The sequence below is a fragment of the Barbus barbus genome (assembly GCF_936440315.1).
Source record: "Barbus barbus genome assembly, chromosome: 16".
NCBI classification, from domain to species: domain Eukaryota; kingdom Metazoa; phylum Chordata; class Actinopteri; order Cypriniformes; family Cyprinidae; genus Barbus; species Barbus barbus.
The window spans coordinates 1,247,832-1,387,500 of record NC_136744.1 but is presented as its reverse complement, the minus strand read 5'-3'; the positions used below and the strand labels follow the sequence as shown (position 1 = coordinate 1,387,500).

At 40.8% G+C, this 139,669-nt stretch overlaps 3 protein-coding genes across 3 annotated transcripts; 1 reads left to right on the top strand and 2 right to left on the bottom strand.

Annotated features, from left to right (window-relative positions):
* Positions 1-21,845: 21,845 nt before the first annotated feature.
* LOC306882323 (cilia- and flagella-associated protein 36-like) lies at positions 21,846-34,227 on the bottom strand. The gene is made up of 10 exons (XM_079436870.1): positions 33,957-34,227; positions 32,036-32,100; positions 31,856-31,954; positions 29,317-29,431; positions 28,457-28,544; positions 26,860-26,983; positions 25,484-25,571; positions 24,155-24,276; positions 23,774-23,911; positions 21,846-22,498 (listed from the first exon to the last, which is right to left on the bottom strand). Exons 1-10 carry the CDS (start codon positions 34,057-34,059, stop codon positions 22,415-22,417), a joined length of 1,026 nt encoding a protein of 341 aa, XP_079292996.1. The 5' UTR covers positions 34,060-34,227; the 3' UTR covers positions 21,846-22,414.
* A 2,824-nt stretch (positions 34,228-37,051) lies between these two features.
* Positions 37,052-94,238, bottom strand: LOC306882148 (inactive phospholipase D5-like; the record flags this gene model as incomplete). Its single annotated transcript, XM_079436630.1, has 10 exons — positions 37,052-37,275; positions 37,405-37,495; positions 47,168-47,336; positions 47,947-48,083; positions 50,088-50,285; positions 50,503-50,630; positions 53,216-53,324; positions 53,453-53,630; positions 81,915-82,051; positions 94,167-94,238. The coding sequence occupies 10 exons, from the start codon at positions 94,236-94,238 to the stop codon at positions 37,052-37,054; spliced, it is 1,443 nt and encodes a 480-aa protein (XP_079292756.1).
* A 29,261-nt stretch (positions 94,239-123,499) lies between these two features.
* Positions 123,500-124,414, top strand: LOC306882147 (uncharacterized protein; the record flags this gene model as incomplete). Its single annotated transcript, XM_079436629.1, has 1 exon — positions 123,500-124,414. One exon carries the CDS (start codon positions 123,500-123,502, stop codon positions 124,412-124,414), a length of 915 nt encoding a protein of 304 aa, XP_079292755.1.
* Between the last annotated feature and the right edge of the window lie 15,255 nt (positions 124,415-139,669).

Genomic DNA, 139,669 nt, shown 5'->3' with positions numbered 1-139,669 from the left:
GCAGGTTCTTTCTGTTTAATTGCCATTCTTCACCATTGGGTGAAGCTGGTTATATTCGTGCTTCTCAGGTACTAGCTTGGGGCACAATGTGCTCATGTTCTTAGGGGCCCTTATCTTAGCGCTCCGAGACTGGGCTCGCAAATGAGTTCTGTCATGACAACTCTCAGAGAGATTGGCTTGGTAATATAAATGGAAACGTTAATGTATTTGGTCTTAGTTTAAATGATACTGAAGAACATTAAACCAAACCTCAACAGTCAACTTCACAGCAGTAAATACAATGGATAAACTGTTAAAACTTGGTCATAAGCGCAAAAAACACACACACACACACACACACAAAAACTATGCTCAACAGTTACATTATGATGGATGGACACCCATACCACACAAACTTACCTCCAAGCACCAAGATGAAAGACACGCAGTCCAGTGCTGGAGATTTAAAGGAACTACAGACCCTTCTTCCTTTCATTGCAAAAACACTTAGTGTTAAACCAAGTCTCTGCATTTCTCACAAAGAAAAACCTTCTGAACAATAAGCAGTCTGGCTTCAGAAGTGGACATTCAACCGAGACAAGAGCGGATTCCAAATCTTCAATACTGATCTTGCTGGATCTGTCCGCTGCGTTTGATACGGTTAACCACCAGATCCTCCTGTCAACCCTATTGGCAAAGGACATCTCAGGAACCGCACTCCAGAGGTTTGAGTCTTATCTCTCAGATAAGTCCTTCAAGGTATCTTGGAGAGGTGAGGTGTCCAAGTCGCAACATCTAACTACTGGGGTGCCTCAGGGCTCAGTTCTTGGACCACTTCTCTTCTCTGTCTACATGGCATCACTAGGTTCTGTCAATCAGAAACATGGCTTTTCATATCACTGCTATGCTGTGACACTCAACTTCTACCTCTCATTCCATCCTGATGATCTCCTAACAGATATTTCTTGCTGGATGAAGGACCATCACCTTCAATTCAACTTTGCCAAGACAGAACTGCCTGTGGTTTCAACAAACCCATCACTTTAATGCAATTTCTCCATCCAGTTAGGCTCATCAACCATAACTCCTTCAAAAACAGCCAGAAACCTTGGAGTTGGGATTGATTTTCATCTGAATTTCTCAGACTACATTGCTAAAACTGCCCGGTCCTGCGGATTTGCTTTATTCAACATCAAGAAGATCAGGTCCTTTCTCTTGTTCTGTCCAGACTGGACTATTGCAATGTTCTCTTGGCAGGTCTTTCAATCACATCTATCAAACCTCTACAATTAATCCAAAATGCGGCTGTAAGATTAAAAGAATAGACTTTCTCTATTCTGTTACTATTATTTTCTACATTTTCTTTTTATTTATTATATAAATAACCTTTAAAAAAAACTTGCTACATGTACTGTGTTAGGCTAACCGAGACTTGTCATAGCACTTGCATATTATTACTCTTTTGTTGATTTTGATTGCTTCTGTTGCCCTCGTTTGTGAGTCGCTTTGGATAAAAGCATCTGCTAAATGACTAAATTTAAATGTAAATGTTATGTAAAGGTCAGCATCCACCTGGAAACTGTCCACAATACTTCACATTCCATCTCCACTTTAAGTCCACACCATTCTGCAGAGAGTAAAGTAAGGAAACTTTCCTCTCACAGAAGAAATGGAAACTCGAATTACACGTAAGTCACACAAAAAAATAAATAAATAAAAAAAACCTTTGCCATTTGACCCACGATCCTTAATATCCTGAATATCCACTCCCTCGCATATAGGTTTTCCATCACAAAACATGTCTTTAAAAATTTAAATCAATATATTGTTTTCTGTGAACGAGTAAGCAAGATGAATTTCACATCATTTTGACATGAATATTCTAGCCTACAAGACTGATTACTCAAAAGTCTTATTCAGAACTATTCAGTATGTGTTTTTTGGCCTTATTTCAGCTACATTTCCCCCCCTAAAATTTACTAACCACGCATAATCTTTTGTTTTTTAAAAAATGCAAACATATACATCAATCTTGCTCACATATTATTGTAGCTCAGTTTGTGCTGAACACACACACAAAAAAATACGTGTTGGCCAATAGTATGTTATAAGTAGCTGAAATAAGCACAAATGTCAAAGCATGTCAAAACATCTCAAGGCTCCAAAATGACTTCAGACCCCAGAGGGTTAACTTGGACGTGAAGACAGAGACTTGTCACACACAAGTGATTCTGGTATGGCATTCATGATTACATTCTCTAACAGTAGATATTTCTGTTCATTTCTTATTCATTCCCAATTGATATGTGGTGATTTCTTTTTCAGATTTCTTTTTTTCTAGCTGGAATACTAGCTTGTCCAGGCTGGAAAGGATATTTGTCAAACCCATCCCTCTGACTGTTCCAAGGCTATCCAGGCCACTGGATACTCACGATGACAACTTTATTAAGAACTGCAGTAGACAAAGCACACTTACCTCCCAAAGGAATGCCAGTTACTTCACCTTCTAGAAAACCATCTTCAAGTCTGCACCCTCTGATTTTGAAGAATGAAGGCACTCCAGTGTTGTTCTCTTTAACCTCTACCCATCAAACAGCATCCACACAGACTAACTCCAGAAAAACAAGCTTTAGTACAAGACCAAATTAAAGAAATGTTGAAGAATGTCCTCAAAGAACGTTCACACTCTGATTGGGCCTCACCTGTTTTCTTGGTCCTAAAGAAAGGTGGCAGCTTTAGATTCTGTGTGAACTACCAGACTATCCTCTGCATAATATCACAGAGATCTTGGAATCCCTCTCCGGTGCAGTTATTTTCTCCACCATCTGCTTCAACAGTGACTACAGGCAGGTGACGATGAAACCAGAGAGCAAGTCCATGATTGCTTTCATGACTCCATCTAGTTTATATCAATTAAAAGTCATGCTATTCAGATTGAAAATTGCTCCAGCGGCATTTCAGAGATTGATGGAGACTGTCCTAGGTGAAGTACGAGGAACTGACATTTCTGGGACATGTGGGAAACACAAAAGGCATCTCTGCTGACCCCAGCAAAGTAAAGGCCATCTGTTCCTTCCTGCCACCCAAGAACCTTAAGGAGGTTTAGCAGTTTCTCAGGTTGATAGGATTTTGCCATCGGTTCATGCCCAGTTTCTTTCCGAAGCCTATAAATGTCTTGAAGAAAAAGGGATGTACTTTTCGGTGGTCACCACAGTGTCAACAAGACATATCTCACCTCACCCCCCATCCTGGGTTATCCTGACCTCCAGCTTGTTGTCTACACTGATGCCGGTGACTCAGAACTGGGTGCAGTGTTGACAAAAAAAACAAGGTATGGAAGAAGTCATAGCTTATGGCAGCTGAACTTTAACCAAAGCTGAAATTAATTATTCATGATTTATACAAAATATTATTGAATTAGGTCTACTCATTTTGATGAATTATAAGTACTTTTCAAAAGAATCACAATTTAATAATAAATTAATTGCAGATGAATTAGTACGAATTTTCAACTAGCTTGCAAGTAATGACAGCTCTTGGAATAAATTTAACATCTTATCACGAGGATGCCATCAGGAACAAAAGATCATCACCTGCTGCATAATGCTGTGATTTCAACCAAGACATAGATGAAAGACGGCAGAATCCATCTGAGATATTATGATAGATGAGCCTTTAAACTGATCAGTTTGAGTGTGTTTTAAATGTAAGGTTGGTGATTTCAGAGAGGCTAGCAATAGAAAGCTAGCTTAGAAAGCAAGATCCCACCTTCCCTGCATAATCACTCTGCAAAGCCACACCTCCTCCAAAACACATGAATGCACTCAGGAAGACCAGAGACTAACCTGTGAGACGGCGTCAATGCTTCAGATTAGCTCATGTCTCATTCACTGGTGAGAAAACATTACAGTACAAAGTGCATAACAGTGCCATCACTTCTTGCAATAGTGTAACGGAATGTGCTGATGACGTATCGTGTGCGTGAACAGGTATGCAAATATATATGTTGACAGACATGTAGGACAGCCTATCGTAATCTTTGGACCGAACTATATGATTGGACGAACATTTTATAGTCCTACACCTTCCACAGATGATATAAATACATTTAAATACTTCTAGACACTTAACTTAATGAGTGCTATTGAGGTGTGAAGAGACTTTCAACCGACATAACAAAAAATGTTTTTGAACCAAATCACCTGCCCTGCCTTTAATTGTATGCTGTCTGGGATAGCTGGGATCCTGGCAGCAGAGGTGGAACTAGATTCATGATATATTAGCTTTAATAGAAGAGGGCTGAAGTTAGCACAGTAGACTATCAAGGCGCTCAGCAATTTAACATTTATATAAAGGGGATGAAAGGCAAAGGCAAAACAAAAATAAGGAAAGTATGACCATACAGAGTCATAAACCTTTAGCCTGGAAAATATTTAATAAAAAAAAGTTGTACAATAGCCTATCTGGCATTGTAACTTATTTATTTATTTATTTTTAAATCTTTGTAATCTTTAACCAAAATGTCATGAGTCATGATCTAATCAACAACTGATGCATAAAATCAAGCCCTGTCTGTGGTGTTACCTTAATAAACACCCTGAAACTCACTAATGGAGCTGGCGTGTAGCTTGTGTATGAGGTCTACTGCATGAGTTCCTGCTCAAGGACCTCTCTTCATCTATTAGCATACTCTACAACCATCCAGCTGCACTGATCCTCTCATTCAGTGTTAATTAAGCAGTGTTACTCTCCGTTTACTCTTAAGGAGTTAACTTAAACAACAAATAGTGAAAAATTCCCTCTAGTGTTGGTGAAAATTATCAGTATTGTCATTTCATGTGATGTGTTTTTGTGCATGTAATTGTGTGTGTTTCTTGAGCATGACAGCATTGTAATAAATATTTTAAATCTGACGTCGTTGATCTTGTTTTCTGTTCTGTTTTTAAAACACCAAATGGGATTTAAAATGAGAGAATTTTTCACTATTATAAATGTAAATGAACTCTACATAAGTGAAATACAAGGCTGCATCTTACAGCGTGCGCAGATCGGTGAAGGAGGCGAAGCAGCGCTACGGGAGGAAACTAGAGTCACAATTCCAACATGGCGGCTCTAGGAGTCTGTGGCAGGGACTTAGAACCATCACGGACTATAAAACACCACCCTCCAGATCAGGGAATGCGGACGCTTCTCTGGCTGACGAGCTGAACACTTTTTATGCTCGCTTCGAGGCTGCAGCTAATCACGCTAACGGCGCTAGCAGTGCTAACTGCATGCACGCTGAGGAAGCCGGTGAGGACAACGTATTCACCATCACGGAGCATGACGTGAGGAGGGCATTCAAGAGAGTGAACATCAGGAAGGCAGCAGGACCAGATGGCATCACAGGTCGGGTTCTGAAGGCCTGCGCTGACCAGCTAGCACCGGTGTTCACTGTGATCTTCAACCTCTCCCTGGAACAGTCCATAGTCCCCTCATGCTTTAAGCAGTCCACCATTGTTCCTGTCCCCAAGAAACCCCAGCCCACCTGCCTCAACGACTATCGCCCTGTAGCCCTCACATCAGTGGTGATGAAGTGCTTTGAGAGACTGGTCAGAGACTTCATCATTGCATCACTACCAGACACACTGGATCCACTACAGTTTGCATACAGACATAACCGCTCCACGGAGGATGCCATCTCACACCTCCTCCACACCACAACAAGTCACCTGGACTGCAGAAAAGGGAATTATGTAAAAATGCTGTTTGTGGACTACAGTTCAGCGTTTAACACCATAATTCCCTCCACACTCACCTCCAAGTTGGAGGTCCTTGGTCTCAGCACATCCTTGTGCCAATGGATCTCCAGCTTCCTGAAGGACAGACAGCAAGCCGTACGGATGGGTAAACACACCTCATCCTCCATCACCCTAAGCACCGGAGCCCCTCAAGGTTGTGTTCTGAGCCCCCTGCTGTACTCACTGTACACTTATGACTGTGTGGCCACTTCCAACTCCACCACCATCATTAAGTTTGCTGATGACACTGTTGTGTTGGGCCTGATCTCAGACAACGACGAGACGGCCTACATACAGGAGATTAAGAACCTGGAGAGTTGGTGCCAGGTGAATAGTCTACACCTGAACATCAGCAAAACTAAGGAGCTGATAGTGGACTTCAGTATGAAGCAGGAGCGGTCATACCAGCCGATCACGATCAGCGGGACTCCAGTGGAGAGAGTGGACAGCTTCAGATACCTGGGTGTTCACATCACGCAGGACTTGACTTGGTCCTGTCATACCAGCACCCTGGTGAAGAAGGCCAGGCAGCGTCTGTACCATCTGAGACGCTTAAAGGACTTTAGACATCCCTCTCGGGTGCTTAAGACTTTTTACACCTGCACCATCGAGAGCGTCCTGACGGGCAGCATCACTTCCTGGTTCGGGAACTGCACTATGCAGGACAGACGAGCCCTCCAGAGGGTGGTGCGTTCAGCGGAACGTACCATTCACACCGAGCTCCCTGACCTGCAGGAGATCTACAGCTAGCGGTGCCTGACCAGGGCCAGGAAGATAGTGAAGGACCTCAGCCATCCCAACAATGGACTCTTTTCTCTGCTGCGTTCAGGGAGGCGCTTCCGCTCCATGAAAGCGAACACAGAGAGAATGAGGAGGAGCTTCTTCCCGCAGGCCATTCGGAGTCTTAACCACTCTCCACTATAATCACATCACCCCACACTTCCACTTTGCACATTTTCATTACAATCTGCACTAATTTCTAGAAGGTTACGTAAGGATAAATACCATTTGTCTTTAGTATTCCTTTTACTCACTTATACACTTTACTGCACAGCACACGGACACTTTATCACTGACATACACTTTACTTTTTATAGAATCTATTTAGAATCATATTCTATTTTTATTCTCATATCTATTTGTTATTTTATTTTATTGCTAGTTTATTTCTATATATATATATATATATATATATATATATATATGTTTACTGTACTTTTTCTATTTGTATTTTTGTAAACTTGAGGTTTTTCTTAATTTTGTTGGACAATTTGTTGGACAGTCGTACAATACATTTCACTACATGTCGTACTACGTATGTATATGTATGTGACAAATAAAATTTGAATTTGAATTTGATATTTTGAATTTGAAATATTAACACTAATTAGAGTAAATCTTCCTGCAGAGTTAAATTGTGGTAACACCCCCCCTAGTGTTAAACTCTGGTAACACTATTCAGTGTTGAGCAGTGTTCATTTTTTACTCAAAATAGAGTTAATTTAACTCAAGAGTCAATTTATCACCAGTTCTGAGTGGGACCAAATACACTCGGGCCGAGTGTTAAATTTAACTCTAATAGAGTTCATTTAACTCTGAAAATTTACTGTGTACAGCCCATCTGTCAGTCCTCTGTCCTGTGTGTCATGTGTTCCTGCCTCTTGTGTCCTTATTTGGTTTGTTTCCTGTCCTCGTTTAATGTAATTAGTAGTTTATTCTGTTCCAGGTGTGTTTTTAATTATCCTGGTATTTAAGTCCTGTATGTGTTGTGAGATGTCGTCTGGTCTACTCGTTACGCCCCGGTGTTTGATGTCTGTGAGTTTGCATGGTCCTGCCCTGTCTTCATTAAAGATGTTATTTGAGTTTAGTCCTCGTGTCTGCGTGTCCTTGATCCTCCCTGCTGTGTGCACCATTTCCTGTGAAGTGTTAACTCTTTTTCACACATAGGTAACAGGGACAATTTTGAAAAGGACATGCATTACAAAGGGAAATGAAGTGTAACAATTGCTCTGGATCTATTCCAGTCCTATTCACTCATATGAAAGTTTCTCAGGCTTTTTATGGTGCATTATAACCCGATCATAGGCAGTGTAAGCATGTGTTAGAGAACTAAGTGTGTTTACTCCACAAGATGGCACCAGGTTCCCGGAGAACTCAAGATCGGCCTGTAATCAGGAGAATTGTGTTGGCCTGTGTCCTGTGCTTTTGTTCAGTACTGAGCCATTCCTATGCAGTTTCTACATTTATATTTAGTCATTTGGCAGACGCTTTTATCCAAAGCGACTTACAATTGGGTTTCTGAGTGATTCTGAGCAGACGCGTATCGGTTTGCTTGGTTGTGTCATTTTTAGTTCTGTTGGATGTCTTAATTTTTTCAACAAAACAGCCATAAGATTTTTTTAGTTACATTTTGTTAATCATCATTTATGAAATGAATTGTATGATCACATTTGATTTTAAGTACTATGGATTTTATTTAATATAAAATATGAGGAACAAATCAGGATTTATAAAGCCATAAATTGATGTAAAAAATGTTCTTATATGTCAACTTTAGAGTATGCGTACAGATATTTTGGTTCTCGTATACCAATACTTCAATTAATTCAACATTGTTTATGAAAATGTAAAGATAAATAGACAATTACATTATGCATTAATGTAAATATATGCACAAATAAGCAACATCTGAACAGCTTCATTTTTATTAATAATTTCCTAAAAATAATATTAAAATGTTTACACACACACACATCGTATAGAAATCAGGCCATGCTGCACATACATTTTCAGAGAAAGCATTGTATTTCCTTGCTTGAAACATACAGAGAGTATGTGGGTGTCTGCAGGTGGATCAGATACCGGCCAAGATAAATGTTTGTCATGAAACTTCAGTGCGTTAAACATTGTAATTTGAATTACCTGATGTTATTGAATCTGTTCAGACACTGTTCAAATCAGACACTGTCAATGCGACAGGTGTTTCTGGAGACAGGTGAAGCACAAGCTTGACATCGGTTTACTTTCACCTTACTACTAGAAGGTGCCAAGGTATCTGAGACCTTTTTGGTTTTCTCTATGTAATTACAAGATACTTTTTTCACAGTGAAGACATAAATATGTGGATACCAAAATATATTTTAATCGCAACCGTTTTCTGCAAGACATTGTGGATTATTTGCAGAATGTGCAAGGGTGCCAATGTCTGTCATGTCTCCATTAGATTCCGCATCCACTCCTGCTCTCTCTCTCTATTACCAGTCATACTCACCTGCCATCAGTCACAGACACTATATATATTGACCAAAACTATAATGTTTAAAGGGCTATATAAATAAGCATGACTGACAAGACATACAGTTACAGTGCTGATTAAATCCCTGCTCATCAAACGTGCACATCAGTCCAGCAGTCTGTAGAGTGCAGTTGTGCAGAGTGACATGAAATAGCAGCACGAGAAGGAATTTCTGCTTATGCTGTTTTCTGCTGGAACAGCAGAACTGAAGCTCCTTCTCCCCTCTTGTGCTTAGCTGTCTGAATATGATCTCCTATGTCCAATTTACCTCTGTGGCCAACAAAATCAACAGTTACAGTCACTGCAAAACACTTGACTTGCATTTTCAAATAATTCCTGCAGGAATGCACATGTAGACACCTGTAGTAGTTGTAGTCTGTATTCCAGTAACATTTAAAACACAAGAAAAGCTGCATATTTTACATATAGGTCTAGCACTGTAAAGATGTCTGGGGAAAAACAAAAAAACAAGATGCAGTTAATTGAAACATTTGAGCTGTTCATGCTTCTCTCAAAATACTTTAATGAACACAGCAAAGAGAGCTGTGGCCGGAGATCAAGATTTTGGCTTTAGAAGACATGGGGCCAGATTTACTAACAGCCTGCACCAGCCTCTTTTGGTGTTAAAAACTACTGTCAGGATTTACATTAAAGTAAATATTTAAAATGCAAAGAGAAAAATTAGTGCTGAAAAGGTGTGGACTTATTTAAATAATTTATTATATAAAAATTAATCATGCAACAAGAGCTCAACAACAGTTTTCAGCAACCAGCTCCACCCATGTCCCGCCCCTTTGTCCATTTTCAATTATTCGGGAGTAATGCTCAGTAATAACATTCTGTTGGGTTTTAAAGCGTAATTTCAAAGCCTCAGTAGCATCCTCCATTGTCTTTTCTTGGTTTGGCAAAGTATAGAAAGATCTCTGACCTTCTGTTCCCAGGTAATTCAATTCCATTAAATTCAAGTTTATTTGTATAGCGCTTTTTACGATACAAATCATTGCAAAGCAGCTCTACAGGAATTTAAGTTTCCACAATATATTTATATATTGCAGAACCTTAATATGTTTAACTTATGGCAAAATGTGGTAATTCTGTATGTTGTCTGAGCGTTGGCATCCTCTGAGGTCCTCTGAGGGGTTGGCATCATCTTTTCTCAGGTGTTCGGTCATCTCAGATCATTTAAGGGTTGGATCCAGACTGAAGCTTCTGTCATTCCTAGTTACCATGGGATGTTAATCAACAGAGAAACAAATAGAGACATAATTAGCCATCTAAGCAAAAATGATTTGTTCAACCCAAGCTAAAGAATAATAATAATGTACATTTGATCAGATATAACTGCAGTACAAGATTATAAGATGCATTATGTGAATGCTTGGCTAAAGAGATGTGTCTTTAATCTAGATTTAAACAGAGAGAGTGTGTCTGAACCCCGAACGTTATCAGGAAGGCTATTCCAGAGTTTGGGAGCCAAATGTGAAAAAGCTTTACCTCCTTTAGTGGACTTTGCTATCCTAGGTACTACCAAAAGTCCAGAGTTTTGTGACCTTAGGGAGCGGGTTGGATTATAGCGTGGTAGAAGACAAGTTAGGTACGCAGGAGCTAAACCATTTAGGGCCTTATAGGCAAGTAATAATATTTTGTAAATGATACGGAACTGAATAGGTAGCCAGTGCAGAGACTGTAAAATTGGAGTAATTTGATCATATTTTCTTGACTTGGTAAGGACTCTAGCTGCTGCATTTTGGACTATCTGTAGCTTGTTTATTGAAGATGCAGGACAGCCAGCTAGCAGTGCATTACAATAGTCCAGTCTAGAGGTCATGAATGCATGAACTAGCTTTTCTGCATCAGAAACAGGGAGCATGTTTCGAAGCTTGGCAATGTTTCTAAGATGGAAGAATGCTGTTTTTGTAACATGGGAAATATGATTTTCAAAGGACAAGTTGCTGTCTAATATAACACCCAGATTTTTGACTTTAGAGGACGTAACAGTACATCCATCTAGTTGCAAATGGTAATCCAAGAGATTCTGTGTCCTGTTTTTTGGTCCAATAAGTAATATCTCTGTCTTATCTGAATTTAATAGGAGGAAATTATTGGTCATCCAATCTTTTACATTTTACACAATCTATTTCCTTAGATAGTTTAGAAGTTTCATCTGGTCTTGTTGAGATATACACTCACCTAAAGGATTATTAGGAACACCTGTTCAATTTCTCATTAATGCAATTATCTAATCAACCAATCACATGGCAGTTGCTTCAATGCATTTAGGGGTGTGGTCCTGGTCAAGACAATCTCCTGAACTCCAAACTGAATGTCAGAATGGGAAAGAAAGGTGATTTAAGCAATTTTGAGCGTGGCATGGTTGTTGGTGCCAGACGGGCTGGTCTGAGTATTTCACAATCTGCTCAGTTACTGGGATTTTCACGCACAACCATTTCTAGGGTTTACAAAGAATGGTGTGAAAAGGGAAAAACATCCAGTATGCGGCAGTCCTGTGGGCGAAAATGCCTTGTTGATGCTAGAGCTCAGAGGAGAATGGGCCGACTGATTCAAGCTGATAGAAGAGCAACTTTGACTGAAATAACCACTCGTTACAACCGAGGTATGCAGCAAAGCATTTGTGAAGCCACAACACGCACAACCTTGAGGCGGATGGGCTACAACAGCAGAAGACCCCACCGGGTACCACTCATCTCCACTACAAATAGGAAAAAGTGTCAGCAGTAGAAGTCGACCTATAATGTTTTTTCTCTGGCCAATGCCGATATTTAGAAATCAGGGCAGCCTATGGCCGATATATGATGCTGATTTTTTGGGCCGATTTTCTCTTTTTTTCCCTTTATATCAAAAGAGAGTTTGCGTAAATGGTTATTGCAGGGCACAATATAGTAATAGTAGTAGTAGTAGTAGCCTAATTCATAGTAATAATACATGGCTCAAAACTTAAGCACCTTCTCAAAACAGTTCTGAAGCATGCTTTGTTTATGTTTGCTGACAGACACTAGTGTTTCCCGCAGACTAGCAAATGCAAGTTGATTCTCTGCCAGCAGGAGGCGCTGTTGGAGCGTGATATATAGCTGTTTCCCCGGTAACGACTGTAATCAAATAAGCGCTACTTTATCAGCCATTACAGGAAAGACCAAATGAAAATTGACATCAAAGCATTTCTGAAGAAAACGGACGGTTCCTTTAAAAGATACATTTGTCACGAGTCCGGGTCCTGCACTTCTCCCTGGCGCCACAGGAGGCCGCCATCTCCCGTTCTCCCGGACTCCTCTCCCATATAACACACACCTGCCGCATCATCACACTCAGTACACCCACAGCTGTTCCCCATTAGCCACTGACTATTTAGTCTCCCCTCTCCGACCACTCTGGTGTGGGTTCATTACTTGTCTTGCCATTTTGTGATCTGTCGTGCTTAAGTGTTTGTTGTGCCGTGTTGGCCTTTGTTTGTTTCATTAAAAGCCTTACCTGCATTTGGACCCTGACCTCGTCTTTCCACGCCATTCCTGGGGGCGTACCGTGACAGAATGAACCCACCACACATGGGTCCAGCAGGGAGGCTCCTCAACTTTCGCCAGGGAGTCCGGAGCACGGAGGAGTACGCCAGGGAGTTTTTCGATTTGGCTCGGCGATCGGAGAGGGAGAAGACCTGTCTTATGGTCTTTTTCAGGGGTGGCCTAGCCGAGCCCTTCAAGTCCCTGACGCCATTCTGGGACCCTGAGGAGTCGCTGGAGGAGTACATCAACCTGGTTCTATGGATGAGCGGCTCAACCTTCAGGGTGGAGTTAGCGGCGGTGCCCGCTCACAAGGCTTCCGAGACAGCTGTGATCACTCACGTTCCTCCTGAGAGCGCGGCGTTCGCTCACGTTCCTCCCGAGACAGCTGTGCTCACTCACGTTCCTCCCGAGACAGCTGTGCTCACTCACGTTCCTCCCGAGACAGCTGTGCTCACTCACGTTCCTCCCGAGACAGCTGTGCTCACTCACGTTCCTCCCGAGACAGCTGTGCTCACTCACGTTCCTCCCGAGACAGCTGTGCTCACTCACGTTCCTCCCGAGACAGCTGTGCTCACTCACGTTCCTCCCGAGACAGCTGTGGTCACTCACGTTCCTCCTGAGAGCGCGGCGTTCGCTCACGAAGCTCCCGAGACAGCTGTGCTCACTCACGAAGCTCCCGAGACAGCTGTGCTCACTCACGTTCCTCCTGAGAGCGCGGCGTTCGCTCACGAAGCTCCTGAGACAGCTGTGATCACTCACGTTCCTCCTGAGAGCGCGGCGTTCGCTCACGAAGCTCCCGAGACAGTGGTGCTCACTCACGAAGCTCCCGAGGTGGCAATGCCCGCTCTCAAGGCTTCCGAAGCGGCGGTACCCGTTCACAGCACTCCCGAGGCGGCGGTGCCCGCCTGGTTTGTCCCTCCGGTCCCACCCTGGCCGTTCGCTGGGGTTCCTGTTCGGCTGGAGTCTCCCTGGTCCAACCCTCCGAATCCGCCCCGGTCTCCTGCTTGGTCTCTGTCTCCAGGCCCTCTGCCTTCACATGGACCTGGCCCGCCATCCCTCCCCCTGTTTCACCATCCCCTGGTTCCACCTCCCTCCAGACTTTTGCGCTTGGTGGAACGTCTGGAAGCCGTTCCTTTAGGGAGGGGTAGTGTCACGAGTCCGGGTCCTGCACTTCTCCCTGGCGCCACAGGAGGCCGCCATCTCCCGTTCTCCCGGACTCCTCTCCCATATAACACACACCTGCCGCATCATCACACTCAGTACACCCACAGCTGTTCCCCATTAGCCACTGACTATTTAGTCTCCCCTCTCCGACCACTCTGGTGTGGGTTCATTACTTGTCTTGCCATTTTGTGATCTGTCGTGCTTAAGTGTTTGTTGTGCCGTGTTGGCCTTTGTTTGTTTCATTAAAAGCCTTACCTGCATTTGGACCCTGACCTCGTCTTTCCACGCCATTCCTGGGGGCGTACCGTGACAACATTCATATAAAAACACCCGCGCAGCATTTTATTTTTGAAACGCGCAGTGCTCAGTTTATTCAACGAAGTATAAGCCTTTTGGAAAATCTATTTGTAGCGGTCAGTTTTGATATTGTGACAAGCCGCCACAAATAAATGTATACACTGGGCACTGCTATAAGACAAATTGCCATAATATAAGTGATAGCAAAACAAAACAAAAAAAATAAAATATTAGCGGTGAAATGTCGCCCGATTATGTCAAACGTCATATGCTCACTGTGTGGATGTCATGATGACAAAAAATGTCATGAAGGAAAAGTTTCAATATCTCGCCTGCAATTTCGGACCTTCTCCAAAAGACATAAAAAAATAAGAATAAATAAACAAATGATTTACAAGTTTAACGTGCGTTTATCAAAGTAGGAAATATAATTAGTGTTCTTGAAATATGAAATAGAAGCGGGTCCGGATTGAATTCCCTCCGGGTCCGGATCCGGACCGGAGTCCGGACTTTGAGAAGCACTGGTCTATAGTGTCGAACGCAGCACTAAGATCAAGTAATACTAGCAATGAGATGCAGCCTTGATCTGAAGCAAGAAGCAAGTCATTTGTAATTTGAACAAGTGCAGTTTCTGTGCTATGGTGAGGCCTGAAACCTGACTGAAATTCTTCATAGAGAGTAATGAAGAAACAAATCTTACCTCCTGATGTATTAATGACAACATGTCAAATATTTGTAACCAACATCAAAAGATGGCTCACCAGGTAGGAATGGTGTAGGAAAGGAAGCAACAGCAAACATTTTTCTTGTAGAATAGTAAAATCTTGACATCAATTTGTAATGTTATACTCTTAGTAAGCATAAGGTCCAGAAAGTTGTCAGTTCTTAGAGTGTGACAGCTGATTCAATCACTTTTCACAGAACAATACAAATACACAATACCAGCACTCTTACAATTGCAGAAATGGGTAACACTTGTGATTTTACAAAGGGTTTATAAAAGTGTTCATAAATTACTAACAACTCATTTTCAAATGCATTATAAATCATTGATAAACAGTTATAAATGCATGAATAAAAAGGGTTAGCATTCGTTAGCTGGTTAGCTTGTCACTCGCAGGTCCATTCGCGCCTATTATTGTTTTCTTTTTTCTCGCTCCGTTTTTCACGAGTTCATCAAACAACAGTAGTAAGCGAATCATTCATCAAACACAGTGAGTAATGGCTTCTTCTCCTGCTATTGTTGTTTGCACTGTTTGCCACATGTACAGTTTCTCTCTGTTGGCGATGAGGGATTCACATGTGATAAATGCAGGGAAATATTTAGGCTGACTGAGAAGATTTCAGAATTAGATACACACATCCAAACTTTAGTTGAGGACAGTAAGAACGTGAGGGCTGTAGATACTGCTTTGGATGCGACTAGCTCAGGGAGTCCTGTACATTGTTCGGTTCTGGTTGAGCCCATGCAGCAGGGCAACTGGGTGACTGTGAGGCGGCCTAGTTGCGGGTCAAAACACCCCTCTTCCGTTCCGATCAGAACATCAAACAGGTTCTCCCCACTCAGTGACGCACTCACTGAGAAACCTGATGAAAGTGCTCTAGTTATTGGCGATTCTATTGTACGGAACGTGAAAATAGAGACACCAGCCACCATAGTCCAATGTTTACCGGGAGCCAGAGCGCCTGACATCTTGGCAAATTTAAAAGTGCTGGCTAATGCTAAACGTAAATTCAGTAAGATTGTTATTCATGTCGGCGCTAATGTTGTTTGACTTCGCCAGTCGGAGATCACTAAATATAATGTTAAAGAGGTGTGTGAACTTGCAAGTACGATGTCAGACACTGTAATATGCTCTGGTCCGCTCCCTGCTTACCGGGGTGATGAGATACATAGCAGACTGTCGTCACTCAATGGCTAGATGTCTAAGTGGTGCCCGCAGAATAACCTAGGCTTCATAGACAATTGGAAGAATTTTTGGGGCAGACCTGACCTGTTGAAAAGAGATGGTCTTCATCCCTCTTAGGGTGGTGCCGCTCTTCTCTCTAGAAATATGGCACATAGTCTTCGTACTTGACTAACTGGGGCCCAGGTCAGGAAGCAGACAGACTGGCTAAACCGACCACCTGCTAGCCGCCTCATGTCACAGAAGTCAGTTAATTCTCAGCACATAGAGACTCTTTCACCTAGATATCACACTATAGAGACTGTGTCTGTTCCCCGAATTAGAAAATACAGAAAACATAGAAACCAAAGTAAGAGTAACAATTTAATTGATGTTCAACAAATAAAAAAACAGATATAATACAGATAAACAAATGATAAAGCTTGGCTTATTGAATATTAGATCCCTTTCTACAAAAGCACTTTTTGTAAATGACATGATCACTTACCATAAACTAGATGTGCTTTGTTTGACAGAAACCCGGCTAAAACCAGATGACTACATTACTTTAAACGAGTCTACCACCCAAGATTACAGTTACAAACATGAACCGAGTTCAAAAGGTAAAGGGGGAGGTGTTGCCCCAATTTATAGCAATATTTTCAGTATTTCTCAGAGGTCGGGTTTCAAGTATAATTCGTTCAAAGTGATGGTGCTTCATATAACGTTATCCAAAGAAACAAGTGTTAGTGATAAATCCCCTGCGATGTTTGTACTGGTTACTGTATACAGGCCACCAGGGCACCATACAGACTTTATTAAAGAATTTGCTGATTTTCTAACTGAGTTAGTGCTGGCTGCAGATAAAGTCCTAATTGCTGGTGATTTTAATATCCATGTTGCTAATGAAAGAGAATCAATGGGATCAGCATGTATAGACATTCTAAACTCCATTGGTGTTAAACAACACGTTTCAGGACCTACTCATTGTCGAAATCATACTCTAGATTTAATACTGTCATATGGAATTGATGTCAGTGGCATTGAAATATTGCAGCAGAGCAATGATATATCAGATCATTATCTAGTTTTGTGTATATTCCATATAGCTAAAGCTGTAAAGCCAACTCCTTGTTACAAGTATGGTAGAACCATCACTTCTACCACAAAAGACTACTTTATAAATAATCCTTCTGACTTCTCAATTCCTCAGCATATCCAATAGCTCAGAACTTGATGATGTAACAGAAACTATTGACTCTCACTTTTCTAGCACTTTAGGTACGGTTGCTCCTTTACACTTAAGGAAGATTAAGGAAAAGAGTCCAACCGTGGTATAATGAGCACACTCGGGCCCTAAAGAGAGTAGCCTGGAAAATGGAGCGCAGCTGGAGAAAAACTAAATTAGAAGTATTTCGTATTGCTAGGCGGGAAAGTACCCTATCCTACAGAAAAACATTAAAAACTGCTAGATCTGCTTACTTTACATCTCTTTTAGAAGAAAACAAACACAACCCCAAGTATTTATTTAATACAGTGGCTAAATTAATAACAAATATAACATCAGCAGGTGCAGACATTACCCAGCAGCACAGTAGTAATGACTTTATGAACTACTTTACTTCCAAGATCGAAACTATTAGAGATACAATTGTAACCATGCAGCTGTCAGCCACAGTATTGCATCAGATAGTGCACTATAGATCCCCTGAGGAACAATTCCACTCATTCTCTTCTATTGGAAATGAAGAATTGTATAAACTTGTTAAATCATCTAAACCAACAACCTGTATTTTAGACCCTGTTCCATTTAAGCTCCTAAAAGAGGTGCTTCCAGAAGTAATAGATCCTCTTCTGAATATTATTAACTCATCATTGTCATTAGGATATGTCCCAAAAACCTTAAAACTGGCTGTTATTAAGCCTCTCATTAAAAAACCACAACCTGGCCCCAAATAATTAATTAATTAATTACAGACCGATCTCGAATCTCCCTTTTCTGTCAAAGATATTGGAAAAGGTAGTATCATCACAACTATGTTCCTTCTTAGAGAAAAATGATATATGTGAGGATTTCCAGTCAGGTTTTAGACCATATCATAGTACTGAGACTGCTCTCATTAGAGTTACAAACGACCTGCTTTTATCATCTGATCGTGGTTGTATCTCTCTATTAGTGCTATTGGATCTTAGCGCCGCGTTTGACACTATCGACCACAACATTCTTTTAAATAGACTAGAAAATTATGTTGGCATTAGAGGAAGTGCACTGGCATGGTTCGAATCGTACTTATCTGACGCCATCAATTTGTGGCAGTAAATGAAGAGGTATCAAACCAATCACAAGTGTAGTATGGAGTACCTCAAGGCTCAGTCCTTGGACCCTTACTTTTCACCCTTTACATGTTACCCTTGGGAGATATCATTAGGAAACATGATGTTAGCTTTCACTGTTATGCTGATGATACCCAGCTCTATATTTCTTTGCGACCTGATGAAACTTACCAATTTGCAAATCTAACAGAATGTATAGTTGATATCAAAAACTGGATGATGAGCAATTTCTTACTGCTAAATTCTGAAAAAACAGAGGTGTTAATTATTGGACCAAAAGCTTTTGCATGTAATAACCTAGATCACTGTCTAATACAGATTGCTACTTGATTGCTATTAAAAAGTAGGCATACTTTTTAATAGCAATCTTTCCTTCGAAAAACATGTTTCTAGCATTTGTAAAACTGCATTTTTCCATCTTAAAAATATATCTAAATTACGAACTATGCTCTCAATGTCAAATGCAGAAACATTAATTCATGCATTCATGACCTCGAGGCTAGATTATTGTAATGCTTTATTGGGTGGTTGCTCTGCACGTTTAATAAACAAACTCCAGCTGGTTCAAAATGCAGCAGCTAGAGTTCTTACTAGAACCAGGAAGTATGACCACATTAGCTCGGTTCTGTCAGCACTGCACTGGCTCCCTATTAAACATCGTATACATTTTAAGATCTTGCTAATGACATATAAAGCCCTGAATGGTTTGGCACCTCAGTACTTGAGCGAGCTCTTATCACATTATAGTCCTTCACGTCTGCTGCGATTTCAAAACTCTGGCCATTTGATAATACCTAGAATATCAAAATCAACTGCGGGCGGGAGATCGTTTTCCTATTTAGCGCCAAACTCTGGAACAATCTACCTAACACTGTTCAGGAAGCAGAAAGACCCATCTCTTTAACCTGGCTTACACATAATACACTATCACTGTAATTAAAATCTGTTAATGGATTGTTAGGCTGCATTAATTAGGTCAACCGGAACCGGGAACACTTCCCAAAACACCTGATGTACTTGTTACATTGTTAGAAGAATGGCATCTACGCTAATATTAGTCTGTTTCTTTCTTATTCCGAGGTCACCGTAGCCACCCAGATCCAGACTGTATCCAGATCAGATGGTGGATCAGGTTTGCTGTGTTTGTATGTGTGCAAGAATGTTGGGTGTGAAAAAATCCAAAAATATCAGTAGATGAGATGAATATATGATTCTGTGTATGTCAGTATTTTGGCCACCAAAGATTTTCACAAAACAGCAAAATACAACTTTTCACAGATGGTAAATCAACACTTTACCCTTTCTAGTGCAGAAAAAGCACCTGTTTTTCATGCCAGCCATGAGACGGGCTATGGCAATTGATGATACAGTAAGCCTTAACCATTAAGTTGAAGGGAGAGGTTATTATGTGAGTATAGGAGAACATAAGTCTAAGTGGACGTCCATGACATGCGGAGTCCCACAAGGCTCAATTCTTGCACCGCTCTTGTTTAGCCTGTATATGCTCCCACTGAGTTAAATAATGGAAAAGAACCAAATTGCCTATCACAGCTATGCTGATGGTACCCAGATTTACCTAGCCTTATCTCCAAATGACTACAGCCCCTCTGACTCCCTCTGCCAATGCATTGATGAAAATAACAGTTGGATGTGCCAGAACTTTCTTCAGTTAAACAAGGAGAAAACTGAAGTCATTGCATTTGGAAACAAAGATGAAGTTCTCAAGGTGAATGCATACCTTGACTCTAGGGGTCAAACAACTAAAAATCAAGTCAGAAATCTTGGGGTGATTCTGGAGTCAGACCTTAGTTTCAGTAGTCATGCCAAAGCAGTAACTAAATCAGCATACTATCATCTCAAAAACATTGCAAGAATAAGATGTTTTGTTTCCAGTCAAGACTTGGAAAAACTTGTTCATGCCTTTATCACCAGCAGGGTGGATTACTGTAATGGTCTCCTCACCGGCCTTCCCAAGAAGACCATCAGACATTTAGGATTGATTTTAAAGTACTTTTACTCGTTTATAAATCACTCAATGGCCCAGGACCTAAATATATTGCTGATATGCTCACTGAATATAAACCAAACAGACCACTCAGATCATTAGGATCGAGTCAGTTAGAAATACCAAGAGTTCACACAAAACAAGGGTAGTCTGCGTTTAGCTATTATGCCGCCCACAGTTGGAACCAGCTTCCAGAAGAGATCAGATGTGCTAAAACATTAGCCACATTTAAATCCAGACTCAAAACTCATCTGTTTAACTGTGCATTTACTGAATGAGCACTGTGCTACGTCCGAACTGATTGCACTGCATTTTATGTATAATCACTTTCTATTCTTAACTGTTTTAATTCATTTTAAATACATTTTTAAATCATTTGAAAAGTTTTTAAATTCCTCTGTTTTTATTTTTGTGATTATATTTTTTGATTATTTTACTTCCTTTTATGTAAAGCACTTTGAATTACCATTGTGTATGAAATGTGCTATATAAATAAACTTGAAAGTGAAGTGACATACGTGCACACACACAGCAGTGAACACACACACACACACACACACACAGCAGTGAACACACACACACACACCGTGAACACACACCCGGAGCAGTGGGCAGCATTTATGCTGCGGCGTCCGGGGAGCAGTTGGGGGTTCGGTGTCTTGCTCAAGGGCACCTCAGTCGTGGTATTGAGGGTGGAGAGAGCGCTGGACATTCACTCCCCCCACCTACAATCCCTGCCGGCCCGAGACTCGAACCCACAGCCTTTGGATTACGAGTCCGACTCTCTAACCATTAGGCCACGACTTGCCTTGAATAAAATAAACAAAATAATATAAAATGTCTATATTAAATACTACCCAGTCTCTACTGTAGCTCCCGTGTCCTAAATTCCCACAAAGCATTAGCACCCTCTAGCACTCTTGTAGAACCAGGCCAGGATACAAACAGCTGATTAAATGCAAATAATTAAATATGTAATGTGTATATCGTTCATGTTTTTAAGCAAGAAACATTTTCAAGATATTTTGAGAAAGTAGCTTTATGATGGTAAAAATATTGATGCCTTTCTAATCACTATAGGCTACTAACGGCAAAACATTTTTTTAAAGCAATACCAGTACCAGTAAAGTTACCAGTAGCTACGCTGGTAGTGCTATGGGTGTTTTTAGTGTCTGTATAGAGACGCAAAAAATTAAATGTAGCATTTATATACCTAAAAAAAAAAAACTGTATATATTTTTAATGCTTTTTAATTAAATTAATGAATTTTGAGTTATGAATGAGTTTGTGTCTGCTTATTCTATTCATCGGTGTTAGAACCATTAAAGAAACCAGATTTTCCAGGACGCAAAATTACACGGACCCAGCTCACACTGTCAGCATCCTTCCCTCGAGCACATTCCGTCGTCACGTGGTTCCTCTCACCTTTTAAGTACATTGGACCTGGCTTCTATTTCCACTGTTAATTACTTCACTCTGCCCATAACGATTAACGTGAACACTTGATATTTGGCAATATTTTGACTTGACTGCACGGACACTGCTGTATAAAACACTCAGTACATGGTACACATGAAGAACACTTTTCTTCCTAATGACTAAAAATGATACTTTATTTGGTAATTTCATAAAACATCTGTTCATACTTCATGAAATTACATGAGCATATTTATATGAGCATATTTGAGTATATGTATAGTATGTGAGTGTCCCCATAATGCATAACAATAATTCAGTAATTAAAGATTTAACAAACACACAGAAAGACGCATGTTCAAACACTGCATTCACTGTGTCAATAAACTGATCATGCAAAGAGATTTGGGAACACGTCTATAAGTTCAACATGTCTGACACAAGTCCAGTGTGAGTGTCCATCGCCGCTAACCTGTGCAGTTCACTGCTGCTACAGACACGGCAGGATGACAATCAATCTCTCAGGGCCACAGCTGTTGGGGTTTATATAAAGTAATGGGAGATCACAGTCTAATTTTTGTTTGGCAGACCTACAGGTACATAAAAAAATATAAATTACACAATATACAAAATTGTATTCATCCATGTTTTTCTTTTCTGTGTTTTGGGCAGTAAAACTCTCATGAAGCTTCACGGCTTTACAGTCTGTTTCCTGCTCTACAATCACAGAGACGACTTGAGCTTCATTTCTTGATGACTTCTTCTTTGAGCTTCTCTGCCAGGTGTTTTCTTTTCTGCAATTTCTTCTTCTCTTCAACAGAGATTTCCTTGGAATATGAAAAAAAAGAAATGATTTAAAATGATTATTTAAAAGAAGGAATATCCAAAACCAGCAGTGGAATGACATCTAGTAGTGTGGATCTGCTCAAGCTTTCCAGCTGTCATTAATTGCAAAGTCATGTTAACATAAAAATTTAAAGGGGTAATATGATGCGATTTCAACTTTTCCTTTCTCTTTGGAGTGTTACAAACTGTTCATGCATAGATAAGATCCCTGAAGTTGCACAGACTAAAGTCTCAAAACGAGATATTCTTTATCAAGGTTAAGACTCTGCCACGGCCCCCTAAAACGGCTCATTCAAACACACCCCACATGTCTACGTCACGATGAGGGGAAATCAACGCGTTTCAGAACGGCGGGGCATAGAGGAGCAACAATAATGTACAGTATGTGGAAAATAATGTGCTTTTTGAACCATGAACCACGTAAACACATTGCATTACACCAAATACACAAAATAATGTTCTTTTTAGCAACATCATATGACCCCTTTAAACGTAATCAGGAATTCTGTATATTTGCATACTCATTCCTGAAATGAATAAGGAACCAACAATTAGAACAAAACTGCAAATTATCAGACAAATTACAACTGTGCCAAAAAGAATAATGAATCACTAAGCTAAATTTCCTGAGATGTTATCAGTTCATGTTAATTGTAAGAGAAAACTGGTTAATTTTGAGAATTGTTGTGCTCTTTTCATCAACTGACACTAGAACCAGAGGATCTGTGAGAGCACAACACTTTGGATTCAGCCTTAAACACTGTTGCATTCATGTGCTTCCATTCAAGTACATTCGACACTCTTCAGGACACAATCACAAACACGAACATTTGACAGCAGCCATTTATCAGCAGGAACTGAACATGTCCGGTACTGCAGAAAAGCAGAAATTCCAATACCAACTTGGTAGCAAACTGGTGCTTTTTAAATCACTGTATCAAAATTGTTTCATGAGATGAGCCAAAATGAGGCAGTGGCGGAAAAAACAGCACATTCTTTTTCCCAGCACCAATTCAGAAGTGCAAATACACCATTTCATGATGTTCAAATGAAAAATCTAGATATTTCCTGCTGTCAGATCTTCCCACGTGTAGAAACCTCCACGAGTTTGACATTCCAGCTGCGTGTTTCTACACGTGTGAGAGAAGAGCAGCACAGACACAATATAAACACACGGCTGTTTTTAAGGGAAGTGTCTCTGGTGTTTATATTCACAGTCTGAAGCTGAAGCAGGAATTCAGTGAGCGTGTGAGCACCTGTGCTGTGGATTTGGGCTCCGGAGCCGCAGGAGGAGCGTCAGCCGGGCTCTTCTGGGTCTGATCTCTCCTCAGGGCCTGCAGTTTATCTCTCTGATGCTTCAGATACTCAGAGCGCTGCTGTAACGCCTCCTCATCCTACACACACACACACCAAAAATGGGGGGGGGGCTGTTAAACTATCCATTTGTGTTTTCAAAATTCAGTCAGTACTGACTTGCACGTGTTCATTAACTGTTTGTCAGTTTACTAATTTTAATATTAATGGTGCAGAGTCAAGTAAAATAATCTACCAAAACATGCCTTTGATATTGAAAAGCGTGGTGTGAGCGTGTGGAGTCAGCGGGCACACAGGCAGTGTTATTGATGTGAGTGTCTTACAGCGAGAGCTCTAGAGTCTCTCTGTGTGTCCTCATCTCTCGGACGCGCTGGGCTTGGTGTGTGGTTGGCAGACACTGAACCCTTGACAGGTGCCCTCACTGCAGGAAGAGCTTTACTTTTACCTGCGCAGAACACACACAACAGATCCTACACAACAGCACACTGACGCTCCTGAAATCAAGACTCTCGTCACATCAGTAGCTTCATTTGACATGGAGGCAGAATTAAATGAAGACTGATGTGATGTCATAGTCTGTGAATACCGGTTTCAAAGGAGTCATGCTGTTGAAACTGAAAGGGGCCATGTTCATGCCGCAGCTGAATGTGGCCCAAATCTGATGTTATGCATATATATATCTTTTGGTAAAATCATTCACATATCAGAAACAGCTCTGAACTGCTGATGATTCTAAACTGACCCTTATGCATATAACAAACCATGGCATGGTCATAATATGAAAAATGCATTCATTACAATTAGGTCATTTATTTATTATGTGGTTTATATTATTTTTTAACATATCAACAAATGAAGGAAAAAGACCATGTTAATGGCAGTAGCAGCTCTTCTGTAAATTACCATAAAGAACATTATTCATTTAGCAGATGCTTTCATCCATTACAACTTACAAATCAGGTTTAAACCATTTTGATAGTCGTCTTTAGACAACTAACTATAAGAAACTTTGCAGCTACATGTCAGCTAACTCTCATTAGAGTATTTGTAGACTGTAAGGTTAGGGTTAGTAGAGTAAGTTGACATACTTTTCAAAGTTACTTATAGTCAATAGAATGTGCATCAAAATAAAGTGTTAGCATATGCTAAGCAGACAGTCACTAATACTCTAATGACTGCTGGTTGACATGGAGTCGCTAAGATACTTTTAGTTAGAATGTCTACAGTGGACAAAATCTAAATAAATTGTCATTTTATTTTAAAATAAACTAAATAAGATACAAAATGTATAAAAAAAAGACTATGTAAGTGAGTGTTAACTGTTCACACTGTCATCAACAGATGTGCTTCCGATGGGAGTTTGTGTGAGGTCAGATGTGATCACACACACTCACACACACACACACACACACACACACAGACACGCGCACACACACACACACACACACACACACACACACACACATACTCTCTCACACACACACACACACACACACTCACACACACTCACACACACTCACACACACTCACACACACAGACACGCGCACACACACACACGCACACACTCACACTCACACTCACACTCACACTCACACTCACACACACACACACACACACACACACACACACACACACACAGACACACACTCACATGACGGTGTGGCAGCAGCTGAACTCCTGACGGCTGCAGACTCAGACTCCTTTAACTTCAGCTCTTTAGTGTCTGTTGTGCCGTTGGTCTGTGGAGAGCAGAAAGACACGAGGCATCAGCAGCAGCACAAATCTGCAGGACTTCAGAACATGGTCCTGCTGAAGGGTCAGCTCACACCCTGCTGTTGTTCACCCTCCTTCTTTTCCAGAACACAAAACGAGAAAGGTAAAAAAATTCCTGTTTCTGTTTGATCAGATAATGACAGTTCTTGGCTTTAAAGCTTTCAGATGCAACACATTAATCTCCGTCCTCTCATCTATCTAGACACAACATGAGGAAGTGCACTGCAATAAAGGATTCAAACTTCACTGAATGATACCAAAACACACACATTATGATCAAATGTTCAGATGATGATGGTTTCACTGAGGATCAGACACTCACCCTCATCTTCTCTGGCAGCAACATTACTGTCATCAAAACATCAATAAAGCATCTGATTTAAACTGAGATGGCCAGAACATGCTAGTAAGGTCAAAAGACTGCACAGCACTGCTGCGGCTCTACATATAGATTAGAGGCGGTTATGATCTGTATCATCACAATTGTTTATTATTTGCATGCATTTCTAAGCCTTGTTAATTCAAACTGGAAAGCAATCAAAATCAATAAAAGAGCAACGATACGCAAGTATCTATAACAAGTCTCAGTTTAGCTCAACACAGTACACACAGCAAGGGTTTTTATTTTAAATGATATAATAGATAAAAATAAAATAGATAGAATACAAAAAGAATAGAGAAGCTAGTGTTAGGTTTTTTTTAAGAAAACAAGCTGTTAGTAAATGAATAGAGTCCAAGTCTAAAAGGGGCAAGTTTTTTTTAAGAATAGAATTAGAATAGAGAGATTTAGAATTAGATTGAATTCATACAGTAAAGATTGTGCTGTGTTTTATTTTACATTTGATTATTCAATTTCTGAATACTACTGATACTACCAACCTCAACTTTTACAGGACTCTTTATCATATTATATAAATACAACAGAACAATTGTTCTTATTTGATTACTGATTCTGGCCATTACTGGCCTGTCTGAAACCTTCTAGTGATCCCGAACCCCTTGATCAGCTGGTTCAGGGGAGTTTGAGCCCTGGATGTCACTGTACTCCAACCCTGAACAGATTTTCACCAGTATCTAAAACTTTAGCAATCTTAAAACTTATTTCTTCTTATTTCACTGGGAAGCACTCTGCGACATCTGTTCTTGAAAGGAGCTATATAAAATCGGGTTTTCTCACTACTTATTTCCAGCAAACTATCTATTTGATAATATATTGTTACTGTGAAATATGCACTGCATGAGTGTCAGACTCACTGCGAGGGGTTGGCTCACAGAATCACACGGAGGAGACTCAGACAGACTGCTGGAGGTGGAGGCCTGCTCCTCCTTCTCCTGCACCCTGTGTGCCATCTCCAGATCATACTCCTCCTTTGACCTCCTGCAGATACACAAACAATACAGCACAGCTGATACTGCAATACCTTATTGAGCACAGTTAACATGCTGCTTATCAGCCACAAGTCGTGTTCTGATCAACAGCGTCCTCAGTGAGCACAGGATATCTGCTGAACTTGAGCAAATGCGCTCACTCTGGACAGTCGAGTGGAACGCATCTACAGTCAAAACCACTGAACTTCTGGTTACACTTTATTCTAAGGTGTCCTTGTCACAGTGTAATTACACATTTGTGACCCAGGACCACAAAACCAGTCATAAGGGTCAATTTTTGGAAATTAAGATTTATGCATCTTCTGAAAGGTGAATAAATAATCTCTCCATTGATGTATGGTTTGTTATGATAGGACAATATTTGTCTGAGATACAACTATCTGAAAATCTGGAATCTGAGGGAGCAAAAAAATCTAAATATTGAGAAAATCTCCTTTAAAGTTGTTCAAATGAAGTCCTTAGCAATGCATATTACTAATCAGAAATGAAGTTTTGAGATATTTACAGTAGGAATGTATTATTGTCTATTGCTACAAATATACCTGTGCTACTTATGACTGCTTTTGTGCTCCAGGGACACATATAAGTACTGAGTAATATAATTAACTACATGCACTTACTATATGGTTAGGATTAGTCTTAGGGTTACTTGCATGTAATTATGCATAATTGTTATTATAATAGTAAGTACATGTAATGCGTAACAAGGACATCTTACAATAAAGTGTTACCAACTTTACAAAATGTCCCAACATCACACAGTTTACTAAAGGAATGAGATATAATTACACAGGTGAGAAAGTGAATATGTAAATAAACGTGTATGTGAAATATTCAGTAAGTAGTACACTAAACTGTGTTCTAAATCCAGGTTTGGATTCAAACATTTGTCCTGAGCAATGTGATCTGTAGCTAACCCTGATCTCTTAATGGCATTCATTAACGCTGGCATCTTAATCAATAGAAACAGAAAGTTCAGGACAGAGCCGCACTGATCTACGGTCATGCACCTGTGAACCGGGCCGGCGGAGCTGGGACAGTAACCCAGCACACTAAGAATATTACGCCGTTCTTTTTCAGTGGGACGTTAAGCTGCTTAACTCTCAGTGGTCTCGCAGTGGCTTTATATACTTGGCTTACTGTGAACGCTATCAATCCCTTTACGAGTTGAAGTAACCTCAGAGTAGGGACACCACTAACTGGGTCTCAGCTATTTATTGTGTGCAAATATTTTCAAAAAGCAGAGCATTTTAAAGGTTTTGTAACACAGCAGTCCTGGAACACATCTGTGCGCTGGATCAAAGTTTAGGACTGATTCACAAAACAAACTCCATGTTCATGAAAGGATGCATATAATATCCACTGCAGGACTGATGTCTGTCAGAGACACAGCTCTCGGGAAAACCTGCTCGTTATATAAGCAGCACGTCTGATGATAGCGCAGGTAATGAGGTGAAATTACCTGAGAACCTCCTGAAGAATCTTCATCTCCTGCTGCTCGAGTTCATTCACGACGTCCACGCCGTCTGTCAGACACTCGGGCAGCCCTCCTGTAACACACAGCACACACACACACACACACACACACACACACACACACACACGTGATCCTGGAGCACAGAAGCAGTCATGAGTAGCACAGGTATATTAGTAGCAATAGCCAACAATACATTGTAAGGGTCAAAATTATCCATTTTTCTTTTATGCCAAAAATCATTAGTATATTAAGTAAAGATCATGTTCCATGAAGATATTTGGTACATTTCCTACCGTAAATATATCAAAACTTCATTTTTGATAAGTAATATGCATTGCTAAGAACTTCAGCTTTTAGATGATTTATAAATCTCCATTTCAACAAAATTGACCCTTCCTATTGAATTGAGCCATGAGATAAGAAAATAAATAAAATACATTTTATTTCACAACTCCGACTTTTTCTCTTGCAATTTCTTCTCAACATTTTGAGACATAAATTCAGAATTCTGACTGAGTGTACATCTTGCAATTCTGTTTTCTTGTTTTGTTTTCACCACAGAATTAAAAATAATGGTAACTGTGACTTTTCTCGCAATTGTGAGTTTACATCTCACAATTCTGACTTTTCTCAGAATTCAAGTTAGAACTGCAATATAAATATCAGAATTTAAAGAAGAATTTATTTATCTTATCTCATGGCAGAACAGGCTTCCGTGTTTACTCCATCATCTACTGATAAATGGGAGCTGGTTTTATGTGAGAGAGACCAGGATGCCACGTCAAATGTAATAAATGTAATGAAGTTGAACTAATCGCACGTGTGAATCTGGACGTGTTGAATACCGTTTCTCTCTTTGATGACATGCAGAGCCTGCAGCTGAAGCTCCATGTTCTTCTGGACCATCAGAGAGCGAAACATCTGAAAATCATCTGTAGCCAGAACTGGCTGGAAAACAGCCTGATCGAACAAGAAAACACAGTCAGCCATCGAGTCACTGACAGAGCAGGAACCTCACACGACCCAAGAGCACACACATGTTGTCTCTGTCCAATGCAGAACCAAAACCACATACACATGAATGGAGGATGATGCTGCACAAGGAGAAAAGCATCAGGATTTCATTGCCAGTATTGTGTGCATTATTATTACAGTCAACTAAACTAAAGTGAGATCCAGTGATCAGTTCTAGCACAGTTTCATCACAACTCAAGAATGAATATGAACTACAAATTGAGCTGAAATATAAGAGAATATAAAAGGAATAACTGCAATCAATATGTGTTCCAAATGAAGCATGATTAATGCTTACAAAAAAACTGAGGAAAGACCAATTGAAACACACCATTAAATAGGAATAATTAGTTTCATTCTCAGTTTAACATTTGGTGCAAAGGATGGAAGATGTAACAGTAAAGAGGAAAGTGGCGAAATAACGCTGTGCAAAGTGTAACGTGAGCAAAGAAGAGACTGAAAATATTGATGTGGACCAATTGCGTCTTAAAGCAAGAGTGTGGATGCTTGCTGAATACTTCAAGCAAATAACTCTGTAATTACTTCAGTAAAAAACTAGCAGCTTTACCCTCCCTGGACGTGTGATCCACAGAGCTCAAATCCTATGTTTGTCGGTGGCTGTAAACACAGTGCCGCTTGTTTATGGTGAATATCTGCATTTGGTGTGACAGGGCCGATCAGGGCCGGTGTTTGCAGCCCAGGTCAATCTCACAGGTGACTGTGCTCTGTCTCACTAACCCAGTTAACTAATCTCCGTCGACTGCCTTAACCTGCATGTGTCTCAGCACTCAAGCTTCTTCTCAGTCCAGAAGCTGCTGGTTCAGGCTGTGACGCTTCCAAGCCAAACATCAGAAATAAAGTATCGTGTTAAGCGGAGAACCAGTTCAGCTCTGAACCAATAGCATGATCCTGCACAACCAGAGACTGCAGTTTCAGGACCGCATTACTAGGACCCTGTTTTTTGTGACAGCACCATCTAGCCAATTCTATTCCAACAGAGGAGACCTGATTCAAACATCAAACAAACTGATGCAAAGACTAGATCCATGCAAACTATTCTTTTTTTTTATCTTTCCATCTTATTTTTAATGCAAAAGCTGGCTTGAACTTGAGTGTTTGAGGGGGTGTCAGCAATCTCCATTTAGCTGTGCAAAGCAGTTCATTGTGCTGCTGGATGCTGTGAACTGCTATTAACCCTAACCCTAACACTTTATAATAACAGCACGCTATGAATCATTAGTAAATAGTCAATTCATCCTTTATAAAGCATTGCCCCAACATTAATATGCATAAGCAGTTTATAAATACAGCTATAAATGTTTTGTTCTTGAGCAGATCTATAATGTTTAATAATTTATTAACGATCAATTTATCATTTCTAAATTATTACGTTATTTAGGAGTCGTCAGTGGTTCATAAGATCATTTAGAAAGTGTAAGTAAATGATTAATAAACTATTTAAAAGTACATTTATCAATCTTATTATTTAGACACATGATAATAATTGCTTTATTAACATATTCCTGCTGTAATTCATGATTAAGGCAGGTAGCTATAAAACATTTAGTAGATGCCAGCCATGTTTTTGTGAGCTCATCTAAAGTGAGGACTATATTATAAAGCATTTATAAAGAAGACTTAAAGACTCATTTATCTTCCAAACAAACACAACACAGAGGGATACAGAACTCACAAATATTTTTAAGATGCAAAAAATTAAACTGTACTCTTGATCAAAAATGTAAATGTAACAAAAATGTAAAGCCTGTACAAATACTAGAAATCGTGAATATAAATAATTGGGAATCATGTAAAAAACAAAAACAAAAAACCCCCAAAGTTATCTGAAGTTTAGAGTCTGCTCATCACCCCACAGAAGAGAGGGGCGGGGTCAGCAGAGCTCATTAGCATTTAAAGCAACATGGACTAGAATGGCTTGATGAAAACTGAGCTGATTTTGACAGGGTAAAGGTGTTATTTACACTACCATTGAGAAATTTGAACCAAAGTATGTTATAGACTTTTCATTAAGCGATCTATAATAGACATCTTGCAGACGTACATGTACTATCTGGGTACAAAAAATAAATAAATAAAATAAAATTGTATTAATTTAACTATAGGATCCTAGAAATGCGGTCCTGAATCTGCAGCCTCCGGTTGTGCAGGAAAACACTTCTCCCCTGAACACAGAGCAAAAAACAAGTGCAATGCAAGAGAAAAGCCCAGCGCAAGCTCCATCAGATCAGCCAGTGAACAGCACAATAAATAATGGAAGAGCGACAGGGCATCTAAACCCCCGCTATAACGCTCAGTAATCAGTGATTTCATGAGACACCAGAGGAAGGTGCGCTACCCTCAGCCTCTTACCTGCAGAGTCTTAGTCTTGCTGAAAGAGGAGCAGGCGTGCAGAAACTGCTGCTCACTGATGCCCACCTCCTGCATGTAGTTCTCCAGCAGCCGCTCCACCTCCACAGCACATGCCAATCAATCACAACAGAGTCAGAACAGTGCATTCATTCACCAGATGCCATTCAGAGCGGCTCTCACCAGCTGCTTGTACTGCTGATGGATCTCCGTGTACGTCAGCTTATTCTCATCATCATCGTCGAACACTGAAACCACACCAAACACACCAACAAATGAACAATATTATGGCAAGCCATCTTAGCTTAAAATATTCCCAGTGTTACTCGTCGTAATTGCATTCTTACTAGTAAAAATTCAATTACAGAGGTCTCTAATTCAATTCTTACTGGTAACAATTCCAATTAGAGAGCTCTACGAATGAATTTTTACTAGCCATGTGTCTCAATTGACTTCCATTCATTTTTAATTACAGAGCTCTACAAGTTAATTTTTTTCTAGTAATAATTCCAATACTCTACAATTGAATTCTTACTAGGGATGTAACAATTACCGGTTTGACCATAAATCATGATAAAAATTCTCCACGGTTAGTATCACCATTTCATATTTTAATTATCATTAAAACCGTATTCGATTACCGTGATTTGAACAACTGAGGATAAATAAATACTGTCCAGCATAAAGCACAGTTTTAATAACAGTCACAGCACACAGAGTTGTTTTGTGTTGAGTGAAAACATGGCGGAAAAGAGGCGAGGTTTTAAGGGAATTATACAATCGAATATATGAATGAATTATTTATATGAATGCACCTCTGAAGGTTCTGACTGTCTTCAGAAATGATTCTATGGCATTTTGTTTTCTTCTTTGCTCCATGTAAAACCTAATAAAGCAAAGCAGGTTACGGCAAACAGCTGTAATTGTATAGCGCCAGCAGAACTTTAAGTGAAGCCAGGATAGACAGAATCACACTGTATAGCACAACTAAAGCGCCCTCGGCTGAGCGATCAGTTCTCATTGTGCCTGAATTGAAAAATATACACACAGTTGTCAAAATGTCCATTGTGTGGAGTAGGCCTATCTCATGTAAATACAGTTGGTTATGGCCTAATGTGAACGTAAACAGGCAAAAACCAGATAGGCTATGTGTCAGTATATTACATTCATTCAGGGGGATTTTAAAAAGGACTAGGATAGCAGCCTAATTAAATACCTGTCTGTGTCATTAATGTTAATCAAACACCAAAAGATGTTAAATGTATATGTTAAATAAATAGGCTATTTGAAAAATGAGTGCATCTCTATTTGTTTTATGGTTTGTAATTTGCCTCTTTTTTTTTTTTTTGAATTAAACAAATACAATTTCTCATATCATTGTCATATTATCCACCCATCCCGTATTCAACCATGAAAAATCTGGTCACACTACCCCCCAAGCAGTTGAGATGGACCTTTTTTAATATAAAGACGGCAAGAGTGCAGTTAGCAAGCACAGTTCTGATTATGCATATAAATATGTATTGTGTTGTGGATGCTGAGCGCATGGGTGCTGTCCTGCTGTCTGTCACACAATAACCTCCGCGTCACGTGAGCGCCGTTTCCTGCATTAGGCTACATTTAATCAATTACATAATCACTAAGATTGAGATGTGGTGTTCGTTTAAAGTTTAACTGAAGTGTAATTACGCATACATCTGAATTGTTTTGTTAATGCCGAGTGCGTGCTGTCCAGTTCTGAAGTCTTTCACCTTTGCATGTAAAAGGTATTTGTCGTTGTCCTGTGGTCACTTGTATTAAGCTGTTTTGTTGAATATACCTATTCTTTGGCCAAATACAATTTAAAACTATACTTCTGTTAAATGTGGTGTGTAGCTGCTTTTATTTAAATGAAATAAAAAAGAATAAAAAATAATAATTTTGTCATGAAGCAATTCTGACGTCATGAATATCGATTATAGCCCAGGTAGAAAAAAAATTCTGTCGCCCTGCCTGCTTTTATGATAAACCGGCTTGCCATATAATATGCATGAGTAACAGCTCGTGAGGTTTATCAGCGAAGAAGCTATAACGCGCACGGGTCCGTCACAGCTGCGTTTAATACCTGAGCATTTGTTCTCCATGAAGTCTGCCAGTGGGATGAGCCAGTCTGGGCTGCTCAGGTAGCCCGCGATGCTCTCCAGCACCCACTCGCTGTCATCGGCCATGATCACTGGAGAGACGCTCTCATCGCCGCACGCGTTACTCCGCGCCTGTGGAGAGAAGTGCGTTAAAAACACACGCGAGCGCACGAGCCGCGGACACCCCGGATGCGTGCAACATATAATCTGCAGCCGTAGCAACCGACGCGTCACCGCGGGCGTCACTTCTCCTTCTTCTTCGCCGGGACTGCTCGGCTGCGCACGCCACCTCCAGCGCCGGAGCGAGCGCGTGGCTGGGGTCCGTTCTTCAGACGTCGCTAACTGCACAGTTATGTCAGAAAACACATTATGTTTGGAATGCTATTAGATGATAAAAATAATGATTTGTTTTTTCATTAATACAATGCTAATTCTGGGCAAATCTTTTCTTCATAAATGCAAATGTATGAAGACGAAACCTTATTTTTCTGTTTTTAAAAGAGACTTTATTTATAATTACTTTCCATCATTGGAATATATAAGAAGTAACAAGGCCCAGAAACTTGTTGGAATAATAAGAGAACTTGATTTATTTGAAGAGGAATGAAGAGACCCCTGCTTACACTTTTTTTTTTATTATTTTTTATTTTATTATTATATCTTTTTCAGATGTATATGTAAGTTTGTTGGTACTTTGCATTTATCTTGTATATGTGTCTTGCTTAATATTGATTTATTTACATTTATCAGTGCCATTGTGTATATTCTGTTCAATATGTTCAATAATAAATGAAATAAAGCTGGGTTAACTGGATTTGATTGTTGCTGATTGGGCACGATCTTGGGTTGGTTGGTTGTTCATAGCTGTCATAAAGCAACAGGTCCTTCAGATTAAAGCTGCTCGGGAGCAGGCTCAGTTATTTCATGTAAACAGGATTAGATCGCATCTTCTTAAGCAGAACTGATGCTTCAAATCTGTCCCAGCCACCGCTGTATATTAGAAGAGTACCCTACTGGTCCAGGGACAATTATTTAAAATAACAATCATTTAAAAATGTATTTGAAAATAATGTTGTGTAGTCTATAATACTATAGACACAGTCAGTTTTACTCATTGAAAGATTTATTAGTGATGAAATAATTACTTAATAATTGTATCGGGGGCCACGGCCCCCGGGCTTGAGGTTATGTTTGGGCCCTGTACAAATGTCCTCAACTAGAACATCATTATGGAGCAACACAAAATACACATAAATTAAAATATACTTTGAGGTTCATACATAGTGCAATTAATATGCAACAGTAGTCAAAGTTTAGATGCAATATTAAATAGTCATTATAATACAATAAGCAAGATGTGTTCTCTCAGTTCAGAGATCAAAACACTGAAATAACATTGACCAAAAAAAGCCAGAGATGTATTAGTATTAAAAAAATATTGTTATTATATCTGCATCCTCTTATGTCAGGTTCTAATACAAAGACATGTTGGCTATTAACAATCAAATGAAATTACTATCAACAAAATACATAAATGGATTTTTCTATTTATGTTTACATATAAATATATGTTTCAAGTTTAAATATAACATTTATATGTAGAAATATTTAATGACTGCAAAAAAATGAAATAAGCTACTTTTTTAAATACACCACCAGTAGGTGACAGCAAGTGACTGTATCTGTAGTTCATCTGTAATGAAATGAGGTGTGAACATTTCACTCATTTATCATTATCTTACATGTGCGCTCTTTTAGGCTAAAGGCTTAATGGAGTTGTTCAAAGTAGCCATTAGATAACAAACTAATCGGTGCTGACGCGATCAATACGTGTCCTTCTTCTATGTGAAATAATCATAAACACCAGTTTATGCTGTTTGATTATGGCCTTGAAGGTTGTAGTTGGAAGCTGTTAGCCCCGGCTGGCCCGTTTAGCCCCAGCGTGTGCAGTGGAAACGTGGCTATATAATATATATTATATATATTGATATATAATCAAGAATTATGAATTAAAAAACTTTAACAGCCTATGTTTTTTGGAAAATATTGTTGGCTCACGCTAACTGGTTAGCTAACTGATTGGTGATTTTTGAATATAGTCCAAATATTTTTTCGGTAAAAGTATGCTGCTCAGGTATCTCCAACCTCTGTTGACCTGTACGTGAAGAAAATGAATTTTTAACATTAATTTGAACATTTCCTGGTTTATTTCTAACACAAATTATGACAGAAAATGTATGTTCATTGAAGGACAGTCATAATGTTAGTTAAAATACAAAGTGCAAATAAATCAACTACTAATTTACCATCATATTGTAGCATGGGTTAAATCAACATGCATCCACATAAATCACCTTGCAGATATATACTGAATCAGCAAAAAATCAAGATATGTGAGTATTTGTAGAAAGATTTTGTAAAAACCTGCCTGTAAAAATAATTTATGAAATTAACTTTCAAATACAGTGCTTGATAATGCATAATAATAATTATGCCTCACCATTTTATAAATATCTGGAAGCACATTCAAAATTTTATGAATACAAAAGTGAAAGTGAAAACATTTTTTCCCCTAATAGTTAAAGGTAAAAAGTTTTTTCTTTTTCTTTTTAGAACAGAAAGTCACTGAAGCAGAGACAAACATCTTAAAACAATTCATACAACATTTCCATGTGGCATTAAGATGCATTTGTGTGTACCAGCTGAGATGATCTCAAATGCATCTCCTGTGAGCACTTATAATCATGGGAGTGCAGTAATGTGCACACATACAGTCAAACCAGACAAACCATGTTACCTTGCTTCCAAGCAATAGGGTAAAGAAGGCGAATGAAACAAATAAAGACAACAGCTCTGAGTCTGATAGCACCACTTGTGATTGCATCATGAAAATGCATCTTAATTCCAGGTGAGATCAGGGCCAAACAATATAGCAAAATAGTTATTACCTTACAAAACATAGTTTTGATAGAAAGCCTTGCTTGCTGTATGAACTCAAAGTGTTTGGTACAATTGAAAGGAAACAGCCAACAAACTGATTGATAAGTTTAAGGTTTGCATGTGATTTTCAAACATGTTTTCAGAGAGAATCGCTTGCCGCAGGCTGCTCTTTGACCGTGTGCATGCTGCATGCTGGGATCCTGTTTGGCTGGAGTGTTTTACTGTAGTGGGACTGCCAGTCTCGTTCAAAGACAGCTTTCATCCGTTCAACTACAGTCGAGTAGTTCTGCTCCACCTGCTGACTGATCACCACACCAACACCGGCGCTGTAGACAAACTCGTTGCCCACCCAGTTTAAATTCCCTGAGAGCCCAGAAACATGGTTTTAGGAGAAGAAATTATTCAAACATGTTTTTTCCCCCCTCAATTCAACTCAAATCTCAATTCACATTGTGCCATCAGCAGCTTCATCAATGCGGAGGATGTTCTCACCTATATACACAGATCTGTCTGTCACCATGTATTTGTTGTGATTCATTCCATAGAGATGTCCATTGCTCTGCTTCTGTGGAATGAAGAACTTCTACAAAAAGAAGAACAGAGTACATAGTTTGTCAGTTTCGGTCCGTACGAATGACAGTAGTCCAGCCTAGAAGACACTAATGAAACAAAAGCTGATAATTCACAATCATCCATGTCTCAGATCACTTGATGAATTTTGTATCTGGACATGAACACAAATGAAAAATAGACTGTAGCAAATCATATTCAAATAAATGGCTATTGACTTCTATATCTTGTCTGAAATCAAGTGGAAAGCAGGGATCTGTCCCCCTGATTCATCATCACAATTTAATTCTATGCACTAAAAATATTTATTCAGATTCATTCAGTGATTTGACTCTTTCTCGAGGCCAGTGGCTGTTCTGCACAGCTGCTCATTTAGCTGATGCTATCTGTGTCTATGACCGTATCACATTGTCATATCACAATAAATGAGGAAGCTGTTATGGTACACAGTTGAATAGAAAAGCAAGCTTCAGTGCTGTGCACTAAATGAGAAGTTTAATAGCATTCAAATAACAGCATTAAAAACACAATAATAATACAATAATTTAGAGGGGAGCTATTATGCCCCTTTTTACAAGATGTAGCATAAATCTCAGGTGTCCCTAGAATGTGCAGTGTTGGGGTAATGCATTACAAGTAACACAAGTTACGTAATCAGATTACTTTTTTCAAGTAACTAGTAAAGTAATGCATTACTTTATACAAGAAAATATCTGAGTTACTTTTTCAAATAAGTTAAGCCAATTACTTAGTTTTCCCATTTATTGACTGACAAGTCTTCTGTCCCCTTGTTGAGAGAAATCGGGAGTAAGTGCAGAGATGTTCTGTAAACATGATATTACTGTAGTTCAAGACTAAATATAAACACGCATTTACCCATCTCACTCGCAAACAAACAACAACAAAAAAAAATAGATTCACATAAAAACAGTGAAATACAAACTCAGAATATGATGCAAAACAACAATACTTGAATATGTTATACAGAAATCCTTCATGAATTTAGACAAATAAGCAATAATTACTTTAGGTAAGTTAAAATTTGTACTTCAATTCTTTTATTTTTTTTGCTGAAGAGTGTTGAACTTTCTTCTCCTGTGTTCTTCTGTACAGATGTGTATTTACTTTCCCTTCAGCGTGAGGCTTATTCATTTCACTTTTTGGTGTGAAAGGGCTTTTACATTTGCTAAAAATATAACTTTTTATATTAAAAACCAACAAGCAAGCCCTACCCGGATTTAAAAAGCAATGCAAAAGTTACTTTTTAGGCAGTAGCGCAATATTGTAATGTATTACTTTTAAAAGTAACTTTCCCCAACACTTCACACTGTGTGTGAAGTTTCAGCTCAAAATACCCCACAGATCTTTATTTATCATGCTCATGTGACATTGCAGTTCTCCAAAATCGTGAAACACACAGAAAGCCGGCTGTGATGCAACGCAAGTCAATACTAAATTCTCTTTTGCATCTTATTGCGCTTAAACTGTCATATACACACATAGTTCACATAAAAACTATCTGTGAACGTAAACAGCTGGGACAGAAATCACATGTGTATATTAGATCTGTGTATTAAAGTGACAGCAGTAATTTACATTACCTACTGCTGTCTATGTCACAGAGTCACAACCATCACAGACCAATTACCACCCATCGTCACCAGATCAGCACGCTCCACCTTCTCGTTCACTTTCCCCAGAGTTTTGATTCATGGCACCTGCACCTCATCATCAGCACTCACTATAAAGAGTCACCTCTCCTGCAATCCCTTGTCTGGTCTCATCCTTACGAACTCAACAGACTCCTTACCTGTTAGGATCCAATGCATTGGTATACTCAGTCATCCAGAATCCGTCATCTTTTACCCGTCATCTGCTTCCGATCCAGTCCTCTGCAAGAGATATATCTCCAGCTAAGTCTGCATCCATTCTGCTCAATAAACTCTGTGTTAATACTACTCACCTGTCTGTCTCCATCTGTTGTGTGACCATAACGCAGGGCTTCACGGAGAATGCCGCGAATTGTCCGTCCGATCCCTTCGCGGATCTGGTTAACACTGTTCGCCTGTCTCTCTTGCCTGACACAAGCGGAGTGTCAGAGGAGAATTCTTCCCCATCTATGCCTGTACTGTGGAGGAGAGGGTCATGTCATCACTGCCTGCCCGGTCCGACCACCTCGCCCAGAGGTGAGTACTATTCAACTTCCACCTCAAATAGCTCCTTTAGTTCGAACAACTGTACAGATTTTAACTCCACACATCTGTGTTTCAGCGCAAGTCCTCATCGACTCGGGTTCAGCTGGGAAATACATCTCCCCCCAAATTCTCCAGAAACTAAAGGTCTGAAAGAAACGCTGCTCCCAGGACCGGAGAATTCACACCATCCAAGGAAAACCGTTGGGCCGTGGTCACATCAGGCACTTCTCTTCCACACTGACGCTCTGCATTGGATGCCTGCACACTGAGGAGATCGCGTTCATGGTGCTGGAAGGATCCACTGCGGATATCATCCTGGGATGCCTGTGGATGTTACAACACCATCCTAATATCAACTGGAACACCGGTGAAGTACAGCAATAGAGTGAGTCTTGTTTCCACGCATGCCTGTCATCTGTCCCTAAATCACCCATTTCTCGTTCTCGACCCTCCTCCAAACAGAAACCTACAGCTCTCTCTATCAATTCGACCACCGTCAGGAGCACTGAAGTGGAGCACAAGGGAGAGATACCTCTGGAATACCGGGCGTTCCAGGATGTATTCAGCAAACGGTTGGCAACCCAACTTCCTCCTCATCGGCCATGGGACTGTGCAATCAACCTGCTACCTGGGGCTACTCTGCCCAAAGGCAGAGTTTACCCACTGTCCATCCCAGGGCAGAAGGCCATGGAGGAGTACATTCAGGAGGCACTTCAACAACACTATATTTGACCATCCACATCCCCTGCCGCTTCTAGCTTCTTCTTCGTTACAAAGAAGGACAGAGGCTGACGGCCGTGCATAGACTACCGTCATCTCAACTCTCAAATGGTGAAGTATCGGTATCCACTTCCTCTGGTCCCGGCAGCTCTGGAGCAGCTACGGGGAGGTCGCATATTCTCCAAGCTGGACCTGCGAAGCGCATACAACCTAATTTGTATACGCCGGGGTGATGATTGGAAGACGGCCTTTGTTACACCATCTGGGCACTATGAATATCGGGTCATGCCGTATGGCCTATCCAACTCTTCCTCTGTCTTCCAAGGTTATACACATATAGGTGTTCTGGGAGTTCCTCCAATGATTGGTCATCATCTACATCGATGATATCCTCATTTACTCCCAGAACCTGGCCGAACATCGCCTCCACGTCAAGCAGGTCCTTGAGAAGCTCCGCCATCACCATCTCTATCTCAAGCTGGAGAAATGTGAGTTCCACACCACCTCCGTGCACTTTCTGGCTTATGTCATTGACCAAAATGGCATCCAAATGGACCAGAGGAAGGTGGAAGTGATCCGGAACTGGCCTCAACCAGCTACCGTCAAGGAACTACAACGTTTCCTAGGATTTGCTAACTTCTACCGAAGGTTTAGAGACACTGGCTGCAGAGAGCTAATCACCATTTTGAGGTCATCACCGATCACTGGAATCTCGAATATCTGCGAGATGCAAGGAGGCTGAATCCACGCCAAGCCCGGTGGGCGTTATTCTTCACTAGATTTGATTTTACGGTCTCGTATCGACCTGGAGACAAGAATTGTAGGGCTGATGCCCTGTCACGCCTTCATCAACCTGAGCCTGATAAGAATTTTCCTGAACCTATCCTCCCTCCAACCATGATTGTCAGCCCGATCCTATGGTCTATTGACGAACTACTTACCCAAGCTAACCGCTCTAAAGCCAGGAGGTCCAGAGGGGCATCTCTATGTACCACCAACCTATCGTCTACCCCTCATGGACTCAGCTCATACGTCTCCGGGCTTTGGACACCCAGGTAGTCTATGTACCCTCTCACTCTTACGTCATCGCTACTGGTGGCCCACCATGGCTCACAATATCTCCCGGTACATCAAGGGATACTCGGTCTGTGCCATTTACTAACACTCCCCGGAGACTTCCAGAAGGAAAACTGGTTCCTCTGCCCATTCCAAACCGTTCGTGTTCCCATCTGGGCATTGACTTCATGACCGACCTCCCTTGCTCTGATAATTATACCTGTGTGTTTTTCATCGTAGATCGTTTTTCAAAAGCATGCAAACTCATTCCTCTCAAGGGATTACCTACTGCATTCGAAGAGGCAGAGGCCCTCTTTCAGAATGTATTCCGTCACTTTCAGCCTTCCGGAAGACATCATATCGGATTGTGGTCCCCAATTCGTCTCTCGAGTATAGCAAGCCTTCTTCAAACTGTTGGGAGTGTCAGTAAGCCTTTCCTCTGGTTAACACCCTCAAACTAACGGTCAGACCCAGCGAAAGATTCAGGAAATTGGGAGGTACCTGAGGTCCTACTGCCACCAGAACCAGGACAGCTGGAGCCAGTTCCTTCCATGGGTGGAGTATGCCCAGAACTCCCTAAGACAATCCACCACAGGGCTCACCCCATTCCAATGTATCCTTGGGTACCAACCGCCGCTATTCCCCTGGTCGGCTCAGCCCTCACCCACTGGTTCCAGCAGAGCGAGAGAATATGGGACTCAACTCATGTGCATCTCCAACAGGCAGTGCGGAGACACAAGAAGCAAGCTGACACCCGGAGAAAATCAACCCCTCGCTATCAACCTGGTCAGAAGGTGTGGCTCTCGACACAGGATATCCGTCTCCGCCTGCCTTGCCGTAAGCTGAGTCCTCGGTACATGGGTCCATTCACTGTGCAGAGGCAGGTTAATGAGGTCACCTACAGGCTAAACTTTCCACCTCACTACCGCATCTCACCATCTTTCCATGTGTCGCTCCTTAAACCTCACTCTGAACCCCACAGAATCTGGTGGTGATGAGGCACCTCCTCCTCCTGAAATTGCAGACGAGGAGACCATCTATCGGGTCCGGGCCATCCTCGATTCGCGGCGACGGGGTCCCAGGCTGGAATACCTCACAGACTGGGAGGACTACTGTCCAGAGGAGCGTTCCTGGGTCGCTCGTCATGACCTCCTCGATCCGGCGCTCCTCACACAATACCACGCTGAACACCCAGATCGCCCAGCTCCAAGGGGTCGAGGTAGACCCTGTCGTTGTCAGCGCTCCATCGTCAGGAGCCGACCATGGAGGAAGGGATACTGTCACGGAGTCACAACCATCACAGACCAATTACCACCCATCATCACCAGATCAGCATGCTCCACCGTCTCGTTCACTTTCCCCGGAGTTTTGATTCACGGCACCTGCACCTCATCATCAGCACTCATTATAAAGAGTCACCTCTCCTGCAATCCCTTGTCTGGTCTCATCCTTATGAACTCAACAGACTCCTTACCTGTTACGATCCAACGCATTGGTATACTCAGTCATCCAGAATCCATCATCTTTTACCCGTCATCTGCTTCCGATCCAGTCCTCTGGAAGAGATATATCTCCAGCTAAGTCTGCATTCTTTCTGCTCAATAAACTCTGTATTAATACTACTCACCTGTCTGCCTCCGTCTATGCTTTTGACATGTAAATAATTAAAGAAAAACAGAAAATTACTCAGTGCTCTTGGCTGAATAGTGGCTCACTCAGGGGAGGAATTAAGCTAATAAGGCAGAGATTGTTACCAGTCATGGGCGGGGCCTGTTCAAATTAAAAAGTGATGTGACGTGCAGCCAGTAGTGAATAGTGAACACACACCCGGAGCAGTGGGCAGCCATATTGTTGCGGCAGCCGGGGAGCAGTTGGGGGTTCGGTTTTTTACCACAAAAGGGTGGTTGTGTACAAACACATAACTGTGTTCAAAAACAATATTAAAATAAATATTGCATAATAGGTCCCCTTCAGATACAATAAAATAATACAGTAAAGCAATGTTTCAAGTAAAATGATTTAAGTGCAAAAAACTAAAAGTGCCCCTATTATGAATATTTCATGCAGTGTGTTATGTAACTGTATGGGACTGTATATGGTCAGCAAAGTTGTAAAGCTAAAAGTGCACAATAAATAAAGTCATTTTCCCCCAAAAGAAAGAATCGAAAAAACATGGTTACTATACTTTTACCATAGGCCTAATAATACCATGGTTAATTTTCCTTAGGACAAAACATGACTCATGATAATGCAAAAACATATTTGGTATCAAGATTTTTCCATAAAGATATATTCAAAATGTAGCTATTATTGTACTAATTTTGACATTTAGGCAAGATAAAACAATAATTTATTGTTCTAATGTAAAACTTAAATTTTTCTAATATAAATGTAGGCCTATATAGAATGCACTCGTACAATCCCAGTGCTCTCTCTCTCTCTCTCGCTCTCTCTCTCCCTCACACACACACACACACACACACACACACACTCAGTTTACTGTGTTCAGTCCATCTGACCTGCATGCCTTTGGAGTGTAGCATGCAGCATACACACAGTGTTGTACATTTTCTCTCTTTGATGGAGAAGAAGCCAATGTGTATCCTAAAGATCAAAACTGTCCAGGTAATACAGAATTATATACACCTTAGAGTCCTCAATATCAATACACCAGTTAGCTTGAAAAGTAATTCAAAGCATATTACAGTTTTTTTTTTTCAACTGCTTACACACAAAATCTTTACTTGTCACACAGTTTCTGAAAGCTGACACTCAAACAGCAGAAGCACACACCAAATCTACAAAACCAGACACTAATTCTCGGACTTTGACTCAGTTTTCAAATTCATAAAACACTTTTTGTAAAACACAACACACAATTCTCTATGTAACTGTAACGGGGCTGACGAGACATGAGACGTGCGGATCCATATGCAAAGCTTTATTACAAAACATGGTCAGTGAACAGGCAGGGTCAGACAGGGGCAAACAGGTATGGCAAGGGCAAGACAAAGCAATCCGTGGAACAAGCGTGGGTCGATGATCGGCGAACAGTATCCAAAGGGGCAAGGCAGAGAGATAATCCAGAGACGAGAGCAATAATCCAAACAGGGAGCGAACAGAGTCCAAACGGCAGAGGCAAAGGGTAAATCCAGGAAACAAGAGCAGGGTCAAACACGGCAGGAAAACAAGGCAAGACTATGACAATGGCTATGTAAATTTGCTATCGCTTGGAGAGTGATAAATGCAAATAATACTCGGCAGCGAGCAAGAGCAAGTCCCAGGCTTATATAGTGTGTGTAATAATGAGAATCAGATGTGTGTGCTCAGTGTGATGAGTGAATGGTGACAGCTGTGATCTGTGCAATGGATGATGGGTATTGCAGTCCAGAGAAGTGTGGTGTGAGAGTCACTGTGCTGAGTGAGTGACATCTGGTGGTGATTGTCCGGAAGAGCATGGACCAGATTTGTGACAGTAACACACAAAAATCTAACAGGAATTAATATTATGGCAAATGTGTTTGCAAATGTTTGCTTTTTTGTGATATTTTAAATGCAGTGCTTCATTTTGCAAGAGATGTGAGGCATTTTGCATTTTGTGTGTGCAGTTCTTAGATTTGAGTGTAAAGTTTTGAAAAAAAGAGGTAAAGTTTTGAAAATGTGTGTAAGCAGCTGAACAAAAACTGTAAGAGGGCAATTGTACAAATGGGTTATATCAAAATATGAGCACATTCAATGTTCACAGCATAATCTAGTTCAGCTATCCTCAACACTGGATGAACAAACAAACCCTCTAAAACAATTCATAAAACAAACAACAGATCAAAAATTTTTTTTTTTTTTTTTTTTGCTGTCCAGACTTTCAAAAACCCATCTGGATATGCAAAAAAATAAAAATATATATAATTTTTACTGACAGTCTAAACCTGAACAAGGTTTTAGCATCACCACTACCTCTTAACTCTGCTTGTTTGGCTTCATGCCATATGTGACCCTGCAGCACAAAAGCAGTCATCAGTAACACAGGTATATTTGTAGCAATAGACAACAATACATTGTATGGGTCTAAATGATGCATTTTTCTTTTATGCCAAAAATCATTAGGATATTAAGATCATGTTCCATGAAGATATTTTTGAAAATTTCCAACCGTAAATATATCAAAACTTAATTTTTGATTAGTAATATGCATTGCTAAGAACTTCATTTGGACAACTTTAAAGATGATTTTCTCAACATTTAGATTTTTTTGCACCCTCAGATTTTCAAATACTTGTATCTCGGCCAAATATTGTCATATCATATCACATGTATATTATACGTCAGCTTTCAAACGATGTATAAATCTCAGTTTTAAAAAATTGACCCTTATGACTGGTTTTGTGGTCCAGGGTCACATATTGGGTCTTCATAAATGTACCGCAGGCAACAAATAGGATTCTGCCCTTGGACTCGAATATGAATGGATTTTTCTGATTCTCTGAACTGAGCTCTCCTGATTGACGGTGTGCTTTCTGTGGACGCTCTTCACCACCACGGATAACTCCTGTTGGCCTGGGGAGGGGGAGTGTGTTAATTCATTCGTGTGTGCACAAGTATGAGTGATCTGGCTGAGTGTGTGGTGTGGGAGGGGAGTCGGGGGTAGTGAACATGGTAAAATGCCTTATTTATGTGTGCCGTGTAGCTTTGTGTGCTGTTTCCAATATGGAGCACTATTGATGTATTGAACCTGAAAAGTCATTGTGTTCAGATGATGAGGGGTTGTTGATGTGGGGTGTTGCGCGCTATTCTTTATCCTTTTTCCTATATTTTCCATTTTCATTTTCATTTTAGTTAAAGTTTTAGTAATTTTGTTGCATTTTTGTCAACTTTAGTGTTTTTTTTATTTGCCTTTATTCCTTTTTAGTTCAGTTTTTGTTATTTTAATACATCAAGTGTACTTACACCTGTATCTGCATTATGAGTTTTATTCTTTCTAATTGAAATAAAGAGAGTGTTTCCCTTTAGTAAAAACGATTGACTGCTCTGAAGTATTTTGACAGACATACTGTAGTGCATAGACTTCATTACAATATCACAAATTATTATAACATATTCATTGACTCCAGCATTGCCTTGGCTAGTCGTGCCCTGCCATGCATTGAACTACAGTATGTTGAGCTACAGTATACTGTTCTATGCACTACCTGATGGATATTGTGTGAAACACATCAAATTTATTGAAATTTTAAGAAGAGCACCTGCAGGAGACCACTTGTCCATTAGATTGGAAATAGTAAATCATCCAGGTATTGCTCACATACTGTTTCATGAAGACAAATGATTCTGATATACTATTCATCACATGCACTGTTTTTCTTAATATTAGGACGTTTGCTGTTTTGGACACATCTAGTACTTTTTTGATTCTTAAATAAATCAGCATTTTCGAATAATTTGATTCAGACAGACACCTACTGGCACAATGATGTAAGCTGCAGATTGAGTCACTGTAAAATCTCATGCACGGATGCACAGACTGACAGTCAGTCTGAAACAAACACAGACAAGCGGAGTGATACAAACAGAGAAAAGTCCCAGTGCTGTTGATCTGTCACAACCTATCAGATTTGAGGATGGCAGTACAATGTTAAACAATGATCACAAGTGAACAATAGTTGAAGAACCTCAGTAACCCTTTTACATTTGCTAATCTTTGATAGATGCACACTCACCACCTCCACTGAGCAGCTGACTGACTCTGTGCACAGTGCTTTGAGAGACCACAGGAAGTTCATCGTCAGCGGCTCAGTCTGCTCCCAACAGCTTACTAACAGGCGTAATTTGATGCTTTTTTTCAGAATCAAGGCTTCTCGGAGCATGTTGTCAATGCGTGACCAGTACCTGTTAAAGTAAATAGAGTAAACATCAGTAATGCACTACACTGCTACTACTATCAATAGTGTTATAAATGAAGTAGCCAAGGTTTGGCTTGTTAGCACGATCCCATTAGAAATGCTGGTAGATGTCATAACTACATCTGATCTAAAAAAGCGTCTTCCTTCCTGCAAGGACATTTAGCAGGTATTCTGACAAACGTATTTATATATCTCAATTTTTTTATTTTATTTCTTATATTATGTTTTGCCGGTGACACATTCTCTTAAATGTGTGTAATGAACACATTCTTCCTGTCCTCTGTCTTTGACGTCACAGCTCAGGATAATTACTGGGAAAGGGTTTAAGACTGTGTGTCTTTGTGATGTCATCAGTCAATTAATGAGAGTGACATGACATTAATATTCAGATGACTGAATTTAAAAATAATTCTGTCCCAAGTTCCCATGAGCCACTTTCAGATTAGCATGGTCCAGTTAGCCTATTCCTATTGAAGCTGGTGTAAATATCTTAGCCATGTATTCTCATAGAATACATTTCTTCGCAAGCATCATTTAAATCAAGTCTTATATGTTAATATTAATGTTAGATATCTTGGTCATGTCACAGGACTCACCTGGGTTGGCTGCGGTTGAGCATTGGTAGATAGTTGGTTATAGAGATGTAGATAAATGTCTCAGCCTCTTCAATGACTCTGTTAATAGCCTCGAGGTCTTTTGTCCGGTCTTTTCTGCAGAAAACATCTGGAGAACTCTAGCATGACAAATGATAAAAAAACTGAATTATTTAACAACGTGTGGCCAATGTAGTCAGCTTTATCAGTCCTATGAAGTAATACTTGCAGTGTATTTGCATACAGTGAGGTCAGAAAAGTCTCTAAAATCCACATGAAAACTATGATCAACACTGCTGAAGTGCAAGGCTATAAAAGCACCACCAAACATGCATTACATGAGAGCTTACATGAACACTGCCACTTGTTTTCCCTGCGTGTCCAGTACATGACCATGAGAGCAGCAGAGATTCATCTCTCTTTTGAAATATAACGCATCTCAGTGTCAGGTATTTGATCAAGTGTGAAGCAGTCAGGGAACCGATTGCAGCTGCCAAGCTATTCCAGAAGCTGCAGACATTGATAAACGATTCTTGTTCATTTTCTGTGAGGACTCCATCAATAAATGGTGCTGAAATGCTGCATTTCTAAGCCCCGCTCTGTTTATACTGTAGTGTGCTTATAGACCGCAAACACTCGTGGTCTTCATTTCATTTCATTTATTTAATCAGGGACAATGCACCTTAATTGGTAGTTTTCAGTCACGTGACCGGTTCGAAGACTTGGAGGGCAGAACTGTCACAAATCCTGTCTATGAACTTTCGTTTAATCACCAACCGGAGGTCACTCACTCACCACATTGACTCTTGCACTACACTACTGTTGCACTTCACCATCGGACTATAACTCCCATCATCCATCGCACTGAGGACACACAGCTGTCACCAATCTTATATTGCACTGATTACACAGCTGATTCCTTCAGACACGCTTTATAAGCATTGGACTTCCTCTCTGTCATCGCCGAGTATTGTATAGTGTATATCACTCTCCGGAGCCCACTCAGTTAGCCTTGCCTTGCCTTGCCTTGCCTTTTGTGTTTTCTAGTGTTTTGATTCTTGCTTGTGTTTCCTGGATTAACCCTTGCCATTTGGACTCAGTTTGCACCTCTCTTGGACTATTGCTCATGTACCTGGATTATCTCTCTGCCTTGGCCTGTTGGATATTGTTCGCCGATCGTCGACCCACGCTTGCCCTAGGATTACTCTTTGTCTTGCCTGTGATGTTCCTGTTTGCCATTGCATGAACCTTGCTTGTTTTGTGACCTCGCCTTTTAATAAAGCTTGCAAATGGATCCGCACGCCTCACGTCTTGTTCGCCCCGTAACAAGAACATCCATAGAACTGCTGCACAAGCGTGTCAATTTTTCATCTGTTTCCCAGCCTCAAATATTTAGATCACCTCTCAAAAGAATAAAACAAAGGTATTTCTGAACAAAATGCAAGTTTTGACCATTTGCAATCCATATTAAGCACCCGCAGCAATATTTCAATCATTAAACAGTGCGACAAAATGTTGAAAAAGCACTTAAAGCGCAGGTAATATATTTAAAACAGTAATATTGAAAGATCAAATTCAGTAATCACCATATTAATGATGTATAGTTTACACAGGCAAGCAGATGAGGCCAGGAACATGAACGCAATCCGCATAACGGTTCAGTGCTTTCCTTCTAATAGTTTTCTATGGGAAGCCATTTAATGTGAAACTTTGTGTTTATATTCTGGCTTCATACTCTTGCCTGTACAAAATATACATCATCAATAAGGTGTTTATTGAATATCGTTTGTATTTCCACAGTGTGAAGTAAGGTCTTACAAATTAGTGACATTTGTTATGGCATCCGAATTGAAACATTAGAATGCACATGAAAACATTTGTTAACTCTACAATAAATAATAAATCCATTTCATCAGCTCTTCAACAGCAATGCTATAGAGCTACCTCAAAAATGGGTGTACAAAGACTAAAGAGTTCTAAACATGGCAGCGCGCTTGTTTCTCTGGTCTACAGTAACAAACATATTAAACATCATTAGAGTCAGACAAATCAAATGAAAGATCATTTCCGTGCACCAGGACTTGTTTCTGCTTCCACTAGACTTCAGATAGATAAAAAATCAAAACATTTCTAACTCAACTCACTGAAAAGTATGCGTTTGCTTTAGTGTCATTCAGATGCAGTTGACGGTTGTTGTCTCTGTTATACAGAGCGTTCAGTTTCTTGGACCATATTGATGGCAAAAACTCTTTATACTGCAGTTGCCAGTAGAGGCTGAATATCTTGTGCAGGTCCAACACCAGACAGCTGCAGTTATATATAATGATGCCCAACTCCTTCATCTGTGAAAATAACACATCACCTCACTCACCAGACCAATGAAATATTACTAAACATGATGAAGAACATGCCATATCACATAACTCCAACATACAGATTAATAATCGAATTAACTAAATGGAATTAGTAAAGCCCCCCCCCCCCCCCCCCCCCCAAAAAAAAAAAAAACCACTCACCTTTTTAAAAAAATGTGCATTCAATTAAAGAGTTGTTCTTTACCGTAGACAGTGACCTCCAATCCATGCCAGCACTTCCTATGTACATGTGCGTCCGGTCCACCACCCAGAAGGAGGAGTTGAGCTGACCTTTAATGAGGGCTGTCATGTTCAGGTAATGCACCTCTGCACCTGGAGGATAAACGAACAAAACAGTCAATTATGAATCACTGGTTCTCAAAGGGCCTGGTTCTCACCAAGTGCAATCAACATTAAGGCAATGTTCCATATAGAGTCCAAACATAAAGGAAAAAGACTGAACTACTTAACCATGCATGCTTTTATTTGTATTTTAACAGCTGCATTTGTGGAAACAGTTGTACTACAAATAGCTGTCATTTACTGTATTTCTCTGAATAAGTATGAGTAAGAAGAAAGAAGAAATATTACAGACATTTGCAACCAATTTCTTGGCTGTTTTGCTGCAGATTGTTGCACCATTATTTGTTTTAAATTTCATGTTGAACTTGAATGAATAATGTATGGTGTACAATACATTTCTTCTTGTTCTCACCAGCTGTGGTCTCAATGCTTTATTTGTTAACCTCACCGCATTCATAACTGAGACCTTAGCCACCACTCAGAGGGCCGGTGACAAGATCAGCTTTAGTGAGTGTACACTACGATCTCTCAAACCTTAAACTTATGGGAACCCCCCCCCCCCAAAAAAAAACTTCTGAATGTGTCTAGCTTTTAAACCAACAGTCCTTGTTTCCCAATCTGAATGCTTTTACATAAGGCAAGGCAAGTTTATTTATATAGCACATTTCATACACAGTAGTAATTCAAAGTGCTTTACATAAAAGAAAGTGAAGTAGTCATTAAAAATAATAATCACAGCAATAAAAACAGGGAATTAATAATAATAATAAAAACAAGGAATTTTAAAATGATATAGAAATTGATTTAAAATTAATTTAAAACAGTTAAGAACAGAAAATAATTATACATAAAATACAGTGCAGTCAGTTCAGACGTAGCACAGTGCTCATTCAGTAAATGCACATCTGATCTCTTCTGGAAACTGGTTCCAACTTCCCTTGTTTTGTGAACCCTTGGTGTTTCTAACTGACTCGATCCTAATGATCTGAGTGGTCTGTTAGGTTTATATTCAGTGAGCATATCAGCAATATATTTAAATCCTAGGCCATTGAGTGATTTATAAATGAGTAAAAGTACTTTAAAATCAATCCTAAATGTAACTGGAAGCCAGTGTAAGGACCTGAGGACTGGTGTGATATGCTCAGATTTTCTGGTTCTAGTCAGAATCCTGGCAGCAGTGTTCTGGATGAGCTGCAGTTGTCTAATGGTCTTCTTGGGAAGGCCGGTGAGGAGACCATTACAGTAATCCACCCTGCTGGTGATAAAGGCATGAACAAGTTTCTCCTTGAGTGGAAGTCTTGACTGGAAACAAAACATCTGAAATCATGGCTACTGAAACTAAGGTCTGTCTCCAGAATCACCCCAAGATTTTTGACTTGATTTTTAGTTTTTAGTTGTTTGACCCCTAGAGTCAGGGTATGCATTCACCTTGAGAACTTCATCTTTGTTTCCAAATGCAATGACTTCAGTTTTCTCCTTGTTTAACTGTTTGGACCAAGTGTAAAGAAGCAAAGGCACAGGAATTTGATAACTTTAATAACAGGTTACTCCATTTGTGGGAACACTCTAATCCAAAGGTGCCACATAAACGCTTGATTATCACTTTACAGTTCTAATCAAACAAACCAATAATCAGAGCTCACACAGATTTTTTTGATCTAGTGCAATTTCAGGTCTTCATTAGCAACTTCCCTTTTTTGACGTCATTGAAATGTTGCACAATTAGGAAATTACTTTTAAGGTGGTTCCACAGTCAACTCTAGTAAATGTTCTCCTGGATCCCCTCCTCAGTATAGCAGTGCCCTCACATAAAATACACTTCTATGCCAGTATAAGCTACTTTGGTGGGATCCCAAAACACAAGAACCCATGGTGCTAATGCAAAGACCCTTTGGACTGTTTTGGCATGATTCCACTTTCTTCTGATTCCTTGAGTCCTGCAAGAGTTCAGCGGTCTTCCTGAATCCCCTACTCCTGAATCCCCTAATTAGCTATACCACTTAGTCACTTCTCCCACTTTTCACTTCAGTTGTCCCAGTTTCCCTGCTTTATCTCCTCTCATTGCTTTCTAGTCTTGTGCTCCTGAGTGTCCAGTGGTCCTTCTTAATTTCTCAGGAATCCTAGCAAAGCCTGTTGTCTTCAGCTATCTAAAGTATCTGAGCAGCTGAGGGCCAGGGAGAATCTGAGCAGTAGGAAAAAAGCTCAAGGAGGGAACTTGAGGTAGATGGGGATAAATCTGGCAGTGGACCTAAAAAGAACATATATACGCTGTTCCTCCATATTGGGGAAGTCTTTTTTTTTTATTGCTCTAAAATTTCTTGCAGGTTTGATTGAAGGTTTACTTGGGTGCTACTGAAGTGCTACTGAAAAGATGAATTAGCTGGTTCAAGTGTGTTTGATCAGGGTTGGAGCTAAACTTTTGCAGGACGGTAGATCTCCAGGAACAGGTCTGGGCACCTTTGGATTAGAGTGTTCCCCACAAATGGAGTAACCTGTTAATAAAGTTATCAAATTCCTGTGCCTTCGCTTCTTTACACTTGGTCCAAACAAAGAGAGTCTTACGAGATGGTTTTGTTAGACAGTGGATGCTAAATAATATCATATACTGTACTTACCTCTCTGAGTGAGTGCCTTGAGCTCTGAAGAATTAGTTAGTCCACTGACCACCTTCAAACTGACTGACCGAGATTGCAGACTCATCAACTGATGGAGTAAGACCTGACCCTGAGGATGACAGAAGAAACAGTCACATTTATGTGCAGTCATATTAGGACGAATCTAGCTCTCTTTAAAAGAAACTCTCATAGACGTAATCAGCAGAGGTGTTGACACTGCAGTATGTTGGGTGTTACCTGTTTGGCCTGGGGAGGTTTTGACTCATACTCGGTAGAGTTCAGTGCCCACCATGGGGACACGATCTCAACAGATCGATGTGCTTTATCCAAAAGCTCAAGGAGACCAGCGGCCAGTGAAACTGTGTCCTTATATGGAATGGACAGATCTTCAGGAATATTCTCAACAAGCACAACACTGTCAACACAAGAGAATCTATATTCAAGTGCAGGCAGGATTCACTGAGAGCGGATATTAAAAGGTTAATGATTTCCAATGATTTGTGCTTGTTAAGCTGTCACATACTGACCAATAATACTGTTTCAAGGTCCAAACCTCTATTCAGTTTGATGAGAACACTCAACAGCCATTTATCAGCAATATTCATTTATATCACACCATTAAGCTAAGCTTTTTAAAACTCAGTGTACACTACAGTCTCTGGCCTTACGATGTCCCGAACATTAATATTTTAAAGATTCAGAAAATATACATCAATGTATGGCCAATTGAGAGTTTGGGTAGGGTGATGATTTTTTAGTACTACTAAAGCTTACTGTGAGTATATATTAGCATTTTTAATTGTTTACTACATTGCTTTTGGGATCTGGACCTGGAAACAGTGACATGTGATAAATTAGCATTATGTGTACAAATATTTCATTGTGACACCTCCTAGATTTTACAAAATTACATATAATTGTTTGTGTATGTATCATCCTGACAGTGATTCAGCACAATAAATCTTTATCTGGCTGCAACAGACTGAATCAGATCACAAAGATGGGATACACAGATCAATAAGAGAAACAAAACACCTTGATGACAAGACGCAGCAGGCCTACAAACACAACAGAGAACAGCATACTGTATACTAATGGAAATAATGCAATAATAAATACAATAAAAGTGTGAACAATGATTATGATTACACACATACATACATACAGTAAATGCATGTATATTATGGTGGCTTGCCAGCATTGCCTCCAGGTCACGTGGGCTCGTGAAGCGAAGAAATCGGTTGCATCCATTCCCTATTTGCCATGATCCAGTGGAGAGATCCAAGGTAAAGTGGAGCCCCTGTAAAGTGAACATGTTCTCCTAAATTACACTAATGTCCCATTTGTTTAATCGTGTCTTAATTAAAATCTGATTTGAATCACATTTAAAACAATGGTTACATGAAACAAGTTTCAAAATACATTTTGTTTCCAAAAATACTAAGTAAAGTACAGATTCTCCCTCCATAATAAAAAACAACATTATATAAAACTCATTATCCTGGCTTTCTGACCCATAAGAAATTTATATTACACAATCATCTTCTCAACTTAAGAAAGATTGCAGGCAGTAGACGAATTGCAAGCAGAATTCACAGGAGGGTTGTGGTGGTCTAGTGGTTAAGGATGTTGGCTGTTAAAGGTCCCGGGTTCAGTTCAGGAAATGAGATTTACTGAGGTCCCAGTTGTGCATTACCACCATCACTTGAACTCCAACACTTAAAGCATTGTCAGTGGCTCCAGAGGGATTTCACTTGTACTGAAAGTGGCCTCAGATGAGAAGTGCCTGCTAATGTTTTTTTTCGACTGCTAAAGCATGCAGATTTGATCATAGTTCCTATCCTGTTACAGTGCCTGTATATCGAGTCTGTGAAATAGAATATCTTAAAAGAACACATTATACGCACTCTGTCCAACACTAAATAGCTCCAAATCAATACTCTCTCTAAATCACATTTTTACAAACCCTTATAATTAAGACCATACAAGTTAACCATTAAAAAAAACACACACACACCTTTCTTATATGATTTTATCTGATAATTGGTGCTTTCAATGATAAACCAGAGGAGCAACTGCTTTCCTCATGGCTATGTGTGTTTAGAATTTAAATACAAAACAATAGGAAAGAAAAATATCAGTCTTATGACAATGTATTCAATATTGAACTTTACATAAAAAAATACATAAAAATAACATTACAAATGCATCACAAAAAAAAAAGAAAAAAAAAAGTGGGCATTAGCTTGTCTGATAGCCTCTGCCCTAATATGCAATTATGCAATTAGTTTCTCAATCAGCATTTTTCAAAATGTCTTCTCATTGAAGCTTTATCATCTATGTGATGAAGTGCCAGAGTGACTCTATGAACATGCTTTGGAAGAATTCTGCAGCTATTTAACACCACTACATTTACACGTTAATTTAACAGACAGTTGAATCCAAAGTGACTCACAAATGAGGAAAACCGCTAGCAATTTAAGAGACAACAATATTAGCAGTTCGCAGAAAAGAGTAGAGTAGAGCAGAAGAGAAAGTGAAGAGAAAGTGTTGCTTGATCAAGTGGCCGCCTTGAACGCTAATGTTTGCAACTGCAGAAGAATGATGTGAATTTGCTGACCACAGAGTCACTTCATTGCTTTGTGATGACACAGAGAAAAAATGCTGGGTGAGAAAGTGCAAAACCTTTGCAGATGAAAGCTTGGACAGCACGGCAGGACCTTGAATAGCAGTGGCATTTACAAGGAGCTGACCAACTCGTTCTGCAGTACTATTCATAGACAAAGACACAGCACACTGTTTGAAGGTGCCATTATCTGCTTTGCAGTAGACCTAGACCATCATAGGGAACTGAACCATATGAGCTCAAAGTCTCTCTTTTCTGAGGTTTATGTTGAACTGTGCGTCATGCTAAATTGCAAGGGGGAAGCATTCATTTTTCTAAGATTAGGTGTATTAAAAGTGAACTTAAAACAAAAATGACACCAATGCATCTTGATTCCCTGTCCTTGTTGACAATAGAATCAAATTTTAAAAGAATGCTGGACTTCAATTACACTGTGCAGGATTTTGCTTTATGTAGAAATTCGGATGATAGATTTTTAGCCCTTAAATGATCTGTTATTCAACTGCTTTTTATATTCTGTAACCCAGTATTTTACCCATATCTAAGGTCTGTAACTCAATTATTGATTGGCAACCATGTCAAAAATAGAATTGTTAATATCAACGAGCAGTATTCCAAAATTAGACAAAATTATTATGTGTCACAGTTTGGTTTCTGCCTAGTTTCCTGTTTTGCCCTTTTTTGGTATTTCCTGTTGTTTCCAGTCATTAGTTAATCATCGTTTAGTCCCTTCACCTGTTTTGTGTTAATTATCTCGTTTGCTCATTTGTCCGGTTCCTTTATAAGCCTTGAGTTCCTTAGTTTGTTTGTCGAGTCTTAAAGTTAGGTTACTGTGCGATGGAATGATCTCCTGTATCTTAAAACCTTTATGTGATTAAAGATTCTGTTTTTTTCTACTTACACGTTTGCTCCCGCATTCCAGTACATAACAGTATGTTCCTGTTCTTCATTAAATATGTGCCACCAGGCATATACATTGTATTTAGTGTATTATTCACAAATAATATACACATAATATAAATACATAAATTTGTAATATTACACTCTAAAAAATGCTGGGTCCTGTGTCGTGTGTGTGTCATGTGTTTCCCTCTTGTGTCCTTATTTGGTTTGTTTCCTGTACTTGTTTAATGTGATTTATTAGTTAATTCAGTTCAGCTGTGTTTTAGTTATTATCTGCGATTTATCCCTTGTATTTAAGTCCTGTCTGTTCTGTTAGATTTCGTCTGGTCTACTCGTTACTCCCGGTTTTCCTGTCTGTCTCAGCCATTAAAGACTGTTATTTTGAGTTACATCCTCGTCTCGTGTTCCTAGTTCCTCCCTGTTGTGTGCACCGTGACAGACGACCAGACCTAACAGTAAGCGATACCCACTCACCTTGTTTTTGATTGTTCGTTTTTTTAAAGTTTTTGTTTGTTCCTGTTTGTTTGTCCCGCGGCATGGAAGTTGCCGCTGGTCATCCTGCCCTAGCCAGCTGTTATTCGGCGTGGGAGTTCGGTGGGATCTCCGCGAGTGCCGCGAGTCCCTCAAGCCCACCGTCCGCGGGCAGATATATGCTGCCGTCCGCGGGGAAAAGCACGCTGCCATCCGTGGTTCACTCAAGCCTGCGCCTTACCCAAGCCCGCCATCCGCGGGGAAATCAACAGCCGCCGCTGTTCCGATGTCAAGTCTGCTGGGGAAATCGATGCCGCCGGCTGCCGCTGACTCAAGACCAGAGCACGCTCAAGTGGATCCAGTTCCGTAGTCACGGCCAGGAGTGCCATTCCTGGTTCCAGAAGATCCAGTTCCGTAGTCACGGCCAGGAGCGCCGGTTCCAGAGGATCCAGTTCCCTAGTCACGGCCTGGAGTGCAGTTCCAAATTCATGAGGATCCAGTTCCGTAGTCACGGCCAGGAGTGCTGTTCCCGGTTCCAGAGGATCCAGTTCCCTAGTGCCGGCCAGGAGTGCCGTTACATGTCCTATGGTTTTAAGTCTTGTTGTGCCCACAGGAACAGTTTTAATCCATCTGGTCTTTTCATGTACATGGAGACTCATCCTGTCGCGGAAGTGGAAGCGGTTGCTGGGGGACCCTGTGAGGGCCCCTGACGTCACGTCATGCCCAGAATGGATCTCAGCTTCTGAACTTATCCCAAGGAGGGCTTCCTGTTTCTGTGGGCTGTCCTGTTCCTGTGTTCAGCCCCGCAGGGCTCCTGATACCCCCTAAACTACCCCATTAATTTTTTTGGGGGGGGAGTAGTAGAGCTCCAGCTGTAGTGGCCGGGCCGAGTGGACCGAGGCCACGGCCACAAAGACCACCTGCCATGGCCTCCAGAGCTCCCAGCTCTGCCACGGTCTCCGAAACTGTTCCTCGTTCCTCCCCATTGTGTGCACCCTGCAAACCCAGCGAGTGGGTTGTTTAGACCCAATTTAAATAACCCAATCGCTGGGTTCATCCATATATAAACATAATATAAAGGCAGTGACTATTTGCACTAAGTGTAAATAGCGATAGATGCTAGTTACATTAAGTGCAAATAGCATATTTTTTTAGTGATATATATTATTTATACTAAGTGCAAATAGCAATGGATTCTATTTACACTATGTAAAAATAGCAAGATTTCCTGCTATTTATGCTACTTATTGCAAATAGTGGCAGTTATCTGCACCTCAATATTGTAGTGCATTATAAAACAGTACGCAATAATAACGTATTGAATGTAAATTATAGTTTTAATTCAAATTATTAAATGGATGCCACCTTATTGGGACAATAAAGCCCTCCCTACACCTACCCTAACCCTATCCGATGCCTTTCTGATGCAATATGAGATTTCAAATGGGAGAAACAAATTAGGCAAAAGGCGGTCTCGAACTCGGGTCGATCGCGTCAAAAAGCATGCACCCTTCTACACCACTGAAACTGATGCTAAATAAGCATATTTTTTTAGTGTTGACTAACCCAATCACACGTTAGTGGGCGGAGTTAGTGTAAATAGCCTTTGCCAACAAGGGGGGCTATTTGCACTTAGTGTAAATAGACACTCCGTAATAGAAATACATAAATGAATAATATTACACTCTAAAAAATGCTGGGTTGAAAACAATCCAGCATGTGTTCTGTCCAATATTTACCCAGCACTGGGTTGTATTTAATCCAGCTTTTTTTAGAGTGTAATATTATTAATTTATGTATATATGTTATATTATGTTATATTATGTGTATATATATGGATGAACCCAGCGATTGTGTTATTTAAACTGGGTCTAAACAACCCAATCGCTGGGTTCGTCCATATTTTACCCAGCATTTTTTAGAGTGTAGCAAATTAATATCATATAATAATATAAAAATGTTGAAGTCCATTCAAAATTGAAATATATGAAATATTATAGTGGCCATACCATTCCATGCAATTAGAAGTATTAAGGTTTACAAGACTATTTACTACTCTTACATACTCTCACAGTCAAATGTTTCAAAATTAAGGTAATTTTAATAAGCAAAGTCCACACGTATAACAGTGCATACTCAAACATAAACAACAACTGACAAAGAAACTAAGGAACTTAAATAGCCTATATGAACAACATCACACTCGTAGATGTGAGATATGGCTGTATATTGGCTATGATACAGCCGTAGGAAATCACAGCGTGCTGATATACACTACAGCTATATCTCATGTCTACAGGTGGGATATTGCATGTATACAGAACTACGTCTTCCACCACAGATTCAAATCTAAAGTTGACAGTTTAACAGCTGAGCCCAAGCCTCCGTTACTAATTCAGAAACATCACTTTAGAACTAGTAACAAAGGAACGTTGAGTTGCTTAATTGAAAGCTTATTGTATTACTAGCAGAGTATGTGTAGTAGAGTATTATGAGTGAGAGATGGACTGAGCGAGTGTGATTACCTGCATCTGATACAGCATTCATTCTTCAGATCAATCTCATTTTCACAATAAAACATTAGTTTGAATGTCCGCTGAGGAAAGCGATAGGCTATCTTTGCCGTACTATACAGTACTTTTATCGGTTACGGGTGATTTCCATTGACAGCGCTACTCAGTGTATTTGTTGGTTGTGTCTTACAAGCTGTTATTATGAGTAAAAAATAACTTCTGTTTCAGCCTCTTTCAATATAAAAGTCTTTACTGCTGACTCATAAAATAGTCTCTTGTCACCATCTAATTGCAGAACAATGTCACTAAAATCACCATCATGAACACACACCGTTTCTCAATACGAAATACTACTATTACGTATATAAAATGTATTTATTGAATAATGTTAAATAAGCAACAGCCATCATAAAAGTTGCCAGGCAATTCAGTCAAAAGTACAAAGACAGCGCTCTAATATACAGGATTGAAGTTATATAAAATATAACGTGATGAGATTTTGCCCTCAGCCAAAACTATCTTCTCTGAAACAAATAATAGATTAATGACACCAAAGACTGCCCATTAGATTTACTTAAAATTAATTACAGTTGGGCAAAAAGTATTTAGTCAGCCACCAATTGTGCAAGTTCTCCCACTTAAAAAGATGAGAGAGGCCTGTAATTTTCATCATAGGTACACTTCAACTATGAGAGACAGAATGGGGGGAAAGAATCCAGAAAATCACATAGTAGGATTTTTAATGAATTAATTGGTAAATTCCTCTGTAAAATAAGTATTTGGTCACCTACAAACAAGCAAGATTTCTGGCTCTCACAGACCTGTAACTTCTTCTTTAAGAGGCTCCTCTGTCCTCCACTCGTTACCTGTATTCATGGCACCTGTTTGAACTCGTTATCAGTATAAAAGACACCTGTCCACAACCTCAAACAGTCACACTCCAATCTCCACTATGACCAAGACCAAAGAGCTGTCGAAGGACACCAGAAACAAAATTGTAGACCTGCACCAGGCTGGGAAGACTGAATCTGCAATAGGCAAGCAGCTTGGTGTGAAGAAATTAACTGTGGGAGCAATTATTAGAAAATGGAAGACATACAAGACCACTGATTTGGAAGTAAGATGGCGGCGCGATCGATCGCTGCGGCTGCTCCGGGTCCCAAAGACGGTGCTTTTATGTCGTTTAATGTCGTCTGTTCGTCTCCAAATAGTGTCAGTTTACCGCTAACTCTTAAGGAAATCACCCCAGAATTCATCTATGATCGCCAAAGTCTTTTGGATATCAGCAACGCTTACGTACACCAACTCTCGCCGGCGGCTACTGAGAAGCTACGAGGCCTTTGTTTACTGCTGGAGCTGGACCTCGAGACCACGGCCTCACCTACTGACGCTACCCGCACAAGGCAGCGTCGCAAGCGGTGTGAGAGAGGACGGAAGCGCGGTAAGCGCGGAGGTATACGAGCTAGGCTAAGAGCTAACCCCTCAAGACCGGCTCTTCCAACACTCATGCTCTAAAACGTCCGCTCTCTGGAAAACAAACTGGACTTAATTCAACTCAGTCGATCTACACAGCATGAGGCAAGGGACTGTTGCGTGTTTGTTTTCACCGAAACATGGCTAAACGACAACATCCCGGACTCCGCCATTCAATTACACGGACTAACCAGCTTCCGAGCGGACAGAGATTCATCACTGTCTGGTAAGACACGCGGAGGTGGCTTGTGTGTGTATATCAACAAAGACTGGTGTAACAATGCTGCGGTATTATCAAAACACTGTTCATCGCTGGTGGAGTTTATGGTTGTGAAGTGTCGACCGTTCTATCTGCCGCGGGAGTTCACGGCCATTGTTATCGTTGCGGTTTACATCCCCCCGTGTGCAAACGCTAAGGACGCGCTTCGTGAACTGTATAGCGCCATCAGTGAACAACAAACAAAAAACCCCGACGGCTTTTTCATCATAGCCGGTGACTTCAACCACGCAAACTTAAAGACAGTTTTGCCAAAGTTCTACCAACATGTGAACTTTGCAACAAGGGGAAACAACACACTGGACTTTGTTTACACAACAGTTAAGAACTCTTACAAGGCTGAACCCCGCCCCCACCTCGGGTACTCCGACCACATCACTGTTATGCTAATCCCAGCATATAGACCACTTCTCAAACTCACCAAACTGGTTGAAAAGCAGATCACAGTATGGCTAGACAATGCCACCTCAGCACTGCAGGACTGCTTCCAGGACACAGACTGGAACATGTTTAAAGAGGCAGCCACCTACAACAACCACACAGACCTGAATGAGTACACTGAAACTGTGACTGCTTACATCAAAAAGTGCACTGATGATGTGACAGTCACCAAGACCATCACCACACGTGCAAACCAGAAGCCATGGATGACAGCAGAGGTTCGTGGGCTACTAAAGACCAGAGATGAAGCATTCAGATCAGGAGATAAAGCAGCCCTCAAAACAGCAAGAGCCAATCTGTCCTGTGGCATCAAAAAAGCAAAACGGTCATATGCCCAAAAAATCAACAACCACTTCACAGACAGCAGAGACACACGGAGCCTGTGGCAAGCCATTCAGACCATCACTGACTACAAGTCCCCGCCACAGGCCTGTGATGAGGACACATCCCTCCCCGATGCACTCAACCACTTTTATTCACGGTTTGAAATGCAGAATGACACACCTGCACAAAAACTGCCCACACCTCCCAACGACCGGGCGCTCTGTCTGTCTCCAGCCGACGTAAGGAAGACCCTATCTAGGATTAACCCACGCAAGGCTGCGGGTCCTGACAACATACCTGGCCGTGTTCTGAGAGACTGTGCTGCACAGCTGACAGATGTCCTAACAGATATCTTCAACACCTCGCTGAGCCAGGCAGTCGTCCCCACGTGTTTCAAATCCACAACAATCATACCGGTACCAAAGAAATCACCTGTGTCCTGTCTCAATGACTACCGTCCCATAGCACTGACTCCAATCATGATGAAGTGCTTTGAGAGGCTAGTCATGCATAACATCAAAACCAGCCTCCCCAACACACTCGACCCGCTCCAGTTTGCATACCGTCCAAACCGCTCTACGGACGATGCAATTTCCTCCACCCTCCACCCTCCACCTGGCTCTTACCCACCTAGAAAATAAAGACTCCTATGTTAGAATGCTGTTCATTGACTTCAGCTCGGCATTCAACACAATAATCCCACAACAGCTCATAAATAAGCTAAACCTGCTGGGCCTTAACAATTCCCTCTGTAACTGGATCCTGGACTTTCTAACTGGAAGACCTCAGTCAGTCCGTGTCGGCAACAACACCTCGAGCACTACAACACTGAGCACAGGTGCCCCACAAGGCTGTGTGCTCAGCCCGCTGCTCTTCACACTGCTGACCCACGATTGCACTGCCAAGTTCAGCTCCAACCACATCATCAAGTTTGCTGATGACACAACAGTGGTAGGTCTCATCAGCAACAACGATGAAATGCACTACAGAGAGGAAGTGGCACAGCTGGCTGAATGGTGTGGCACAAACAATCTGTCCCTCAATGTGGAGAAGACAAAGGAGGTTGTGATGGACTTCAGGAGAAACTCCGTTGACCACCCCCCACTGACCATCGACAGCTCGACTGTGGAGAGAGTCAGCAGCACTAAATTCCTGGGGGTGCACATCACAGAGGATCTCACCTGGACCACCAACACCATGTCACTCTCCAAAAAGGCACAACAGCGCCTACACTTTCTCCGCCGGCTGAAAAGAGCAAGTCTCCCTCCACCCATCCTCACCACATTCTACAGAGGCACCATTGAGAGTGTGCTGACCAGCTGCATCACTGTCTGGTACGGGAACTGCAGTGCTGCTGACCGCAAGACCCTCCAGCGGACAGTGAACACAGCTGCAAAGATCATCGGTGCCCCTCTCCCCTCCATCCTGGACATCTTCCTTACACGATGCTCCAGCAAAACCAACAGCATCGTGAAGGACTCCACCCATCCCTCCCACAGTCTCTTCCAGCTCCTACCATCAGGAAGACGATACCGGAGCATCAGAGCCCGCTCCGCCAGACTGCTCAACAGCTTTTTCCCCCAGGCTGTGAGAGCCCTGAACTCAAACCACCCCGCCCCCCTCTGAAACCCCATGCAAACCCCTACCTCCTGAACATGGACCACCCCCCACCCCAAACCTTACCACACCAAAGAAAAACTGTATGGAACTTTAATTTTTTTATTTTTTTATTTTATTCTTATTTTTCTTCACACTATGGACACTCTCCTCTATGTGCACTATGACACTTTACACTATGGACACTCACACTTTACACTATGTGCACTATGGACACTTACACTTTACACTATGTGCACTATGGACACTTACACACACTGCTGCGTGTGCACAATCTCACAAAAGACTCAGCAATATATGTATGTTTATATGCTCATGCACTACAAATCATCCTGCACTGTTCCCCAACCAGCTGCTGACTCAAATGTCTCTCTTTGCACATGTACAGTATTTGTGAAGCATTCGTATAGTTTGTATAGCATTCGTATAGTTTGTATTTTTTATCTTCTATTTTTTAGTTTGTATAGGGTAATATTTATGTGAAGCATTCGTATAGTTGTATTTTTTATCCTTTATTCTTTTAGTTTGTATAGGGTAAATACTTATATATATATAGTATACTTATAGTTAAATCTGTTAGTAGTGTATAGGTTTATAGTGTTTTTTTACTTCATTGTTGTATGTCTGTATTTATGTAGCACCGTGGTCCTGCGAGACACGACATTTCGTTCCACTGCATGCCCTCACATGTAGTGGAATGACAATAAAGCTCAACTTGAACTTGAACTTGAACTTAAACTGATAATCTCCCTCGATCTGGGGCTCCAAGTAAGATCTCACCCTAGGGGGACCTAGTGAATGACCTGCAGAGAGCTGGGACCAAAGTAACAAAGGCTACCATCAGTAACACACTACGCCGCCAGGGACTCAAATCCTGCAGTGCCAGACGTGTCCCCCTACTTAAGCCAGTACATGTCTGGGCCCATCTGAAGTTTGCTAGAGAGCATTTGGATGATCCAGAAGAGGATTGTGAGAATGTCATATGGTCAGATGAAACCAAAAAAAACCCTTTTTGGTAAAAACTCAACTCGTCGTGTTTGGAGGAGAAAGAATGCTGAGTTGCATCCAAAGAACCTACTGTGAAGCATGGGGGTGGAAACATCATGCTTTGGGGCTGTTTTTCTGCTAAGGGACCAGGACGACTGATCCGTGTAAAGGAAAGAATGAATGGGGCCATGTATCGTGAGATTTTGAGTGAAAACCTCCTTCCATCAGCAAGGGCATTGAAGATGAAACGTGGCTGGGTCTTTCAGCATGACAATGATCCCAAACACACCGCCCGGGCAACGAAGGAGTGGCATAGTAAGAAGCATTTCAAGGTCCAGGAGTGGCCACACCGCATCACTCATCGACATGATTCTGTCATTGACATTACTAAATGGGCCCAGGAATACTTCCAGAAACCACTGTCGGTAAACACAATCCGCCGTGCCATCTGCAGATGCCAACTAAAGCTTTATCATGTAAAAAGGAAGCCGCATGTGAACATGGTCCAGAAGGACCATGGCCGTGGGCCAAGGCTAATTTAAAATGGACTGTTTCAAAGTGGAAAAGTGTTCTATGATCAGACGAGTCCAAATTTGACATTCTTGTTGGAAATCATGGACACCGTGTCCTCCGGGCTAAAGAGGAAGGAGACCTTCCAGCGTGTTATCAGCGCTCAGTTCAAAAGCCAGCATCTCTGATGGTATGGGGGTGCATAAGTGCATACGGTATGGGCAGCTAGCATGTTTTGGAAGGCACTATGAATGCTGAAAGGTATGTAAAGGTTTTAGAGCAACATATGCAACTCTCCAGACAACGTGTATTTCAGCAATTTGGGTTGTAAACAACTACATTCTCACCTAAAAAACTTTTAAAACAACATTCTGTGACACAAAAACAATATTATTTTTAAATTATAGTGGATTTGAGCATCTGCCATGATGACTCCCACTGTGAGAAATACAGCAAGCGGAGTGAAACAGTGAAACGGTTGGAGGAGCTCTGTTATTACTCTAATATCACACTCTTATCAGCCAATCAGATTTGAGGATCAGAAATAACTATTGTATAAACACTGATAACAAACTAAAATACGAACAGCTGTGACGATTAAATGAATACCCATGCAAACAAACATGAGGCGGAAAACGTGAACAAAGACAAAAGGAAATAGTAACAAGCAAACTAAAAGTCCATGAGAATGAAAACTAAACTGTCAGTTTGTGAAATTTACAGCACAATTAAATAATTTCTCATAGTCTTTATACATAAAAGACTAATGAACTGCCCAACTGTAGTGTTCCTACAGTCAGGTCATTTGAAGAGTTAGCTGTGTACGTCCTGTAGCAGGCATAATTTTTTAATGGGACTTTCAATTGTACTGGTCTTTATTTTGATGCAAACGCAATGCACCTGGCCTGCCATGGTGTGCATCTGAGAGGGTATTAAATGTCAAGCTTATATTGTCCTCCAAGACTTTCCTTTTAAAGCAGGGATAGTTTAGCCAAAATTTAAAATTCTGTCATCATCTACTCACCCTCAGGTTGTTCCAAAGTCATAAGAACGCTAAAAATGCTGGAGCTGCACTTGCTGGACATCAGTCTTCTTGGGCTGCATGCATCTCTGGATATTAACATGCGACAGGTGAGGGAGATCATCCAACCGGTGTTGCCATCTTTGGGAAAATGCATGGGGAAATATGTAATCCCTTGAGTATTTGTGCTTGAGTAGATCTTGTAAGTTTCTCCTCACAGCGTCAACAGCTTCTTTAGTGACTGTGCCTGCCTTATCAGTGGCGATTTTCATTAATGCAAAGCTTGCACTGCCAGAGGAACTGATGGCTGCATAAAGATGGATTACTATCCAGTATTCTTACAGACTTTCTCAATGTCTGCCAACAGGGTTGCTGGCAAAAACACAGGAGAACACCCAAGAGAGTACTTGTAAGGCCTTGATGACCTTTCCCATGAATTTAGAATGGCCTTTGTAGAATGTCATAGAAAGAAGGAGAGATCTTACTTGAATCTTCTGACAAGGACGAGAGCTCTTTGCAGTGCTACCATTTATCTTCAATAGACATTTCAAGCCCATATAATCTTAGCATCAGTGGTAAACAGATTTGCCTTGATGTCTGCAATGGAGGGCTCAGAGAGAATATTCTACTAGCTCTGATAGCCCCCCCATAGACAGAAAGATAAATAAATAAATATGCATAAAAAGGAGGAGATGGGGAGGAGGAGGGATGCCGAAATAACTAACAATAGAAGTGGTAAGAGGCTGTTTTTTATACTTGGATATTAATTGAAAGATTAGATGGGCGTACTCCTCTCGAAATTGCGTTAATAACTTCACTTCACAATGGTCTTCCACATGGTATTGTTGCACTACCAGATCCTCAATTTTAGCTATGGAAATGTACTTTTACACATGGCCTAAATGGGGTAGGCTCCATAACAGCTGTTAAGTGGTCCATTTACCACAGATCCCAAAAAGGTCTTCACTGCTTAGGGCCATGACAGTTAATGATTCTTCACCATTGCCTTAGGTCACCATTAGGGCTCCATTGTCTTGGGAGTGTTGACTCCTATCGGCATCAATCTAATTAAGCTAAACCTCCTTCAAATACAGTCATTCATTTGAATTCTCCTGATATGCAGTTTTGAAACAGGGATTTTGTTTTACATATACATTTCAGGAAGTGCAGTTATACATGAAACATTATAAGACTGAATTGTTGTGGCAGTTCTTTTTTTGTGGACATTTTGGGTCATCTTTGCTCTGTCTGACCTTAGGGTTTTTTCTTCGCACATTGTCTGGGATATTTAGAATATTTATTGGATATTTATCTAGGGTATAGGATATAGTGATTCTTGCCTGCTTTTTTTGACAAATTCCACTAAATTACTGAACTTTTTTTTCTCTCTGTTCTGCTCAGCAGATAAATCACATGCACAACTTAATAAATAGTAGCTCTGATGTTAGTGGATGTGTCCAGCTGAATGCCTTTCACAGATTTTTAGAAAATGTCTTTTCACAGAATTTAGAAAAGCTCTCAGAATTGTGAGCGACAACATCTTCTGGCTTAATAGGAGCCCAGTATGATGCTATATTGTAATATATTCATTGGCAACTTTGTCTTAATTACCAATATGTAATTTTAGAAGACTTTTTGCCCCAAGGGGTCCTTTCATAGGATTTATACACAGACTGTCACGTTCCCTCTCGGGACACAAGGAGCGAGGAGACGTAGGAGTTCCAAATAGCCTTTTTTATTGAAACACACACAGAGACGAGGAGCTTGGGGAGATACGAACATCAATGACGATTAAGACCGGACACAGGGGCTAGGAAACACAGGGATTATAAACACTGGGAAATATTCAAGGAAGAACAGAAACAGGTGTGGGGCAATCACATGCAGGGCTGGGGACACATTAACTACTAATTAAAGGAACGAGGCTGGCCAGATAGGGACACGAGAGGAGGGGAAACACAAGACAAGGACTGACATTACGCCCCCCTCCGGAAGGCGTGTCCTCACGCCTAACACCATCCAATGGGGAGGGGGGGTGGGCGCTCTGGAGGCCTCCAGGGCGGTGCCCGTTCCAGGGGCCATGGCGGGTCTGGAGACTCGGGAGGCCATGGCGGATCAGGGGACTCGGGAGGCCAGGGCGGGTCAGGGGACTCGGGAGGCCAGGGCGGGTCAGGGGACTCGGGAGGCCAGGGCGGGTCAGGGGACTCGGGAGGCCAGGGCGGGTCAGGGGACTCGGGAGGCCACGGCCTATTTTTTTCGGGCCCAAGGGGTTCTGTGGCCTTGGCCCTTGGCCCGGCCACACAGGCTGTGACCCTCTTACCCCCCCCCAAAATTTTCTTGGGGAAGCTCCCCCCTGGGAGCCACAGAGGAGCGGGCTCTGTCGGGCGCTCTTGCAGCGCGGACTCTGTCGGGCGCTCTTGCAGCGCGGACTCTGTCGGGCGCTCTTGCAGCGCGGACTCTGTCGGGCGCTCTTGCAGCGCGGACTCTGTCGGGCGCTCTTGCAGCGCGGACTCTGTCGGGCGCTCTTGCAGCGCGGACTCTGTCGGGCGCTCTTGCAGCGCGGACTCTGTCGGGCGCTCTTGCAGCGCGGACTCTGTCGGGCGCTCTTGCAGCGCGGACTCTGTCGGGCGCTCTTGCAGCGCGGACTCTGTCGGGCGCTCTTGACGAGCTGGGCTGGACGGAACCAGCGGGAACTCAGGAGGGCTGGACGGAACCAGCGGGAACTCAGGAGGGCTGGACGGAACCAGCGGGAACTCAGGAGGGCTGGACGGAACCAGCGGGAACTCAGGAGGGCTGGACGGAACCAGCGGGAACTCAGGAGGGCTGGACGGAACCAGCGGGAACTCAGGAGGGCTGGACGGAACCAGCGGAGACGAAGGTGGGCTGGACGGGACCAGCGGGAACTCAGGACGGCTGGGCGGAACCAGCGGGACTTCAGGACGGCTGGGCGGAACCAGCGGGACTTCAGGACGGCTGGGCGGAACCAGCGGGACTTCAGGACGGCTGGGCGGAACCAGCGGGAACTCAGGAGGGCTGGATGGAGCCGGCACGGGAGGGCACGTGCGTGGAGCCGGCACTGGAGGGCACGTGCGTGGAGCCGGCACTGGAGGGCACGTGCGTGGAGCCGGCACTGGAGGGCACGTGCGTGGAGCCGGCACTGGAGGGCACGTGCGTGGAGCCGGCACTGGAGGGCGCTCTGGAAGCGCGGACACTTGGGGGCGCTCGGGAAGAGCTGAGCTGGACGGGACCAGCGGAGACGCAGGAGAGCTGGGCGGGACCCGCGGGGACGCAGGAGAGCTGGGCGGGACCAGCGGGGACGCAGGAGAGCTGGGCGGGACCAGCGGGGACGCAGGAGTCCACCTGCGAGGAGCAGGCACTGGAGGGCGCTCTGGAAGCGCGAGTTCGCGGGGGCGCTCTGGAAGCGCGAGCGGCGGCGGGCTCGGGAGAGCCGCGGACGACGGCGGGCTAGCTCCGACTCGGACCCGGAAGTCTCCCAGACACCGGTATATTCCTACCCTCCAGGTCAATCCTGTGGTGTCTGGGAGGTCCATGGGGTAGTTGTAACAGGCTCCGAGCCGGAACAGATGGAGGATGGCCGCGTCGTGCAGATCCGAACTCTGCGCGAGCCCGCAGAACTCCTCTGCGTACTCCACGAAGGGAAGCTCGCGGAGTATCAGGGCGCGGAGGCGGGCGGCGAACTCCATCGCCATGGAGGGAGCGGGAAAAAAGGAGCAAACAAAAAACTTTCAAAAACGGAAAACAAAACGGGGAAAAAGGAGCGCCGCTTACTTTGTAGGTCCGGTCTTCTGTCACGTTCCCTCTCGGGACACAAGGAGCGAGGAGACGTAGGAGTTCCAAATAGCCTTTTTTATTGAAACACACACAGAGACGAGGAGCTTGGGGAGATACGAACATCAATGACGATTAAGACCGGACACAGGGGCTAGGAAACACAGGGATTATAAACACTGGGAAATATTCAAGGAAGAACAGAAACAGGTGTGGGGCAATCACATGCAGGGCTGGGGACACATTAACTACTAATTAAAGGAACGAGGCTGGCCAGATAGGGACACGAGAGGAGGGGAAACACAAGACAAGGACTGACACAGACAGCTTTGTACCAGAATTTTATATTAGATGTATATTGCTCTAAAGAGTCCAGTTTGTCTTTGCTATTGTCAGATTTGTCCTCTATGTTGTGTTCAATGGTTATAATGGAGGAAGTGTAATGCAGTACATTGCTTTTAATAGTTATTAGAAGGTTTGGATGCGTTGAGTCTGAAGGATCATACATTTGAGATGTTCTTGACTGCCCTCTCTGTGAATTGTCCAGATATGCATTCATGCCATCCCTAGGAACTGGAGCTGATGTTTCAAACTCCTCAAGCATGTTTAATTTGGCCATGGAAGCAGCTAGTCCTATTTGCATGTTCAGCTTTGTCTTTTATATTGAGCTGTTGTAAGTTTAGCCTTGTCCAAGTCCAGGACATGTGTCTCATGTAAAGCTGCAGCTCATGTCTTTTATGCTAGCTCTCTCAGCCTCAGCTATAGCTTGTGCATGGGCAGATGAAGAAGTACTCTTATAGATGCTTTGTTGAAAGTGGCTGATACACTATCTTCAGGTCTCACATTTCATTGTTTGAATGAGCTGCACCTCTGTTCCCCCATTAGGCTTGTGCTACATCTGTTTGAACATGTTTTCCAGAGATTTTGAATTTGATTAGCTTTTATTATCAATCCATAAATCCAACTCCTTTTAAAAATCAACAAAGTGCTGAATTCTGGATCATCCAGCCGGTCAGTGTATTTCTCACCCCCAGAATGCAAAGACTGTACTGAGGCATGAAAATCATTCAAATTCACATAAATGCACATTCAAAGGCATATTCCACATCATATTTGTTTCATAATAAGCTCATTTACTTTCCTTGTGAAAATACACAGTTGTCACAGATCGACCAGGCTCTCATCCCAGCCAATCACAGCGAGCACGCTCACCCAAGTTCTGATTAGACACACCTGCACATCATCACCACCTCATCAAGACTCCCCATAAAACCACACACCTCACCACAGCCAAATGTCTGGTCTCGTTTATCCGAAGGCTGTGTCCAAATTCAGGGTCTGCATCCTTCGGAGTACTCATTTGAAGGATGTTACGTCACAGCAACGCGACGAAGGCTGTCCAAATTCGTAGGATCCTTCAAATGCGGCCCACAAATACGTCCTCCTTTTCCCCGAATTGGAAGGATGGGTGTGGTGGATCCTTTCCCGTCCTACCTATCCCATAATTCTTTTCGGCAGAGCGTAATGGCGGACGAAGCGAGCGGTAGCGGAGTGGGAGAGGAGTTTCTCTGACAAAACAAGCTAAAGTTTATGCTTCGGCTCAATGAATTTGTAGGAGAAATTAGTAGAATACTTAAAAACAAATAAAAATAGGCTATAATGGCTTACCTGGATGTGACTGTCTTGTAGTCTGATATAAAAAACTCTCCGACAACGAGCAAAGAAAGTAGGCCTATTTAATTTATTTAATTGCTTTATTTCTTCCAAAAGAATTAAAATGAGGTCCATTTTCCCGCTTCTTGCTTGGCGCTGTCACGGTTGCTAGGCGACAGGATATGAGCAACGGGTAAGGGAGGGAACTGAAAGAAGGGTAGGCTGTCCAAATTCACAAACACCGACTTCCGGGTTTTGCGGACGTCGGAGGATCCCTCCTCCTTCAACCGGGTAGGAAGGATGCTAAGGAGGATGCAGACCCTGAATTTGGACACAGCCGAAGTGGACTCCTGCAAGTATATGCTGATAGTGACCTGTTATTTACCTGCCTGTGAACTTACCTCTTGTCCTTCCTCCGAGTGTTGTCGTCCTCGTCCTGGATCCCTGTTTGTCAGTCCCGGAGCTTCAAGACGAAGTGTCGAGGTGTGTGGTTTCCGTTCATCCACGAGATGTTATCTCCTGCCTTCACTCATCTGTACAATAAACATTACCTTTTATTACATCCCGAGTGTTCCGTCTGCTTCTGTAACACCAGTCTTGCTCTGCGAGAACCTATCAGTTTTGGTTTTGAGAATAGCTCAGTCTTTTCATATTTCTGTAGTCATATTGCTCCATTTTTACAATTAGTTTGTATCCTTCATTAATATCAGCAAGCAGCCCAGTATTGCATCCACGAAAATAATAATTTTTAATTAAATATTGCAGGATTATGTACAGCGCACACCGGCTCATCCACATTACTGCTGCTGAAAGACTGTTTTGTGCCTCTGTTCCAATTTCCTCATTAAATACAGCATGTGCTGCCGCAAGCCATGATAACAAAACTTGTTTAAAAATTTCAATAACATCTACACACAATCTGTCTGTGCCTGTCTGTCGTGCTGCTGAGAGGTTTGCGATTGTAGCTCCGTGTAGCTTTGCTTCTCTGTTGAATCTCTATTTTACTTTCACTCTCTTTTGTTTAAAGTGATAATATATAACTTAATTCCCTTATTTACCATATTTATTTACCATATAATACCATATTTCTGGTATTATCGAAATAATTTGATCCTTCGCTTTTTAAAACCGCGAGTGCAGCGCGTTAGCATTCGTTAGCCGGTTATCTTGTAACTCGCGGTTCCATTCGCGTTTCTAGTCGCGCCTATTATTGTTTTCTTTTTTCTCGCTCCGTTTTTCACGAGTTCATCAAACAACAGTGGTAATCGAATCATTCTTCAATCACGGTGAGTAATGGCTCCTTCTCCTGCTATTGTTGTTTGCACTGTTTGCCACATGTACAGTTTATCTCTGTCGGCGACGAGGGATTCACATGTGATAAATGCAGGGAAATAGTTAGACTGACAGAAGATTTCAGAATTACAGACACACATCCAAACTTTAACTGAGGACAGTAAGAATGTGAGGGCTGTAGATACTGCTTTGGATGCGACTAGCTCAGGGAGTCCTGTACATTGTTCGGTTCCGGTAGAGCCCGTGCAGCAGGGCAACTGGGTGACTGTGAGGCGGCCTAGTCACGGGTCAAAACACCACTCTTCTGCTCGGATCAGAACATCAAACAGGTTCTCCCCACTCAGTGACGCACTCACTGAGAAACCTGATGAAAGTGCTCTAGTAATTGGCTATTCTATTCTACGGAATGTGAAAATAGAGACACCAGCCACCATAGTCCATTGTTTACCGGGAGCCAGAGCGCCTGACATCTTGGCAAATTTAAAAGTGCTGGCTAATGTTAAACGTAAATTCAGTAAGATTGTTAAGGCGTTAATGTTGTTCAACTTTGCCAGTGAACTTGCAAGTACGATGTCAGACACTGTAATATGCTCTGGTCCGCTCCCTGCTTACCGGGGTGACGAGATTCATAGCAGACTGCTGTCACTCAATGGCTAGATGTCTAAGTGGTTCCCGCAGAATAACATAGGCTTCATAGACAATTGGAAGAATTTTTGGGGCAGACCTGACCTGTTGAAAAGAGATGGTCTTCATCCCTCTTGGGATTTTCTCTCTAGAAATATGGCACATAGTCTTAGAGTTTGTACTTGACTAACTGGGGCCCAGGTCAGGAAGCAGACAGACTGGCTAAACCAACCACCTGCTAGCCGCCTCACGTCACAGAAGTCAGTTAATTCTCAGCACATAGAGACTCTTTCACCTAGATATCACACTATAGAGACTGTGTCTGTTCCTTGAACTAGAAAATACAGACAACATCCAAACCAAAGTAAGAGTAACAATTTAATTGATGTTCAACAAATAAAAAACAGATATAATACAGATAAACAAATGATAAAGCTTGGCTTATTGAATATTAGATCCCTTTCTACAAAAGCACTTTTTGTAAATGATATGATCATTTACCATAAACTAGATGTGCTTTGTTTGACAGAAACCTGGCTATAACCAGATGACTACATTATTTTAAACGAGTCTACCCCCCAAGATTACAGTTACAAACATGAACCGCGTTCAAAAGGTAAAGGGGAGGTGTTGCCACAATTTATAGCAATATTTTCAGTATTTCTCAGAAGTTAATTAGTGTAAGTATAATTTGTTCGAAGTAATGGTGCTTCATATAACGTTATCCAAAGAAACAAGTGTTAGTGATAAATCCCCTGTGATGTTTGTATTGGCTACTGTACACAGGCCACCAGGGCAGGGGCGTAGTTTACGCGGGGGACGTGTCCCCCCCACTTTTTATAAAAAGTAAAGTCGTCCCCCGCACTTTTTCATTGGACAGTTATGTTCTCGACATGTTGAGGTTTTAATGGAGCAATGTATATAAATGGAGAATGATTTAAAATTCAAAGAGACAAAATAATTTATACATGACGTTTACGTTTCCATGGCAATCAGTCACTCAGTTTGTCACGTCACTACTCGCCCAGGCTCGCGCCCGCGGTCCACCATTCATTAGAGGTCGAGATGAGTTCAAAGCGGCAAAAAACTCTTCACTCCTTTTTTACGAAGAAGTCAAGCAGCGTAAGTTAGCATGTGGTATCCGAATAGTGTTGCACGGTGTTCAATGAGTCTGCCTATTGCTCTTGTTGAATAATTAGCCAGTTTTGATGTTTATTATATGGAGAAAAAAAAAGCTGCCTGGACAAACATGCACTTATTTATTTTCAGTGTATTTTTCCGTAACTCTTTTATTTTAACACGTATGTTATCAGAACCCTTCAAATAAGAATAAAGATAATGTTGAACTGAGATTTTACAGCGTTTGTAGCATTGTGACATGATTAACTCAGCCAGTACTATACATGATGTATTTCAATCAAGTATGCAAGCACTGACTGATACAGGACCGATCTTCATTTAGGGGTGCTCTGTCATTATTGCACTAATTTGACGTTTTTATGTGTTGTCAAGAATGAACAAGAAACAGTCAGCCTAGGTTTGTTAGAGCAGAATCAGGACGACACACAAGAAATACAAACTTCACAGCTGAGAAGAACTGTGGCTTTTAACACCTATTAAACACCCATTGGCTATTTTTACATTGTATAAAATCTATTAATACACAAGCATTTGTAGGATTATATATGGACCAATCATAAAAAACACATAATTAGTCAAATATAGAAAAATAAAAAATAACATTAGTATGATGAACAACTTCTCAGCTATCATTTTTAACTACAGTAGGTAATTATTAGTTTGCATATTGGTTGTTTATTAGCACTTAAGCACATATTAATTCTGTATTCTTCATGATCATATTCTGCATCCCATAATCCTACCTAATACCTAAATTTAACAACTACAGTGACTACCTTACAAGCTATTAATAAGCAGTAAATGAAGAGTTTATTGATGCAAAAGTCATAGTTAATAGGGAATATGTGTTTATCATTCTAAAGTGTTAAAAAATAATTTAGGATACAAATTATTGGTTATTGTCCAGCAGTGTACTTAATTAGTTATTTTCTTCTGTATGTCACTATTCCCTGTATGTAGATGTTTCAAACACTACTTTATTTGCTATAGACAGAGGCAGAAGTGAATTCAGAGTTGAGAGTGAATGAGGCAGACAGTTTCAGTGAGGCTTCAGAGGTAAAGATTAATTACAGCATTGTCTATGATAAGATATTTCTTATACCTTTTAACATAGACTAATCAGACTAATGTATAATAGAACAGAACAGAATAAAGAAGCATGTGAATGTGCAAGTATCCATTACTGTGTGCCATGTACTGTACATACAACACACACAAAATACAATCTGAAATATGTAAACAATAGCACCCTTATAAGGACATCTTTGTAACTTATACTCAAAAAGGTGCATATTAGTACATATTAGTACATATTAATACCAATATGTACCGTAATGACTTTTGTACCGTTTGACTTACATTTCACTGCTGGTTATACTCTGTATAATGGTGTATGTGACGAATAAAAATCTTGAATCTAATGTACAACTATGAAACTTTTTGGGGTAAATAAGGTACAAAGATGTCCTTTTAAGGGTACTGTCCCAGTGACAAGCTGTTGTATTTCTTTCTTTCTTTTTCTTTTTTCTCTCTTTCTTTCCTTCTGTTTTATAATCATATATAATAATATAATCATTAAGCAAAAAGGTATGATTAAAAATAAAACCTGTCAATTAGACAAGGGTTAACTGAAAAAAAAAAACAGGTATAACACTAGACATTCTGTCCCCCCCACTTTTGAAATGATGGCTACGCCCCTGCACCAGGGCACCATACAGACTTTATTAAAGCATTTGCTGATTTTCTATCTGAGGTAGTGCTGGCTGCAGATAAAGTCCTAATTGCTGGTGATTTTAATATCCATGTTGCTAATGAAAGAGAATCGTTGGGATCAGCATGTATAGACATTCTAAACTCCATTGGTGTTAAACAACACGTTTCAGGACCTACTCATTGTCGAAATCATACTCTAGATTTAATACTGTCATATGGAATTGATGTCAGTGGCGTTGAAATATTGCAGCAGAGCGATGATATCTCAGATCATTATCTAGTTTCGTGTATATTCCATATAGCTAAAGTTGTAAAGCCAACTCCTTGTTACAAATATGGTAGAACCATCACTTCTACCACAAAAGACTACTTTATAAATAATCCTTCTGATTTATCTCAATTCCTCAGCATATCCAATAGCTCAGAACAACTTGATGATGTAACAGAAACTATCGACTCTCACTTTTCTAGCACTTTAGGTACGGTTGCTCCTTTACGCTTAAGGAAGATTAAGGAAAAGAGTCCAAACGTGGTATAATAAGCACACTCGGGCCCTAAAGAGAGTATCCTTGAAAATGGAGCGCAGCTGGAGAAAAACTAAATTAGAGGTATTCGGTATTGTTTGGTGGGAAAATACCCTATCCTACAGAAAAGCATTTAAAACTGCTAGATCTGCTTGCTTTACATCTCTTTTAGAAGAAAACAAACACAACCCCAAGTATTTATTTAATACAGTGGCTAAATTAACAAAAAATATAACATCAGCAGGTGCAGACATTTCCCAGCAGCACAGTAGTAATGACTTTATGAACTACTTTACTTCCAAGATTAAAACTATTAGAGATAAAATTGTAACCATACAGCTGTCAGCCACAGTATCGCATCAGATAGTGCACTGTAGATCCCCTGAGGAACAATTCCACTTATTCTCTTCTATTGGAAATGAAGAATTGTATAAACTTGTTAAATCATCTAAACCAACAACCTGTATTTTCCATCTAAGCTCCTAAAAGAGGTGCTTCCAGAAGTAACAGATCCTCTTCTGAATATTATTAACTCATCATTGTCATTAGGATATGTCCCAAAAACCTTCAAACTGGCTGTTATTAAGCCTCTCATTAAAAAAACACAACTTGACCCCAAAGAATTAATTAATTACAGACCAATCTCGAATCTTACTTTTCTGTCGAAGATATTAGAAAAGGTAATATCATCAAAACTATGTTCCTTCTTAGAGAAAAATTATATATATATGAGGATTTCCAGTCAGGTTTTAGACCATATCATAGTACTGAGACTGCTCTCATTAGAGTTACAAACAACCTGCTTTTATCATCTGATCGTGGTTGTATCTCTCTATTAGTGCTATTGGATCTTAGCGCCGCGTTTGACACTATCGACCACAACATTCTTTTAAATAGACTAGAAAATTATGTTGGCATTAGAGGAAGTGCACTGGCATGGTTTGAATCGTACTTATCTGACCACCATCAATTTGTGGCAGTAAATGAACAGGTATCATACCAATCACAAGTGTAGTATGGAGTACCTCAAGGCTCAGTACTTGGCCCCTTACCTTTCACGCCTTACATGTTACCCTTGGGAGATATCATTAGGAAACATGGTGTTAGCTTTCACTGTTATGCTGATGATACCCAGCTCTATATTTCTTCGCGACCTGATGAAACTTACCAATTTTCAAAGCTAACGGAATGTATAGTTGATATCAAAAACTGGATGACTAGCAATTTCTTACTGCTAAATTCTGAAAAAAACAGAGGTGTTAATTATTGGACCAAATTCTTTTGCATGTAATAGGATTACTGTCTAATACTTGATGGCTGCTCTGTAAATTCTTCGTCATCAGTTAGGAACCTAGGCGTACTTTTTTATAGCAATCGTTCCTTCGAAAAACATGTTTCTAGCATTTGTAAAACTGCATTTTTCCATCTCAAAAATATATCTAAATTACGACCTATGCTCTCAATGTCAAATGCAGAAACATTAATTCATGCATTCATGACCTCGAGGCTAGATTATTGTAATGCTTTATTGGGTGGTTGCTCTGCACGTTTAATAAACAAACTCCAGCTGGTTCAAAATGCAGCAGCTAGAGTTCTTACTAGAACCAGGAAGTATGACCACATTAGCCCGGTTCTGTCAACACTGCACTGGCTCCCTATTAAAAATCGTTTATATTTTAAGATCTTGCTAATTACCTATAAACCCCTGAATGGTTTGGCACCTCAGTATTTGAGTGAGCTCTTATCGCATTATAGTCCTTCAGGTCCGCTGCGATCTCAAAATTCTGGCCATTTGATAATACCTAGAATATCAAAATCAACTGCAGGCGGGAGATCGTTTTCCTATTTATCGCCCAAACTCTGGAACAATCTACCTAACACTGTTCAGGAGGCAGACACACTCTGTCAGTTTAAATATAGATTAAAGACCCATCTCTTTAACCTGGCGTACACATAATACACTGTAAGGCTGGTGCCAATATGTCTGATTTACCCCTCGACGAAACAAAAGGCTCTCCTGAAAATTAACACTTGAACTATCTCCTGCAGATGTAAAAGGAACTTCAGAGATGCAGCACACAGTGCAGCTCACACTTCACACACACTATTTCCCCTTCACCCCCCTCCTCCTCCTCACATAAAATACACTGAAACCTATGCAATGTTAGGTATGCACAAGAAGTAACTATACATGTTTGATATCATTTAAAGTGTCCCTGTGCGCCTGGTAAAATGGTCTCATTCTCCCAACCATAATGAAAAGCTAAAAGAAGTTATAAAATATGAGAAAAGTCATGTGTCTCTTAAAAAGGTGTTTCCCTCCCCAGATCCCCCATTCAGATACCTCCTGCATGTAAAACAAGAACCCATTCAAGTACAAATTCTGATCTCACAGCGTGAATCCCTCAACAGGGAACCAAATTGTAATTATAATGACAAACGCCACCTTTTGGTAAGAATATTGAATTAGCTGGGTATATAAGGAAAAGGTGCAAAAACGTTCGCGGAGTCTGTAAGCTGACTTCCCACACAAATGCTGTGTGTAGTTTTTGTTGACAGGTAATAATTTCTACAAATTCCTCTATTTCTGAATTGTTGTTATGACATGTTCAACTGATGATTTTATCCTTATGAATTGGATTTTGAATTATTGCTTCATTACCTGATCAATAAATTGTAAACGTTTGATTGTATTCTGACCGACTCTGAGATTTGTTTTCCCAAGTAGATTGTCGGATTCGTATATTTCCACAAGTTTGCGTCAGGGATTAGTGACGACTAATACCCAATACCTAAATTCACGTGTGCTTGGATGAGGAGACGAGTAAGTTTCTGTCTAGAATCAGCAGATGCTGTTTGATCAGCCTAGATCTGAATGCGTCGATGACCTCTGTTCTAATTTAATGTTACTTTAGATAAGTTTACGTGGGAAAAGCCACGAGCTTGGCCAGACAAAGCCATTTTGAAGAAAGGTAAAGTTGATCGACTAATGTTCTTAAATGGTGGTCAAAAAGGAAGACTCTACTAAAGTAAACGATTGAATTAAGTTCCTGAGGGGCAGCCAAGGAGGCTAAGTATTACATATCTTTGATTCTGCACGTGGGAATACGGCAAATCTCAGATATTTAGCCAAATACCTCTGTTTTGGGTCATTGGAACTGACAAAATTGTGCCGGAGACCTAGTGAGGAACTCGAAGCGATATAGTTTCCTGATCTAAGCGGGTAAAGTATAATCAGAGCTTAACAGAACAATCAAACATTCGTTCACTTTAATGATGCACAGATATCATTAAAACCTTTCATTTATGGAGTCAGATGAAACGACGAGTTATTATATGTGAAAGAAATATATTGCATTTAATCTTGTTGTGTTGCTAAAAGGAAAGACAAGCAATACGCAGAGAGACCTTCCTCGTTTTATTGGAAACCTCCATTGGACCAATAAACGAGCCTTACAACACTATCACATTTCTATATTCAAATCCATTAAAGGATTGTTAGGCTGCATTAATTAGGTCAACCGGAACCGGGAACACTTCCCAAAACACCTGATGTACTTGTTACATTGTTAGAAGAATGGCATCTACACTAATATTAGTCTGTTTCTTTCTTATTCCGAGGTCACCGTAGCCACCCAGATCCAGACTGATCCAGATCAGATGGTGGATCAGCACCTAGAGATGACCTCTACAGCCAGGACACCTAGATGAGCCCCAGAGACTGATCCCCAGAGAAGACCCTGTCTCCAAGACGGCCATCGGGATAAGACCACAGGAACCAAACGAGTCCTTTGCACAATCTGATTCTGCTTTAGCCTAGATTTAAACTGCTGATTTTGTCTGGCCAGAGGAGAATGACACTATTTCGACAAACTATTTCCCCTTCTAAATACTGTAAAGCTGATATAAAGCCACCCAGCTCTATATCAAGCCGATGTAAAGCTGCTTTGACACAATTTGCATTGTTAAAAGCGCTATACAAATAATAGTGACTTGACAATTTAAATGAGTCCATGAATAATACAAATCGATAAATACCATATTTTAATATTATTATTTTAATTTAAAATTATTTCAAGGTCCATTCAAAATTAATTTAAACATTAAACTGGCCATAACAACAACAACAATAATAAAAGAATACATGGCATAACCTGCAAAAATACAGATTACTGGGCATAAATGCAGACCAGATATACATTTGCATAGCTGAAATTTGGTAAGAAAATCCTACTCTTTTTTTTTTTTCTTTTTTTTTTTTTTCCCCAGTTAAAATATCTAAAAATCTTTAAAACAAGATTAATTCTGTATTTTTGCTTTTTTATTAAAAATAAATGTGTCAATGCTGTAATTCTAAATAAACTTGTAAAGACACATTCCCTGAATATAGATAATATTGTGAATCAATAAAATTATATAATTAGGTTAAGTCTTCAAAGCAGAATAAAAAAAGACTAAATTGGGTAACACTTTATTTTAGGGTCTCTTAACTAGTTGCTTATTAGCATGCATATTATTAGAATATTAGCCATTTATTAGTAGTAATTAAGCACATATCAATGCCTTATTACATGACCTTATTCTACATCCCTAATCCTACCCAATACCTAAATTTAAGAACTACCTTACTAACTATTAATAAGCAGCAAATTAGAAATTTATTGAGGGAAAAGTCGTAGTTAATAGTGAATATGTGTTCCCTATTCTAAAGTGTTACCTTAAATTGTTCTAATACGCTTTATTTCAGGCTATTCAGACAATATTGTCACGTGTTATGCGTGATGGGTGAGTTTTGCTTACCTGCAGGCACTGCTACATTTTCCTACAGTGATATTGTCCTCGTCATCCCCCCACACATCTACAGCAGAGAATATTAGTGCTATCAGCACAGCACAGCAGCACACCAGCGCAAAGATCACAATGCATTTGTGCTGAGACTGCAAAAAACAAGAGGAAGAAGCAAAAGCACTCATTCAGAGCTAGAATTTGAATATGAACAGCTGCTTTGCCTTTGGAGATAGACATTTAAACCCTGCCTGTGTGGTAACGAGTTACGTAATCAGATTACTTTTTTCAAGTAACTAGTAAAGTATCACATTACTTTTTCATTTACAATAAAATATCTGAGTCATTTCTTCAAATAAGTAATGCAAGTTACTTTCTTTGTCCATGTATTGACTGACAGCTCTCGTGTTGCCATGTTGAGAGAAATCAGGAGTAAGTGCAGAGCGTTGTGTGAACATGATTTTAGTACTGTAGTTCTAGACTAATCTGAACATGCATTTACTCATCTCAACTGTACACAAACAGATTCAGTATGAATGAAAGGTTATTCTTGTATTTCATTCAAAATGAATGAAAACAGCGCAATGCAAACCTGCAATTTTTATTTATCTTTGCTGCCAACCTTCAATGATCCTTTTTTTTTATTGTTGAAGAGTGTTGAACTTCTGCAATCCAGAATGGCTGAGGCTTATTCATTTCACTTTTGGTGTGAAAAGGCCTTTACTGTCATGAATCTGGACTATGAACTTATGTTGCTATGAACTATGTTGCACGCCACCTCGTACTACAATTCCCATCATCCATTGCACTGACGATACACCGATACACACGATTGCACTAATCACACAGCTGATTGCACTGATCACACACCCTATATAAACCATGGACTTCCTCTTCCTCTCTGCCGAGTATTGTATAGCATATATCCTAGCGATAGCTATTCTACAGAGCCCACTCAGTTGTTATAGTCTTGCCTTGCTAGTTTTGTCGTGTTTGATACCTGCTCGTGTTTCCTGGATTTACCCTTTGCCTTGCAATTTGGACTTTGTTTGCACCTCGTTTGGATTATTGCTCGTGTACCTGGATTATCTCTCTGCCTTGCCCTGTTGGATATTGTTCACCGATTGTCGACCCACGCTTGCCCTAGGATTACTCTTTGTCTTGCCTGTGTTGTTCCCGTTTGCCATTTCAGGAACCTTGCCTGTTTTGTGACCTTGCCTTTTAATAAACCTTGCAAATGGATCCGCACGCCTCTCGTCTCATCGGCTCTGTAACAGATGGAGTTAAGGGTGCAAAGGCTGGTTTTTGAGCTGTGACAGACAGGGTTGAAAGTGCCGTGTAAGTTTCATTGAGAGTGGTCGGATAGACAAACCGTTCAGCATTGGGTAGTTTGGCAAAGGCTGATTGGGTTGACAGTTCACAATTAGATGCAGGAGTAGATTTAAAACAGACAGACAGTTCAACATCAGACTCAAAAGATACCTTGCAATGCGTGTTTTGTGATTGGCCATAATACCTGCAGACTGCAGTCAATGGAAATGCTTCTCTATTGGTGCGCGTGCTTCTCACAGCACAGATCGTGAAAGCAGACTGTGGTTTTTGTCATTTATTATAACAAACGAAGTGTAGACACAATGCAAGCTTCATTCATTAAAATGGACTGTTTCAAGTTCAAGTTCAAGTTGAGCTTTATTGTCATTCCGCTACATGTGGGGACATGCAGTGGAACGAAATGTCGTGTCTCGCAGGACCACGGTGCTACATAAATACAGACATACAACAATGAAGTAAGAAAAAAACACTATAAACCTATACACTACTAACAGATTTAACTATAAGTATACTATATATAAGTATTTACCCTATACAAACTAAAAGAATAAAGGATAAAAAATACAACTATACGAATGCTTCACATAAATATTATCCTATACAAACTAAAAAATAGAAGACGAAAAATACAAACTGTACATGTGCAAAGAGAGACATTTGAGTCAGCAGCTGGTTGGGGAACAGTGCAGGATGATTTGTAGTGCAAGAGCATGTAAACATAACATACATATATTGCTGAGTTTTTTGTGAGATTGTGCACACGCAGCAGTGTGTGTAAGTGTCCATAGTGCACCTAGTGTAGAGTGTGAGTGTCCATAGTGCACATAGTGTAAAGTGTAAGTGTCCATAGTGCACATAGTGTAAAGTGTGAGTGTCCATAGTGTAAAGTGTCCATAGTGCACATAGAGGAGAGTGTCCATAGTGTAAAGAAAAATAAGAATAAAATAAATAAAAAAATATATAAAAGTTCCATACAGTTTTTCTTTGGTGTGGTAAGGTTTGGGGTGGGGGGTGGTCCATGTTCAGGAGGTAGGGGTTTGCATGAGGTTTCAGAGGGGGGCGGGGTGGTTTGAGTTCAGGGCTCTCACAGCCTGGGGGAAAAAGCTGTTGAGCAGTCTGGCGGAGCGGGCTCTGATGCTCCGGTACCGTCTTCCTGATGGTAGGAGCTGGAAGAGACTGTGGGAGGGATGGGTGGAGTCCTTCACGATGCTGTTGGTTTTGCTGGAGCATCGTGTAAGGAAGATGTCCAGGATGGAGGGGAGAGGGGCACCGATGATCTTTGCAGCTGTGTTCACTGTCCGCTGGAGGGTCTTGCGGTCAGCAGCACTGCAGTTCCCGTACCAGACAGTGATGCAGCTGGTCAGCACACTCTCAATGGTGCCTCTGTAGAATGTGGTGAGGATAGGTGGAGGGAGACTTGCTCTTTTCAGCCGGCGGAGAAAGTGTAGGCGCTGTTGTGCCTTTTTGGAGAGTGACATGGTGTTGGTGGTCCAGGTGAGATCCTCTGTGATGTGCACCCCCAGGAATTTAGTGCTGCTGACTCTCTCCACAGTCGAGCTGTCGATGGTCAGTGGGGGGTGGTCAATGGAGTTTCTCCTGAAGTCCATCACAACCTCCTTTGTCTTCTCCACATTGAGGGACAGGTTGTTTGTGCCACACCATTCAGCCAGCTGTGCCACTTCCTCTCTGTAGTGCGTTTCATCGTTGTTGCTGATGAGACCTACCACTGTTGTGTCATCAGCAAACTTGATGATGTGGTTGGAGCTGAACTTGGCAGTGCAGTCGTGGGTCAGCAGTGTGAAGAGCAGCGGGCTGAGCACACAGCCTTGTGGGGCACCTGTGCTCAGTGTTGTAGTGCTCGAGGTGTTGTTGCCGACACGGACTGACTGAGGTCTTCCAGTTAGAAAGTCCAGGATCCAGTTACAGAGGGAATTGTTAAGGCCCAGCAGGTTTAGCTTATTTATGAGCTGTTGTGGGATTATTGTGTTGAATGCCGAGCTGAAGTCAATGAACAGCATTCTAACATAGGAGTCTTTATTTTCTAGGTGGGTAAGAGCCAGGTGGAGGGTGGAGGAAATTGCATCGTCCGTAGAGCGGTTTGGACGGTATGCAAACTGGAGCGGGTCAAGTGTGTTGGGGAGGCTGGTTTTGATGTTATGCATGACTAGCTTCTCAAAGCACTTCATCATGATTGGAGTCAGTGCTATGGGACGGTAGTCATTGAGACAGGACACAGGTGATTTCTTTGGTACCGGTATGATTGTTGTGGATTTGAAACACGTGGGGACGACTGCCTGACTCAGCGAGGTGTTGAAGATATCTGTTAGGACATCTGTCAGCTGTGCAGCACAGTCTCTCAGAACACGGCCAGGTATGTTGTCAGGACCCGCAGCCTTGCGTGGGTTAATCCTAGATAGGGTCTTCCTTACGTCGGCTGGGGACAGACAGAGCGCCCGGTCGTTGGGAGGTGTGGGCAGTTTTTGTGCAGGTGTGTCATTCTGCATTTCAAACCGTGAATAAAAGTGGTTGAGTGCATCGGGGAGGGATGTGTCCTCATCACAGGCCTGTGGCGGGGGCTTGTAGTCAGTGATGGTCTGAATGGCTTGCCACAGGCTCCGTGTGTCTCTGCTGTCTGTGAAGTGGTTGTTGATTTTTTGGGCATATGACCGTTTTGCTTTTTTGATGCCACAGGACAGATTGGCTCTTGCTGTTTTGAGGGCTGCTTTATCTCCTGATCTGAATGCTTCATCTCTGGTCTTTAGCAGCCCACGAACCTCTGCTGTCATCCATGGCTTCTGGTTTGCACGTGTGGTGATGGTTTTGGTGACTGTCACATCATCAGTGCACTTTTTGATGTAAGCAGTCACAGTTTCAGTGTACTCATTCAGGTCTGTGTGGTTGTTGTAGGTGGCTGCCTCTTTAAACATATTCCAGTCTGTGTCCTGGAAGCAGTCCTGCAGTGCTGAGGTGGCATTGTCTGGCCATACTGTGATCTGCTTTTCAACCGGTTTGGTGAGTTTGAGAAGTGATCTATATGCTGGGATTAGCATAACAGTGATGTGGTCTGAGTACCCGAGGTGGGGGCGGGGTTCAGCCTTGTAAGAGTCCTTAACTGTTGTGTAAACAAAGTCCAGTGTGTTGTTTCCCCTTGTTGCAAAGTTCACATGTTGGTAGAACTTTGGCAAAACTGTCTTTAAGTTTGCGTGGTTGAAGTCACCGGCTATGATGAAAAAGCCGTCGGGGTTATTTGTTTGTTGTTCACTGATGGCGCTATACAGTTCACGAAGCGCGTCCTTAGCGTTTGCACACGGGGGGATGTAAACCGCAACGATAACAATGGCCGTGAACTCCCGCGGCAGATAGAACGGTCGACACTTCACAACCATAAACTCCACCAGCGATGAACAGTGTTTTGATAATACCGCAGCATTGTTACACCAGTCTTTGTTGATATAAACACATAAGCCACCTCCGCGTGTCTTACCAGACAGTGATGAATCTCTGTCCGCTCGGAAGTTGGAAAGCCCGTGCAGTTGAATGGCGGAGTCCGGGATGTTGTCGTTTAGCCATGTTTCGGTGAAAACAAACACGCAACAGTCCCTTGCCTCATGCTGTGTAGATCGACTGAGTTGAATTAAGTCCAGTTTGTTTTCCAGAGAGCGGACGTTTGAGAGCATGAGTGTTGGAAGAGCTGGTCTTGAGGGGTTAGCTCTTAGCCTAGCTCGTATACCTCCGCGCTTACCGCGTTTCCGTCCTCTCTCACACCGCTTGCGACGCTGCCTTGTGCGGGTAGCGTCAGTAGGCGAGGCCGCGGTCTCGAGGTCCGGCTCCAGCAGTAAACAGAGGCCTCGTAGCTTCTCAGTAGCCGCCGGCGAGAGTTGGTGTACGTAAGCGTTGCTGATATCCAAAAGACTTTGGCGATCATAGATGAATTCTGGGGTGATTTCCTTAAGAGTTAGCGGTAAACTGACACTATTTGGAGACGAACAGACGACATTAAACGACATAAAAGCACCGTCTTTGGGACCCGGAGCAGCCGCAGCGATCGATCGCGCCGCCATCGCTCTAGTTTGTGAGATCGCGATGAACTAAGACGAGGGACAGCTTTTAATGATTATAGGGCAAATGTGAAATTGAACGTACAACAGTTTTATACATTTTTGATTTTATACAGAAATTAATATTAAGTGACATTTTAGGAACACTGTTGTCTGATTGTGCTCTATTTTGTCAAAGAAAATAGTTCCAACAAAGTCAAAGTGTTTCGTTTATGAATTAATCTGCGTTTTTTTAACAAATCTAGTGAGTCAATGATTCAATGACCCATTCATAAAGAAAATCATTTGCGTCGTTCCTAAATGAATCAGCTGTTTGAACGAATCGACTGATTGAATGATTCAGTGACAAAGGCAGTGACTTGCTGCCACCTACTGGTGGTTTTAGTTTCATTTTTAAAGTATAAATTGAGTAATTTAAATTGTTTAATATGTCTATATTCAAAAGTTTATATTTAAAACATTAATTTCATAATATTATTATTATGAAATGTATGAATGCCATCTCTGAGTCTTGTCAAAAAGTCTGTAAATATTCCTTAATGCCACATTTGTGCCATGCAAAGATTAATTGTTGATGCTGATTTCATTTGACTAGTAACTTATTCTTCCTGATTGTATCTTATTATTTTAATCGAATTTATTGTTTAATTAATTTTTTTTTATAAAAGTTTATAAATCTAAATTTTTTTGGCACAAAAGATAACATACATTTAATAAAGTTAGAGGCATTACAAAGGTAAAAAAATGATCAGAAGGTGTTCCTAATTTATTTTTTTAAGTAGGAGCACAAGTGCTCCTGAAAAGAAATGTAAGCGTAGAGACCTTTAGAATGTAATGTAACCTTTTAAAAACTAATTGCAAATGTTTATGCAAAGTGTAAACTATTAAACATCAAATCATGCAATAGCCTACTGTACCACTAAATAAGAAGTGTTTTGAGGACTTAGCTAAACAGGCCAATTAAAGACAATTGCTAATCATCCTGATTTTTTATTAAATCATTCTTTCATTTCACTCATCAATCACTAATTTTCACTAATCCATTTTTTTTTATTAAACACAAGGGGGTATCTTTAATTAGTCTCTTTAATTTGCAGCGTATCTTTAATTTGGCCAGAATTGCAGGTGCCTGCTAACATCCAAGAAGGTTTAGAGAAAATATTAAATAATTTTAATGTTATTCTAGATTATTTACGAAAGGTCATCTAAAATGATCATTATTACCCTCCGTTCCAAGCTAGAGTCCCCCCAGTGAATTTTGTCCTTTATTGCATATTGTTTTTATCTTTCTTATTGTCTTGTACTGTATTGTATATTCTTGTGTATCTTAATATTTATTGTCTTTGTAATTTATTGTCTGTTCCCCTTCTACCCAATCATTCTTGCGTGAATATAACTAAATACGTATTTCACTACTTAAGAAACCCACCCTTAACCCATTACTTTTAGAGAACCAGGGGCGTACATTTCTGTCCCAACAGTTGTGGGGGACAATAAACATAAAATTTCTCAAGAGCACTTTACTAGTCAAACATTAAACTATCAAACATTACTATCCGTCAAGTAGGTAACGTTATTATTGCTAACATAGCGGACTCATAGAAAAATATTTTGGCATCATTTGTATTAAAGAGACAACAATAACTTCATCCGATGTTTAAGTGAATAAAATAGCCTTGACAGCCTTACTGGAGTTCCACAACTATTGACTTTGTTCTCTCTCACCGGACTTGTGTGTGTGTGTGTAGGTGATGTAAAAGAGGAAAGCAGGCATTTGGACCAAAGCACTGTGAAGCAAGGGAGGGGGAGACTCAATTTTTCTAAACTTAAAATGCATTTTTGCCCCCTTTGCATTTGTGTTGTTTTACTACTTACACAATTATTTAAAGTATAAAACATTGTTATTTACAATACACAGCGTGTTTTTTAAATCATATTTTTAGGGGGAACAACCCTCAGATCGAGGGGGTCCAAACCCCCCGGAATTTCCGGCTATGCAGAGAACCACAGACCAGTTTCCCTTCTTCCTTTCATTGCAAAAACACTCGAACAAGCTGTGTTCAACCAAGTCTCTGCCTTTCTCACACAGAACAACCTCCTCGACAGCAACCAGTCTGGTTTCAGAAGTGGACATTCAACCGAGACTGCCTTGCTCTCAGTTGTTGAAGCCCTAAGACTGGCTAGAGCGGATTCCAAATCTTCAATACTTATCTTGCTGGATCTCTCTGCTGCTTTTGACACGGTTAACCACCAGATCCTCCTGTCAACTCTACTGGCAAAGGGCATCGCAGGAACCGCACTCCAGTGGTTTGAGTCTTATCTCTCTGATAGGTCCTTCAAGGTATCTTTTAGGGGTGAGGTGTCCAAGTCACAACATCTAACTTCTGGGGTGCCTCAGGGCTCAGTTCTTGGACCACTTCTCTTCTCTGTCTACATGGCATCACTAGGTTCTGTCATTCAGAAACATGGCTTTTCATATCACTGCTATGCTGATGACACTCAACTCAACCTCTCATTCCATTCTGATGATCTGATGATAGCTGCTCGCATCTCAGCTTGTCTAACAGACATTTCTTGCTGGATGAAGGACCATCACCTTAAACTCAACTTTGCCAAGACAGAACTGTTTGTGGTTCCATCAAACCCATCACTTCATCACAATTTCTCCATCCAGCGAGTGCATCAACCATAACTCCTTCCAGGACAGCCAGAAACCTTGGAGTTGTGATTGATGATAAGCTATAATAATAATAATAATAATAATTTGTTACATTTATATAGCGCTTTTTTGGGTACTCAAAGCGCTTTACATGAAAGGGTCTCCTCAACCACCACCAATATGCAGCATCCACCTGGATGATGCGACGACAGCCAACTTGCGCTAGAACGCCCACCACACACCAGCTTATTGGTGGAGAGGAGACAGAGTAATGAAGCCAATCAGTGTATGGGAATGATTAGGAGGCCTTGATGGTCAGAGGCCAATGGGGAAATTTGGCCAGGATGCCGGGGTTACACCCCTACTCTTTTCGAAGGACATCTTGGGATTTTTAATGACCACAGAGAGTCAGGACCTCGGTTTAACATCTCATCCGAAGTACGGAAGCTGACTTTCTCAGACCACATTGCTAAAACTACCCGGTCCTGCGGATTTGCTTCATACAACATCAGGAAGATCAAGCCCTTTCTTTCGGAACATGCTTCACAACTCCTTGTTCAAGCTCTTGTTCTGTCCAGGCTGGACTATTGCAGTGTTCTCTTGGCAGGTCTTCCAGACAGTTCTATCAAACCTCTGCAGCTGATCTAGAACACGGCAGCAAGATTAGTCTTTAACAAGCTGAAAAGAGCTTATGTCACACCTCTGTTCATCAATTTGCACTGCCTATCAATAGTCGATCACATAAAAGGCATTGCTGTTTGCCTTTACCTAAATTCAATACTTCAGACTTACTGTATGTGCCCTCCAGAAGCTTGTGCTCTGCACATTATATTATAGTGCCATCCAAAAGAGGCAAAAAATCATTTTCACAGACTTTCACCTTAACTATTCCCAGCTGGTGGAATGACCTGCCCAACTCAATCGAGCAGCTGAGTCTTTAGCCCCCTGGGATGAACCAAGTTGGTGGTCTATGTAAATAACCGTAAATGGGTAGTGAATGTCTGAAGAAATGCTAATTTTTCCAGTAATACTATTAATTTAAATACTTTCTGTTTTGCAATGATTTACAGATTGACGTAACAACTAACATTCAGACCTAATGAGAAGAAAATATTTCCTTTTAATGGTGGATTCCAGAAGCTGAATTATTGTGGACTTGAACAGCCAGTCTCTTTATTTACAGTCATTCCGCCAACTCATGTGTAGCTATAAATAATAGAAAGCTATTAAGCCACCAGAACTGTATGATTATTAGTGATCAACAATGCAGCATATGGTGCTGAGATCTAACACTATTAAAAGTACAGAGAGCCCAGATTCAATAGCTACTAATAAATAATTTACCCCTTTAACAGAGCAGCCTCTGCGCTTTGAATGGCTCTAAATAAGAAGTGTAAAAGATCTTCACAAGCTTTAGGGGTAAAGTGAAGTTGCTGGGTGAAGCACCTTGCTAATGGTACTGAACAGAACTTTTGGGCAATGTGCATTTCTATTAATTCACTCTGAGAAATATTTTGTTCCTGCAGCTTTGACTGCATGCTGACAATTACTGAAATAATCTGTTAAATATTTATAGGAGATTTGCAGCTTGTCTCTCTTCCTTGTATTAGTTTTTCTACAGATTTGCCAAAGAGCAGTATTACTGTAGCATGACTGAGGCTGAGATTCAGGATGTTTAAGTCTGAGTAGGGTAAAATCATTCATAATGTTCAAGCATGCATAATTAAATTACAACCCTTATCTCCTCTGTGCCTCAATAATAGTAGATAGTGGGCAAGCTACATTAGCCTCTGCAAAATAAATAAATAAAATAAAATAATAGATGTAGAAAATTGTGACATTTTTGTTAATCTTTCATTGATTGATTGTATTCAAAAATGACCTACTGTTTTGTGATATTTTAATTAGACTCATTTACTTTATGTCTCTGTGTGTGGATCATAGCAGACTCAGAGAAAACAGAGGGATCAATATACATTTTTTTTTTGCAGCAGGCCAGGGAAAATCAGTCTTTTGATCTGGGTAACACAGTCCAGGGTCAAACATCAAGAAAACTGTCCAATCAGTAAACTAAATCCAAAAACATACATCCAAGAGGGTAAACGATGAGACAAGTCAGCTAATCCAAAAGCAAGGCAAGACACATCAATGTAGATTTGCAATCAGATTTGCAGACCAGGCAAACAATACTTCACAAAGTACAAATGGATGTTACAGTGTGCGTCTATGTGTGTGTGTGTGTGTAAGGGTTAGGCCTACATTATGAGGGTTAGGCTTGTGTCCTCATAATATACGTAGTTTGTACTCAGGTTTCAGGACTTTGAACCTCGAGGACATACAGTAACATTAAAAAAAAAGGTTTTCTGTGAGGCCTATGTTTAAAGTTAGGGAACAGAAAATGTGAAATATCATTAGTTGAGTTTAAATACCATTATGACTTTGGAAGTTCCTCATAAATCCATGTAACACAATGCTTTGATGATAAAACGCAAAATGATTTTCTCTTTATTTCTGACATATCTGGTCTGTATGTTAAGCATGTTCATACTAAATAATATATACAACCAGAGCAACATATGCTTCATTGAGGGACAAGCTTGGTAGAAGAAGACTGTCTGCCTCAAAGCAGGTTATTGACTGAAGTCTGGAAGCTTGTGATCAATAAGCCAATTAAAGCTGCATTAGGCCAGACATGGGGACCAGTGCTTGAGCTGAACTTTGTTGCAAGGCCACAAACTCAAGAGCACACATCACAAAATCACCACTGTGGAACACAATGTGCAGAATGTCACGGCTGTCATGAGAGGAAACTGTGTAGCACAGATTTGACTGTTTTTTCTCTGCCATGGTCTTCTCAAGATTCAAGATTTCAAGATTCAAGAGTTTTATTTGTCACATACACAATTATACAGAGTATAACCAGCAGTGAAATGTAGGTCAGGTCCGCTCCAAGGACAGTGCAATTATAAAGAATACAAATATTAAGAAGAAGTACAAACATAAAATAAAATAAAAGATAAGATAAAATAAGATAAGATAAGATAAAAAAAATATAAATATAAATGTGCAGGTCAGTATGTTGTTGACAAATAGTAATGAGAGGAATGTGCAAAAAATAATGTGCAAAAAGTTGTACAGGGTATTTGAATAGCAGCAATATGAGGTAGAGAAAAATTATGAAGCTTATTGATATATGATATTTACATGGAGAAAAATTATGAATAACTTATTGATATGGTGATATTACATGGAGTCAAGTGATATTATGACACAGAGTTAGAGTTTAGGAGCCTGATGGCCTGGGGGAAGAAGCTCCTCCTAAGTCTCTCAGTTTTTGCCATCAGGCTACGAAAGCGCTTACCAGATGGAAGCAAAGTGAATAGACGGTTACCAGGGTGATTAGAGTCCTTGAAGATTTTAACAGCTCTATTTTTGCAGCGTTTGAGGTAGATGTCCTGCAGAGAGGGGAGAACAGACCCTGAGATGCGCTCAGCTAAGCGCACAACTCTCTGTAGTGCTTTGCAGTCCTGATTGGAGCTGTTTCCATACCACACTGAGATGCACTGAGTCAATACACTTTCTATGGTCCCTGAATAGAAAGTTTTCAGGATTGCTGGTGAGACCCTGAATTTCCTCAGCTGTCGCAGATGGTACAGTCTTTGCCTGGCTTTCTTAACCTGTGTTTGGATGTGTGTAGTCCATGTTTACACCGAGGTACTTGAAGCTACTCACCCTCTCCACAGGGGTCCCACTGATCCTGAGAGGAGAGTAGGGCTGCTGCTGTCTCTTCCTAAAGTCCATGATCAGCTCTTTAGTTTTCCTCACATTCAGAGAGAGACAGTTGTCCTGGCACCATGATGTGAGTCTCTCTACCTCATCCAAGTATGCGGTCTCATCGTTGTTGGAGATGAGGCCCAGAACCACAGTGTCATCAGCGAATTTGACAATGGATGTGGAGCTGTGAGAGGACACGCAGTCATGAGTGTAGAGAGAGTAGAGCAGGGGACTCAGGACACAGCCCTGTGGGGCTCCTATGTTCAGAGTGATGGAGTTTGAGGTGAACTGGCCAACTTTCACCACTTGAGGTCTGCCGGTGAGGAAGTCTTGAATCCAGTCACAGAGTGAGGAGTTTAGGCCGAGGTCTGTGAGTTTAGATGCCAGCTTGATGGGGACTATAGTGTTGAAAGCTGAGCTATAGTCAATGAATAGCAGCCTTACATTCTCCTCTATTGGCTCCACCATAGAGGTCTCCTGCTCCTCTCTGCCCCTCGCCTCAAACACTTCTTCCATTCCTCTTTGCAAATGTAATACTTAACATAATTGGAAAATGTATAATGCCACCAGTTCCAGTTCTCTGGGGGTGTTTGAGGATGCTAAATACATCTGAGAACCCTCAGATTAAATTATTTATAGCATACATGCAAACCACATTTCACTGCCAATAGATACACAGACATACACAAATTCACTAAATGAATGCATAAATACAATTTTTCCAATCATAATCTTAATTTCATTATGCTTCCATTCCTCCTATATCCATGTAATGGCAAATGGCATTTGATTTGTTGTGGCCTACATTTGCAAGCATGAGGTACATAGGTCTGCCTATCTAATTAATTGCTCTCCACTTGTTAGTGTGTCACACTCAGGAAATGCATTAGCTGACTTTGAGAGACTGGGTTTTGCAGTAACCTAAAAATATTAATTGTTCACGTTGCACTAGGAATAATTCTCTTTTTGTATTGTGACGAGCGTCCCGAGTTCTCATCAGCGTTGCCCTGGAAACACACACGGAGCACCTGCACCCGCTCATCTCACGCTGATCGGTCACAGCTGCTCTTAATCAGCCCCCAGCTAGATAAGCAGCGTGAGCACCGACGAAGGTGAGACCTTTCTCCAGGAAGCTGTAATCTAATGCTTACCTCTACTTTCTTCCAGAGAACAGTGTGTGACCGAGCAGCCACCCCGAGCAACGCATGGACCCACCGCACCTGGAATCACCCACTTAAAGAGCACCTACGCACCGGAGCGCCAATCACGGCCGTTAAGGACTCTTTATTAATAAATCCACCCTCTGGGGAATTTTACCTGAGCTCTCCTTGTTGCGTGATTCTTCCACCCCTTTACAGTATGTATTCTCTTTTTGGCTGAAGAAAGCCCAAAGTACCACAGTGCAAGACACTCAATGAAGTAATAAATGAAGTTAACTGGACCTGGACCTTAGTTAGTATGAAAGACGCTAAACAAAAATTACTGTAATGAGAGACGTTTAACACATGCCAAATGAAACAATGAAAAAGAAGAAACTAATATTACTGTGTATGTTCTCAAAAGAACATATAGAAGTGTGTGTGTGTGTGTGCATACATCACTGTTTAGCTTGTTTTAGAAACTCAGGAGGAAAGAATATAAACATTTATTAATATCTGAGACCAAATAAGAATCAGGACCATTTTTTGCCTTTTTTCAGCACTTTCTGGTTTTCATGTAGGGGCACACTGTTGCACTGCTCATGCAGAACAGCCTCAAGCTCTTTGAGAGATGATGTGGAGTTCAGTGCTCCAGAGTGCCTTGAACTCATCCTAGTGCTCATAAAGCCACTCATGCATCTAAACAGTGTGTTTGAATGCATTATCCTTGAACAGGACAGCATTACTAGCAACCCCTGTTTACACTCCCAAAGTGTCCAATACTGCTGCATGTCCAAGATCTCTGCTGCTATACAGCGTTTGTTTACCAACACAGCCAGTAAGTGTGCTTTCAATTTTTTGCACATTCATTGATTCAATGATGTCATCGTCCAGCTCAGTTCAGTTCTCTTCCAATAGTGTCTGTGCAGTCAAGCCCATAATACTTGCAGAAATTAAGTGTCCCCAACTAATCAAGCCGAAGGTGACAGCGGCAAGGAACAAAACAACATTGTGTGGTTTAATTTACAATCTGTATTGCATAAAGCGCTATATAAATAAAGGTGTGAAAAAAGTGATCAAAGAATGCTAATTTTATAATCAATGGAGCTGGAGTTGTCCTCTTCAATTTCATGTCACTCTACACTGTGTCAGAAACTGACACTATGGCTAACTAATTTCTCCAACCACTTAGTGTGACTTACTTAGTGACGAGCAACGAGCAAGGGCTGGAGCACATTGGGCTATGGAAGATCAGTTTTTGGCACCTGGATAAATATCTAAATCATCCGCTTAATGCTGCTTGTTGTGTTCTTAGCCCTGAAGGCTTTCCATTCGGAGATGTTGAAATCACCATGTTTTGATGCTCAGGGATGTTGTTGTTGTATTTATGGCCAAAGGGAATTACGCCATGGTTATTGAGCCTACACGTTAGGCCGGTTGGCAGGACTCACCATACCGCATGGTTATCTACATTTTGTGATGAATATTGTTCTGTAGCCTAGAATCATGTCCAATTGAAATCACACCAAATTGCATAAAATTGACCAATGGTGTTCAAGCCCATCTTATTTGGTGAGAACAGCGCCCATCTGCACTCCACCTGCAGAAAGAGGCAAACAATACTGACACTTCATCAACTCTCCCAAGAGCTGCAGCACCTGAACCTGAGGTAAAAAGAAAAAAAGACTTTCAAAATATGGGAAACAGTACAAGAACTCTCTCTGAGGAGGAGACTATTAAAGTGGAAACAAAACTGCTTAGCGCAAGTTCTTATCCCTTTCTCTTTCGCCGCTTCCACTTTTTTCAGCACACATAAAAACTACAACTGCCAAAGTGTGATTCATCATGCTCTTTTGTTTACCACTAGCGCATGCTGATGACATTTTATTCTTCTATAGTAACGTGTGTCGTAGCCTATGAGTCAATAGGTGTCATCATCACACAGTCTACATGCAAGTCGTACCCAAGTTTATTAGATCCATGTCGCACAGTGTGATCTGCAATGATCTTATAGGTCTGCTAAAATTGTGCAGTGTGTGGAAGGCTTAATAAATGCATGCCTGAGATTCCCTCCTGTCCCTCCTCATTATAAAAACTTTGGGAGCTGTGGTGGTGACTGCTCTGATCCAGAAGGAGTGTCTGGTATAGGCCTGGGGTCTAATCTGGTACAAATACATAGCTGCTTCAGCTTGGAGGCAAAACCACGAGCTGATCATGGATTTCCCATGAAGGCTTCTAGACCAAAAGGATTTAAGTTAGCCCCTTCTCTGCAAATTATTTGTTAATGAATAACTTGGTCGCAGTTCTATTGTTTAAAATATTTACTTGCTACTAGGAAGGAATAGTTTGTTTCCTACCTATTTCTACTCTGCATTTTCGTAGTTTTTTCTGTTTGATTGCACTTACTGGTAATTAGAATAATTTGCGCCTCAGCTGAGAAGGAGCCTGTGTGATTGTGCAAAGTGTTAGTTTCGTCTTGAGCTATTAGCAGTCCTACCTTATTGGCTGGGCTGATCAGAAACCGGCAACAGCTGTTTTCACTCTAGTTTCTTAGACAGTATTTATTTGATGTCAGAGCGCTGACGGAAGTGTTCAGCCTCCTCGTGTGAAGACCAACGAGTGTAAAGACAGACGACTTTCTCCTGCGCGACTTTGACCGAGCAACGACACCGAGCACACACTTAAGTATCCTTTATATCTTCCCTCACGCTTTCCTATCCTCTCTATCATGTGTTTCCAAACCATTCCGGTTCTCTCTCTACCTCGCTCTAAAAATACACGCAGAAGGTTACGTAACCCTGCTAACCTGCGCACTATCTCCACATCTTCCACAGCACCTCTTTCTTTCTCTGTAGGTCTTTGGAATTGCCAGTCAGCTGTCAACAAAGCCGACTTCATTTCTGCATTTTCCTTACATTCCACACTCAGCATCCTGGGCTTGACTGAGACCTGGATTCGTCCAGAAGACACGGCAACCCCAGCTGCTCTCTCTCACAATTTCTCCTTCTCTCACACCCCTAGGCAAGTTGGCCGGGGTGGGGGCACTGGTTTGCTCATTTCTAACAATTGGAAATACTCTACCCACTCTCCCCTAGGCAATCTCAACTCATTTGAATCGCATGCCGTTACTGTGACAGCTCCTATAAGACTCCAGATTGTAGTAATCTATCGTCCACCAGGCCAAATACCACCAACCTTCCTAGATGAGCGGGACGGACTGCTGTCCTCTTTCATGGAGGATGGCACTCCACTCTTAGTCTTCGGCGATTTCAACATTCACCTAGACAGGCCTTATGCTACAGACTTCCAGTCACTCCTAGCTTCATTTGATCTCAAACGCCTCACCACTACTAGCACGCACAAATCAGGTAACCAACTGGACTTAATTTACACACGCAATTGTTCTACAGATAACATTCTGGTACAACCACTACATATCTCTGACCATTTCTTCATTACATTTACTTTACATTTTGCTACCCAGGTGCCACCATCTCCCTTACCGGTTACTTTCAGGCGCAACCTACGCTCCCTTTCCCCCTCCCTTCTTTCCTCTGTAGTATCCTCCTCTCTTCCCTCGCCTACCCATTTCTCTTCTCTGGATGTAAATGCAGCCACTGACACTTTATGCTCTACCTTAACCTCTTGTCTAGACAACATCTGTCCTCTCTCCTCCAGGCCAGCACGGGCTGCTCCTTCTAACCCCTGGTTATTCGATGTTCTTCATGAGAATCAGACCAAACTCAGAGCGGCAGAGAGAAAATGGCGCAAATCAAACGATCCGTCGGACCTGAGTAGGTATCAGTCTTTGCTTTCATCTTTCTCTACTGAAGTCCACACTGCCAAATCCTCACATTTCCACAACAAGATCACCAGCGCTCCAGACATGCGAGAATGATCTCTTCAGAACATTTAATTCTCTCCTCTGTCCCCCTCCTCCACCTCCCACCACTTTGATAACCGCTGATGACTTTGCCTATTTTTTCACAGACAAAACTAGAACAATCAGTAACCAGTTCTCAACTCCACAGGACCTCCAATCAACCACATCCACTGCTCTAACTCCCATCTTCTCCTTCTGTCCCCTCACCGAGACAGAAGTATCCAAACTTCTCCTCTCCAACCATCCTACAACATGTCCTCTCGACCCGATCCCCTCACACCTTCTCCAAACAATCTCTCCCACACTCTTACCGGCACTCACACACATTAACAACACATCTGTCCTCACAGCCATCTTCCCCACAGCATTCAAGCAGACTCAGGTAACCCCACTGATCAAAAAACCTACATTAAACATTTATCTTTTAGATAACTACAGACCTGTCTCTCTCCTTCCATTCATAGGGAAAACACTCAAACGAGTTGTCTTCAACCAGCTCTCGCGGTTTCTTTCACAGTACAACAAACTGGATGCTAAACAGTCAGGTTTCAGGAGTGGCCATTCAACAGAGACTGCGCTACTCTCAGTCACTGAAGCCCTGCAAACTGCAAAGGCTGATTCCAAATCGTCAGTCCTCATTCTGCTGGATCTTTCTGCTGCTTTTGATACTGTCAATCATCAGATTCTCCTGTCTACACTCTTATCACTGGGCATCACTGGGATTCCACTTCGCTGGTTTGAATCCTATCTCACCGGTCGATCCTTCAGGGTGACCTGGGGAGGGGAGGTATCCAAACCACATCAACTGGTCACTGGAGTTCCTCAGGGATCGGTTCTTGGACCCCTCCTCTTCTCTCCAGCATACATGCGCATTCTCCTATCACTGCTATGCCGATGACACACAGCTCTATCTCTCTTTTCAACCAGATGACCCAACGGTAGCTGCACGGATCTCAGACTGCCTGGTGGACATCTCGGCATGGATGAAAGAACATCACCTACAGCTCAACCTGGCAAAGACGGAACTTCTGGTCTTCCCTGCCACTCCGACTCTACAGCATGACTTCAAGATTCAGTTAGGCTCATCAATGATTACCCCATCAACTTCGGTCAGAAATCTTGGTGTAATCTTTGATGACCAGCTGACCTTCAAAGAGCACATTGCAAAGACTGCTCCATCCTGCAGGTTTGCACTACACAACATCAGAAAGATCAGGCCCTTTCTGACAGAGCATGCTGCGCAACTTCTTGTCCAGGCCCTTGTTGTTTCTAGACTGGACTACTGCAATGCTCTTCTGGCTGGTCTGCCATCAAACACAATCAAACCTCTACAAATGATTCAGAATGCAGCGGCACGACTGATCTTCAATGAACCCAAAAGAGCGCATGTTACACCTCTCTTCATCTCCTTGCACTGGCTACCAGTGGCAGCTCGCATCCAGTTCAAGACACTGATGCTTGCGTACAGAACTACCACAGGCTCAGCACCCTCCTACTTCCACTCACTATTACGAACCTACATCCCCTCCAGAAGTTTGAGATCTGCTAGTGAGCGACGCCTTGTGGTGCCATCACAGAGAGGCTCAAAATCACTCTCCAGAACATTCTCGTTCACCATTCCTGGCTGGTGGAATAATCTTCCCACCCCTATCCGGAACGCCGGATCCCTGGCAATCTTCAAGCAACAACTGAAAACTAATTTCTTTCGGCAGTACTTTACTTCATCCTAAACTCAAAAAAAAAAAGCCACTTACTAGCTTGTACTTATTTGAACAATGACTGAGACTTGGTGTTACGAGCACTTCCTCTGTCTGATTGCCTCTTCAAGATTAATCGCTTTTTGTATTCCCCAATTGTAAGTCGCTTTGGATAAAAGCGTCTGCCAAATGACTAAATGTAAATGTAATGAATATCCCACCAAACCCTATGGAGGGAGCTGCATCTATGAAGATTTCAAATGTTAAATGCGATAGATTTTTCTAAAAGAAAAATATGCCGTTCCAATCAAGAAAAAGGCCCAAAAACAGCATATCAGACTGACAGCCAGCAATGAGAGAAATTAGATCTTGCAAGTCTGAAACTGGTTTAGATAAATATAAACATTTGGATATAAAAGTGCGAAGGGGTCTTTTGAAATGTGAGAAAAGTATGGAATGAATTTGAGACCAGTCTGGAAACCATGAAGGAGACCAAAATAACAAAATTATTTGGATGCTAAGAAAGATTGTTAGAAAGTCCTAGCATGTTGATTAGAGTAGATGGGTGTTTATTAATTACCTTGAGGGCCAAACGGATCTGGGGTGACTACAACCAATGCACAAATTTGCAACTAATGTAAGGATAAACTAAAAATTTAGTTTATCCTTCAATTGTTCAAATTAATACAAATTTCGGATTCGGTGGTCAAATGGTACATTCTCCGTTTTAGGACCAATGATAATAGCTGTACAACTGCAGCTGCTAGGAGGTGTTGATGGTGTTTGAAGGAATCTCCACAACATTATGAAAAATACCACTGTATGAGAAGGATGCAACTTGAAGAAAATGGTAAGATTTGCACGTTTTCTTTTTAAAATACTTTCAGTGATGCGCTGAGTCAGACAATTGTATTTGCACTGCAATAAATATAGGCCTGTGTTTCCACTAAAAATAGATGTTCACCTTATGTGTTCACCTTATCAGCAAAACTGCATAAATTTAATTTGATTTGAATTGTTTAAAACTATTGAAATGCTATCTGGCCAGTGGAAAAGAATGAGATCAACTCTATTCTAAAATATTTATCTGATAACTATTTTATGGATATTCTGATATATTTATTATAAAACATAAGTATACTGGACAATTTTGATCAATAAAAAGTAATGTGTATGGCACAAATGGAATTATAATCCTTAACTCATATTTCCGTAATGTCTTGTCCCCTTACCTGCATCGAACATGGGCTGCGTTCAGCCCCGACAAAACATTGCCAAATGTTTTTTAAACAGAAACGGTGGTGCGTTGAACACCCTGTTCTGATGACGCAAGTGTTGCAACTATGGCAGCTGAGAAGGCCATTCTTTGTGTTCTTTTTGAAGAATTTTCGGAGCATGATGAAATCGGTATAAATGCGTGTTTAATACTGAAAAATACGCTCGATGTTACAGTCACTGCCCTTGCCGTCCAGAATAAAAGAGAACATCCCAATCGAGTCAAGGGATTTGTGGAAACTGTGGTTCCTAATTATTGTGATCCAATATTTGCCTCGCATTTCAGGATGAAAAGACAAACATTTCAGGTGAAGGATAATCCACTTCTTACCTCCGAGACTGTGTTATGATCTATATGACCTTATTATTTTTATTGTGAGTATTATTGCTGATTACTGTTGTTGTGCTATGATATTGTAATATTTACCATTATATAATCAGACTCCTCATAGAAAAGTTTATGAAAGTGTCCCTCCACAATACAATAGCAAAATATATAAATATGTATAGTATTTTTATGTTACATAAATCAGTGTCTAGCACACCTTCCTAGGGAAAGGATATGGACCATAAGACATTGCAATTACTACATGATATTTAAACAAACTTTAAGAAGTTCCAGATCTACACTTATAATAGATATTTAAGTTATTGTGCCTTTAATGTAAATAAACATGTGCAAACAATATACTTACTCTCGTCAGTTTATTTTGATTTATGTGATGTCTTCTAATATCTTCAATTGTTGCGTCTACTGAGCTGCAGCGGAAACATTTGTAAATGACTTTACTTGGACCCATTGTGCGAGCTGTCTCTTTACAGTTTTTTACGATTGCTATGACAATTTTTTCAATACTTTTAACAATTTTTCTAAACTCTTAACACAGCACAACATTCGTCTGTGTAGGCTATACGATTAACACATTCCCACTGCTCCGGGTGTGTGTTCACGGTGTGTGTGTGTTCACTGCTGTGTGTGTGCACATTGAATGGGTTAAATGCAGAGCACGAATTCCGAGTATGGGTCACCATACTTGGCAGTATGTCACTTCACTTCACTTGTTGCTTTGACACAAAATGCATACATTAACACAGCTTTAAGCATTAACATAAATTTAAAATGCTTGATAAGTAAGTAATTATTTATTTGTCACATACATAATCATACAGAGTATAATCAGCAGTGAAATGTAGGTATTATAGGAAGATATACAGCTTGACATGAGGAGAGGGGGGAGAAAAAAAATAATTCACAGACTATGCTCCTTGGAGTACAGTGTGAGAACAGGGAAAACAACCCAGCAACAAAAAGCACATAGTGAATCAACAACATAGTCACACGACTGCAACAGGGGAGTAATCCAGTTCCGGCAAGCAGCCATCCGGTCCTGCAGCCATTCTCGGCACCGGTCGGACCCGCTTGTCAGGCTGGCGGTACAAAGTGGCGAAGGCCACAGCCATATCAACCTGCAGCCCAAGACCGGTTGCCCACTGAAGCTAAGTAGGGTTGAGCCTGGTCAGTACCTGGATGGGAGACCTCCGGTGAAAACTAGGTTGCTGTTGGAAGAGGTGTTAGTGAGGCCAGCAGGGGGTGCTCACCCTGTGGTCTGTGTGGGTCCTAACACCCCGGTATAGTGACGGGGACACTATACTGTCAAAAAGCTGTGGTCATTAAAAAATGTGGTCATTAAAAAAAAATCCCATGGCACTTCTCGTAAAGAGTAGGGGTGTAACCCCGGTGTCCTGGCCAAATTCCCTCTACTGGCCCTTGTCTATCATGGCCTCCTAATAATCCCCATCCACTTGATTGGCTCTATCACTCTCTCCTCTCCACCTGTAGCTGGTGTGTGGTGAGCGCACTGGCGCCGTTGTGCTGTGGCTGCCGTCGCATCATCCAAGTGGATGCTGCACACTGGTGGTGGTTGAGGAGAGACCCCCCACATGATTGTAAAGCGCTTTGGGTGTACAGCAATACACAATAAGGCGCTATATAAATGCATCATTCATTCATTCATTCATTCAAGGCGAGGGATCAGGGATGGGGAGGTGAATGCATATCTGTGTATGTGCGTATGTGTGTGCATATGTGCCTGGGGAGCCGCCACGCTGGCATTCAAATCAAGTTGTCTCAGTCCGCAGAATGTGATAGCGACACAGCACGTTGCTATGGAGACAGCCTTTATCAGGACCCAGACAGAGTCAACAATCCTCAGGTGTCTGTGGAAGGGGAGAGGAATGCAAGAGCGTCACACTGCAGTGCTCTTCCCGGGTTGTTTTCCAACACAACCTTGTCTGAGGCAGTGCTGTTATGAGAGAGCTTGAACTTCTTTTATCGATTGCTGATCGATTGCTTCTGTCTATCCCTGTCTGTCATGCTGCTGAGAGGTTTGCGATTGTAGCTCCGTGTAGCTTCGCTTTTCTGTTGAATCTTACTTTCACTCTCTGTTGTCTAAAGTGATAATATATAACTTAATTCCCACCATATTTCTGGTATTATCTATCAAACTAATTTGACCGTTCGCTTTATAAAACCGCGAGTGCAGCGCGTTAGCATTCGTTAGCCGGTTAGCTTGTCACTCGCGGTTCCATTCGCGCCTATTATTGTTTTCTTTTTTCTCGCTCCGTTTTTCACGAGTTCATCAAACAACAGTAGTAAGCGAATCATTCATCAAACACAGTGAGTAATGGCTTCTTCTCCTGCTATTGTTGTTTGCACTGTTTGCCACATGTACAGTTTCTCTCTGTCGGCGATGAGGGATTCACATGTGATAAATGCAGGGAAATAGTTAGACTGAGTTAGATTTCAGAATTACAGACACTCATCCAAACTTTAGCTGAGAACAGTAAGAATGTGAGGGCTGTAGATACTGCTTTGGATGCGACTAGCTCAGGGAGTCCTGTACATTGTTCGGTTCCGGTAGAGCCCATGCAGCAGGGCAACTGGGTGACTGTGAGGCGGCCTAGTCGCGGGCCAAAACCCCACACCACTCCGTTCCGATCAAAACATCAAACAGGTTCTCCCCACTCAGTGACGCACTCACTGAGAAACCTGTGCCTGACATCGAAAATTTAAAAACTACTGACTAATGCTAAACCTAAATTCAGTAAGATTGTTATTCACATCGGTGCTAATGATGTTCGACTTCGCCAGTCGGAGATCACTAAATATAATGTTAAAAAGGTGTGTGAACTTGCAAGTACGATGTCGGACACTGTAATATGCTCTGGTCCACTCCCTGCTTACCGTGGCGATGAGATTCATTGTAGACTGTCGTCACTCAATGGCTGGATGTCTAAGTGGTGCCCGCAGAATAACATAGGCCTCATAGACAATTGGAAGAATTTTTGGGGAAGACCTGACCTTGTTGAAAAGAGATGGTCTTCATCCCTCTTGGGGTGGTGCCGCTCTTCTCTCTAGAAATATGGCACATAGTCTTAGAGTTCGTACTTGACTAACTGGGGCCCAGGTCAGGAAGCAGACAGACTGGCTAAACCGACCGTTTGCTAACCGCCTCATATCACAGAAGTCAGTTAATTCTCAGCACATAGAGACTCTTTCACCTAGATATCACACTATAGAGACTGTGTCTGTTCCCCGAACTAGAAAATACAGAAAACATCCAAACCAAAGTAAGAGTAACAATTTAATTTATGTTCAACAAATAAAAAACAGATATAATACAGATAAACAAATGATAAAGCTTGGCTTATTGAATATTAGATCCCTTTCTACAAAAGCACTTTTTGTAAATGACATGATCACTAACCATAAACTAGATGTGCTTTGTTTGACAGAAACCTGGCTATAACCAGATGACTACATTACTTTAAACGAGTCTACCACCCAAGATTACAGTTACAAACATGAACCGAGTTCAAAAGGTAAAATGGGGAGGTGTTGCCACAATTTATAGCAATATTTTCAGTATTTCTCAGAGGTCGGATTTCAAGTATAATTTGTTCGACATAATGGTGCTTCATAATACGGTCGGTTTTGAACTGTTTGTCTGCCCTGAACTATCTGTCTGTCCTGTCACGACCACGGAGGTTGTTCCCCTATCCGCTGCGCTCCCGGTAATGGGAGTTGCTATTTGGTGTGTGGGCAGCACACACCGTCCCAAAACCTCTGGATTATCCTGTACTCCAGCCCAGCCTCCCTCTCCCACCTTCTTTCATGTGTCCTCTGCCATCTTCTGCCCCTTTGCCACTGCTTTCTGCCAGCCCCTCAGCTCACCCTCAGGCCACCATCAATGGTGTGGTCTCGCCACGGGTCTGCCAGTCTCCATCGGCGTCGTGGCTGGAGGATCCCTTGTCTCCGTCTCCAGCCTCTGAGTCCCGGACTCCACCTCGGCCCGCCAACCCAGCGGCTCCACCATGGCTCGTAGATCCCTCATCTTCACCATGGCCCGTCAGTCCACCTGCTCCGCTGGGCTCCCTCGTCCTTCCGGCTCTGCCTTGGTCAGTTTTTGACCATCGGCCGCCTCGGGACTCCACACCTCCAGCTGCGCCTTGTCCCTCTGTCCCTCTGGCTCTGTCAGGCACCTCCTTCCCTCCGGCTCCACCTTGGTCCTCTGTCGCTCTGGTTCCACCGCGGCCTTCTGGATCCCCGTCTGTGCCTCAGTCGTCTGAGCCATCTGCTCCGCCTTGGCCTTCCAGTTCCTCTGCATTACCCTGGCTCTACGGCTCTCCGGCTCCGCTCCCTTCGTCATTTCCTGTTACCATCCCACTTCCACTCCTTTGTCCTCATCCTAAGTCCCCTTCTATCCCACAGTTTTTTTCTGCGGCGCGAGGTCGCACCTTCTGAGGGGTTGAGCGATTGTTAAAATAGTTTGAAGTATTGAAAAAATGTCATAGCGATTGTAAAAAAACTGTAGTGCATTTATAGTCGCTTAAGCACAGTAACCTATGGGCCAGGGTTTTACTTAAGTAATACATTTCTAATGTATTTTTCATGAAATTCCAAATAAAACTTTGTGATAGTATATATAAAATCCACTAAACTGTTATGTAAAGCAGGGGTTTTCAACCTTTTAGGACATGCGCCCCCCCAAGTTTGTCTAATTTCACTCGCGCCCCCCTCAACACCCCCCCCCCCCCCTGCGCGAGCCCAAAGTGTGCGAACATCATTCACATATTGTTTGCTGCGATTCCAGTGCGTAGCATTAAGAAACATAAACATATAACCAGCTTACCTGATTCAGTGTGATGGCTGAGCCCGTTTCTGAGATAACAACATGCCAATCCGTGGTTGGATTTCTGACATGACTAACCGTAAATCATTTTACACCATTCTCACTGTCGCCTAACAGCGGGAGTCAGATTGCCCCCTAGCGGATGGCTGAAGATTTGAAAGCTCGTATTCATAAATCTTCAAGGCAATGTCTCTGAATTAATTGATGCTCGCGCCCCCCTTGACAGGTGCTGGCGCCCCCTAGGGGGGCGCGCCCCACAGGTTGAAAACCCCTGATGTAAAGTGATTGTAGCACACTTTTAAGCAATGCAGTTATAAAAAAACTTCTAGTACTTTATCTGACTACACTTACAATTAATTTAAGTGTTATAATTACCCCCTGGTTTCATAGACAAGGCTTCAGCCTAGTCCAAGACTAAAAGTGAGTGAGTTTAGACTAAAAAGACTAAAATGCATGTTTGGGCTATTTCAACTGAAATAAACTTGCACTGAGTGATCTTAATATATTTCAGAATCATTGTTTTGCCACAAGATGCACAGCAGTAATGTTTTTATCTAAGGCATATTTATAAAAGATTATTAAATGTCCTCATTGAACTATGGTCAAATCCTGGCTTAACCTAAGCCCTGTCTGTGAAACCAGGCCTTAGTGTATTTATAATAAGTGTACTTAAGTAGCACAGTTGGGAAAATATACTTATCACTATTACATTACAGTATGTACATTATATTACACTATTATATTTAAAAAATATATTTAATTTAAACTTAGAATAACTATACAATAGTGTACTTACATTGAACTAATTTTAAAATAATTCAAAGCGCACTTTTAAGAAATACACTAATAAGAGTCCTCTGTGTATTCTTGTGGTAGTATACTTTATTTCAATGCACTAAAAATCTATTTAAATATTATTGGTATTTGGTATTCTTTTGCAATTGCACTGAAGTACTACTGAATTATAAATATACTTTTAATTAGTGTATTTATAGTGTATAATTTTTACCATTTAATTTAGCACAAAAATAAGAACGTACTACAAATGTACTTGCTTGTATTTAAGTATTTTTTAATGCAATCAAGTACTCTTTATTTTTACCTGGAGTTATTTTAGTGTGTTTAAGCATGTTTTTTCACCCACCGGGATGATAGCATATGTACTGTGTCACTGAAACATTAAAATTTCACAACTGAAAATCAGATCTTCAACAGAATTCAATTACAAACCAAATTCCATTCTTCTTTCACAATAAAATGAAACAGAAAAACTAGTAAATTAACATAAAATAATAGATAATTGCAGGGGATTCCATCCAAAAATACACATAGCAGAAAGTATAATGGAAATGAGATCACCCCTCTTTCTTTTATAGAGCTTTTATAACACATGCTGTTACTATTATATTTTTGTTTATTTAAGGGGGATGTTCTAATTCTGCAAAACATTGAATTGGGCTAAACTTTCTAGTGCATTGTGAATTTTTCTGGTTTCATACTCTGCAATGACCAAAACTCATAGAGAGGGACTTTAATTACACATAATTAAACGAGGGATAGTGTCGTCATTTTCACATGCACACATGGCATCAAGTGACATTGGCTTGGGATTCGTTTTAAAAACGACTCATTTCAATGATTCAGCGTCGACTCTTTCTTTTGAGAGACAATAACTTTATACACGGTGCACGTTCAGATTTAAAACTTTGCAGGATGTTTTCATTCACTTAGAGCTGTGTTACACACTGCATGAAAGATCATTTTCAAAAATTCATAATAGGGGCACTTTAATAAAAGCTGAATTTGTTCATGTTGTAACTTGCATGTTCCAGTCCGCTTTTACAGAAATTGCCATTTTCATTTTAGAAGTAAAAAGACTTACAGCAGTTTGCTATAATTACTTCAAACACTCTGCAGCAGTTTAGGTTAGCAGTGCACTGCCAGTATACCATGGTCAAAACATGTTGAGCCCTGCCATTTTTACTTTATAATTCAACAGAAAAGGCTGAGCTGAAACAAAATCATCCATAGTGTAATGAACATGTGCATATGTAGCATTTAACATACTTTACAGTTAAGCAGAGATATGTATTAAACATTCTGATAAGGGTCTTAAATTACAGCAATTTTATTATTACGTAACTTTTTTTCTGTTTTGAGGATAGATTGAACAACCTATAGGTAGCAACAAACAAAAGAAACTGCACATATAAAAACTGATTTAAAAAAACACTTAAACATATAAAATGTTTATATTTTAAAAATAAAACCTGTCAATTAGATAGAGGTCAGAAAAATGCAATATTGCACTTGACATACTGTTCCCCTCACTTCTGAAATGATGGATGCGCACCTGAGATCCCTCTTGATTGCAGCGAGGCTGTTTTCATTCGCACGGTCATACAGTGTTACACAGCTGTTATTCTGGCGCCGCTGCGTTCATCACCTCTCTCTGCAGAGCCCTGGACAGACCAGCTTCACTGACCCTAATTAAATGACCAGACTGAGGACAGCCGTCCAACGCGATACTCACAAACCTTACTCCAGAAGGACCAAACACGTAATAAATTTACTGTAAGCTAAACCACAACTAACTAGAAAGAGCACAGTTGCCAGCCATTGGGAAATGACTAATCTGTTGTTCTCATCATTATGAGTTTTAGAAGTTTTGTGATCCTGTCAGAGTCATTTTCTAAACATAACCTGATTTAGTATCTGATCAGTAAATCAGGAATACGTTCTGTCCTCAGTGAGATCATCTCACAGTCCAGATCAGTGTGTGTGTGTGTGTGTGTGTGTGTGTGTGTGTGTATGCAGATGAAAGGCTCAGTCTCATAAAAAAATCACATATGCTGACATTCGTTCTAATTTGAAATGATCCTGTTCCCTTCTATTGCAACAGGGATCCCAAATAAAAATGCTGCAATGTTTAACAACTGAGAAAGCGCTTCTGCTTGTCTGTAGAAGATTCTGTAGAATCCTCCCTCCATTTACTACCAGGTTTGTTGTATTGGAACAGTCTTCAATCTTTAACAAACAGCTGTAACGTAAACACACAGCAGAGGCTCCAACAAATGAAACCCATCGTCTCACACTAATACTCCATCAATCACACTACCCTTCACCGTAATGCACGTTTAATTAAAAAGAGGATATTACAGGAGGTGAACTGTGAGAGAGTACCGCCGAAAAGGACAGCCAGCTGCTTGACTACTTGATTTGAGGAATAAATCAATTGATCCGTTTAAACTGTAGATCATGTGCATCATTCTGTGTATTTTCTCTTTTGAAAGCTGCAAAACTAGCAGTCAATACTTCCGACATGAAAACCTTCATCAGATCTTTGCAGCCCTTTCTGAGCGTGTGATGCTGCCTCCACATGCACTTGATTAATGTGTGAACACTCACCTTCATGATGGACTCTGAGTGTCTCTGTGCAGCGTATGAAGCTGAACTCCGGGCTGTGATCAGGGACTGACGCAGCTGTGGGTCTGCAGACCTTTATTGTTTTAGGAATGTCTCGGATTGAAAGGCACAGTTTTCCAGCAGCTCCTCAATCCACCCTCTGTATATGAGGCTGATCGCTCCATTTCTCCTGTGTGAGATACAACCTCTCCAGCCAATCCAACCAATGAGAGACCACCTGCGCTCAAACTCCTCCTACAAGCACAGACCCACTACAAGACCCCCTTCTCATTCAGAAGCACACTGGAGCATCAGTTTAGCACAAAGGTTAATCAATCACAAGAGCTGATAAAAAAAAATGCCACAGTGTAAACTGAAAATCTGTGAACAATAAATCCACATAAACGCATCTATTACATTAAAATCAAAAAGAAAAAGAAAACTTTTGTAAATTACCCTAAAGTACAGAAATAAAGCTACGGCTGGCATCAGCATAACATAAAACCAAAGCATTGATTAAAGACACCTGATTTCAAATCAAGATGAACATTTGGAGAGAGATGCACACACAATCAGGATCTCTGTTTAGTCACAAGGATGGACTGCAATCATGCACCTCATGTGATGTGATTCAGTATTACTTCCAGAAGGGGGCGCTGTTTGGTCTGTCTTTAACAGTTTGTATATATGGCAGGGATAGGCGTAAATCCAGTCAACTCAATGGGAATCTCTACGATTGGGAGTTTCGCATGAGGCCGAAAAACTTCTGTATTTAAATTTCACTAATTTTCAAGTTAGTCACGTGAATTCACCACGTTAACCGCTTAGTTTGAAAGTGACATCTGTGTGAGCATACATCGCAACACTTGACAGTAGACACTGGAGCTGATTTTGCACATTCAAATTTGCTTGTGTGTGTGTGTGCGTCTGTGTGTGTGTGTGTGTGTGTGTGTGTGTGTGTGATGCTCTGCTCCTCTACACATCACCACTCATCAGATTCATTATTCTATCAGTTCAGAACACAGCACATGCTTCTCTCTGAGTCAGAAACAGATTCTGTGCAATACTTTAATATGTGTTCATCAATAGTTAATTAAAAGATGATTGATTTTTCTTGTAGGAACTGTGCAGTGGGCAGTAGCAGAAATATTATGTCAAGCAGATTACAGGTTGTTCAACATGAGGATCAGGGTAAATTTTACAATGAATGATCTACACTGCAAACTGGAAATACAGAAGATGCCAGCTCATGCTTATATAATATACAGTCATATATACATACTTTCTTTAATATTTGTGTTTGACTTTTCATGGTTTTGGATTTAAATGATAGAAATGTGTGAAACGTACATAAACATAAGCAAAATGTGTTTTATATGAGCAATTTGTATGAGCAACAAAGTTCATATAGTTTCAGCAACTTGTCACTTGAATTAATGTTTTTGAACTAATTAGTTCACACGAATCCGGGCACTGGATAGGACCTTGCCTCACTACACAGAGACAGTGATTACTCAATTCCCTGACAAAAGCTCATGTTGGAATATTGAGCTCTGATTGGCCAATCTGTGTTATTTATAGTTTGTAAATCATACATAGAGAATTTAATATGGGATCAGTTGATGGTTTACATAATGCAGGACAACACCATTAATCTACAGTGGATGGTTGTTTTGGCATCCCCTCATATCCCTGCTCAGTTCAAGCACTGTTCTCTGAGACTCAGAGATCATACACAAGCTCTCAAACTTCCTCTTGTTCCACACTGTCTGACATCCAGCAAACTTTGATTTGCTTTTACATTCATTTGCAGTTTTTTCCATCTCTAACGGTACAGTGAGTCAGAAGAATTACAGTATAGACTCTCAAAAACAGGGCATCTTACAATTCATACAAATGCAGACTTTTAAAACAAACTAGTATGTCATAATAGGGTACTTTTCCAGTCTAACCAGTAGATGTCAGTAGCAGCACATTAGCTGTAAACTGAGAATACTCTGTGATGAAGTCTGTCTTTGTGTGAAATCAGCTCTGCGTTACAATCGAGATACATCTGCCTCTGAAGGACACCTCGGACTAAAACTATCATGGTTCAGACTGAAGTGCCCAAAGCTGGCCACTTCAAAGGGCCCTTCAGAACTACATTTTACAGTAAAACAGCAGAGAAAATACAGAAAAACTCCACTGTGAAGATCATAATACAGATAAAGATCATATCAGTAACAATCTAATGATACAACTGACTAAACACTAAATTTTCATGTTTCTAAAAACAAGCAAACAATACAAGCAAGGTTTAAAACTTTCTATCTATAATAATTTTAACATTAAATTATTGTTGACATATCTAAGAAGCTTGACCTACTGTGCTACAGTCCAGAAAGATTTGACTGTTATAAGACCTGAGTGGAATTCATCTGATCAGTGAAGTAACTGTTGTTCTCCTGTAGTGTATTCATCCCTCTCATCACTAAGACTAGCTGCTGTGTCCTGTGACACCTGTCACCTGAGAAGAGGAGCGTCTAAAATGTTTTCAGATCATCTTTAAAGGGGCAGCACTCCATCAACACTCTCTGCATAACTATAAATCTACATGAAGAAAAAATCTGTAAAATCAGTTTACAATTAGTGATGTACGGACACATTTATTTACGTACTTGCCTACCGTAGGCTCACTAGAGGGAGATACCTTCCTGTGAATTCTATGTGTGCAACATTTTTCATAAGAGGCAGCCTTGAACATGTTGTGTGGATTTAGACTGAGATATCCTGCAACACAGCAGAACAAAGAATCAAAATTAAGAAATCAAATATTGTTACAAAAATTATTGTATTCGTAATGGAAATTGCAAGAAAACCAAGAAAGAAAAATATATTAAATAAAATATATTCCATCACATGACATAAAATACTAGCGGGAAAACCCTACATGGGACACTGCTTAATAATTTGACAGCTTTTAACAAAAGAAGAAAAAACAAAACATGGGCCTAGAGAAAAAAAAAACATTGTGGTGAGAGTGCTTTCCAACAAGAAGCAGAAATAGTTTAAATTTCATTTATCAGGACTCATGGGATCTCATAAAAAATAATCCAAATTGCAAACTAAATCTAACCCTGATATTTTATATAATTTCGAAATGAGTGCGAGAACCGTCAAACGTATCATGCATATCACTAACTGTACGTCTTCTCTGGCCTTTTTAAGGGTCAATTATATTATCAAAATATATTTTCCACAGTGTTTTAATTTACTCTACAACCAGGGTTGATTGCCCAGCAGCTGCATCACTTCATTAATTGGTATAAATCACTAATCGCTCGACACAACATAAATAATCAACAGAAAGAAAGGGGAGAGCTGCCAGCAGCTGAATTTGAGTTTGTCTTGACAAAATCGGACCAACAAGATCTAAAAGATCTTTGCTGCTGTGGCCAAGATTATAGTTATTAGTAATTTTTTTTTTAATTGCAGATTTTGACCATTTTAGTGCACAAATACACTAAATGGTTCCGCGGACGGTCGCGTCTTTGATTTAGCAAACCATCAATAATATAATAACATAGCTAACAACCATTAGTCTAACAATAGTTTAATTATTTGCATGAAAACACTTCAGTTAGCCTAATTGAGCACTTGGTGTATTAAAACTGTAAAAAAATATATATTCGTATAGACTCAGATGTGATGAACTGTGAACTGCAAAGAGCGATAAGGTATAGCTAAGAGTGGTCCGGACCAACCTTACGAAAGTATGACTTACTTTACTTACTTTTACTTTTGTCATTTAGCAGACGCTTTTGTCCAAAGCGACTCACAAATAAGAAAAAGTAACTAAAACTAAAAGTTACAACTCTATAAACACTATATACCCGTATAGTTAAGAAAATAAAGAAATTAAATAAAATTGACATGCATATCACAACATTTCAATAATACACATATAAATGAAAAAACTAAAATAAAAAGCGATACTTCTATCCCTTGCCGGTGTCCCTGCCCGGTGGAGTCGCACGGTAGAGTTGATAGTCTTCACACTAAGAGGGCTTCACACGACGACTGCTGCGACCGCTGCCGCGGTATTATAACCTTTTTTATACCAATCCAACAAATCACCATTTCAATTCAGCTGGACCCACTTTCCTGTTTATCAACTAAAAAATGGCCAAGCAAGTGAACACACTGACAAGATACGCGATACAGTACGAGACCAAACGCGATTTCAGCACCTCTCAACACAGTAAACAAAAGTAAGCATTTCCTAGCAACGGCAAATGCTCTAAACACTGAGACAAGTAAATACACTTACGAGCTGATTTTAAACTTCCGCTGATAGACTTCTCTTAAAGACTATTTCATTACACTGCCTTCTGCTGGCGCTTGAACCCACTTTCCTGTTTATCAACTAAAAATGGCCAAGCAAGTGCACACACTGACAAGATACGCGATACAGTACTTACAGAAGGTATACTTAACTAAGAACGTTTCGGGAAACACGTATTAACGATAAGGTACAGCTTAAGGTACAACTTAAGAATGACGTAGCGTTAAGAAGGTTTCGGGAAACGCAGCCCTGGTGAGTGTCGTTGGTGGAGACTGAGGTGACTGTGGTGACTCTCTGACAGTACCCCCTCCTCCAGGGGCAGCTCCTGACGCCCTATTACGGCGACGGGATCGGCCACGGCCTCTTGGTGCGGGACGGTCAGGGTGGTCCTGGTGAAACTCGGCCAGGAGAGCGGGATCCAGCACATCGTCCCGGGCCACCCAGGATCTTTCCTCTGGCCTGTATCCCCCCCAGTCAATAAGATATTCCAGGCAACCACCTCGTCGCCGAGAGTCCAAGATGTCCTGCACGCTGTAGACTAGGGGCTCCTAGATGATCTCGGGAGGAAGAGGTACTGCAGGCTCGTCGGGTTCTGTGACAGAGGGAGAGACCGGGTTGAGGATTGAGACATGGAATGCTGGATGGATACAATCATTTATCTGCCTCTCGATGGAAAAAGGACCGATATAGTGGGGACTCAGCTTCCAGCAGGGCAGGTGGAGATGCAGATCCCGGGTGGAGAGCAAGACCTTATCTCCAGGACGATAGACGATAGATAGGGGTGGCAGACCGACGAGCATCTGCATAGGTCTTGTGTCTCCGCACTGCCTGCTGGAGTTGGACATGAGCTGAGTCCCAAACTCTCTCGCTTGCTCTGAACCAGTGGTCGACAGCTGGAATGTCGGAGGGCTCTTCAGGGAAACAGAGGGGGTTGGTAGCCGAGTATGCACTGGAAAGGGGTGAGGCCGGTGGTGGTTTGCTTGAGGGAATTTTGTGCATACTCGGCCCACGGGAGGAAGCGGTTCCAGCTGTGCTGGTTGTCATGACAGTAGGCCCGGAGATATCACCCAATCTCCTGAATCTTCCGCTCAGTCTGGCCATTAGTCTGGGGGTGATACCCTGAGGAGAGACTGACGGTGACATCGAGGAGTTTGAAGAATGCCTTCCAGACACGGGAGACAAACTGTGGCCCACGGTCGGAGACGACATCTTCTGGGATACCGAAGGTGTGGAAGAGATTATGGAAGAGGGCCTCTGCTGTTTCGAGGGCTGTGGGTAAACCCCGGAGGGGAATTAACTTGCAGGCTTTGGAGAATCTGTCAACTGCAATGAGTATGCAGGTATAACCTTCTGACTTGGGGAGATCTGTGACGATGTCGACGTGGGACCAGGGGCGACGTGGAATGGGTAATGGGATTTATTTTCCAGCGGGTAAGTGATGTGAAGTCTTGGAGATGTTACAGACTGAGCATCCACGAACGTACTGTTAGACATCCCGGGCCATACTGGGCCACCAATACCGAGCTTGGAGGAGCGAGAGAGTATGCTGGCTTCCTGGGTGTCCAGAGCCCAGGGAAGCATGCAGGAAGCCCAGATGGAAGTCCTCAAGGAGGTGGGCACGTTGGTTTTGCCCTCTGGGCCTCCCAGCGGAGCTTGTTTGGTGATGGAGGCGATGTGGATCTGTTCATCCAGGGCCCACCGGATGGGGCACACAAGGACAACTGGAGGGAGTATGGGTTCAGGTGTGGAGGGTTCGTCGGGGGCATGGATACGTGAGAGGGAATCTGCCTTGACATTCTTATCTCCAGGTCGATACGTGATGGAAAGCTGGAACCGGGTGAAGAAGAGGGCCCAGCGAGCCTGCCGGGGGTTTAACCTCTTAGCACTTCAAAGATATTCAAGGTTTTTGTGGTCAGTGATGACCTTAAAGGGGTGTTGAGCTCCCTCCAGCCAGTGTCTCCATTCCTCCAGCGCCAGTTTAATGGCGAGCATCTCCCGATTTCCAATATCGTAGTTCAGGATGTGAGAGGATGGGAGCAGTGCAGAAGGCCTCCTGGAGCTTCTTGTAGGCGGTTCCAGGACTTGGGTTTCTGATGGAGCATGGAAGTGAGGGGGGCTGAGAGGAGACTGAAATTCAGAATGAACCTCCGGTAGAAATTTGCGAAGCCGAGGAATCGTTGAAGTTCCTTTACTGACTGAGGCTGGGGCCAGTCCTGGATGGCTTGGACCTTCCCCTGGTCCATCTGGATCCCATCCGCACTGAGGATGTAGACCGGAACTGGACCGTGGGGAGGTGGAACTCACACTTCTCGAGCTTCAGGTAGAGGTGGTGTTTACGGAGTTGGCGTAGGACCTGCGTCACGTCATGGCGATGTTTGCCCAGGTTCCAGGAGTAGATCAGGATATCGTCTATGTACACGATGACAAACTGGTGGAGGAACTCCCTGAACACCTCGTTCATAAAGCCCTGGAAGATGGACGAGATAGCCAGGGGCGTCCCAGGATGATATCTACGGTGGGTCCCTCCAGTACCAGAAAGGAAATCCTCTCCTGATTAAGACAGCCTACTTGCAGATTGATCGGCGGAGACCGGAATGTACCCACACCCGAGCGGTTTTCCCTGTATGGTCTCGATCTTCAGCTTGGCCTGTCTCTGGCGGGGTAAATCAAGTTGTTTCAAGGAGGGCTTGTGAGATGAAATTGTCTGAGGATCCCGAGTCCACGAGGGTAGGTACTGAAATGAAATGACGTGGGGTGAGCAGTTGTACCGTTAGCAGTGGTAGGGTAGAGATAGCAGGCTCCAATTGGAGGGTACTCTGGAGGGCGTGGGGGGCGAGAGGGGCACACCCGAATGAAGTGCCCCGGAACGCCGCAGTAGAGGCACAGCCCCGTGGCGAGACGTCGAGCACGCTCAGTGCATGAGAGGTGATTAGTATCCATTTGCATAGGTTCTGGTACCGGAGGACAGGCAGCTGGTGAGGACGGAGAATGAGTCCAGCTGTCAAGCCGTGAAACGTTGGGAGATCTTAACGGCCTTCTGCATAAAGCTCTCCAGACCGACAGTGTCATCATAGATTGCCATCTGGGCTCTGATCTGTAGATCCAAGCCCTGATGGTAAGCAGTGAGTAGCGCTGCCTCGTTCCATCCACACGAGGCCGCCAGAGTCCGGAACTGCAGAGTATAGTCACTGACCGAAGAATCTCCCTGACGGAGGCAGATGAGTTAGTTGGCAATGGAGAGCAAGCCGGTAGATAGGCCGAAGACCTCCTTAAAGTGGGAAAAGAAAGCATCGAAAGAGTTAATTATAGTGGTCTGTGCCAATTATAGTTGCAGATGGCTCGTGCCCAGAGCAATGCCCGTCCGGTTAGCAGGAAGATCAGGGAGGCAATTTTAGCCCGTTCACTGGAAAATTTATGGGATTGCATCTCTATGTAGAGTAAAACTTGGAGTAAAAAAAACGCTACATTCAACCGCCTCACCTGAATAGTTTGCAGGGATGGCCATGGGACTGGCAGAGGCAGACTGAGGGTGTGTGACCGGAGAGAGAGCTGTTCGAAGAGCGCTGACCAGCTCTTCGAGGGGATCCGCAGCGGCGGGGTTCGGGAACTCCATTTCCGGTCGTCGGTTCTGGTCTGGTAAGTGCAATACAATCAACAGGTTTATTGAATAGTAGCAGAGGGGAATGAGATGAGCAGAATGTCCAGGTAAGCAGGCGGGGAATGGGAATGTCTCTTGGGGCTTATCTGAGTGTGAATGTCCTTCTTCCTTTTCCAGGGGATCCGTAGGTAACAGTGGAGCGTGGAGATGGTGGAGAACTGGAGCGGTGGAGAACAGGGATAGAAACACTGGAGCAACTGGTAAGTAGACAAAAGGTAAGTGGGTCAGGTTAGTCAACATGGAAAGTTTGAGACCAGACAGTGAGTGACCTGGAGGAGTGCAGGGATATAGTGCTGCTGATTAGTGCTGTCAGGTGGTGGTGATCAGAAATCAGGGACTGGGATCTGGTGAGTGTCGTTAGTGGAGACTGCGGTGACTGTGGTGACTCTCTGGCAGCGTCCGAAACCGCCTACTCAATGAGTAGGTACTTAATTTCAATAAGTCCAAACTTGAAAGATATGCGCGACAGGCTTAATTCATCTATCTGTAAATATTTTGATGTTGATGAAATTTGCTCATTTTTGGTTTTGTTGAAGAAACAGCTGCCCTTATGATTGTAGTATAACCAATAAATTTTGGGTTGATTTAAGTTTTTATATTTTTAACTCTACTAATATAACCCACAGTTTAATCCTTAAAGATATAAATTTTTATTATGAAAAACCAAAATCGTTATCTCTTGAATATGTTAATAAATTCTTAATTTTATGTGCAAAAATGTTCATCCACATGCAAAACTGGCTTAAATCTCCTTGTTTTCCTCTTTTTCTTGTTGAATGTCTCTCTCGTTTCATCCCTGAGGCTTATAAATAACAAAACAAATGCAATTTTAATGCATTATGGTTATATGAATTTTATGATTATTCAAAGATATTTAATCTTTTTTCCCCTGTATATATAATGTCATACTATGATATAGTACGCATACCCATTATAGTTTTTTTTTGTCATTATGATTGTTCATTGTTAAAGATACTACCATCTTTCCCAGAGCTTGTATGTTCTGCAGTAATAGTAATAAATAATAATAAAAAGCAAATAAGAGCAAAAGGCGCACAAACACCTCATAGCATCAATAAATCCACAACCCTACCTAGTACGTTTTCCTCCATGTTTGCAATGTTTGTAATTTCTGCACAAAGGAGACGTCGATCAGCTGCTCAAAGATCTTTGGAAAATACTGTTGATTTTACACTCGAAAAATGTAAGTATTACATTGTATATAATGAGAAAACCTGTTTATGGCCATTTCACACACATTTTGCAGAAAGAAAAATGGTATATCGAATCGTTCTGTTATAACATAGTTGAGAATCATCTTTATATAAAGTTTGGTAAAAAAAACAAAAAAACCTTGAAAACTAAAAATGTTTTGGTGATTCAATTCAATTGTTTTTACCTATGCATGTTCATTCATGTATTTTTTTTTTTTTTTTAAGAATTTGAGTCCCGATTTCCTCTACCGAGGACATACCATAACTTATGAATGAAGTATCATTTTTATTTATTTATTTTTTTACATTAATTTTAATGCTCTAAACAATGTAAAGACATGGAAAAAACTTTTTTTTTCCCTAAAACTTTTTTCTCGGGTCTTAAGAGGATAATTAATTATATTTTTAGTAAAAGAAGCAAAGTGTATGTTTGTTTTGCCATATGCCATATATTTTGCCAAAATGTGTTTGTTTTGCCATATGCCATAGCTATGCATGACTACACACTAGACAAATCCAGCCAAGGTGAATACATCTCAATTTTCAGTCAAGTAATGAATTAATGCATATGTTAATGATAACAATTATATTTTATTTACTGACAACAACAGGACACATGAATAATGAGTAAAATGTAAATAAAAGTGACCATGACAATAAATAAACACAAGTCTACAACACATGAAAAAGTTTTATTCAAACATATTGTTCTAACAATCATGTATTTACAGTTGGTGATAAAATAAAAAGTAAGTATTTACTTATTTCTGTAGGCGATTTTTGAGTTCTCTCAACTTTTTGTTGTATAAACTTAAAACAACAAGTTGAGAAAGCTCAACATCTTATTTATTTATTTTTACAATGCTGAAAAAAATCAAAAGTTGAGAGAATTTAAAAGTTTAAGGTAACCAGCTTCACCAAATTTTTGAGTTTTCTTTTTAAGTTTATACAACAAAAAATTGAGAGAACTCAAAAATCTCCTACAAAAATAAGTTGATAGAACCCAAAATTCAGCTGAAGCTGGTTGCCTTACATTTTTAAGTTTGCTTAACATTTTTTTATTTTTACAGTGTATTAACCAAATCCGTCATTTTGTCTAAAATTTGTCTTTATATTAAAGGTCCTGTATGTTTGGGTCATTTAAGCAGAATTTTACAGATTCAAATTAAAATAAATTACCAATAAAACCAAAAAAGTAGCTGGGGCATGTAAAGGAACCTAGCATATTTTTTTCCCAGAGTAAAGTAGGTTATGGAAGGTTCTGCCTTAGTTTTCAAAAAAGGCTATTTAATAAACAACAAAAAAAAAAAAGAAGAAGCAATTTCTTGTTATTCTTTTGAGTTTATGTAGGATGAGACTCCATAGCTGAGCCTGCATGCTAAAAGAAACAGTTAGCCTGCAGTCAATTAATAAGTAAATAAACCAATCTTTTCATCAAGTACTTTCTTGATCCAGATACAGTAGTTTATTATTTGTTCAGCTGATTCCGTGGCAGCTGTGTGAAGTCAGTAAATGTGGGACACTTTTTGGTAAACCGTGAATTAGTTAATTAAACATGATTGAATTTTACTATTAATTAATGTTTTAAATAAATGTTGCAGGTCTCTCCAACTATGTTTTTGTTGGTAAATACATAGATATAAAAATGACAAGTAAACCGTTTTATTCTACACATTTTATTTTATTTATTTATTTATTTTTGTTAATTTGTGACACTACAATCATTAAAGTGAGACATATTTTCAGCTCATTTGTGCTTATATAACACAATTATTTACAATTGAACAAACTAAGCTTTAATATGTTGGAAAATGTTATTTGTTCCTGTTATGCCAATCTGATTTTCCAGAAGCCATTTCAGAATCAGTTTAAGAATGTTAATACCGTTTATACCTTGTGTTATGTCTTGAGACGTATTGTGTATACGGTATGTCTTGCTTTGCTGGTCCTTTCTCTCTCTCTCTCTCTTTTGTCCCACCCTTTCTTTCATAGGGTTAGGGTCGTCAAGTAAGTTTGGCATCGGGCCAAAAAATATTTCACCACTAGATGACAGGCCAGAACATAGTCAAAGGATAATTAAAGATATTAACTGATGAAAAATGCGAGTTTATATCTAAGAATTATTACTTTTTAACTTGCAATTGCAAGTTTATATCACGCAATTCTGTGAAAAGAAAGTCAGCTGTCAGCTGAAAATATTCAGAAGGAACAAATAAATTCCTTGAGAAATATAACTTCGTGCTCACGTCCACTGCAGTCACCACAGCCTTCACATTCTTTCTGATTTGAGTGATCCTTCTCTATCTAGCTAGCTAAATATGTTTAACGTGAATTCTTGCTAAATATGCAGTTATATTATGGGTCGTTGGCATGAATTGTACTCGTGATGGAGCGAGTGAAAACCATGACGCTCCGACTTGAAAACAATCCACTCCTCGCTCCATTCAAAATCACTCTGCTCCACTCACACTCCACTCACATACTCTGATTGAGAGTAACTGTTGCTGTCATGACAGATCTATTTCAGAACCAGCCCCTATCTAAATAATCTGGCTACGGGCGCGGGACAGATATTATTGCTGCCGGGCCGCCTCTTGCCGACCACTGCTGTAGGGGGTGAGTGACATTTTCTTTTGTAAATATTGTTTTCTCCAGTTTTTCATTAGATAGGGAGTAAGGGTAATGTATTGTACTTTTATTTAGTTTTTATTTTGTTAGGGAATTTAGTCTTTTCTGTTAGGAGCTAGCTTGGTGTTGTTTTGGGCTTTGCTGACCCCTGAAGTTGTGCTTTCACTTGTGGTTCTGTAAATAAATGTATAAAGGATCTTTGATTGTTGATTCCAGTTTATGTTGCGGCCTTACCCTAGACAGGGTCGTAACACTTGTCTCAGTTTTGGTGTTAGAGTATATTAACACATTGAAACGAGGATCTCATGATATAGAGATGTGGAGAAAGCCAGTCAGTATAGGCCATATGATTCGTAGGAGTAGGAATGAAATGCCCTGAAACTCAATTTCCACACTAAATAATTTAAACCACACAAAACTAATTACCTTATAAAAGTAGATATCAAGAACACCACTTAAAAACATAATAATAAAATGTAAAAATGTAAAATCTTGAACATGTAAAATGAACATGAGCTAAATAAAATCAAAGAAAGCACTCCTTAAAATGCAACTTTACCATGAACAATACATTTTACATAAAAAAACCATAATGGATAATAAATGTCATAAATCCAGTTTGACGTTAAGTGTAACAATAAATTACAGTCTGTAAGTTAAGACTGTCCTCGGAAACATTAGTGAGCAGTTGGCAGGATAAACCATTCACTTGATTTTTTGTTTTGTTTTTGTTTTTTGTCTCCATTAGGAAACAAGTTTATAAATCATACAGATGAGGAGTTTTGAAAATCTAAAAATACACAACGTTTTCTGTAAGGCGTAGGGCCATAGATACAGTTTGTACAGAATAAGAACCATTACGCCTATATAGAATGAACCCATAAAACATTGGGAACCCAGCGTGTGTGTGTGTGTGTGTGTGTGTATTAAATATTAAATCTAAAAATGCACAAAGTCTCCTGTGAGGGCTAAGTTTAGGTGTAGGGTTGGTGTAGGGCAATAGCACATACAGATTGTACAGTATAAAAACCATTACGCCTATGGAGAGTCCCCATAAACCACAAAAACCAACATGTGTGTGAGTGTGTGTGTGTGTGTGTGTGTGTGTAAATTGTGTTAGGTTGCATATACAGTATTTGTCATGGAATGATATCTGTGGTCGCCCATTACTTCTATAATCTGGAAACCTGCATCAGATCAGGATCAACTGTTAAAACGAGGCTCCTCCCTCGGTCAGTGATGAAACCACCTTCATTACTGAACTTCTTTTCCCAGTTCTGGCTCTTCTCCTCTCCAAGAGCTTTTCCTTATAATGTCCTGACAGCTCCCGACCTTTATTTTTCAACAGTTTAATAAAGCGACATGGACCAGAAAGAATCAACGGCGCTGCAAAAGCTGAGTTCCTTCAGTATCAAGAGTCTGCTGCTTCCATCCAGAAATGAGAAACACAAACAGGACACGGCTCGTCCAGAGAAGCTCAAGCCGCTGTCGGAGCCCGAGGAGGGAGTCAAAGACGCCGCAGAAGAACCGAGCAAACCCGCCAAGCTCGACAAGCCGCCGTTCAGCTACAACGCGCTGATTATGATGGCAATTAGACAAAGCCCCGAGAAGAGACTGACGCTGAACGGAATCTACGAATTTATCATCAAGAACTTTCCGTTTTACCGGGAGCACAAGCAGGGCTGGCAGAATTCCATCCGACACAATCTGAGTCTCAATAAATGTTTTGTAAAAGTGCCAAGACATTATGACGACCCTGGGAAAGGTAACTACTGGATGCTGGACCCTTCGAGCGACGATGTTTTTATCGGCGGAACGACCGGCAAACTCCGGAGACGCTCGGCGACTTCCAGAGGAAAGATGGCTATCAAACGAGGACTGCGATGTTCCCCGTTGGGTTTGGGAATAAACGAGACGGCAAATAATCCTCTATACTGGCAAATATCGCCCTTGTTATCTTTACACCATCCTCATTACCACGGGACGCCGCACGGATTTCTGAATCGAGGTTACGGTTCTTTCGTGCCTGGAGTCGAGCCGCGGCCCGTTCTGGGGAGATCCGGTGCTCTCGGTTTGACGAACTCTTACGGGATGGGGTCGTTATCCGTCCCCTCAGGGTACTTGCACCCACCGGCCCTGCAGCACGACGCGTTCAGCTGTCAGCAGACCTTACTCACCGACTCCCTGAGGGCCACTCTGTCGTTCTCACCTGCCGTGTCCACTGGCTTACCTGGAGTTCTGACCCGCCCAGACAGAGGCTCTCCAGATTCATATTAAACTGATGGGAAAAGTCATTTCATCATAGAAATCATAGAATCACGGACTAAATGCTTCCATACAGTTTTACGCCAAATCGTGGTATTGATAGGCAGAAATGGACTTTGGCTGCACATGACGTGCTTATAATACACAGAAGCGCGAGCGCTGAAAAATGACCAGTGGTCACATAATGCGATTGAACTAACTCCAGACTATTTATATGCTGTTCGAAGTCGAGCTCATTTATATTATATTTCTTAACTGTATTTGATGTCATGTATCCATCCATGATCTATTAATCAGCAGTGATGCTGAAATTATATTTGTTGCTGGTCATAATTGAGAGTAAGTGATAGAATGACAAAGACACTCATCAGGGCTTTTATTTATTTCCATTTCCTCAGGTGCCACTCATGCAAAGAAGAAATATGGCTTGTATGACTGTGGAGCTCACACAGGCATGCATGTAGTCAAACACGGCTGGATTACTCTTTACCAACAGTTCAAGAGACGAAAACAACGTCTTGGCTCCTAGAGTTTTCTTTTTGTCTTTTTCAAAAGAATAAATACAGTAAGGAGAATCTCGGACCACTCGTGAGACTGGACTCGGACTGGTTACAATATAGGCCTCATTTTATAGAATGTAGCCTGCCAACATGAGCTGCAGTCAAATGATCCTAAATAGAAAAACGAATATTAGGCGTACGGCGCAATCCCTAAACGAATAAATGATAAATAAGCACAATGTAGCAATGCATGTGAACTACTGAAGCAGTTTTGGTGTCCTGTACTCCAGCGGTCTGAGGCTCACTTTAGTTTACTACAGGTGCTGTTTGAAAACAGGCCACAAACAACTTTACACTAATACAATTAAAATCAGCACTAATATCAAGTAAAACTCTCTTTTGTGGAGGTGGAATCCAATTTAAGCCGACATTATTAGCCTACTATTATTGCTTTGAAGTTTTGCACTTTTAAAAAAGAGATTCTTTGTTTAGCACTGAAAAAAAACCGCTTTTGTATTTACATGAATTAAGAATTAAGAATTTCACTTCACTCATTTGTACTAATACAAAATTAAAATAAATAAATGTTTTTGTCAAAATGCAAAATGCAAAAAAAAAAAAAAAAAAAGGCCACTAAAAAAGGAGTGTCTTTACAGTGTCTCTTTTTTCACATCGAAATATATAATATGAGGAAATTCAATTATTCAGCGAAAAATGAAATGCATTCATTAAAGTAATTTAATTCTGAAGAGGCGCTTGGCCAGAAATAATTAAAAATCCTCCAGTGTCAGGCCTGTCGGGTCTCTAGAACAGCTGAACGATAATACATGTTTCCATATGAAGATTTAAAACAAATCGTTCTAATATTGCTCCTTTTACAGATCAAAATTCCATATGACGTTATTGACCTAATAATGCTGATATTAATTCGGTGTTAAAGCATTATTCTGTTGAACAAAACATTTCATCAGCGTTGGTTAGTTGAAATTCATGAACGAAATGAGGGTGAGTAAATGATGCAGTTGATTTATGTATGTATCATGTATGTTTTATTTATTTATGTATTTATTTCATTTTACAGAGCACGACTCAAAGACTGGCGATTTCAATGATGGCGAGACAATTCGTGTGTTGTGAGAATATGGACTTGAAGAAAATGAACATTCAAAAGATATAAACATGCCAAAAAGATTTGGGTATAAAAAACATTTTAAAAAGTAGCTTAAAAAAGGTTCTGCGCCCTATGAATATATTTATTGAATTAAAGGATATGGATTATGGAATAAAATAATAAAAACAAACTATTATTGTTCTATCCTCTGCTATAATTGAATATACTTTATTTATTTGTTTATTATTTATTTATTGCTATAGATACATTGGTTTTAGCACCTAATTAGTTGGAAAAGCACCGTAAATCAAAACAAGAAAATAAATAAAATAGCGTTTTGTAAAGCAGCTACATTTCAAAGAAAATCAAATAGACTATTTATTAAATTAATCTATTTAATTAAACAAATTATAATTCGGTTAAATACAATTACATAAAATAAGGCATAAAATAAACTGTACGGCGTATTCAAATAATAAATTATCATAATATGATTCATAATCATCATTCAGTGCAGCAAACGATTGTTCATTTAATTTTCAGTGAATAATTTCCATGATGAACTCGGGTCAGAGTTATAATAGAAGTCCAGGAACACAACAAATTAAACTAAACAGGATATTAGGACAATATCATACCTATAGGACTAATAATTTAATGCGATCATATATAGAGGCAATTTATCATTTAATAATAAAAAACAAAATCCCCTTCCAATGGCACGCGCCGTATTTCTTATTCAGAGTGTGCAAAATAACGCTAACCATGCAACATGACAAATAGCTATATTAATAATAGCCTAATAATAATTTATAATCCTATTATAATGACTGTTTACACTGCAAGCTCACATCACGGGTCTATCCCGCAGTTTTGACTAAATTTAGGCCTATATTAAATAATCCGGCGCTATCAGACTCGGGATTCGTCACACTCGCAGAAAAATAGCCTAAGAGCAACATTTCTATAGTGAAGTGCAGGAACACACAGAAAAACAAGCACGGAGTTTCCTGTTTGTGACGTTTAAAACAGGCGAATAACTATTCCATGTATTATATAATAATAGTTCGCTGTTCATAACCTCACAGAGCAAACACTGGCCACCTTATTATGATCCATATCTGAATCTCTTCCATTAATCTGTCTGGACTGGACCAGCTACATCTCTCAAGCCTTTTCTCACCACTAACAACATTATTAGTTTGAAGCTACCATATTCAACAATAGTTTAAAGATTACCCTGCTGGAAAAAACAATAGACCCCTGCCCAAAACACAATAGCAAATGTAATGGATGTAATGGTTATGATGGGAATTGTATTGGTTTTAATGGAAAGTATAATGGGGTCTACTGGTATGTGATGAATTCTATTGGTGGGATGTTAAATCCTAGTGGAAAAATGCCCAAAACACACTACAAAAATGAATTTTGTAATGGTTTTACTGGAAAAAGCTTATGGTTTCTAATGGGCTTCTATTGCTTGTTTTTTTTAGCAGGGTTCAGTGCCTCAAAATGAATTTTTTTTGCCAATAGCCTTCTTAAAAAAAAAAAACAACAACAACAAAAAAACAATTTTGAACAAACTCCTGGAGATATTAATGAATATTCCGGCTTTAGTTCAGCATGTTTGGACCTGTATCTACTTAGCCTACTGGATTTGGAAACCTTTTTAATGAATGTACATTGGGCTGAACAAGCAGTAAAAGCTGCTCAATCATTAAACTACACTACAACAGTGGACGTGCAAGTTAAGATTGTGTGATTTGTGTTATTGAGAGACTCTGCCAATATAAGAACAAGCATCAAATCTGACATTTTAAGACTGAGCTATATCACTTGCGTAAAACACTTCCAAATACCCAGGTTCAAGTTCAAGTTTATTTGTATAGCACTTTTTACGATACAATCGTTGCAAAGCAGCAGGAAATTAAGTTTCCACAATATTAAAATTTATATATTGCAGAACCTTAATATGTTTAACTTATGGCAAAATGTGGTAATTCTGTATGTTGTCTGAGCGTTGGCATCCTCTGAGGTCCTCTGAGGGGTTGGCATCATCTTTTCTCAGGTGTTTGGTCATCTCAGATCATTTAAGGGATGGATCCAGACTGAAGCTTCTGTCATTCCTAGTTACCACGGGATGTTAATCAACAGAGAAACAAATAGAGACATAATTAGCGTAGCTGCTGTTCCATCTAAGCAAAAATGATTTGTTCAACCCAAGCTAAAGAATAATAATAATGTACATTTGATCAGATATAACTGCAGTACAAGATTATAAGATGCATTATGTGAATGCTTGGCTAAAGAGATGTCTTTAATCTAGATTTAAACAGAGAGAGTGTGTCTGAACCCCGAATGTTATCAGGAAGGCTATTCCAGAGTTTGGGAGCCAAATGTGAAAAAGCTTTACCTCCTTTAGTGGACTTTGCTATCCTAGGTACTACCAAAAGTCCGGAGTTTTGCGACCTTAGGGAGCGGGTTGGATTGTAGCATGGTAGAAGACAAGTTAGGTACGCAGGAGCTCAACCATTTAGGGCCTTATAGGCAAGTAATAATATTTTGTAAATGATACAGAACTGAATAGGTAGCCAGTGCAGAGACTGTAAAATTGGGGTAATATGATCATATTTTCTTGACCTGGTAAGAACTCTAGCTGCTGCATTTTGGACTATCTGTAGCTTGTTTATTGAAGATGCAGGACAAGCAGCTAGCAGTGCATTACAATAGTCCAGTCTAGAGGTCATGAATGCATGAACTAGCTTCTCTGCATCAGAAACAGGGAGCATGTTTCGAAGCTTGGCAATGTTTCTAAGATGGAAGAATGCTGTTTTTGTAACATGGGAAATATGATTTTCAAAGGACAAGTTGCTGTCTAATATAACACCCAGATTTTTGACTTTAGAGGACGTAACAGTACATCCGTCAAGTTGCAAATTGTAATCCAAGAGATTCTGTGTATTGTTTTTTGGTCCAATAAGTAATATCTCTGTCTTATCTGAATTTAATAGGAGGAAATTATTGGTCATCCAATCTTTTACATTTTACACAATCTATTAGCTTAGATAGTTTAGAAGTTTCATCTGGTCTTGTTGAGATATATAGTTGAGTATCATCAGCATAACAATTATGCTGATGATACTGATAATTAATAGATTAAAAACTAATCCCGTATTTTCTAATAATATTACCAAGAGGCAACATGTATATTGAAAATAGCAAAGGACCTAGGACAGATCCTTGTGGTCCGGAAGCGGTCCTGACACGATGATCGTCGTCGAGGGTGATGTGCTGCGTACCGTCTCGATCAGGCTCCTGAAGTCCCTCTTCAGTGTCTCCGTCTGCCGCAGCTTGGTGTCATTAACCAGCACGACAGCACTGATGCTCTCGTCGCCCTTCAGGATCGCGGGTGTCTGCGCAGAAACATCAAGAACACGAGCACCGGGGAAACAGTGATTGTGCACTTTACCTTCAGCTAGCGTAGCACGGACGTGCCGGACGATGGAGTCTCCGACGATCACAGCGTCACGTTCCGTCTCGCGGAGCAGTTCCGGGTGGAGATCTCAAAGACCGGAGGCGGTGGATGGGGAGAGGTCGTCGCCCGGGGCCTGGCTCGCGTCTTCCGCTGCTGGTGCACCCAGGGTTCGTGGTGTCCCGGCGCCGGAGTGAAGGACATCTGGGAAGATCGCTTCCTGGGTGCACAGGGCCTGTGCAGAGAAACACACGGAGTAGAGGTGGTGGGAGTGTTAGCAGCGTGCTGTATACCTACCCCGGACTTGTGAGCATCAGCCCGGGATGTTTCCAGCGCGGCTCTCCGCTCTCTCAGCTGAGCCTGCTTCTCCACCAGGTCGCGGATCTGCTTCTCCACGGCTTCCAGCTCCAGCTGCACCAAATGCAGCTCGAACGTGTCCTCACCTGCACTCAAAGGTAGACACAAATCCGCCATTTAAGCAAGTAAGAGTGAAACAATGGTAATGTGTGTGAATAGAGTATTAGCAATCTAAGCGAGATTAGCGGCAGCCACGCTGCCGATGCTAACGGGCTATAAGCTAATAGCAGACTCGAGAAATCAAAATAAAACGAGTGATAACAAGGCGCTCTGATTGGTTTTGTTTTAGAATGCTATAGTGGATATATTCACACGTTATAGAAACGAAAATGATAGTGTATAAAATTGTTTTAAAGATAAAATAGATGATAAAGAATGAACTTGATGGAGCTCAAACTCAGGTCTTTACTGTCTCTCTCTGTCTGTCATATCTATATCTGTTAGTGAGCTTTTCGTCAGTTCATCATGTTAATCTAACTGTAACTTTTTTTTTTTTTGTAAGCTTTTTAATGGATTTTTCTGGGGAAAACACCACCAGCACTGAAGATACTGTGCAGCCCTGCTCTGACCAGCATGATGAGCAGAGGACATTCTGATCTGTTTCTCCTTCTGAAAGCATCTGAATGCACTGATCAGATTGCACAGGTTTTTATTTGTCCAGTGTGCCCTCTCAGGTCATTCAGTGGGGAAAGCTCCTCGTGCAGAGAGGCTGTAGATGACCTTGATAGAGGAGAAGAGCGCATGTGCAGCCACATCTGCAGCATTTCGTGACAACACTAATAACCTGCATGGATCACTGGCACTGGAAGTCACTTCTAATTACGCTTATCTTCTCCTGGCTCTGGGTTCATAAGCTCATCCGAGACAGACTCCACCTCAGTCGCTCTGCTTCATGTGTGCAGAGATCACACAGTACAGAGTTCTTTTTAGTTTTAGTTACTTTTTCTTATTTGTAAGTCGCTTTGGACAAAAGCGTCTGCTAAATGACAAAAGTAAAAAAGTAAAGAGTGTAAAGACCATCGACTCTACCGTGCGACTCCACCGGGCAGGGACACCGGCAAGGGATAGTAGTAGCTTTTTATTTAATTTTTTCATTGATATGTTTATTATTGAAATGTTGTTGTTATATGCATGTGTTAATTTTATTTAATTTCTTTATTTTCTTAAATATGTGGGTAGATAGTATTTATAGAGTTGTAACTTTTTAGTTTTAGTTACTTTTTTCTTATTTGTAAGTCGCTTTGGACAAAAGCGTCTGCTAAATGACAAAAGTAAAGTAAGTAAGTAAAGATCACGTCTGTTCATTTACAGCAGTACTAATAATTACACTAAAAATCACATTTTGAATTTTGAGAAATTTTGGTCTACAGTGTATTGTGTAAATTACACTGGTGAAACTAGAATTTAAAAGAGAAATAATTATCAACAAAAAAGTGCTTGCCTTCAACGTGCATGATTTTTATGATTTCTAGCAGAAATTCCATTATCACGTGATAATATATAGAATGTGGAACCTAATAACGTGTTGTTCATTATGAAATAACATTGACTAATAAAAGACTAAAATTAGCATTTCATTCAGTTAGGGCAAAATTCGTTTTCTTCCAAAAACATACATTGATGTGAATTTTGAGACATACATTTTGATTTTAAATGTGCTGACAAAAAGTCAGAAATGCAAATGTTTTATATGACTGTTTGTTAGAATGTTGCACTTTATAAATATAATCAATAAAGGATTCCGTGTTCTATTTCCGTATATATACATATTTCATTTGTAAAACAAGTTAAAGAAAGGTTTAATTGCTTTATAATGACTAAGACATGCTGAATGTATTGCTGAAATAATAAAAGCATTTGCTTTTTCGTGAACTAGTCACTGAATAAGGACCAAATAATGGAAATTTGCAGAAAATATGCCATGCAATCTTAGTATTAAAATGTAATAGGACACAATTATTAAAAATACAAAATATTGTAATAAAATATAGGGTCACACTATATATTAGGTGGCCTTAACTACTATGTTCGTACATCAAAAAATAAGTAGAATGGTCATATTGTATTGCAAAGCGCTTCGGCTGCCATTGAGGTGGGATACGGGTAAGGGTAGGGACAGGTTTGGTGGTCTGGGTCGGTTTAAGGGTGGGTTAAGGTGTAAGGGATGAGTCAACAGTGTAATTATAAATGTAATTACAGAAATTAATTACAGATGTAATTACATGCAGGTATTTTAAAAAATATAAGTACAATGTAAATAAGTGCATTTTATCAAATGATTAATTTAAATGTAACTACATAGTAGTTAAGGCCACCTAATATATAGTGGGACCAAATATAGTATTTAAAATGTAAGTAATGCCATATAAAGTGCAGAGACCAAATATTCAATTAATAGGCATGCAAAATAAGTCTAGGAAAGATTTAAATAATAATAATTATGTAATAAATCCAGTTCAGATCCTAGACACAAGTGCACACGAGGGAAAATCTTCTCTATAGATCACTGCAACAATGCAGTGTAATATCCACCGATTAAAAACACACACACAGATACGATTCAACCCAATTAACACACTATATGTGGATTGAGTTGCACACAGCGCACATGACAACACAATAAGGACTGTGTGAAACACTCAGCATCAGGACAGAGCGAGTGTGTTTCTGTGACTTCTAAAAGCACTCTCTGACTCTAATCCTCCAGCACGCGATCAAAACAGCCTGTGCTTCGGCTCATTTGTGTCTTCTGACACAATAATTGGAGAAATATTAACTGTAGTAAAAGTGACAATTAAACCCACTCTGCTGTATTTTTTGTTCATTGGATACAGATCAAGAACTTTTATTTAATATCAAATTTAGGATCAATAAAATTGCACTGCAATGGCCAAACTCTATTATGTCAAACTACATTCTCTCAATGAATCTGGTCTTCTGATAGCTGATTTCAGTAAATACAGCACAGCATCAGACTCAGACCCTGCAGTACAATCTGCCTATTTCACATTTTTCTACATTAATTACATGATTTACAATCAAATGGCGTTTTGGTTGTAGATGCATAGGTATGGAGTGGAAGTTGGACTGATGTTCTCAATGGCTAGTGTGACATGCTTTTGCACATCTAAAAGACTATTAGATGTGGTTTGGCTGAATTATCCAGTTCAGGTCATTTCTCAACTCAAGTTCTTATGGTCAAGTCACTCATGTCAGTGTTTTAGCCAGACATCGTCTCCTCACACAGCCACAGAAACAGGAGTCTCCATTTCCACGTGTTAACTCTGGCCTTTGAATGGGCTCCACTGGAATATTTGAGAGTATTTTACACTCTTATCCCACTGGTTGCCAATCACCCACCCATATGAAGATGATTCCACTCTTTACTCACATTGCATCCCAGTTTACAGAAGGGCTTTGTGAGATGGAGAGACAGGCTTCAGATATTATTCCTGAATACACCTGCATGAAACAAGTGCTCTTAAAGTGATGGCGCCTCGATGAAACACAATAGAACTGGAGTCCACAAGGTCTTGTAATCCTAAAACACAATATTTCATGGAAAGGATGTCATTCTGAGTGCAGGAATAGTGCTCACAGATCTCAAGAAGAGTCTCTCACTTACCTCCAGAGTCCATTTCTGTGGCTTATCTGATCTGATCACTTAGTTTTTGGAGGACAGTGAGAGCTTTGGCAATGCTCTAGTCTGAATTGAGATTGGAAATGCTCACAGAATAGCGTTGAGTGTATTTCAGGTGTGCTGTGAAGGGCTGTCAGTAGCCCTGGTGTGCCTGACGAATCGTGAAGTAATCAGAGTAACGACAGGGCTGTGTTTTTGACCTTTGCCTCCCACCTGAGAGCTCGTGAAGAGGTTAAGCAAACAGCGATGTTCTGTGACAGTAATCTTGGTTGCACGGACACAGAACGTTAATGTTGCCGTTACTCTCATGTCATTGAAGGTTTGGGTCCATCCATCACTGCAAATGGGAGAAAAACAAACCCTTGTGAAACAATAATAATAAAACAAACACAAACTGATATAGATAAAGTAGAACCGTAGCAGCCCGCATCCGGACCCTTCACAGACCGTCTACAGAACAGTCTCTTTCAGCAGTAATCACTGATGTCCACGGCACAATTAACCTCCTAATGAACCCTCTCCTGAACATCATCTCAGTCAAACCAGTCCAGCATCTCCTGACCAGGTTTCAAATTACAGTAAAAAAAAAAAGTATTATTTTATAACACTATTTTAATCCTTAAAATGTTTTTGAGTCTCACTGCTGGTGTTAATTTGTTTAAAATATTTCAAATGATAATAGATTTCCCCCTAAACTACATTTTAGATGTATAATTAAGGAAAACACATTAAATGTGTCACTAAATACAGCCACTGAAGCCTTTTATTTGTTTAAATTCTTTATATATATGGGTCATTCCTGGGATTATTTAACATTTCATCTTGGAATGTACTTTGTTTTTCAACTACATAATTCATTTTCTGAGTACCCCACATCATTAGGCACATATCAAACCTCCAAAAAAAAAAAAAGAAATCATATTTTCACATCTCAGGCATTAAAGATAATTTTCATTTTTATTTTTATTTTTTTCAGATTTTTTTCTCAACCCCGTAATGGACAAAATGGGCTTGGTTTAAAAAGTATTTTACACAGAACAGATTTTACACAGTTATAAAACAAACATCTACCTACTGCTCATATGTCCTTCATAGCAATTAAATGATAACAAATGTAACATTTATCATCATTTTCACATTTTTATAGGACTGAAGCTAAAAATACGAATACTGTGTGTGTTTATAGTCTTTATTTTTGTAAAAAAATATTTTTTATTTAGAACTGTAACTTAAACCACAATGATATTGTTTTAGTTCTTAACATGTCAGATGATAATCAGCAAGAAATGCTTTCATTCTTAATTGTCTTCCCTATATTTTTCCAAAAATATTAATGAGACTGTAACACATTTGAAGGGATACATTGCCTTCAGTTTTAATTTTTGGTTTTGTTTCTGTCTCATATTGCCCTGTTCTTTCTGGGTCCAGATATCTGCATGGCCAACATTGTCTCTGCTGCAAATGTGGGTGCAATTTCTGATATATGATACTTATCAAAGTGGACATATTACATCAAACATTCTATTTATTACAAACATATGAGTTGTCATGATCTTGGTAAGTATGTATTTGCTAAAACCATGACTATGTTTTATATTTATTTGAATTAAAATGATTAATAAATGACATAACTCAACCCTGTTGAGGGTTGTGTCACTCAAAACGGCCACTGCTCCTCATGTAGTTTAGGAGAGTAGACCACTTATGGCAGCAATAAAATAAGTACATTGTTTATACTTATGGATTAAAATAAAATGTTGAAAAAAGATCATTTTCCATATGAATTTTATGTGACGGGGCTGAGCTGTTTAAGCTTGATAGTACCCTCCCCGATTATAATACGTACATTAAAAATACAAACTCGGTGAAGTGCCACATGGACATGACAAAATGCTTGTTTTAAGATAGATATAAGACATTATTTTATTTAAAAAATATTTAAAATGCAATTCATCATAATAGGCATAAGGATTGTGAAAAGCTTCTAACAATTCATTTTGGTGAACCACCACTTTAGAAACTCTGGGGGAATGTATATATATATATACAGAGGATCATTTCAGAAACATAAAAAACATTTTTGTAGAATAGCAAATATTTTAAAGAGCACTAAATTACAATTGATCTGTTCTAAATCACACAACATGCCTTTCCATTATTTCATGAGCATTAGAGCACAATATTGACTGCTATGCAGGTTCATTCTAGCTTTACATATTTGTAGCTACAGTCATCAATGGTAACATAAGAATTAGTCATGAAATGTCCCATTCAGCCATTTGGTGTTTCCCAATTCACCATAAACGGTGACTTACGTCTCACATAGTTTCTGAATCTTCCTTTACATTCTAGTAATCTATAAATGATCCTTTCACACCAGATACTGTATAATCACTGTACTCCAACCAGAGTCAGTCATTGTATCTGAACATCAGCTGAATTATTTTTGGCAGGATCCACAAAGGTTTCCCTTCAGCTTTCGTGTGTTTTAATTTTCCAATACATTCTGTGTCATATTTTGTCATGAACTTTGAGACCATACTGCATATAACACTCTGGTTGAATGCAGTGTTACCCGCAGTTTTAACCAGCAATCTGTGCATTCGATAGATGTACATCTGCAAACAGTGGCTACATTTAATCCTTGCTGAACAGAAGAGAGAGATGAAGAGAAGAGAAACGTAAAACCTGTCAGTTTCAGGAAGTCAGTGGCTGAAGATTACATGCCTAAATATGAATCTACAAACAGAACCGATCCCTAATGGTTGTAAATATTTCCCTGAAGAGCCACATTTCAAAGAAGCATTCATTTAGCATTGCTAGCTTTAGACCATCACATTTCTCTGCAAGTGATATGAGGGTTTCATCATCTCACTGCATGCATGTCCCTCTTGTACGAATGCATTTTATTTACCTTTGCCTGCATTGTGATGGTCCGCTTGTGAAAGATAATTCTCTAGTCTCGCTGCTTTCAAATGTTCAGTGGGAAGCACAGGCCACATGATCTCCCCATTATCATTCCTGTAAGCTTTTCCATCTTTCAGGTCTCCGCCAGACCAGCAGCATCCATCACCAGATTCACCGGATTGCCATTAACTCTCTGCAGACTGACGCAGAACTACATTTACATATGCTGTGATGTCTGTGTGTACACTTCAATGAAATATTTCACAGTATCAGGACAAAAACAACAGTCTTTTTCATTTGGCTTCAAAGCCAAAACCTTTTGGACTGTTTTTCAGTGATACTCAGTGAATGTATTCACTTTAAAAACACAACTGCAGTGCTTTGGAATATGTCAGTTGTGTCTTTTTAAGCAAATGGTTTAGTCAGAAACAGGTTTCTCTTATTGTATTAGTTTTTATAGTTGATTTTTTATCTGTTTTTATCTGTATTTATTAATCACATGTATACAGCTCAGCAATTTAGAATGTAATAAGGAGGCTTTTTAAATTATTATTATTATTTTTAAAGAGAATCCACTGTGATTTATTACAAAGCATAGCAAACAGTTATCTATTCAAAATAGTCATTATGTCCCAAAATGTATATAGCATTTAACAAACTTAATGTAGGTTAGCAATGGTAAATAACTATTGGCATTGTAGATCTGTAAGCATATACTTTTGATTGGATTGTGTGTATTAGTGTAAGAATCAGTTATTGAAAAGAAAAAAAATCTTTCCCTTAATGATGGCTTTAACCTGCAATCTTGGTTAAGGCCATGAACACAGGTGACAAAAAGACACACCTAAGATCATGTGCACTGTGTGTTTAATGTGGCTATACAGGCATGAACAGTGTCAGATTCTCCGGTCTGTGATCTTAGAACTTGCTCAGTGTAGCAGCAGAGCAGAAATCTCAGCCAATCAGAAACAGAAATTAATTCTTATTTGCTAGCTGGATATCCAATCAGATTGCTGTTTGGACCAGAAGGCGGTCATTAAAGATTTTCCATCATTCTGGTCATTTTGACATGCAGTCTGAGTGAATCCAGGGAAAACCAGGACAAACACATTGACAATGCTGCTATGGAGGTTCTGTAGTGGACTGTACAGTCAGGAAATTAAATGGACATAAATGGAGCAAAATGAATAAGAGGTGATAATGAGACCTGCCGCAGACCATCATCGAGGCCAGTTTTCTGTCATGTTCTTTTCTACTTGTAGCTGTGGTCCAGGTACATTACACCACAGATGGAATAAAGCAACAAATTGTGATATTTAATCAAATGTTATCATATTATCTCACCTCAAAACTGAATGTAAAAGGGAATATGTTCTCTATGCAGATCGTCTAATAAACTTAAATAAAATAATTTCTGCTGATCCAGGCTGAAGACCCGGACAGCAGCACATACACAGAAAACACTGGCTGCTCCACAGCACATTTTTCTATTTAGCCAGATATTTGCTAGATAAGCTGCAAAGCCGCTCATTTAAATAAGAAATCATAAGCCAAAGCAGCCAAATATGACAAGATCAATTTGTGACTTCTGTTTTTTCTATTTACATTTTCAAAACTGAACAATAAAATACTTTCAAATGATGAAAAATGTTTGACAACATCTGACTTATTTTTGACATGCAATTCATCCATCCTATGATTCACACAACAGAAGGAAAGTTAACGAGAAATGAGAGATTAAAACAATCACATCAGATATCCCAGATGGCTCGCAGGACTGAGGCAGAGCCGGGGCCCAGAAGACCATAGTCAGCAAGGACAATGTTGGAGCCAGAGGGAAGGTGCAGTTCAGGGCATGAGGGCATCTGGTGAAGCAGGAGGGTGATGGACCACAAAGGAGATAAGGGAGCGAGGAGCCAAGGTGGAACAAATGGGTCTACAGACTGAGATGGAGTCATGGGCTTGGAGGTCTGAGGTTGAGGGCAGAGCTTGGGAGCTCAACATAGGCAGTGGGGTAAGAGGAGCCGAGGTCTTGAACAGAACCAGTGAAGACAGCTAGATCTGGGTGACTTCTTGAATCAGGGCGAAGAAGCATGGGAACTGAATGAACTAGCTGAGATGAGGGAGCGTCGAGGCTGAATGGGACCAGCAGAGATGAATGAGCTTGGAGGCTGGATGGGACTAGAGAGAGAGGAAGGACTCAAGATGGGACTCATACATCAAGGCAGCGGAACAGGACTGGCAGAAGAGGAACAGGCTCGAAGGGTAGGGAGAAGGACCTGCCTCTGTGGCATCCAGGGCTCAACGATAGACATGGTGGCAGGCTCAGGCTCAGGACTCTGGAGGAATGTGCATGACTGGTGTCGGCTCTGGCTCTGGGTCCATGGCATGCATGTGCTCTGGCTCCGAGTTCATGGAAGGTGTGGGTTCTGATATGGGAGGAGTGAGAATTGTCCAGGGGTGCTGGACAATGTGACCTTCTGAATTGGAGTGGGTAGAGTGATGACTGCTACAGATAGCAATGGCATTGGGGAAACTGAGCTGCAGGGGCGCATTAACGCGCGGCCTTCAATGGGCTGAAGCCCAGGGGCCTACACTGGAAACGGGGCCCACTGGCTGCAGGGAAATTATATTTTTTGTATAATTATTTATATGGGAGTTTGCAGCAGTGACAACAGCATTCTGTAAACAAACTCGCACACTCATTTTCAGCGGAACTGTAAGCAGAATGCACAATGCATGCCACAATGCATGCGCTGGTAAAGAAGACCAGCACAAGAGTGTCTTTATGTGAACATGCAGATTAACAAGAGACACAACACTGCTGTGTGAAAGGAACTGGACCGGACAACTTTCTGTAACGTTCTACACAAGGCAGAGCAGATGGAGCAAGGGACCACTATAGCGGAACAGCAGCCCACTGGGAATCTGGCAAAGCAGAGGACCTCACGGTAGCCAGAAGAGCAGGAGACCATGGGAGGGATTACTTAGCAGGTGTGCCAGGGCGAGCAGGTATCGAAGATCCAGTCAACAGCACAGGCAGGCACGGTGGAGCCGGAGGAACGAGAAACCTTGGAAGTGTTGTGGAGACAGAAAATTCAAGCTGACGGAGCTATGCTTACTGGATCAGGAGAATTTGGGAGAGCAAGGAAAACCTCTTGATCATGCCAAAGAGTACAGGGAGCTCAGAGGAAGCTGCTGTGGTAAGTTAAGAGACAGCATTTGGTCAAGAATTGGATCTGTTACGATCCTTGGCATCGTTGTTTTCGTATGTTTTGCT

Coding starts and splice junctions, on each gene's coding strand:
- LOC306882323 (XM_079436870.1), bottom strand. CDS start 34,059: ATGGCCGATGACAGCGAGTGGGTGCTGGAGAGCATCGCGGGCTACCTG. Junction 24,277..25,483: donor AGCTGCTGCCACACCGTCAT/GTGAGTGTGTGT, acceptor TGTTCTGCGCAG/GTAAAAGTAAAGCTCTTCCT. Junction 23,912..24,154: donor GAGACTCTAGAGCTCTCGCT/GTAAGACACTCA, acceptor GTGTGTGTGTAG/GATGAGGAGGCGTTACAGCA.